This window comes from Abramis brama (assembly GCF_963993115.1).
Source record: "Abramis brama genome assembly, chromosome: 18".
In the NCBI taxonomy this organism is placed as follows: Eukaryota; Metazoa; Chordata; class Actinopteri; order Cypriniformes; family Leuciscidae; genus Abramis; species Abramis brama.
In genome coordinates, this window is record NC_139980.1 from 7,117,776 (window position 1) to 7,261,954 (window position 144,179).

Here is a 144,179-nt window from a genome sequence, read left to right on the forward strand (position 1 = left end):
TCAGGTGGTTATAGCCCTTTTCATGTTTTTTTCATGTTATAGCGCCATCTAGTGTTCAATCGTCGCGATTTTTTTACTGTGACCCCAGATTGAGCTCATACATATGTGTACCGAGTTTGGTGAAAATATCTCATTGCGTTCCCGAGTTATAGCCATTTTAGTAAAATTAGCTCCGCCTCCTGCGAACGTTTTGACACCTCATAGCAACCATGTATCGAAATTTCAACTTTTTTTCGATAATTATTGATATTCAGACTCCAGAGAACATTTCTGCACTGGTTTGGTTCCGATCGGGCGAAAAACCAGGGACTAGTTTGCAAAAGTAGGTTTTGAACAAAATCCAATATGGCGGGAAAATTTGCATACCGGAAATGAAATACCTCCTATATGTTTTGTTCGGCTTGAGCCAAGGATTCCAATGATGTATGACACTTGAAGCTGGGACAAATGGTTATTGAGATATGAGCAAAATAGTGGATTTTTTTTGTTTTTTGCGCTATAGCGCCACCTATAGGCCAATCGGGCTCATACTTTGATAACCTCTCCTCGATTTTTGTACTACCTTGTGGCCAAGTTTCAAGTCTCTAGCACTTACGGTTTGGGCTGCACGATGCGTTTTAGCGGAGAAGAATAATAATAATAATAATAAAAATCCTTACAAATACAATAGGGTTTCAGCACTTCGTGCTTGAACCCCTAATTAGGGTCAACCGCAATTCTCCTCCAAACCCCAGTCCAGTAGGTGGCGGAAATGCATCTTTTTATTAAGTTGCCACCGCCATAGCCATACTGTAAGAAGAAGATCAGTGCCTGTTGACAAATGACAAACAAAGCTAGTTAAACTCAAGTCCTCATTCACATAATATTCTGACAGCGAGATAACTATGGCTGAGGAAGAGTTCACAGACATAAATGGCAACTCGATTTCTTTAGACTGCCAAACTCACTCTGCTTTCTGCAGAGAGTTTACTGTCACCTCACCGAAACTGTCCTTGCGCAAGGTGATGGTGTGCACCTGCTTTATATGGTTAATTGCTTATGCTATATTTTTCTTCACCGAGGTAAGAACGTTTTATAATGCAAATAATATGAACTCGTAAGCATATTTAATTGTATAATACTAAAATGAGATTATTATACTGACTTGTATTAATGCCTAGAACACTGCAGTCCTGTCGAGTGCCATCATCCTCACGCTGGCTGGGATGATGATTCATATTCATTTTGTAAAAGTGGACCATGAGACTCTTCTTATAATCGGCTCCCTCGGCATCCAACTGTCTTCATCTTACGCATCTGGACGAGAAAGCACGACCTTCATTGAGATGAGCAAGCTGAAAGACATAGTCATCAACGAGGCCGTTTATATGGTAAACAAAGTATTTTGCTCTCGTGCATGATGGACTTTGTAATCTAGAAATCATAATCATGTAAAAAAAAATAAAATAATAATCACTCCTTGAATGTTTCCACCTCAGCACAGCATCATATACTATCTGTGCATTCTGATCAAGGACCCGGCAGAGCCTGAGACTGTGACAAGCGTCGTCCCTCTATTCCAGGTATGAAGAAGCTGTATATGAATCAATCTGTGATGCTGTGTAGCATGTCATATATAAATGCCCCATTCATTCAAATTAACACGTTGCTTTCTTCCGTCAGAGTTCAAAGCCTCGGCTGAATTGTTTGGTTCAAGTCTACAGAAGCTGTCAAGAGATTCTTGCAGAGACCAGATGACGCAGAGGTAATGGTTCATAGCATACTATACATGTTTTACATAACTGGCATAGTTCTGTCTGTGTCTATATATGTTTTATGGCTCTATTTCTTTTACTCAACAGTCTTTCTTTGAAACAGGATAAAGATTGGAAAACCACAGAATGGACCATAAGCGTATTGTTGGTAGTATTTGTATTGTTAACTACACTACATCTTTCTGTTACATATAGTAGTTTGTTAGATTCATGTCTCACCTCGTTTAAAAACATTATTTTATGATCAGACATTTTGTATTTCTCATTGATTTTTTTTTTTTTCTATATTAATGTTGCAGTATAATATCCATTTGTTTTTCCTCACTGTTTCTGACCTTAAATAGCCACTAGGGGGACATGTGTGCCAATTTTTGGAAACTGATGCAACATAAGTTTATTCAATATTATTATTATTTAAATATCCTATTTGGTACAATAAGGTTTCATTTGTTGACATTAGTAAACTGCATTAGTCATCATGAACTAACAATGAGCAATACTTCTACAGCATTTATTAACCTTAGTTAATGTTAATTTGAACATTTACTAATACATTTTTTTAAAATCAAAAGTTGTATTTGTTAGCATTAGTTAATGGACTGTGAACTAACATGAACAATGAACAGCTGTATTTTTTATAAACGAACATTAACAAAGGTTAATAAATACTGTAAAAATATGTTGCTCATTGTTACTTTGTTAGTCAATGCATTAACAAATATGACCTTATTGTAAAATGTTACCGTGATATGACATTTTAATTATTCATTTTTGTTTGATTTTAATAAATGTTTATATTAAAGAGTCAAAATAAAAACTGTTTTAATTCAATTTTAATTGCAAATACTAATTTGCTTGATGAATAGAAACAATACAGAGATTTTATTTTAAAGAAGTATAGAGAATCAATGCATTAATCAGCTGTTAAAGCAGATCTTATTTGACCACCATTATTGTGGGTCACTTGAGGGATTATGCTAATCCATCTCATTCGCTTTTTGACGGGTCAGCATTTGATTGTGTTCCAGTTTTTGTCAGGATATCTTGTTATCCAAAGCAGTTTATGTCTGAGAGCTAGCATACAGGTTCAACTCACTCTAACTGGATGGAGTGAGTTTATCTGAGCTCTTTTTGCAGAATTCAGAGCACTACCAAGCTTCTGAGTTATTCAATTACATAGTTGAATCAATTATTTTATTGGTGTCAAAATTTTTAAATTATGTTTATATACTGTAAATACCAAGTGGAAATATATACTGTGGTTTCCTGTAGTAAATGCTTTCTAGAGGTCAGACAACAGAAGGCAAGTGAACCTTTTTTGCAATATCAGTTTCATAGTATTTCTGGAGCACAGCTGTACTGTAGATCATACTGTCTTCTGTTGTTTCGTGGACCACAAAACTAGGGTTTTTTTGTTATTGTTGCTGTGTTTACCTTTTTTTATGATTCCACTAAACATTACATATTCTGAGGAAATGTTTTCCATGCCACCTCTGTATTTATATAGTCTACAGTTTCCTTATAGGAACTCGCTCGAGCCTGTTGCATATAGACAAGGGTTAAGAGCTGTCATTCGAGTTTACCCTTTTTGGAAAAAGAAAGAGAAACCACCCATATTTATTTGAGTTCATGGTGCTTTGTGTTTACACCCAGTGAAACATTCCCTTCACTTTTGAAAGCAACTATCAACAATGATTATAAGAAACACAGATTCCACTCTAACGTTTGCTTAAATGAATATTCTGGGTTCAGTACTTAAATGACAGCATGTCTGGTGATTGCCACAGAAAATAATTTCAACAAAAGAAAGCTAAAATCTAGAGTTAGTGAGGCAATCTGGTGAGGCCCTTACAATGGAATTAAGTGGGCTAATCTGAAAATGTAACTATAGTATAAGCCGCTTTCCGACCAAGTAGTTCTAGGAACTTAGTCCTAGGAACTGTCCACTTCTAAACAGTTCTAAGAACTACTCTCCCCCAAACTCGGTTTTGCTGTTTGCGTTCGCACTGGCCAAGTGGCCATAGGAACTGGTAGGAGGGGTAAGGGAGTGACGCAACCACGGTGACTTTTATTTTGACGGCGCGACGGACCTTTATTTTGGCGGCGCTGAGAACGCCAGAGCAAACAATGCTCGCATTCTCTGTGTTTATTAGTTAGCGATCTGTCTAACACAGTACTGTTTAATATGTTATTAGATAGAACTGTGTTAGAAAGTAGACAGTATATGAAAAAAGGTTATTAGCCTATGCCGTGTGGTTGATGTCCAGTGTTGCTAGCATGGGCAGATAAACATAATCATGTTTGGCTTGGTCCCCTCAAAGTTGCGTTGGATTTTCTCTTCAGCATTTAAGGTTTAGAGACCCATCTATCACTGTTTTCCATGTTTGTATAGTTAGTTTATGGAGTAAATATATAGGCTATAATCTGTTTGTTTACATTCTAGCTGTTTTAAAAATGGCGGGTGCTGGTGTTCCGCGTGCGTTCGGTCAATCAGCGTACACTAACGTCACGGGTAGTTCCTATAGTGCTGGTTTAGACCCTACTCTGAAGTAGGACCTAAATTAGTTCCTACAAATGGAGTTCCTAGAACTAAAATCGTTCCTAGTTCCTGCGGTGCGAACACGCCGACATCCGGGTACTATAGCCAATAGTTCTAGGAACTGTGAAAAGGTTCCTCCGGTCGGAAAGCGGCTATAGTATAGCCACAAGATGTGAACAATATTTGTGTTAATATGACTCTAGTGTAAAAAAAAAAAATCACTTACTAACCTTTTCTGTCTGAAGTTAGACTAAATGCTTTTGAAACAGTTATATTGTGAATTTTATTATAATTTTACATAACTGTTCTCTATTTTCATATATTGTAAAATATAATATTTTTGTGGAAACCGTGATTAATTTTTTTATATTAAATTATTTTGATCAATTATTTTAGTATATAATTGAAATAGATTTTTTTTTTTTTTTTGTTGCAACATTTCTTTACTGACACTTTAGATCAATGTAATTCATCCTTTCTGATTAAAAGTATTAACTCCTTTCAAAAAATATCTTGAAATATAACTGACCCCAAACTTTTGAACGGTAGTGAAACAGTTTACAACTTTGTTCCCACAGCAATGTAAAACGACCATAAAAATGACTAGAACAGCTTTACAGCTCAAATAAGTTTTAACCAGAATTAATGTAAGTGATTTTATAAAAATATAAACTTAGAATTTCCTGCATAACTTTGCTCCTTTTGCTGCTTCTTTTTTTTGCGCATCTTTTGTCTCATTGTAACCTTTAAAAAAATATATTATTATTATTTTTTTTTTTGAAAAACTAAGGAAGAGCGAATATTAACATTATGCTACAAATGCAGTTGATGGGGCTTAACTCGTATTGAAGTCCTGCTTGAGCCCGAATAGAACCTAAAGGTCAGAGTTCAGAGATCTTGTTGTTATTCAAATACTGTTTCCCATGTAGCATTGCTTCATTCCCCTCTGACCATTTGGAATGACCGTTCCCATAAAGGCTGTGAAAACAACTGAAGGGTTTAAAATGATCCTGTTAGGTTGCTGTGAAGATGCTCCTGACAGGATAATCATCCCTCCCGGAGGTGTGAACCTCCCAGGAACTCTGCTCGGGGGGGTGTCGGTGGGGGTTTGGCTGTCCTACACCCTCCAGCCACCCAGCGGAGCACACCATAAACAAGCTGTCCACCATCAGCACTTTTACAATTAATGAAACTCTATATAACAATAAAATATCAGGGTGTTTAGCTGCTCGGATTGATGTGTTTATACTGTGTCCTCCTTATGCGGTTAAATGACGTTAACCACGGTTTATATCTTTTTGTATACATAAACACTCCAGAGGCACGTGAGCTCGCTTGGTTTATAAACTAAAGTACTCAAGTGATAAAACTTGGCATTTTCAGCTCAAGTGGGAGGAAGCCTTCTAAAGGACTCTGTTTTTGCCTTTTACAAGCAAAGGATGTTGATCTTACCCTCTTTTGAGACTGTTTTAATGTACATTTAATGCACATGCCAGTTAAAGTATTTAAACAGAGACCCCTCGTCAGCTGAATTTAATGGCTACATCTGATTGCCCGAAGGATGGGCTGTTTTTTGGAGGGAAAAGTTGTGTGGGAAGGGTGCAGGAACCCCGCTGTGATGGGAGTTCCCCTCCCAGCACCATTTTGCCTCCCTGTGGACTTTTACTATGTGCTAAGGTGTAACATTCACAGGCCATGAGGCAACACAAAAACACCCTGGTGATAGAATATGGACCGCTGAAGTGACTCCCTTCTCCAGCTGTAATATTTTTGTCATTGGCCAGATTTTTTTTTGTGTGTGTGTGCAGTTGCTAACTCGTAAGTTGGATGTACTTATATACCAGGAAGCAACATAAACCCTCCCTAAACTATGTTTGTGTGCTATGTCTATTGTGTAATAGTATATGCAAATAGTGCTAAGTAACACAATCTGGAAAATCTAACTGAATCTGACTTCTGATATGCCAAAGCAGCCAATGTGAACTTCTTCAGAAGTAAATCAGGATGTAAAATAAATTCAAGAGGGCATTATAAAGCCTTTAAAAGGAGAAAGATTGATACTTCTACTCAGGAAGCTATACTGCTGTGCTTTTTCAACGCTCTCCATCCCCCATACCTCTCTGAATAACAAAACTGTTACTGGAACTTCAACCAGAAAGCCCACCCCTTCAGCCTCAATCTTGGTTCTAAACTCTCTAGCTTCTCTTGATAAACGTGTGCCGAAACGTTAGGACAGGTGTTGTGGCTGTGCGTTGTCACCTGAACCGACCCATGGGAATGCGGCTGCGTCTTTTGAGTTGTCAGTTTACCTATTTATTTGTTAGTTTCAAGCATGTCAGCTGTAGCTTGATATAAAATATTGTCTTTTTTTCAGCTTCAGTCACGTACTCAGCCTCTCTCTTTCCCTGAGGTTGTTTTGGAATGCGTGCTTTCCATCTGCCTCCCTGTAAACTTTCACCTAGAAATATCCACCAGATATCCTCTTAAATTAAGTTCTCAAGTTTGCTACTGCCAAGTGCCTGTAAACAGTGGAGAAGGAATAAGCAACCATTTTTGTGATATTAGGTCAGTGACAAAGAAGAAAGATGACTGATTACTCTTTCTAATAAAATGAGAATAACAGGTTGTCTTGACATCATTTTCTTTAATCTATATTAATTATTTTATATATATATATAGAGAGAGAGAGAGAAATTAGATTTCAAATGAATGTTTTTTTGAACTTTCTATCGTCCTTGGTGTATCGTCCTTCTATCGTCCTCTATCGTTATCGTCCTTGGTGTGAGCGGGCCTTTAAACGTTAAAATTCCATTTAATTTGAACACCAAATTAGCATGATTTCTGAAGAATCATGTGACACTGAAAACTGTGTTTTTACTGTGTTTTCGATCAAATAAATGCATCCTTGGTGAGCATAAGAAAGTTCTTTCAAAAACATTAAAAAATCTTACCAACCTCGAACACTAGTGTATTTTCCATACATTATCAGCTGTCATAAAAATCTACATTATGACATTTACAATCCCTTCTTTTTGAATGGCACTGACATAATTTAAAGACTTGGCGGAATAATAATTGTAGCAATACGCCATTTCCTCAAAGATTAAACAGAGATTATGTTAATCTTCAGCGCTCGATTTCATGAGAGCTATTATGGATATCATTGTCTAAGTCTGTGGAAGCGGATGTTGATGTGTTAACCTAGCGCTCTGCTCACATTACCTCACCAGCAGTTAGATGATCTGAAAGGCTGGGCCGATAGACTGTAGATGTTCTTCCAGTCAAACCGGCTCTTTCGGCTGTTAAGATAAGCGGGGTGAGAGAGCTTGTAAAGCTGGTCAGGCGAGCACTCGCTTTGTTAACAAAACTTAAGCATTGTGCAGGCTTCATTTCAAATCATCAGTCTACATCTATCAATGACCTTTGGTCTGGATAAACTCACATTAAGAGCCACAATAGTTAGCGTCTTCATCGCGTGGTTAAATTACATTTGTGAGGATGGATATTGCTGAACTCTCCATCTTAGATTTTTAAAAGTTATCTTCTAGAATGTATGAGGAAATCATTTTGGTTTTGTAAATGTCAACAAGTTTTGTCTTTCATGTTAAAGGAACAGTGTTATAGACTGGTTAGTTTGGGTATATTGGTGCTTACAAAAAAAAAAACATGTCAGTGGAATTTTCCCCCTTCATTTTTACAATGAAAAGTGTGCAAACCTTTTTTTTAAACTCCGATGGGTCCCATTCCATCAGATTGAGTAAGCAAGAACCAGTCACGTTCAAGCGTTTATGTCATTGGAAAACACAGCTGACCCACATGCCTGTCTTGAATGCATTGCATTCTTACAGTAATACTACCATTAGAGCCGACAAATGATAACACAGATGTCTGACAAAGAATTTTGTGACTCTTGAATGAGTTTCTTTCTTTTCTTCAGTGTCAAGAACTTAATCTTACTTAGAATTTATCCATTGTAAGAAATCTATTCCACTACATTGCATGGGATCTTTAGGCAAGAATAACAGCAGTAATCATAATTGATTGTGGCATAACAGATTGTGGCAGTTCATAAGGGTGTAAACGACATGGTGACAAAAATCAGGATAGATTTTCATCAAGATTTCTAGAGTGCTGTTGTATCCACCTTATTTTGCAACTCAATATTTACATATTTTCTGTGAACGTGCAAAACTTCCGATTCATTTGGCAAATTACTAAAATAAAGTGCAGTAAACGATAAAACTATTAATTCTCACTACAAACCAGTGTGATGACAGTTATGATAAAGACAATCAATTAAAATAATAGGATAACAAATACCAGTTTTCAATATAAAGCAGCATAACAGACTGGAAGTGGCTGAACCAGTCTCGCACATTCAAGTTAAAGATGGTCACACCAACTCTTGAAAAGAAGTTGGATGACAAGCACGTCATGTAGAATACAGTGAAGTAAGGTACTCCATTGTATTTGTAAAGGTTTCTTATTTTGAATGATTGAGGGACAGTGATGATGTTTTCATCAGCCAATGATCTTGTCACTCAACAAGCCTCAGCAAGCGTGTGAGAATTTATGCGACTTGATGCACCATTAGTAAACATGTTCTGATGTCAGCATGTCTTCCCTTTTCGGTACTGGCTTGGGTGGTTGGGAAGTGTGGGATACTGTTGGTTGTTGTTGTCATCTTGTCCTTACTTGCAGTTGCGCCTCTTAGTTGGCTCGTGTGGCTGCACCCCCACCCCTACATGGAAAGTGTGAGAAAGGCACCGCCTTCTGATTCTCACCCTTGATGGACCTATCATAATTAATTAACTAACCTTAAGAGAGGCATCTCATCAGTGCAATAAAGATATTGATATTTCTGGAACTTAATAGTTGTTTGTGTCCCAAGTTTTATTTTATAATCCATTGAAATATGACTGTAAGTGTCTATGACTCTGTTCCCAAATCTAATGACCTTCCAAGCATCTTACTTGAAATGAAACCTATTAAGTGATTAATGTTGAATGCTCTGAAACTGAACAGCAGGCTCAACAATATTAAAGGCAATGTTTTTCACAAACACTTTTTGTTATACTGGTTGAAACTCTCTTTACATCCTAGCAGCAATCAATAATATAAGTGGTCTATATATTTATAAAATATTCTGTGGGAGTCTCAGGACCAAAAAATGTCCTTCCAATCATTGCATTCCGTCCTCATTAGTGTCTGTTTCTATGGGCCACTATACTTAAGCCATCCACCATGTTGGAACGGTCAAAGACGGTCTGTGAACACTCGAGAGAAAGTTACCTGAGCATCTGCATCCGTAGTTAGATGCATGCATGAATATCTATATCTGCAATAGACTTCAGCAGTTGATTTTGCTAAACTAACACAATACAACAAGACGAAGGCATCAGCTAACACAGCATTAAAAAGTTACCATATAGTTTAAAAACCTGTAATATTGAGTTAATACATATAAAAACTCAAACCAACACATTCTCAAGAAAGATTAGCCCATTTCTTCAGGAATTTAAATCTCAGTGGTTTCACAACCAGAAACTGTGCAATTGTTGTGGCATCATTGATTCTTACCGTGAGTAACGACATGCTGACCGCTCCAAGATGGCCGACGTGTCTGGAGATGTGGAATGTGGATTCTATGTATACATATCTATGGCCTACCCTACGTTTAATAAAGCAATAGAAGTACATAGCACACAAATACTGAGTACAATATGCAGTTTTTAATAAGTACTGTTAGTAAAAAATGTAAGGATTTCGGGTATTATTTTATAATATACTTATTATGTAATTACATATATACAGGGTTGAACAATGAAACTGAAACACCTAAGACCACAATAATTTGTTAGTATGGTGTAGGGCCTCCTTTTGCGGTACAGCGTCAATTCGCCTTTGGAATGACACGAACAGTGGCCAGGTCCTCTATGTGATGCTGGTGGAAGAAAACGTTTTCTGACTTCCTCCCAAACCCCCTGAAGTGTCTTTAAAATATTTAGATCTGGTGTCTGTGCAGGCCATAGGAGATGTTCAGCTTCCCTTTCATGTCCAACAATCATTCTGTCACAAGTATTGCGGTGTGTATTCGTGTATTATCATGCTGATACGCACGACACCCCCTTCAAGATACAATGTTTGAACCATTAGGTGTAAATGATCCTCCAGAATGGTTCGGTAGTCTTTGGCAGTGATAGTGCAGCCCAAACCATCACTGATCCACCCCTGTGCGTCACTCTGGGGGTTAAGCCTCTTTGGGGCTTCTCCACACCAAAAATCCCACGGATGTGGGGAAGACAGTGAAGGTGGACTCAACAATACATGTTTCACATTGTCCACAGCCCAAGATTTGGCACCGATTAAACCAACATTTGGCATTGGCACAAGTGACCAAATGTTTGCCTATACTATAGCAGCCTGACCATGAATATCGACTCTGGAGCTCCAGACAAAAGTTTTGGTGGAAACAGGAGAGTCTTCACATTTAATTCTGCAGTGAGTTGGGCAGCTGTGGGTTTATGTTTTTTGGAGACATTCCAGGTTAGTACCTGGACATCCCTTTCAGACAGCTTCCTCTTACATCGACAGTTACTCCTGTTGGATGTGGTTCGTCCTACGTGGAGGTATGCCAATATTACCCTGGATACCATTAAAGCTCCCGATACAACACAAAAACTTGCTGTCCTATTCAAAGATGAGCCAGTGTGATGCGCACCAACAATTTGTCCTCTTTTGAACTCTAATATGTCTCCCATTATGTTGTGTGGATTGCAATATTTTATACAGCTGTTTTATTGCTCAGCTAATTCAACCTTCACACTCTGCTTTTACTGATGGAATGTAAAATCAGTGAAGATTGGCCACCATATATAGGCGTGAAACCTTAGTGTTTCAGTTTTATTGTCCAACCCTTGTATACTGAATGAATTATGAGTGTATTTAATGATTTATAATTATAGTATATAAATATAGTGTTCTCTCATTCGTGCATTCTGGGATTGTTCTGTCAATCTGTCAAATTATAATTTCCTGTTGGAACAGAAGTCGTCTCTGAATTGCACATTAAAAGGCGCCTATACGTAGATGGTTCACTTTTGGAACAGGATCTGTGCAGTCAGAGATATTTTGAAAGAATTAATGGAAATCAAAATACAGTAAAGTGAAATGTCAGCATGTAACACTGTGTCATGATTGCATCTTTGTGTTTATGTTGACCAAAATTGATCTTTTGTTGGTCAGACTCAGCAGATCGTTGCTCAATGGGTTTCAAAAGGTCAAACTATAACGTGGACAAGAGTGACATGTCAATGGTATAAGAACAGCGCAATTGATTTAGTTCAATGGTCAAAATGATACCATCACATTGACCAGTCCAATCAAGGCTTATTTCAAATCTTTGAAGTCATTATCAGCTCATCAGTATTGTGAAAGGGGACCAATGTGAGGATCAGAGTGGCACGATTTCTTTGAAGACAGACATTGGTGATGCACGGAAAGACATTTACTATAGTAGCTGATGAACTGTCATTCAATTATGAAATAATCCATCATCATGGACATTATCAAGCAATCTGTGTTCACAGGATCACATGACTGCTTACCAGTTATCTGTCAGTTCAACCAGGAACAGCTTTAACAGGGTTCTGTCTTACAGTACATGTGTGAGAACTGAAACCATAACAGCTTATAAGCCACACACCCGAAACTGGGGATGAATCAAATAAACATGAAAGTCAGTGTGGGAGTGTGTAACGTTATTACCTACAGGCAGTTCTGTAGACAACAGCTGCGAGCCAGAAAGCCTCGAGCTGTCTGTTATCACAACTTTTATTTTCCTGATTAGCACTTTCCTCCTGCTCGGGGGATCTTCTCCACAACAATATTTGCTGTAATTACAAAGATTCATTTAAGATGTTTGAGATAAAACATCACTTAAATTAATTTAATTTCATGAAGACAGTTTATTAGTGTCAATGTGTAAATCTAATTTTAAAACATAAAAAAGAAAAGAAAAAAAAGTATTTATTTACTAGCGGTGCTTGATAAGACAAACATCACTATTACTATTGTTCATACTTAGTTTTAGGGATTAGAACAAAAAGTATTCCATTTGGCTATTAACTTTTACCACAAAATTTGTGCTATGGACATTAATGATAACTCAAATCATTTTTATCATTGAGAGCAAGTTTTACTTTAAGTTATCGTACTAACATTTTTTTAATTGGCAGATGATAAATTGGTCAAATAAATCCCATGGAGCCGGGCCACAATATTAGAGACTTGGGGGTAGGCACCAATAAAGCTGAAACTAAACTAAACTCAATTCAATTCAATTCAATTCAATTCAATTCAATTCAATTTAATTCAATAAATAATAAAATAAAATACAGCATTTTGTCCACCAGACAATATATTTTAAAATGAACTGCATGCCATTTAGCAACACAAGTCATCCAGTTTTTATTAATAATGATATTCTAATATCGATCTAGCTTACTGCAATGTGCAACAAGTGCCATACAGCCACCACATAAAGTTATAAACTTTCAACACACTCATTCATGTTTTAACACAACATTTAACACAACGTGTTTTAGTATGATTGTTTTGACCAAGTAAAACAGCGCTGCGTTACCCCACAATTTTAATTCGTCAAATAAAATCACCTGTATGAGTTGTAATTCAGCACTTGCGGCTATTTCATTCGAATAAAATAAAATAATGTAAATTTATGTAATCAAATGTTACTGTGACAAAGTTCAAGTTAAGGGAAGAAGGAGGCGGACGTTAAAGGTAAATTTTATCGTAAAATAAACAACAAAACGAAAAGAGCACTAGTGGTCGACTGCGGCATACTGTATAAGCAACATAAAATGTGTCATACCAAAGAAACGTTAATAAAACTTTAATACATTAGCTCATCCATGAACATGATTCCCAACATGATTCCCGTTGGACCGCTTTCCATTGGATGAGGAGGTTAAGATGACAACTCCCATGATTCCACACTCATCAAGCTATACGCCATTTTTAATAAGCAACCTCTAACGAAACTTGCCTTTAATCTAAAATTAATATTAAAATTAAAACAGAAAATTGAAAATATAACAATAAAATCTAATTAGAAATATGAATATAAATAATTCTTAAATAATATTGGTAGGTATGTAGCCAGAACACCCTATAAAAAATCTTGAAATGCCCTAGCAATAGCATCATATGGTAAAAGTGATTGATCAAATGCAAAAATGTAGTGGGTGAATTGGTGCTAATGTTAATTGGTAAATACCATTTTGAAAGCACAAGATTCAAATGAAAATATAGTTAATATAAGGAATACAATCTGCAAATAAGTCCTATTCATCATCTTGTCAGCCAATCAGCCTCTGGCAATAACAGTAACATGTGATTTAGCTGACCAGGAACAGGTCGGTCTGTGACTATGCACCTGTCTCCTCTCAGGAGGCCTGTAGGTAAATGTGACAGCAGTGAAACTCACTGAAACTGGCTGCGTGCCAGAAAAGGCACTCGTCAGTTTAGTCTGAGTCCTGGGAAAGGGGGCGGGCAAGAAACCTAACAAAGGGGTGAGTAACCGTTCCTTTAACCACAAAGTGAGATGAACACCTTTCCATTCATGGGAACCTAAACCTGTCAGGCCTGGCCTCTGTTGCTCAACATGTGGAAAGCGGTATCATGCTAGGCTCAAACGCACAAATGCATCTTCAAGGAAATGTGGGTGTGTGTGAACATGGCTGAATTTACAAGTGGATTAGTTGAATTACTTCGTGTCAGGCTAATTATAGAAATTTGTTATTTCTTGCTTTCCTGTAGTTCCCTGCACTTTGGATTCAATATTCAGTATACCTTTAATTAAAACTTCTAAATGTTCTGTCCCTTATTTTAGTCGCCTACAAAACAGACTATAAATTGAATATCATTTCAGTTTTTAATTTATAATAAAATTAAATAATATAATTTATAATTGCTCATAGAATATAGATGTACACTCTCAGAAAAAAAGGTACAAAAGCTGTCACTGGGACAGTACCCTTCAAAAGTGATCTAATATGTACCATTTAGGTACTAATATGTACACGTTTGGTACCAATATGTACCTTTGAGGGACTTAAATGCACTCTTTAGGTACAAAGGTGTACCTTTTGAAAAGGTACCGCCACAGTGACAGCTTTTGTACTTTTTTTTCTGAGAGTGTACTGTATTGTTTGATTCCATTCATTCATTCATACTGACTGTGGTCTAGCAAGCATGAGGTCATGTGTAATTTGATCTTTCATATTGTTAGGAGCGATAACACCTAATCTTGCCCTCATGATCCATATTGGTTCAATTCAATGCAGCATTAGAAATTAGTCAGAAACTGTACAACTCATAGGATGCTCCTCAGGTCAAGTGAGTAAAGCTCTACAGTGGAAGTGATTCACTGTTTTTAGGCTTACCGCAATCTTTGTTGCAAAAAACATTTGCCCATGCATGACAATTTTGTTACATGGCTTTTGTCACTTAAACGGGTACTGATGTTAGCCATTATGGGCAATTCAACATGACCGTTTAGTGTTTTAAGAGATCTGAGTTTAAAAGTAAACAGTTATGATAAAAGTTCATAAAAAATGAAAGTTTGTCAAGGCTTTTTAAACGTTGATGACATCAACAAAAGTTTAAACATTTTTAAAAAGCTTTAAAGTTTGAATGCTATAAAAATAGAAAGAAAGAAAGAAAGAAAGAAAGAAAGAAAGAAAGAAAGAAAGGGATTTTAGGGAGGTTTTGTTAATATTTTTATTTCTTTTCTTAAATCTTAGGCCTTAGAAATGTAGGGATTTTGAAAAAAAAGTCAAGCCATCATAATCTGAATTTCATTTTGAGGAGTTTGAACAGTACAAACGACGGCAACAAGCCCTTTGTCTTCTATTTACACTTCAAGGGTACGTGAGTGACATCCTCTCCCACATTCAGCTGAGCTCGGCTCAAAGTCACAGCATGAGACCTCGGAGCAGAGAACTGTGAGTTCACAATGTATTCATATTCCCTCAGTACCTGACACTTCCCTGTGTGTCTCATTTACACCCTCTGAAGATATTTGCAGAACCATTTGGGGTGCGTATTCAGATCTTTAACATTTGTTTGCCATGTCTATAATTTAGTAGCACATTGCTTGTCCAAGCAAAGCAGTATTTCTTCTCAAAACCACAGGAAACTGTATTTAAACCTTTAAATATTTTAAATCAGAATCAATTCACAAGTTCATTGTAATTAGAATGAAACTGGTGAAAGTAATAGTTTTATTCAGCAAGCATATGTTAAATTGATCAAAAGTGACAGAACATACAGTACTGTGCAAAAGTCTTAGGCATGTTAATATCCCCCCAAAATTTATTTATGATTTAACTTCTATTAACTAATTCAAATCAATATGGTGTAACGAACCTTTGCGTTTAAAACGGCTTTTGTCCAGGTACACTTGTGCACAGTTTTTCAGGTAGCTTTGCAGGAAGGTCTCTTCAAGCATCTTGGAGACGTTCCCGCAGTTCTTCTGGATTTAGTCTGTCTCAGTTTTTTCTGTTTCTTCATGTAATCACAGAGACGGACTCGATGATGGTGAGATCAGATCATCCAGAATCTCACTGGATTATTACAATTAATGGCAAAAATAATGTTTGGAAATGTAAACTAATATTTCCTACTGACACACTACAGCAAAAGATATAAATAACTGACTTAAAACCATTTTTTTGGGGGGGTGGGGGGGTGGGGGGGGGGGGGGGGGGGGCTAACATGCCTAAGACTTTTGCACGGTACTGTATATTTATAAAGTTACAAAATAATTCTATTTCAAATAAACGCTGTTCTTTTGAACTTTCTGCTCATCAAAGAATACTGAAAAAATGTATCACGGTTTCCACAAAAATATTAAGCAGCACAACTGTTTTCAACATGAATAATAATACGAAATGTTTCTTGAGCAGCAAATCAGCATATCAGAAGTATTTTTGAAAGGTCATGTGACACTGAAGACAGTTTTAACGTCACAGGAATGAATTACATTTTAAAATATAATATAAAACTGTTATTTTATATTCATATTTTACTATATAATTATTTTTACTGTATTTATGACTAAATAAATGTAGCCCTGTTGAACATAAAAGACAAAAACATTAAAAACTTCACAGACAAGGCTTAAGCTAGTCCCTGACTACAATGCACTGACATATTTTAAAATGCCTCAAGACGCAAACCAGTAATGTTTTTTTCTAGTGCGTGTTTCTAAAAGCTACTTAATGTCTTAATTGAACTAATGCCTAATCCTGGCTTAATCAAAGCCCTGTCTGTGAAACCAGGTCACTGAATGATAGTGTAATTGCTTAACTAAGCTCAGAAAAATCACTAGGAAACAATATTCAATTTCAGCATGTTATTTTCATTTATTTGATATTTAAGAGAAACATTTTAAGATTATGTAAATAAACACCTTTCACATATAACACTTAAAGAAGGATAAAAACAGAGGACCATTGTAAAAAAACAGCATTGGAAATGTATTTTGCCCTTTAAATTTATTTCTAGATGATGCAAAAAAACACTGAAGGAGAAGCTGTTTAAAAGTGCTGCTTGAATTTGATCAAAAGGCAAAACAGTAGAGAAGACAAACAGAAAAAATGTTGAAAGCGGTACATCCTTCTTGCCTGAGGCATCAAAACAAGAACAGTTAAAACTGTTAAAGCAGAACTGTTAAAAACAAACAGCATTTAAAAAAGATATATCTTCCACAAGAAGCACATTTATAACAAAGACAGCACTGTTTACTCTGTGAGAAGTCCATGCTGTCAGTAAAAGATAAAAAAAAATAAACATAACCGAGCTACGGCTCCACAAAATGGGCTGGGCTGCTGTACTTTCGTCACTGTGTGCGTTCTCACGATACATTTGCACCTAAACCCGTCTTAGGAAACCAGGAACAACCCTGCCAAATTTTCCCCAGATGTAGGAAACCATTTTCACACAAGCCTAATAATCTTATCTTGCCAATTTGCAAGACAATCCCCACCTAAGATTTATCAGGAGGACAGGCTGAATCATTGTAAGCGTGATGTTGGATTTATTTGGTCACAAGCACCTAAAGAGGAGACAACTCACACATCGGCTTTAGTTTGGGGTGTCGCATATGAAAGAGTCCGTCTAAGTTGCGACTGAGACAAAAGAGATAAGACAGATACCAACTCTTGTCCCCGCGACCATCAGAGACACATCCACGTGAGCGCCATTCAAGCTTTGAATAGGCAGCTAATCAGCTCATGCAAATTCACTCATTTACATATGGTGGGTGCTCTTTGTGAACAACAAATGATTTAAAGAGAAGTTTTCTCTAATCTTTCTTCATAATAGGTCTATAAATCTTACAGCACGTGTTACTTAAACAGGTTGAACGATTAAAACGTTACTTAAACGTTGTGTTGAGCAACGCAACAGCTCTCGAATTTCACTGGAACGTTTGCTGGGAAGCTCCACAGATCAAACAACTCCGCCCGTAAAATAAAGCTAAATGACCCTGGGTAAACACATTGTTCAAAATAAATTAATATCTGGTATATAAACAGTTCACACACTTTGACCCACAGGGTCAGATGAAGCAGAAGAACTTCTTCCAGCTGCATTTGGAAAAAGCTTTAGCTCGTCTGTCCGACAGCCTCCGTTTTTTGACCTTCCTGGCCTTGTGTTTGATAGCCGCGAATATCGCCGCGTCGAAGGCCTCTTTCAGGTTCTTCTGGGTCAGGGCCGAACACTCCACATACTCGGCGGCCCTGATCTTCTCGGCGATGCTCCGTGCCCGTGAGCTGAACACGGGTTTGACCTTGTATCTGTCCAAGTCTATGAGAACGTTAACGTCCAACAGAAGGTCTGACTGCGTTCCAACTAAAATGATGGGGGAGGATGGGTTACACGCACGAATCTCAGGGATCCATTTCTTGGTAATGTTCTGGAATGATGTGGGGTTAACCACACTGAAGCAGAGGAGGAAGACATCCGTGTGTGCGTAAGACAGAGATCTGAATTCATCAAATTCTTCCTGCAAGTCAAAGACAAAGATAGATAAGAACACTTGACAAAGTGAACAGACTGTTGTTTAACGTTTTTTTTAATGACACTTTATTTAGTAAAACTTTGAAAGATTTACACTTTACAGACGTCTGAACAAAGTTTACATTTTAAAGACTTTTAAACTGAGTTTACACTTTACACTGTAAAAAAAGTTGCTGCCTAAATTAAGTACAATCAACTTGGATGTTTAAGTCACTTCAACTTAAAACTTTTTGCATTAAACAGACTTAAAATATGAGTTGAATCTTGTATAACTTGTAAAAAAAAGTTGAAAATTGCTTAACTTCTTTTGATGAGTTAAAGCAATGTAAAAACATATGTTGTCATAACTTTATTGATCATATATGTTTTACAGTGTACAGACTTTTAAACAAAGTTTACACTTTACAGACTTGTACAGAAATGTTAACCAATTTTGTTTTTACATTTACCAGAGACTAAACAGTTTAGATGAAAATGTTCAATTACCTGACCAGCCGTATCCATCAACTGAATCCGCACAGGGGTCCCATCTACCTGAACTTGTCCTGAATAACCAGAAGTAAAAAAAAAAAAGTCAAGTTTTCATCCTCACGATCATTAATTATTATAAATTAACCACCATCAGCTAGAAGGGGTCAAAGATCATACACTTACCCGAGAAGACGTCAAAAGCCGTCTGTTTGTAATCCGTGGGGTATCCATTGGTGGTGTAGCTGACAATCATACTAGTCTTCCCAACCGCGCCATCCCCAACCATCATACAGCTGATCGCAGGCTCCAGCGCGTCGTCCTGCTCCAAGCACACCGACGGAACTCTTGACTCGTGGTAAAAGTAATCCATTTGAGGTGGCATGTCCAACAATTAAAGCCAAGAAGAAACGTCTTCAGGAAAACTTTTTAAACTCCACAGTATTGATTGGCGTCTTTGTTGAGACTGATGAGTGACTCATTACTTTCTCAACTCAAAAGCTGAATTGACTCTCTCTGTGATCTGTGACGGGACCTCTCTCTGCCTTTTGAATCAGCTTGACTTTGCATAGCCACGCCCACCACAGTCACGGGCCTCAATGGAAAGGACAAAAATCTTTGGTTTGAACACAGATAAGCCATTAATGATTCGTTAACGATTTTAATCCCAAATGAATCTCAATGAAACAAACTGCAAGCCTTTTCTAAAGAGTTAAAAAAAAAAAAAAAAAAAGTCCCTTTAAATATGAAATACATCCATGGTCATTTAAATAGAATGTTAAAATAGAGACAGTCTGCATTTTCATTGTAAAAATATTATTTAAATATAAAAATGATATTTATAATTTTAGACCACTGTTTTGGGGTCTGGATGTTGGACAAAAATAAACAACACAAATTAAGCATAGTCCCAATCATTTCTAACACTGACAATCCTTAACAAAACAGCGCCACAACGTGGACAGATAAAGAACAGCAGGGAAGTTTCTGTCATTGTAATCACATGATATTCATCAGCTGACCAAGACAGCAATGCACACAACATAGATCGGCCTTTCAGTGCTGTCATTATTGATAGATAAAATATAATTTGAAGCTCATTTGGTTTTATTTTATATCTTTATTTGATCACTTTTATATTTTATTTTGCACACAACGGGGACATTGGCAGTAAAAACAGCCTTTGAACAGGACGTTTAGCTCACATGCTAGCGTGTTATGGATGGGAACAGTTGGTAGAGATACTTTACATCTTTACCTGCAATGTAAACACAGGTTCAGTATTTATTGTAAGTACTGTAGTTTTGTGAATATTTGATCATTTGCAATGGCATCTATTCTGGATCAATATGAAGATTCTCAGAATATCCGTCAACACAGCCGTGTGTCAGCAGCCAACATCGGGATTACTCATTCAGGTACAAACCTACATAATTCAGGATATGATTTGGGGACGTTGTGGTATTTACATGGACTTTTTCGTTCACAGGGTTTGTGAATGTAAGGTTAGAAGAAGAGAAACCCATTTTCAACAAGCAGCGCATCGACTTCTCACCACCCGAAAAAATCAACCACTTCTCAGTGTGCAACAACCAGTTATGCATGAGTCTGGGGAAGGACACCCTGCTGAGGTAAAGCTGCCATTTCTAGAGACTGTGTTATCAACAACTGTTTAATTGGGACATTTTGGGTTGATAAGTTTTGCATTGATTAGTGTATGTACATGCAATGAGTGATTAATGTGTAATGTAATGTCTGAATACTGGTGAAAGGACTAAGCAGTGAGGATGTGGACCATTAAAGGCAATACAAATCACTTAATCTGCCTTTTATTTGTGTTAGTGTAATTAATCAATTTTTAATTTACTGATTTGCATTACAAATGGCCTTAACATAAATAGGATTGATTGATTTAAAATGTTGTAATATGTTGACATGCACATTGCTTTTCAGAATTGATCTTGGAAAACCTGATCAGCCAAATCAGATTGAACTGGGAAGAAAGGATGATGGCAAAGTGCACAAACTTTTCCTGGATCCTACAGGTAATCACGTGTCGATGTTCACACCTTGTTGTATGAGGATTTAAATGCATTTTGGACATCTATTAGATGTCATTATTAGACCCATAAGTGATTGGATTTCCCTTGAAATTAGAATGACAAAAGAAGCATCAAGCATCCCAAAGTAGCTTAACAGATGTGAACTGAGGAATTCAGTTAGGACAACATATATAATTTTTTTTTTTTGTATAAATATTTGGAAACACATGCACAAGAATAAACTCGCATAGATATGATTATTTTTTTTTTTACATCATGTAAAGTTTTCCAATGCATGTCATTGAGAGAAACAAATGCTCCGTTTACAACTCCGTCTCAGGTGATCCGATCACAAATGGTCAGGTGAGACACACCGTTTACATCTTTTTACACCTGTAGAGTCCAATATTATATAATATATGCTTTTAATTCAAATTAAATGATAAATGTAAATTTATACATGTAAATATAAAATTATAATGTCATAAGTTATTTTGATTAGAGGGTTACTTTTGTTTATTGCCGTAACCAGCAAAGTTTAAAGCATCTGTTTGGCTAAGTGGTTGATTGACAGGTGAATAGGCTTGTCAACTTGGTCATTTTGGTCTAAATGCTTGATTTATTTTTCATTTATTTCATAAGTTATTTATTTATTTTAGTTAGTAATTTTTTTTGTGTGAATAAAAACATATTATAAAATAAATAATAAAAAAAATATTAGGAATAATATTACTGTTTACATTTATAAACCAGAGAAATGCTACATTTATAAACGTAAATATAGAATTATACACTAAAAAAAAATTTGTTTAAAAAAAGACAATTTGGCACAGGGGTGGTTTAGGCTCATCAGATGGATTAGTTTTAACAATCCAAATGTGATATGCATTTCTACCTCCTTAAGTGGTTTCAGCGATCGGATCACAGAACATTTGGAACCCCATTCACACTTGTTTTTAGCACTGACTGAATAATGGAATCACCCGAAATGAATCTTAATATCAGGTGGAAACCGGATCAGAAGCTCAGGCCTGGCTTTTTAAAACATGTAATTCATTGTTGATCTGCTTAAAATACTTTCTCTTTAATGCAGCCTGTAAAATGACATTTTCTCATTTATCTTACAGGGTCACATTTAGTCATCAGCCTCACCACAAACGAATGTGTATACCTAAACAGAAACACTCAGAAGGTCCGAAGTCTATCACGATGGAGAGGCCACCTGATTGAAAGCATAGGTTGGAACAAATTAATTGGCTCAGAGACCAACACTGGGCCGATTCTGGTCGGCACCAGCCAAGGAATCATCTTTGAAGCGGAGATTTCTGCCTCAGAGGGCAGTCTGTTCAACACCAACCCAGACCAGTTCTTCAGACAGGTTCATTCCCTGGAGGAGGACGGCAAGCCAGCTCCGGTTTGTTGCCTCGAAGTGGAACGTGGCTTGGAATCCAAGTACTTCATCGTTGCGACCACACGAAAACGGCTGTTCCAGTTTGTAGGAAAGCTGGCGGAGGGATCGGAGCAACAGGGGTTCAGCTCCATCTTTGCTCAGAACCAGGATCTCCTACCTAGCTTCCAGGAGTTTCCTGTCAATATGGGCTACAGTGAGATTACGTTCTACACGTCAAAGCTGCGCAGTTGCCCCAAGAGCTTCGCGTGGATGATGGGCAACGGGGTTTTGTACGGACAGCTGGACTACGTGCGGCCCGACTCTCTACTCAGTGATGTTCAAGTGTGGGAATACACACCAGACATTGATTTAAACTTTGTCAAGCCCATCTCTATAGTACTCACCCAGTTTCACTTCCTGCTGCTGCTTCCTGACCGTATCAGGGGTATCTGCACTCTGAACGGGCAGGTTGTACATGAAGATGTGTTTCCAGATAAGTTCGGCACCCTAAAAAAGATGATCAAAGATCCCGTCACGGGGCTTGTGTGGATCTACACCGAGAAAGCCGTGTTTCGCTACCACATCCAGAGAGAGGCGCGGGACGTTTGGCAGATGTACATGAACATGAATAAGTTTGATCTGGCGAAAGAGTACTGCAAAGACCGACCAGAATGCCTAGACATGGTGCTTGCCAAGGAGGCGGAGCACTGCTTCCAGAACAAGCGCTACCTGGAGAGCGCCAAATGCTATGCGCTCACTCAGAATTACTTTGAGGAGATTGCGCTGAAGTTCATTGAGGCCAAGCAGGAGGAGGCCTTGAAAGAGTTTTTGATTAAGAAGCTGATCAGCTTGAAGCCCAGTGAGAAGACTCAGATCACTCTGCTGGTGACCTGGCTGACTGAACTCTATCTGAACCGGCTCGGTCAGCTGGAGGCCGACGACGGCAAACAACACCTCTTCCTAGAGACCCGCGAAGAGTTCCGCACCTTTCTTAAAAGCCCCAAACATAAAGATTGCTTCTACAACAATCGCAGCACCATCTACGACCTGCTCGCTAGCCACGGCGACGTGGATAACATGGTGTATTTCTCGGTCATCATGCAAGATTATGAGCGTGTTGTGTCTCATTACTGCCAGCATGATGACTACAGCGCAGCTTTAGATGTTCTCTCCAAACACTGCGACGACAAGCTCTTCTACAAGTTCTCTCCGGTCCTCATGCAGCACATCCCCAAAAAGGTGGTCGACGCGTGGATTCAGATGGGAAACCGGTTGGATCCGAAGAATCTGATCCCAGCCCTGGTGAACTATAGCCAGATGGGCAGCATGCAGCAGATAACTGAGACCATCCGGTACATGGAGTTCTGTGTGTACGAGCTGGACGTCAAAGACGAGGCCATTCACAATTACTTACTGTCGCTTTATGCCAAACACAAGCCAGATGCCCTGTTATGGTATCTTGAACAAGCTGGAACCCACGTCACCGACATCCACTACGACTTAAAATATGCCTTGCGCCTTTGTGCCGAACATGGGTACCTGCAGGCCTGCGTCTTGGTCTACAAGATTATGGAGCTATATGAGGAAGCGGTGGATCTAGCTCTACAAGTATGTGTGCTTTGACATTCTTTTTTCATTTCTGTTTAAGAGGCAATCACTTAGAAGTGTGTCCACGGTAAAGAAAAGGAAAAATCTTTTTAAGGCCCTGTTTACACCTGATATTAAGATGCAATCTTTCGATCTAATGGACAAAATACGTAAATTGCATAGACCTAAATACCCGCATTACATTTTTTCTTTTACAATAACCTGTTACACTCGGATGTACGTTGTTTTCTTGCAAAACATTTTCATATATATATATATATATATATATATATATATATATATATATATATATATTACCCTGGATCACAAAACCAGACACATGTTGCATGGGTATATTTGTGGCATTAGCCAACAATACATTGTATGGGTCAAATTTATTGATTTTTCTTTTATGGCAAATATCATTAGGATATTAAGTAAAGATCATGTTCCATGAAGATATTTTGTAAATTTCCTACTGTAAATATATAAAACATTTATTTTTATGAGTGAATGCAGCACAATCGTTAATATAAATGGACCTTTAAAGGCCATTTTCTCAATGTTTCGATTTTTTTGCATCCTCAGATTTTCAAATAGTTGTATCTCAGTCAAATATTGTCCTATCCTAACAAACTACACATCAATGGAAAGCTTATTTATTCAGCTTTCAGATGATGTATAAATCTCAATTTAAAAAAAATTGACCCATGTGACTGGTTTTGTGGTCCAGGGTCACACACATATATATATATATATATATATATATATATATATATATATATATATATATATATATATATATATATATATATATATATATATTTTTTTTTTTTTTATCAATTAAAAAAAAACATTTTATTTAATTTTAAGGAAATTTATTAATTCATAAATATTGTGTTTTTGGGGAGTTGCACCGCATAGCATTTTACAACCTGATCTAGCCAAATTATCTGAAATTTTAAAAGTCATGAGGGTCTGCAGGAGCCCTCTCTATGATATTGTTCTCAAATATTAATAAGCAGTAAAGCAGTTGTGTTCATTTTTTTTCTTCTAGGAATTATAAAATATATCGAATTGTATTCTTTAAATGAAGATGTTTTTCCTTCTTTATGATATCATGTTGTTTCACCCACATTATTTTTTATACTCCCCCCAAAAATATAAAAATGAGTTTTAACTAAAAAATGAAACATTCTCATCATAGAAGAGGTGTCAAGTCATTGCATGTATGAATTGCATTTTAATGTGTTTTTGAATTAGTTAATAGATTTACCATTGACCATTAAAACCATCTATATTGGGATAATGTTTGGGATCAATTTTTTTTATTTTTATATATATATATAATAATGTCTGTTTATCCCTTTAGGTGGATGTAGATTTGGCCAAGTCTTGTGCTGACCTTCCAGAGGATGATGAGGAGTTGAGGAAGAAGCTGTGGCTGAAGATTGCTCGTCATGTGGTTCAGGAGGAGAAAGATGTCAAGAAAGCCATGAACTGTCTGTCCAGTTGCAACCTGCTTAAGATTGAGGACATCTTGCCTTTCTTTCCAGACTTTGTTACAATAGACCACTTCAAGGAGGCAATTTGCAACTCCCTGGAAGAGTACAACCAACACATAGAGGAGCTGAAACAAGAAATGGAGGAGGCCACCGAAAGTGCCAAACGTATCCGTGATGACATCCAGGAGATGAGGAACAAGTACGGAGTGGTGGAGTCTCAGGAAAAATGTGCCACTTGTGATTTCCCCTTGCTCAACCGACCTTTCTATCTCTTCCTGTGTGGACACATGTTCCATTATGATTGCCTCTTTCAGGAAGTCATTCCTCACCTCTCTGCCTATAAGCAGAATAAATTGGAGGAGCTTCAGAAGAAGCTGGCAGCGACTACACAGACCACCAAATCCAGGCACAAGCCCAAAGAGGAGGATACAGTCAGCTTAGGCAAGGGCCAGGGAAGCAGAGAGCAGATCAAGTCAGATATTGATGACATCATAGCGTGTGAGTGTGTCTACTGCGGTGAGCTGATGATCAAATCCATCGACAAGCCATTCATAGATCCACCGAAGTTTGATCAAGAGATGTCCAGCTGGCTCTGAAGGACACATTTCTGCATGAGTTCATCTGAAGGCTGCACAATAAAATCTATCTAAGGCTCTATGATTTGTACATATGCTGAAAAAAATTAACCATTTGTGTATTGTGAAAATTTTATTTTGTTTTGAATTTTACATGCTATATGCTAAATTAATGAATATTAACATGCTTATGTTAACAGAATGTACTGTACAAATGGCCTTCTTTGATTTATATGTATGTTTGCTTCCATAGAGCAGTGGGCACTACACAATTTAATATGCAATTGTTTTCATTTTGCATTTTGAGTTAAGTGAATTAATATCTTTTTAATGTACTGTAATGCAGCTAAATAAATAAATAAATAAATAAATGCTATTTGACTAGGCTTTGTGTTATGATATGATGGGATGTAATAGCACAAAAGTGTGCATTTTTCCTAATGCAAAAAAAAAAGTTTATAAATATAAATGTATATACATAAATGTTAAAATGTATATATACATAAATCAGAAATAGTATATAATATGTAGACCATAGTATATATATATGTATGTAGATAGTGTATATAATATGTAGACCACTTATATACAACTTTGCGTTACAATATCTCCCCTCAAAATATAAAAAAATAAAAACAAACATACAAAACTTCAAAATGTAGCATGCGGTTTAGATTTTTTTTTTTTTTTTTTTTTTTACAGGACATGGATAAAGATTTATTATAGGTCCTATAAAGTGAGAAAATAGGGGTTAATTTTTAATACCTTACATTTATGGATTCAATATTTGCCAAGCAAAATGACTAAATTGCATAGACATTACACATTTTCATATTGCATTAGTGTTATTTATGTATAACAACAAGACAGTGACAAATTCTACGTCAAGTCCCAATCACGCGATATTTTGAGACTACATTCGGAAAGTGTTACGTCATAAGACATTCGGCAACGTTCGGTTTTTCTAGGCACAATCAGTAGAACTCCGATAGCCATTATACTCTCCTCCAATAACCCGCTTAATTTATAACGAGTCAGTTTCTCACCTCTATCCTTACTTAATCGAAACTACTCCTTTCCTTTTGCAACTACTACTTTATTATGATACCCTCCCTAAATGCTTATAAGATTGCAGCCGTCTATCTATAGTCGATTGGTACGCCTGTTCCCCACTCTGTCCTCGCCATGGCGCCGTGTCCCTGCTCTCTCAGTTACTGAAAGTGGCCGCCTCTCTGCTGCTACCGACTCACGGTCTCTCTCCTCGCTCACAACCGCCATTTTGGAGACAGAGAGCTGCGAGTCGGCTGCAACAGAGACAGAGCAAAAACGGCGGACACGGGGACAAGGTGAGCTAGCGTTTATGAGGAACGTGGTGGGGGAGCAATGGGGGAAGATGGCCGGGAGGGAGAAAGAATTAGAATATGGGAATCGCAGATCTGCTGGCCTCCTCGACTCCCGCAGTGCATATAGACACGAGACGGGGCAGATGGTGCATGACCTCACGTGGAACAAGGCCACAGAATATTACGAATCATTTTAAACCATATCCCAACATTTCATTTGACAAAGAGGTGGTGGCCTTAAAGAGACAGAACCCATTTCAATTATTCAAAATAATCAAGAACTTGCCATGATACTAAATCGTGTTGCTAAAAAAGTCACCTCTACACGGTTATCATATCAATAGCGGGCAGCTAAACTCCATAGCCTTCCTTTAAAAAAAACTCATTAAAGCTCATTTTTAGTGGTCGTGACTCAAGTTTACCGTATAATTGCAGCGTTGCTAACTAGCAACATGTACAGTAACTGGATTTAGATTAACAAGCAACACTGGCTGCTGAAACGCTTAGCGTTAGCTAAACCTAGCCAGCTTAATATGCTAGCTAAGCTAAGTCAGATATGAATCATCAGCCTGTCGATTATATTGTGTACACTAACAGTAATTTTACCCGGTTTTTATAATGTGTGTTGAGACACCTTGCGCCGCTATACATTTCCTCTTTGTATAAAAGGTTACGCTTGTATCGTCATCAGTGTGCGTTAGGTTTATACATTTTTGTCGCAAATGAAGAAATCAAAATTGACGAGTAACGTTATTTGGCTGTATTTACACATTCGTGTATTGGTGGTGTAACAAATAGTTCCCCGGGCATTAAAGTCTTATGAGCTGCCAAACTATTGAGATGAGAATAGTTTCACAATTGTAACTTGTCATAACCATTGCTACAGTAACGTTATATGTGTTATATTGCATTCAGGAAATGGTTAAATGGGGGCACTAAAAACACTAGTGGTGTCAGTGCTATAGTTATGTTTACAGAACTCTCAAACTCTGCAAATACACCAGTATTATAAGAGGTTAAATATCGTCTATTGCATTCAATTTCCAGTTGGATTAATTACTACTAGATTTAAATGTGTAAAAATCCATTTCCAGTGATGCATTGCCAAAAAATCGATGCACATTTCTTTATAGAAATAATATTTTGGGTTTGGAGAAAGAGTTCAGTAGTCGTTAAAGTCAGCATGAAATTGAAATTCAATCTATTTTCTAAATACCTGTTATTGATTTTATTTATATGAACCATTAATCCATGCAAGTTTTATTTTTTTAGTCACAATGAAACGGAAGAAGCAGAAAATCTTTTCTTTTGTATTGTGACACATCTGCCTGTAACGATTTATTGAAAAGTAAAAAATGTTGGGCAGGGACTTGAATCTATGCATAGGTTGTTGATTGCACGTCCCTGCAAGCTCATGTTAAAGTGGACTAATTCATTTATTGGAAAAGTCCTGCATACATCATTAATGAGAATTCTGTAATTTTCCCCAGAAAATCCAGTTGACATTTTGATTGAACATTACGATGCCAAAAAAATAAACATACACTACCGTTCAAAAGTTTGGGGTCAGTAAGAATTTTAATTTTATTTTTTGGGGGAAAGAAATAAAATAAATCAGTACTTTTATTCATCAAGAATGAGTTAAACTGATCAAAAGTTACAGTAAAGACATTTATAATGTTAGAAAATATTCTATTTTAAATAAATGCTGTTCTTTTGAACTTTCTATTCATCAAAGAATTTTGAAAAAAATGTGTACGCAACTGTTTTCAACATTGATAATAATAATGTTTCTTGAGCATCAAATCATCATATTAGAATGATTTCAGAAGGATCATGTGACACTGAAGACTGGAGTAATGATGCTGAAAATTCAGCTTTGATCACAGGAATACATTACAGTTTAAAATAGAAAACAGTCATTTTAAATTGTCATAATATTTCACAATATTACTGTTTTTTAATTGTTTTTTATCAAATAAATGCAGCCTTGGTGAGCAGAAGATACTAATTTTAAAAACATTAAAAATCTTACTGACCCCAAACTTTTGAACGGTAGTGTATGCCCGAATGAATTGCTCACAATAAGATCTATAACATGCATTTTGAAAATAGGGTGAATCTTGAGTACATGCCGACTTGTTTTTTTTTTTTTGACCAAAATGTCAACTTTGTCCTGTGTAACAACAGTCTTCTTTCTGCTGATTTATGCCAGATTTCTCTAATCATTTAGTAAGCTTAAACCCCGCCCCCTTTCTTACAGTCATCTGCAAATTTGCATTCAGTCAACAACCGATCAATAGAACCCTGCACTACATTTATTGTATGATGATCCATTTCACAGAAAAAAGATCTGTCGCAACATCTGGTACATCTTGACTCACTTGACGAGTGAAGTTTTCTTTTCATATGCTGATATATTTTCTATTAAAACAGGAAAGCAGGATGGGACTTATTGAAGTGCTGGTCCCATTTTAAAATGCGCAAATATTATTTAGTTTACACCACAGCCACAAAACATGATGTGCTGTTTGTCGGTCATTACAGGTGTTTTTAGGGGACACTCGACATTCTCATTCTAGTGAGCATCTGATTGGAGAAAAAACAAGAGAGATCAGTCATCAATGTCCTTTGTCTGTTTTCCTGAAGGACAAGACTATTTTAAACATGTATCTGATAAAAGTTAATTTAGTCTACTTTTAGGAGTCTACAATCATATAGATGGCCTCAAAGCTGACATAAGCATTAAAGGCTACATAGGTAGATACACTACAATTCAAAAAAAATTTTTAATTTTTTTTTAAATGATTTCTGAAGAAGAATGATTTCTAAAGGACCATGTGACACTGAAGACTGTAATCACTGCTGTAAACACATGCACATCTGAAAAGCCCACAGTAAACAAAGCAGTTCACAAGCTTGTGGTCAGCTGATTCTGAACCTCAGAAGGCTCGCTGTTATCAGATTGGTTAGCCCTACAGAGGGCACGTCCTGCTGTGACAATGGAATAAATTTGATATTACATTTCAGTATGTTATCAATAAATGTTTCAACTGTGTTAATCTCAATCATCCACTTCATTCTCTTTCAGCCACTGTCAGTCTCACATTCTGCAAAATGCACAGTTGCTATGAATTGTTGTCATCCAGTTCTGATTATTAATATGCAGTCTTATTGTAAATGTGTCATAAATCTTACAGTGATCATGTCTATAGAAGAGCCCATGCAAATGCTGTGTTCATCAGTAAATGCTGAAGTAAACATCACATCCTTTTCTGTTTCAGATTTATCATTTGTGAGACACTGAATGTTAAAATTGTGAAATATGAAGTCTCGCTTTCCAAAGGTACTGTAATGCTCTTTGGTCACAGTTATGTCAGAGCTTTCAAAGCATTCAGGTGATCTTCATAATCTCATTTAGAGTTAACCAACAAACTTTCTGTGTCTTCTATGCAGTGATCGCCATTTCAGGCTCTTTTAACCTCTGCCTATGGCCTCAGAGCAGGATGGCGTGGGAGACGCCACTTGCTCAAAGTTGGCCAAACCACTTCACCTGCAGTACCTTGAACGATCCCTCCGCCTAGACACCTTTCTAAGGCAGACTGCTGCTGTTTTCAACCAGAACATTTCCAGGTAATTCAGTCCTCTTTGACCTTCTGTCTATTGAGTCACGACATTACCTCTGTGACTCTACAAAATCCTTAGAAACTATAATGTCACAATCCTGTTTGGGATTCTTGGCTAGTTTGTTGTTTGTTTTAGAATGTTTTTCTCCATTTTCCATAATTCCTAAAGCCAAAAGCTTAGCTAATGGTCGATTTTTATAGGAAACGCTGCAGCACTGTAGGTTTGTTTAAGATTGTGTTTTTGTGTGTGCTTCTCTGTTTAAGCGATGACAGCGATGATGGTTTGGGCGAGGGGTCTTCTCTGGCCTCGTCTAACCCACTGCTGGCAGTGAAAGAAGATCACATCAACCTTGAGGACGAGACCAAGGACTCCTGCAGAGATGGAGAGACGGAGTGTGGCACTCTCAACGGAGCTGTGCTGCAAGGTACAATACGTAAAATAAAAAAGTTATCTGTTGTATAACATAAGAATGCATAACATCTTCAAAGTATTTTTTTTGTATACATGGAAGTATTGCAGTCTGTCTTGGACTGCAAGTACATTTAATCTCATTATGTTGATGAAGTGAGTAGTATTTAGCTGGTCATGTGATCTCCATGAGGCATTCCAGTGTGTGTATGATTTCCAACATATTTTTTTAGAAGTACTCTTCATTTCTTTAGGGTGTTAAAAGTTTTTAATGAGTCACCTTTAACCCCAAACTGTCTTCCTCAGAGCACAAAAGTGACAAGGCCGGTCTGTATAACTTCTCGAAACTGAAGAAAAGCAGGAAATGGCTGAAGGTATGTATAGATAAAAAACTACAGGGATTCTGGGAAATGCTTTATCCAAATCCAACCCCTGCTCAATGGAAGCTTGTTTCTGCCTCAGAGTAAAAAATAAAACTGGTAATTGTGATAAAAAGTTTAAAATAGTAAAGAAAAGACACTTTGCAAAATAAAATAAAAAACAATTACAAACAATATAGTCACAATTGCAGGTTTAAATGTCGAAATTATGAGAAAGTGGCAGTACTAGTGAGAGTAATATCACAGTTAAAATGAATAAACTCGCAATATTGAGAAATGGCTGCTCTGTTCCTGCTCAAAATTCTGTGTAAAGATATAATAATCCTGCATAAAAGCCAGACCAAATTATGCCTGCTTTGACCCACCTCAGCCCCTGCTTGAAAAACTTGTGTTCTCTCACAAAAACTTTCCTCTAGAGAAAGAGATTTCGTGAGCAAACGAAAAACTGGTAATTGAAATAATGAGTTAGAATGAACTATATTTGAATGCTTCTGCGAGTGAACAGAACATTTCTCAGGGGAACGCTATACTTTTGTGAACGCAGCAGATACAAAGTTTCTCTGGGGAACGCACAAGTGAACTTTGAACATTTTTGTTCTCCAGTTTTTTTTTCCACCGCCATCTCCATTTAGGGACTCCATAGTTGTTGCAATTATGAAAAACAAAGGAATAAGATATTAAATTAAGTCACACATTCATAATTAATAGTGTCTCTACTTTATGTCCATGTCTAAGCAGTCTGATGTTTGTGAATTGCAGGGCATCTTGCTGAGCGATGACACCACAGATTCAGATACTGATTCGGATGATTCTGACTTTACAATGACACGAGAAGAGCTCCAGGACATGCTGCGCCTGCATAAGTTCACCAAACTCCACCAGAGCAAGTTCCACTCTGACAGAGAGGTACGCCGTGTTCGCTGAGTCTGGGACAGCTGCCCCCGCATAGATAGCTTCATGGAAACTGTTGGTAATGTGTGTTTGTGTTCACAGCTGCAGCACTATCAACACTACAGCACAGGTCTCCTGTCCACTCACGATCCTTTCTACGAGCAGCAGCGCCACCTACTGGGCCTCAAGAAAAAGAAAATCAAGGAAGAGAAGAAATGTAAGGGTAAGCCAAGCCTACAGGACAAAAGAGGATGACAGGAACTGTTTTCTGGTCATCTGAATACTCATCCTTTTTCTTTTGTAGCCAAGCTAAAAAAGATGAAAAAGAAGAAGAAACGGGGAGAGGAGTTCTCCATGGACGGACGGGCGCACATTACTAAAATTTTTGCTAAGTTTTCACATGATGCACCTCTTCCCATGATCAAAAAGAAGCACTTAACCATCGAGCAGCTCAATGCTCGTAGACGAAAAGTCTGGCTCACGATTGCCAAAAAAGAAATCCCAAAGGTACAAGCATTTTTCTTGGTCGATAATTTGCAATCCCCTCGATTTCTTCTGTTCATGCATTAGTCTGAATTTTTATTGTCTCATTTCAGGCATTTAAACAGAAAGTCTCGGCAAGGAACTTTGTTTTAACCAATGCCAGAAAGGTAAGAGGTTCTTGTATTTTACATACACTGCCGTTTGAGATCTGTTAGTCTCTTATGCTCACTAAAGCTGCATTTATTTGATCAAAATTATTTAAAATGTAATTTTTTTCTTGTGATGGCAAAGCTGAATTTTCTAATATGCTGATTTGGTGCTCAAGAATTTTTTTTTATTATTATCAATGTTGATTTTTTTTTTCAGGATTCTTTGATGAATAGAAAGTTCAAAAGAACTGTTTATTTGAAACTTTTATAACAATATAGATGTCTTTAAGTCACAATTTAATGCATACAAGTCAAATATAGGTGTTAATCTTACTGACCCCCAAACTTTTAAACATATGTATACATGTATAGTGTGGTCAAAACATCTGAGACCACATTACAAATCTGGAATTCAACATTGTATTTAAACCTTTTTTTGACATTTAAAACTTTTTTTTATTTTTAGTTTATTTTTAATTATTTTAGTTTAGTGTAACTGTTAGTTTATTTTTGCTAATGGTCTCAGAAGGTCTATTTTTGTGGATGTTTGTTAAGTCTTTGTGCATCTACACTTCTCCAGTTGGCCCACCAGTGTATGCGTGAGGTCCGGAGGGCCGCAATCCAGGCGCAGAAGAACTGCAAAGAGACTTTACCACGGGCCCGCCGGCTCACCAAAGAGATGCTGCTGTACTGGAAGAAGTACGAGAAGGTGGAGAAGGAGCACCGCAAGCGCGCTGAGAAAGAGGCTCTCGAGCAACGCAAACTGGACGAGGAGATGCGGGAGGTATTCATACATATACGCTAAAAATCACATTCCGCTGAGAACCGTTTCCTAAAGCATCATCCTGACAGTTCTTCCCGTGTGTCCCATCAGGCTAAGCGTCAGCAGAGGAAACTGAACTTCCTGATCACCCAGACAGAACTGTACGCTCACTTCATGGGGGGCAAGCAGAACTCTGGGGGAGACGGCACTCAGGAGGAGATCCTGTGCAAGCTTGAGGACAACACCTCCCAGCGGCAGATCGACATCGGTGGAGGGGTTATGGTCAATGTCGGCCAGGAAGACTATGGTAAGACCTTATTCCGTCTCTAAAGGATCATTCTACGTGGAACTTATGGAAATGTATATCAGAATCATGTGGTTTCCATATTTCCCTCTTGCAGATAGTGAATATTACAAGTCTCAGGCTCTTAAAAATGCAAAAGAGGCGTACCAGATCCACCAGGCTAGAGTAAGTGCTAGTCGGAATTATATGGTATATATTCGCATTACATCATACATGTTTCCCTCATGAATTTTGTCTGGAAATGAATTATTATAACGTCCCTCTTTTTGTTCTGTAGACCAGGTTGTTTGACGAGGAAGCAAAGGACAGTCGCTGCGCCTCTCTGCATGCGGCTAGCATGTCTGGCTCTGGCTTCGGCGAGAGCTACAGCTTATCAAACCCGTCTATTCAAGCAGGTGAAGACATTCCCCAGCCCACCATGTTCAATGGGAAGCTTAAGGGCTACCAGCTCAAAGGCATGAACTGGCTGGCCAATCTTTATGAACAGGTGATTTTTTTTTTAATGCTCTCTTTTGCTTATTTCTTAATATACTACTATTCAGAAGTTTTAATGAATTAAAATGAGTACTTTTATTTAGCAAGGATGCATTAAATTGGTCAAAAGTGACAGTAAAAACACATTTTAATGTTACAAAAGATTTATGTTTGAAATAAATGCCGTTCATCAAAGAAATGTCAAATTTTCCACAAAAATATGAAGCAACACAAATGTTTTCAACATTGATAATTATAAGAAATGTTTCTTGAGCACCAGATCAACATTTTATAATGATTTTTGAAGGGATCATGTGACACTGAAGACTGGAGTAATGGCTGCTGAAAATTCGGTTTCGTCATCACATTAAATTACATTATACACATTATAAATTACAGTTCAAAGGATATTAAAATTGAGAGCAGTTATTCCTTTTTTTATATTTCATAATACTACAGTGTTTGTGGTATGTTTGATCAAATAAATGTAGTCTTGAAAAACTTCTTTAAAAAAAAATGTACCGACCCCAAACTTTGGGATGATTTATGTCTCTTTCTGTTTGTCTCCCATAGGGCATTAATGGCATTCTGGCAGATGAGATGGGGCTTGGAAAGACGGTCCAGAGCATTGCTTTACTGGCTCATCTGGCAGAGGTAAGGATTCACTTTCCAAGTTTTCTGAAGCGATGCAATAGCTTTGTGTGATGAACAGACTGAAAATTTAGTAGTTACTCACTGTAAATCTTGACATTCGACTTGGCTTTCCTAGAAGACATTTTAAACATTATATATTGTATTATTAGTAAATATGAATTCATGTTATTTTAAATAATATATATTTTTAAATGCATTATATATATATATGTATATGTATGTGTGTGTGTGTTTGATTTGTTTGTGTGCGTTGTGCATTGTTGTATTTGTGATTATAAATGTATTATGGACTTGATAATGATGACTCTTCTCAAATGATAAAAAAGTAAAACATTTATAAATTTTAATAATTATACAAATAACTTTTCTGACCATTTTTGAACAAATACATAAATATCAAGATGTGATACATTTAATACAAAGCATTCTCCTTCTCTATTGTATCATCTTCTAGCCAACAGATTTCACTTGAAAGATACTGTATTTCCTAATCGCTAGGCTCTCAGATCGAAAATCTGGAACAAGTTTATTTTTTTGGGAATATGACACCAGCGTTATATAAAAAACACAACTCTCTGTTCTGCTTTCCTGTGCTATCATATGCATTTCTCCCAAACAAGCCCATGACACCACAAATCAGTTCTTTGGCATCGATGTGAACCCTCCAGCTGTCTCCGCTGCCCTCTGTGACCTCCAGGGTTTGCGAAAAGAGGAGGATACAGAGTTTTGGGATTTTATATGAAAGCGTAGCGCTGTGGGCCCATAGGAAGCCATGTTAGCATGTTACCTTGTTCTTCAGTTGTTTCCTGTTTTGACCCCCTCTCTCTTCTCTCATTCTTTCCCACCATCTCCGTCCCCATCCCCCTCTGCCGCCTGCACCTGTTGGGATTATTTTGTGTTGGTGTGCTCTATCGGACAGAGGGAAAACATCTGGGGACCCTTCTTGATTATCTCCCCTGCCTCAACACTCAACAACTGGCATCAGGAGTTCTCTCGCTTTGTCGCCAAATTCAAGGTGAGTGTGGCAGCTGTGCAGGGAAACACCTGCAGCCGTGGAATCCTTTTTACCGCTCTGTCTCTCTGTCGCTGTCTCAAACCTTTTATAAACCCATTGAACTATGTCTATTTTCAGAACAATGGAAAATGTGTTTTTTCTTAGCCTTTGCATATTTTGCTGTAAGGAAACGCATGACAGATTATTGCATTTCTGGTTTGATTTTTGTAATCCTTAGGGGGCAGTGTTGTATCATTTATAGTGTGTTCTACTAATACCAGCAACTTAAATATTCATTTCCTGCCAGTCAGACTGAATCTCACAAATCATCTGTATCCGAAATCCCAGCCAGAATAACTTGAGGAATATCAGAGGGCTGAATAATAATTATTTATTTTTGTTGGCCTGGTCAGGCCAGTAGTTCAGATTTATACTTGCCCTGCCAATATTTTCACTGGCCCTGCAGGCCACACTTTATTTTAAGCAATATATTTTTGTGTGCCAGAGGGAAATATGTTTTTCATTAAACATTAGTTTTCTTTATTAAAAAACGTTACAACAAATAATTTATAAAATTTTTAATTTGTGTAATAACTGGAAATAATAGAGCTATAATTTAACTTCATGAAAGCTGTTAATTCATGCATACACTTTTACTTGCTCATTCTTGCCCGGATCAGTCGGTCCATACTTATTGTTGAGCTCTGAATAATTTACATTATACACTTTGTAATGAGGTTAAGATTATGAAAAGTGTATGTATATACAGTACCGATCAAAAGTTTGGAAACATTATTATTTTTGTGTTTTTGTATTTGAAAGAAGTCTCTTATGCTCATCAAAAAGTTAAAAAGAACAGCATTCATTCAAAATAGACATCTTTTCTAACAATATAAATCTTTACAATAACTTTTTTTTTATCATTTTAACACATCCTTGCTGAATAAAAGTATACATTTCTTTCAAAAAAAAAAAGAAAAAAAAAGACTGACCCCAAACTTTTGAACGGTAGTGTATTTGTTACAAAAGATTTCAATTTTAAATAAAAGCTGTTCTTTTTTTAACTTTATTCATCAAAGAATCCTGAAAAAGTAACACAGGTTATAAAAGAAATATTAAGTAATTTCCAACTTTGATAATAAATCAGCATAATACAATGATTTCTGAAGGATCGTGTGGCACTAAAGACTGGAGTAATGATGCTGAAAATTCAGCTTTGCATCACAGAAATAAAATATAGTTTTATTTTATATTTTATAAGTATTTTAAAATAGAAAACCTTTATTTTAAATTGTAATAATATTTCACAATATTACAGTTTTTCTGTATTTTTGATCAAATAAATGCAGGCTTGATGAGCATAAGAGACTTCAATCAAAAACATTATGAATAGTAATGTTTCCAAACCTTTGACCGTGTATTTTAAATTTTAAAATTTCTTCTCTTGTCTCATTCTTTCTTGCAGGTGTTACCGTACTGGGGGAACCCTCATGATCGCAAAGTTATTAGAAAATTTTGGAGCCAGGTAAGCATTTCATAAGAATATTGCTCTAATATATCAGATTCATTTTAATCTGCTACTTCAACCCTATTTTTTCCATGTTTGGCTCCTGTAGAAAACTCTGTATACCCAGAATGCACCATTTCATGTGGTCATCACCAGTTATCAGCTGGTGGTACAGGATGTGAAGTATTTCCAGAGGGTGAAATGGCAGTATATGGTTCTGGATGAGGCCCAGGCACTGAAAAGCAGCACCAGGTAATTAGCACTCGATTAGCACTTACATACATACATACTTTTACACTGCCGTTCAAAAGTTTGGGATTGGTAATATTTGTAATGTTTTTAAAATTAGTCTCTTATGCTCACAAAGGCTGCATTTATTTGATTAAAAAAAAACAAAACTGTAATTAATACAATTTAAAATAACTTTTTTCTATTTGAATATATTTTAAAATGTAATTTATTCCTGTGATGCAAAGCTGAATTTTCAGCATCATTAACATGCCTAAGACTTTTGCACAGTACTGTATGCTAGTTTTCTTGCAAATATAGCTCCAAAATGTGCAAATCTGGTTGTCTTAACTGATACGCATCCTTGACTGAACCTTTCAACAAGGGAAAATGAGCTTATAAAAAGCTCCAGATGCTACAGAGAGTCTCCAGTACTGGTGCAGATTTTCCATATTCCCATCCTCATAGTCAGTGCAGTAACACTATGTCTGGACTGGAACCCTTCAGAGAATGAGGGCCTCTCGAGCTCTGAGTGTGAGTTTGTGGCTCTCTGGAGATGACAGCACATGTGCCAGCAGCTTCTGTTGTGGTGGAACATGATTTATTGCCCAATTGGATTCTCGACAGGGTGTCAGAACAGCTTTCTTGAGCTTTCAAGTCTCTAAAGTCCCCAAAATGAATGAAAGACTTAACCAAGTCTGAGAAGTGAGAATCCCTGTAGTATTCAGAGTTCAGCATTGAGCGTTGTTTTCATGCAGAGTTATATTCTCCATTAACCTCATCTTGCTGCTTGCTTGGGAGGTCTTAGTAGCTTTGTCTGGTTCTTCTTGACAGCGTCCGATGGAAGATTCTCCTTCAGTTCCAGTGCAGGAACCGCCTCCTGCTAACAGGGACACCAATCCAGAACACAATGGCAGAGGTGAGTGCATTCATGCGAGACCTTGTTTGAGAGTCCACGTGTGCGAGACTGCGAGTGCAGTACCACATAAAAACATGACGCTATTGTTCTTCCCCTCAGTTGTGGGCCCTGCTTCACTTCATCATGCCGACTCTGTTTGACTCTCACGAGGAGTTCAACGAGTGGTTTTCCAAGGACATCGAGAGTCATGCTGAGAACAAATCTGCTATTGATGAAAGTCAGTCAACTCAATTATCTCAATTTTGTTCACTGTCCATTTTATCTCCAGGGAGGTTAAAATATATGTTAGGGTTGAACAATTTAATCAAAAAAATGATGTAAAAAAACTAAATAAAAAAGAAAGCCGGTTCGATAAAGCCGGGAGAGTATGTCAAGGTTTGAAGTAGTTTAAAAAGCTTGAATTTTGAAGGTGTTCAGTTTGAGGTAGTTTTAAAAGTTCTAAGATTTTAAGGCCTTCCTCATCCAGTCTATCCAGTTTATCATCTGATCTATAGATCAGATCAGATGCTCTGGGAGTTTGCTTGGATTTTCTGGGTGGTTGCTAGCTTGTTTTAGCACATAGCTAGTAGGTTTAGCAATTTGCTAGTATGTTTTAGCATGTTGCTGGCATATTTGATCATTTTATTGGGTTTTGCTAGTATGTTTTATCATTTAGCTACGTTGTCCTAAGCAGCAAGGCAACATAATTATTTAATTATTCAAAATTATTTGGGATTTCAGCTGCAAAATAATAAGGATTTAACATTTAATACTGTATTAATATTAAAACAGCAGCACTCATGCTGAACAAGCATGTCTTCATGTGTTGCCCATGCTCCAATAGATGTAATTTATGGTGGTTTATCCTTTCAGACCAGCTGTCCAGATTGCACATGATCCTAAAACCATTTATGCTGCGCAGAATAAAGAAGGATGTGGAGAATGAGCTCTCTGACAAGGTGATACAGTCCTACAGTATCTCAGACAGAATTATGGTTTGTGGTTTCATGCCTAGTCTCTATATGTGATATTAATTTATTTCTTCTCAGATTGAAATCCTGACATACTGCCAGCTGACCAGCAGACAGCGGCTGCTCTACCAGGCTCTGAAGAACAAGATCTCCATCGAGGACCTGCTGCAGTCATCAATGGGCACGGCCCAGCAGGCCCACAACACCACCAGCAGCCTCATGAACCTGGTCATGCAGTTTAGGAAGGTGAGGCTGGGTTTATCAGCTTGATATAGTTCACCCAAAAATGGAACACAAAAGAAGATATTTGGAAAAATGTTGGTAATAGCTTTGGTTCCCATTGACTTCCATTTAGTCAATGGAAACCAAAACTGTTTGGTTACCAACATTTTTCAAAAAACATTTTTTATGTTCCACCAAAGAAAGGAAGTCATACAAGTTTAAAACAACATGGGTGGACTATTACTTTAAAACCGGTTTGTCCTTTCAGACTCACTGTACATATAGTAATGAGCTGCAATTTTTAAACACGGTGTTTTTCACAAATTTAAAAGGTTTGTAACCACCCAGACCTGTTTGAGCGTCAGGAAATACGCTCGCCTTTCCACATGTCCCTGAAGCCCTTCATCATGTCCAAGTTCCTGTTCCGACATGCCATCCTCCGCACTTCTGACCTAGGAAAGACTAAGTGAGTTGATCTCCATGTAGCTTCCAGGTTTACTGTTCCTCCCTCAAGGCTTGTTCACACCAAGGACAATAACTATAATGTAAATTGCCTTAATTCAATGAGATTAGAGAAGTCCATACCATAATTATAACAATAACGACACAGAGGAACATTATCATTGGAATCTCTTTCAGAAACAGAATTTCAAGCTCGAACAGTTAAAGTGGCAGACGACATAACTGCAGAATGTAATTATAATAAACAGAACGTTATTGTGGTGTGGGCTATTATAGTTACCGTTATATTTATTGTTCTTGGTGTGAACGGACCATTAGGATTGGTGCCGCCAACTGTTCGGCATTGTTGATTCCATCTCCGATCAAAAGTTGTTATACAACACGTGTAATGAGTTTTTATTAGACTGATTTATTCATTCTCTTCACTCCTCAGGCTGAAACAGACTCTAGTCTCTCCGTTCTCCACACAGCACATTCAACAGTCCTTGTTTCACAGAAAAAGTGAGTCTCTTTATTTGTTCCACAATTATATTTTCATTTTGTCATCACAAAACTTACATTCTTATTTCTGATCATCTGCATGATTGGTACAGCTGATGATGAAAGCAGCAGCTTTTCCTTCCTGCGTTTCATCGATGTGTCTCCTGCTGAGATGTCAAACATCATGCTTCAGGGGACTCTAGCGAGGTCAGTTACTTAACATTCATGTCAGAACTATTAAATATTAAAATACACACTTTCTCTGACTCAAAGGGATAGTTTACCTGAAAATGAAAGTTCTGTCATCATGTCATTCCAAACCTGTATGACCTTCCACAAAAAAAGAAAGTCATACAGATTTGGACAGTTAAAGTCTGTATTTAAGGCATGTATTCTGTACTTTTGTACTTTTGTATTCTGTATTTAAGCTATTTTAAGGCATAAAGAAATTATTTTCACGGCATTTTTTTTTTAAATATGTCATTTTGGCGATCAAAGATGAGTTTTAAGGCATAAAAAATATTGACTACTATATTTTTTATGCCTTAAAATATCATAAATATTCATATTTTTATCATAATATCATATTTTTTTTAAATGCTCATTGATCACCAAAATGACATAAAAAAAATATATTCCCATGAAAATAATTTCTTCATGCCTTAAAATAGCTTGAATGTAACTTTGCACCCTTGCTTCATTTAGTATACATGTAGCCATGAATATGCATATTAGTCCCCGCCTCCATTCACTCACACCAGCTCAGAATACCTGATCCACTCGTCAACTTTACTATAGTAAATGCTACATGACGGCAAGTGGAAATACTGGTTTAATTCAGCCATATATGTTTGAACCAGAAACTGATTCAGAAGAAGTGGAAGAGTGAATTATACAGGCTCATCTACAAGTCAATGTATCAGAATGGAAATGCGTTTCATTTTTCGCTCTGTACAACGTCGGACACAAAACGGTAATTAATACGATTAGCCTTTGGCTTGACTGTGGTTTACACAGCTAATAATGTGTTGCTAATGTTTCTCAAACCATGTTTCCGTCCCCCATCTCTGAGTCAGACAGCTGCCTTCTAAAAATCAGCATCCTTACAAACGCTTTGAACAACTCGAAAGATTTTTCATGTCAACAGAAAAATATACTGGGATACTCAGTAATTGTGTTGTCTGATGAATTTGCATATATTTGCATATAAAACACCACATAGACATATAAACAACATTAAAAACTTGATTTTCACCACAGGGGGTCTTTCATGTTTGCGTGAACTATCCCTTTAACCAGTGGATATCTTGAATAAATTGCATTATTCAAGCACGTTCTCATCCGGTAGGATCCATGACTCCAATAAGAACTGAATATATACATAATAATCTAATTCTTTTCACACTTGGATGCATCACCCAGTGCATTCAGGTAAGATTTAGGTGTGGGATTCAGTACATTCATCGTTTCCTACTGCATTGATTCCTTAATAGCTGTTTAGATAATAAAATCTCTTTTCCTCTTTTCTCAGGTGGTTAGCCCTATATCTGTCCTTTAAATCAGCATACCGGCTCCACCACAGTCGTTTGTGGGATGTAGAGGAAGAGCAGGAGAATGAGGCTAAAGGGAGAGCCAGGTTACACAAGCTGTGTCTTTCACGCAGAGATCTCATCCTGTGGCTCAACAAGCCAACGTCTTTCCCAAACGTCCACAGCAGTCCTGTTCTACAGGTGAGCTCTGTCGTTCTTTTTTTTATCGTTCTTGCTTTGTCATATGACAGCACATGTACCAGTGGCCTTCATCACTATTTGCCTAGTAGTTATCATCTTCTTTTGGCTACGTTTACACTGTCAATTTTTGGGATTGACAACCGCATTTACTTACAGGTGTGAGTCTTGAAATGTCCCATTCACATTTTCACTATTTACAGTAGCGTCTCGAATACTGTCTGTATGAATGTCCAAAAGGAGTCAAGCCCATAACGGTAACCAAAGCAACAGTGACCAAAGTAATATCAAAGGTGGCGACGTCCATAAAACTGAAAAGTCTTTTGACACGACAAGAGTCCAATTTTCATTAACCTACAGCAGCTTTTATATCTGAGTGGAGAGTTGAGCATTTGAGTTGCACGTAGAACACAAAACTGACGGGAGAAGCTCCGGTGGAGAACAGTGACTGATCTAAAACCTTCAGATGACACACAGCTCATATCTCCGTCACTGTAACCACACACAAAAAATATACAGGTGTGAGTTTAATTATAGAATGTGATTGTCACTTCTGTAAATAACTGAACTTTGTGTGAACGTAACCATATTAAGGACTCAAATACAGGACTGACAACCGTATTCTGCTACTGAAGGAGCAGTGGAATGGAAAAACACGAGACGCAGGGCAGTGGAATGGGAAAAAACGCTGTCTAAAGACACGTTTTTTTTCAAGTTGAATTACTTTGACTTGAACTTAAACGCGAGAGACCGTGAGACGCTACAAAGCACAAGACGTAAACGCATCTCTCAAAAATGTCCATCTAGCACGTTTACATAGAAAAACAATGGAAAAGCATAGCACTGAAATACAAAAGCACGTTGTGTGTGACTTTTTTGGCATATATTCTAGATGTATGTCCAAAAATAATAAGTTCTGGTTACTTCTCAGGCATGACTCAAAAGACAAAGTGGAACAGTTCTGCTTCTGGACGTTTAGTTAACATGCTCGTACAAATACTGAATATCTTCCAAAGATTTGATTGCACAAACTTTGGCATATTTCTTTGTTCATTGTATTTCTTGCGTTCACTTTTTTGGAGTTATGTGTATGTATGTGTATGAGTGTGCAGGTCTACGCCTGCCTTGGGTTACCCCACTGAACCAGATTAAATGACCCTCATCTTTCGTTAGCGCCAAGGGTTCGTATTTCGTTGTGGAAACCTATTTCCACTGACCCACGAGACACTCCAATGTTGCTGTATATCAAATGCTGATGGGAATATCAAAAGTCCAAACTGATTCTCGAGGAAAGGAAAGACGATAGAGGAAGTGATGCTGGATGTCCCAGTCCAGAAGCTACAGTGTCGTCCCCCGGAGGCCAAACAGCTGCAGGGGTTAACCTGTAGTTTGCCGCGCTGGCGTGCGTTCAGGCTACGGTCAGGGGAAGCTGTGCTCAGAAGGTGCTGACTGAGGTGTAATATTATCCACTTCCCACTACAGCTTTTATACCACACAAGCGTCTCCTAGCTCCACTGGGGCATGGATGGGGAACACGACACCACAACAATCAGCTCCCCATGTGGAAACGCGGACCGGCCCATATCGGACGCTCTGAAGCATTGCTGTAGACTCGTAAAGAATCTTAAACCATTTTCTCCCCCAGACTCAATCTGGCGCAGTTCAGTTTTCTCCAAATATTGCAACACACTGTGATTTTGAGTTGTAAACCGAGATGCAAACTGCAAATTCAGCAAAACTAGATTTCTAGTTTCTGAATGTACAACCCAAATTCTAGAACAGTTGCTGTGATTTTAACTATCTTTAACCTTTATTTACTGACAAAAGAAAATGTTTGTACAATGTTTTGTACTGACTAACTTAATTGTATTTTGTAAATATAAACAAATTTTGTTTTTGATGGCTGCAACACACTCCAAAAAAAGTTGGGACAGTGGCATGTAATATCACTGTCATATCACCTTTCCTTTTAATTACACTTTTTAAATGTTTTAGAATGAGGATATTGATTGTTGCAGTTTTGCATGTGGAATTTTTGCCCAATCTCACCTGATACAAGACAGTCCGTGGTCATCGTTATCTGATTCTCCTTTTCATGATGGGTAATATATTTTCAACAGCAGACAGAAATTGACTTTTTGCAGGCCAGTCAAGCACATCCACTCTATGGCGTAAGAAACCACTCTGTTGTAGAACGAGTAGAATGAGGCCTGGCATTGTCTTGCTTCCCAAGCAAGATGTCATCTTGATGGCGGTATAAGATGGCAGTACAATTCCTGTATTCTTCAATAGTACCTTCACACAAATGCAAGTCACCAATACCTTTTGCACTGATGCACCTCCATACCATGACCTGTTGCTGATGAAAGTCTGGATGGTCCCTTTCGTCTTTGGGACTGAGAATTCAATGCCTGTTTTTTCCAAAAACAAGCTGAAATGTGGATCTGACCACAGCACTTTCTTTTAGACCATCTGAGATGAGCTCAGGCCCACAGAATTCGGCGGCTTCTCTGCATTGAACAGATGCATAGCTTTCTTCTTGCGTAACAGAGGTTCAAGTTGCATTTCTTGATGCAGCGGCAGACTGTGTTACGTGACAATGGTTTTCCAAAGAACTCCCGAGTCCATGTGGCTATATTTAACACAGTAGGATTGTTGGTTTCTCATGCAATGGCTCAAAGATCACGCATATTCAACGGAGGTCTCCTGCCTTGCCCTACACATTTCTTTGGATTCCCTGAATCTTTCCACAAAATGATGTATAGCAGAAGGTGAAAGACCCTAAATACTTTGCAATCTTGCATTGATAAATGTGATTTTTTAAATCGTTTGATAATTCTCTCATGACATTTGGCACAACGTGATGAGCAATGGCCCATTTTTGCTGGCTAAGACTGAGCCTTTGGTGGATGCTCCTTTTAAACCCAAACACGATCCCCTTACCAATTACCAATTCACCTACTTATTGTGGACTGTTTCAAAACAGTTTAACTTGGATAATCTTTACACTACTATTTTGTCTCTGTCCCAACTTTTTTGGAGTATTGCAGCCATCAAAATTTCTTTATATTTACAAAATACAATTAATTTGGCCAGTGAAAACCTCAGACATTTTTTCTTTGTGCTTTAGTAAATTAAATAAAGTTTAAAGAGAATTAAGATTCTTGATTTTTATTATATTATTTCAAAATGTCCCAACTTTTTAAAGCTGGCAGTCTGTGGTTTGTAAGTAATCACGTATTGCTCAAGCTCAGTGTTTAATGTGAGCCCAGGGAACAGAAGTTGATGATCTGTGTGTGTTGTTGTATGGTAATTAGCGTTTGATATATTTGTATCAGTCAGTGAGCAGCCGCAGCCAGCAGTGCTGTGAGGATCTCAGTGCTCATCTGTGTTCATACGGTCGCTGTCACTGACAAGACACGACACGAGCACTCCTGCTGAGGCTGCCACACAGCACCACTCTTTCTTTCTTTCTTTCCTTTCTTTTCTCAGTTTCTCTCTTTTCTCGCTTTCTCTCTTTTCTTTCTCTCTCATCACGTGTCTTTCACACCTCATCCATCATTAGCTCACAGTCTCCTCTAAGTGAAGTTGACATGTCTGTTTATTCTTGTCACTTTGTGGATGCAGACAGGAAACGGGCAAATATATAGGCTGGTCTTTATGATTCATGTGGGTCGTTAGAGCCGTAGTTCTGACTGTGACCCCGTCTGGACGTCTGTTAGCACTGTGGTCTCATTTAGGGTATCACTTCTGCTCAGTGTGACCTCTTGACAAATGGAGCTGATTAGATGGGAGTTGGGTTTACATTAGATTAGGAGTAACTCGTTGTAGAGAGTAAAGTGATCACTAGGAGGTGCTGCAGGCCCATATACTCCTATTTGACAAATTCAAGCGCTGTGCGGGAAAAACGGCAATCCTCTCACACTCAGTCATACGTGTTGACATTTTGTCAGTATGTGATTTAGTAGGGTGTAATATGTTATACTGATTTTTTTCTTTCTTTTCCTTTAGGATTTAGTGTTCACGTCCACAGGGTCTTCGCCGATCTGTCACACCGATGTGGTGATCCACAGCAGACGCTCATCAACTAAAACGTTCAGACCGTGCCAGCCTACCCAACCACCCAAGTTTTTACTCGCCGTCACACCCAGGGTGAGAAACACACAACCTTTCCCTCAAAAACAGCCTAGTAGACCATATTAACTGCCAGAACTTTCACTCAGTCTAGCGGTTTGAAATAAATCCAGGATTCTAAATGCAGTATCTCTGTTTTCTGTATCCAACAACTGTTTGGCAAAAGTCAGAAACTCATCAGCGTGGATTTCTACTGAGGGTGGTCAGCTGCTGACAGTGATCTCCCGCTGTCTCAGAAACAAACCTATGATCAAAAATGAAAGCCCTGTTCTCTGTGTGGCCCTCACTACAGGCCTGGTTTATTTATCCTCTTTGACCCCATGACAGATCTTCTGCTCAGCTGATCATGACCCCGGTGGAGAGTAACCAAACAACACAAGGCCACCAGTGAGAAATCAGAGGTCTTGGTTAAGGGCTCCTTCTCTGGCTGTGAATACACAGCCCATCAAAAACCACACCGCCATATGGGATGGTCTCAAACTTTGGGATAGTCTGAAGATACTGTGAAGTGACATCTTTGGTACCGCAGGGAATGTGGTAGTCAAGACTTACAACATTGTTTGCTGGTTCCTATCAACATTCCTATCAAACAGTCCTAGCCAAACGTATAATTATTATCAGTTTAAATAACCTCACTTTAACCAATAAATAATTTGTATTAATAATAATAATAATAGTGATCAAATCAGTTTGATTAATCAGTCAATCTTAATGGTAATTTATTGTAATTGTTTGATTTTTATAATAATGTTATAATTCATAGGTGTAGTTATTTTTATAATTATTATTTTATATAATTAATAATGTAATTATTAATTATTTTATAATTGTTTTATTTATATAATTATGTTTATTTACTTATGTTTTGGTTACTTTAACTTATGTTTACTTATTTTTATTATCATTATTATAATTAATGATTTAATTTATATGATTAATAATGTTATAATTCTTCCATATTCTTATTCTTTTTTTCTGTGTTCTATTTATAAAAAATAAAAAAAATCTTCCTTGTTTTCCCAGTTTGAACCACTGCTCTTAACTTCTCCTATCCCTAATCCTAACCATAATCCACACTTTAAACCAGAGAAGGTGATTTTATGATGAGTTTTATCAAAAGCGTTTTCAGGCACTGAAGCCTAATCGTAACCCTAAGCCTAACCTAAAAATCTGGTAGATAGGAATGCTGTTCCCGAACCAGCAAACTATGCTGACCCAGGAAAACGTCCTACTTAAGCAAGTCAAGATATTAATCTTTTATAAGTGAGTGTGTTGTACTGAAACATATCCGTGACGTTAATGGTTTAGTCACGTATGAGGAACTGTTTTCTTTTTCCTCCAACATCTGCTGTTAACTTGGCTAATGCGAGGCTATCTCTGTGTTATCCCAGCCCAGAGAGTCGGGATTGCGTCTGGCCTCATGGCCGCACTGTGAGAATTGGCACTGCGTTGGCAAAGGCCTCTAGGCACCGGGGCATATGGGCACTGTGGGAAAGTGATAAGATAGATTAGTTGCCTTTTTTCTCTTTATTCATGAGGGACTCTTGACCCGTTGACTTTTTATGGCCACATCTGCGTGTTCGCGCTCCCATTGGTCAGCTGTTCGCTACAAAACTGGAAGCCTGGCCAAAGCTGAGCTGTTTTTCATCAGAGATAAGGAATGAAAGGAAGATAATATCATCCGCTTGTCAGCACGCCATAAAATTCTCCATAAAGCTGAAAGAGGGATAAAGCGAGAAGGAGAGGGAGAGAAAAGAAATGGCCAGTGGAAGGGATTGTGAGCGGTGTGAATCGCTACAGGAAATGGTCATCTGTTACTCAAAGGCCTGTTAGCGCTGTTAGCACCGCTGACCTCTGCCACGCTTTCCTGCCAGAGCGGCGGGGTTCGGACAAAATGTCAGAAAGACAGGGTTGTGCGTGCCTGTGTGTGTGTGTTCACGTTCGACAACTGGAAATGATTCTTCTCCCCCCTCAAGGTCCAATTTGTTTGGTGTTTCTTAGTGATAAAAAGACTGAGTTGGGAAATAGATGACAATTATCTGGAAGAAAGAAAATGCGTTAGTGTAAACAACCTTGGAGGTGTTGACTAATGAGTTTTCTTCATTCCCTAGGTGACTTCAGTTCCCATGGAACGCTACTGTGCGGATCGCAGTGCGGAGTATGAATGGAGGTTAATACGCGATGGAGGGAGTCTCATTGCTAAGCAGTGCTTCCTGTATGGATCCCCCGAGCTGGCTTGCGCCTGGGCTCAGCGCTCTCAGGCCTTCCTCCCGCAGAGCCCAGGGGGCGTCATGGCCCTGCAGCAAAGACATGGCTGGTCCTTCATAAGGATTCCAGGTAGGTGAGATCCTGGCTGGGAGTTAGCGTGCAAGTTTGTGTGTAACAGCGGTTGAAAGGTACTTTGCTGTGAGATTTTGCGGGCAAAAAGGTCAAGGAATAGTGTAGCAATTTATGAAGCACAGCAGTCAAACTAAAGCAGCTTTCTTCAAAGCTTAATGCAAAAACAAAAGTGCTGCAAGGGGTGTATAAAATCTCGGTGCTCTTTGGTTGTGGGATAATATATCTCTGAAGACAAGAATTCCAAGGCACTCGAATGTTAGTGAAAAAAGTTAAAAAGCCTTTATTTCATTCCTGGCTTATTTTAAAAATTGGTGAGAAGTACACCTACGCGTTGCGGCTACATGCCTTCATCAGGGTGTGTACAACAAACAACGTCTCAGTTCATTTAACAGCAGCTAATTACTCAAATTAGAAACACCTGGTCACTCTGTGTAAAGCAACTCGAAGAGAGAGAAAAAAAAGAGGAATTCAAAGAGCATATCTCACACAAAAGTCATAAAGCTTAAAAGTATCATCATAAATATAATGCATGAGAAAGAAAAAAAAAAGGAAGAGAATTCAAAAAACATCTCACACAAAAGTAATAGATCATGAAAATATCATCATACATATAAAGCATGAGAGAAAAACAAAAAATAAATAAAACAACATCAAAAACATTAACACAGCACACAATTCAAAAAACACAAATCAATATTATACCTACTCAAGCAGCTTTCTTTTGGTGAACGTAGAGAATTTGATTGACCAACTTGAACACGAGTGAAATCTATGTGGGGAATTTTTTTGCACTCGCACAAACCTCCTGATTGCATGGATTCCTTTCGAAATTACTGGATTTGGCCCACAAAATGTTGCAGAGGAACTGTAAATGTGGCCGCACCTTTAGACTGAACACAAACCAGAGAACTGCATCCCAGCTCCTAATGGCAAGACTTTAGGCCCTGGGGGACCCCATGGTACTGCTGTGCTCTGGGGTCAAAGTGCATTTCAATCAAAGAAAACTCACATTGTGGCTAAAAACGAGATGTAGGCCCATGGGAGAGGGCTGGGGGTCACGAAAGAGGCCACGTCTCAGGGTCGGTGCACCTCTTAGTCATTGTCACTGTTTTGGCACCAATGCGCAGCCATTTGTCACATGTTTAGCACGGCAGTGCGATGGGACTAGTGCCAAGGCGATGCTTAAGACTTATTTTGCAGATAAGACAATTTTTTGCATGAAGCCTGTATAGCGTGAATTGTGCGCAGGCCTGTGTTTGTGTGCGCGTTCCAGTGTAATTGCTGGGAGCAGACTGGGGAAGAGAAAGAGGTCTGGGAGCGCTTGTGAAGTTGGGAGGGGGGACAAAGCAAGGAAGTTGGACTATTGGACATTGTTTCTGCACAGCGTTAGGTAAGCGCTTTGAATGTGTGTGTGTGTGTGTATCACTCTGAATGTTCATTCACAGGCTTAAGGTGTTTCAGAGCGCACTTCTCCCATTTTCTCAGAGTCATACTGTACCCAGGGAAGGAAATGACAGAAGACTGGGTAAGAGTCATTGATGTATGCAGGCGCTCCCACCACTGGCTAATGGAACTAAAGGCCTACATCTCCATATAAAGGCTGGTGGAGTGTTTATTAGCAATTATGGGATACTATCTTGATCAATTTCTAATCATAGGACAACTATTTTTAATAGTCTTGAATAATCTAATCTTTAATATACAACTCAAAATATAACTGTTTTTGTAAATCTGTATGAACTATGTAGAAAAAAGTTAGGGGTTTTAAAACGGGGAACCACAAGGCAGCACCAGGGCAGTGGTTTCTCAACCAGGGGCCTCAGCAAACTGCCAAGAGGGCCTCAAGATGACTATATATTTACACATATTCAAGACAAAACAAGTGTTAAAATACGCTGAGAATCAAGATATTTCTTGTTCAAATTCAACCCCTCAACATAAACCCCTATAAAAAAAGAACAGGACTCTCAGTGTCTGTAAAAACCTGGAAAAGTCTAGAGCTTGTAGACCTGAAATATATTATCTAGGGCTTTGCTTAGGCCTGTAAATATTGCTGTGGACAATGGGGGGATTTGGAGTTAAAAAGGTTGAGAACAACTGTGCTGTAAATGTTTAGAGAATGTAAATGTAAAAAATTAAATTAGATTAAAATAAATAAATACAGTGCTATAACAGTTCAGCACTATATGAGTAGAAAAAAAACATAATAATGTAACTTGATAGACACTAAATGTGTTCCAAATTATATTTTACATTACATTAACTTTTAAGGTTGGGTCTTTTATAAGAAAACTGTACAGATGCCTTTTAAATATTGATCATATTTGGGGGTCTGTGGCATCTTAAAGATTGTAAACCCCTGATATATATTATATGAAGTTACAGATACAGTTTTGAGTTGTATATTAAATAGTCATACAAAAAATGATCACACAAACATGTCATACATTTAATAAAGAATCATAATAATAATAAAAGTTGAATGTTTTTATTTACGTTATAGAGTTACAGATCGAACGAATCTAGGCATGTTCACCTCTGCCTTGCTGTATTTTTTTTATAATCACTTAATCACACACACACATGTATTGGTGCAGCCACCCATCCAGTGTTTTATACTCTTGAGTGTGTTAGCGTGTTGCTGCTGTACCTTTGGTGTCACAGTAATTGTGGGCAGGCCACAGAAGGACAGGCTCTCTCACAATAGCTCTGCACATTGTTGTAACGCGACTGCTGCTTTGGGCTGTTGTTTTGAGGGAGAGAGAGTGAGAATGCTGCAGAGCTCAGCTCACAGACAGCCTGTGGGAAACTCTGCTTTCCCTTCCTGTTCTTTCAAAGAATCTCTGCACTCCAGCAAAATGGCCGGAAATATTCCTGGCCTTTTTGATTTGGGGCCCAAACAACAGTGACTGCATAATTGTTTGTGATCTGCTCCCTCGCCCCGCCTTTCTGGCTGTGAAAAACAGCCAGGCTTCACCAAGGTGTTTGGGAAGATTGTCCTTCAGCTTATCCTTTTTTATCATGTTTTCTAGTCAGTTATTTTATTTATTTATTTGTTTTTAACACCTTAGTTTGTATATTAAAAGGGATTTTTTTTTTTTTTTTACTTAACAAAAAATAAGAGTATAATCACACTAATATATCACACATCTAATAAACTTGTCTGATGCTACATTCATTTTCTTATAGTAGGAGAAGAAAATCAAGGGGAGAGAGGGAGGAATAGTATGGGAACATGGCCAGGGACAGACTCGAACCCTGATTTCCCATGAGCTCCACTGCTCAATATGTCCTCAAGGCCACCACACATTTTATTTTTGCAGGTCAAAGGCTGCAAATGTCATAATTTCGACCTTTCATGAAACAAGTTGCTTCCCTGATGCAGTTCTCCCTCTGCAGTTCTCCCTCTGGCCTACAGAGGGAGCATTTTGCTCGGTTTTAGCCTGCTTTGCCTCTCCATTTTGTGTGAAATTGAAAATGTGGTCACATATTTCATCCCCTGTGCTTTTGTGTTTGGGTTTGTGCATAGATCCCAGGTGGGATCTGGTGAGTACAATCGATATATGACAGCTTAATGACAGTCTCCCTCGTTTGCTCGTTTCACTTCCCACCTCAGAAAGATCTGTGGTCGCTTGACTGCTGCAAGACCCCATAAACAAGTGTGTGGCAGATGTGTCGCATTTTATACAATCTTTACCTGTAGACTACAAAAAGATAGCTTTAGATGGAATATCCCACCGATCTGAACATTTCTTTAGCTGCTGGTCTGTAGGTTTTATGTCTTAAATGTTGTATTCAGCATCAGCACTTTCTATAAAGTTTAAATGGATATTTCACCCAATGGTTTTTTGGACCCCATTGTCTTCCATTGTATGGACAAATACAGTTGAAACATTGTTCAAAATATCTTCTACAGCATAAAGAAAGTCAAACATGTTTAAAACAACATGAGGGTGAGTAAATGATGACAGAATGTTTACTCTAAGTGAATTATCCCTTAATTTGGAAGTTTATCACACTTCAGATCTGAGCTCATGCCCTTCTAAAGCATGAATACATCATTTATTTTTGCAACTCTGCCCTGTTTTTAAGGTGCATTAATCACTGTCACTTAAGCAAAGTTTCGTGAAGTGTCATAGAGTGGAAAAACAAATATGGTTTGTGTTAAGCATCAACTTTACCCCTTGGCCCGGTGCCCATGTTTAGGTGTTTGCCAGTGGTTGTACAGGGCGTCAGTAAACACTAAAGCTAATCTCATAGCATAGAGGTCATAAGAGCCTGGTGCTTGTGCTTTCACCTACTGTCCCTTTGCCAGAAGAAATGTCCCTAAAGCTCAGATTGCTTTAATGAAATTAGCATACAGCGGAAGGGCAATTAAGCAGGCAGCGGGGTTAATGAGCTCGTCCAGGGCTCTGTGGCAGATTTTTAAACTGGGTCACCCTCGGGTCAGACCTGAGTTCTGGACGGGAGGGATTGGATTAGAGCCGAGGCTCCTGGGGTTGCCACCAGCAGGTGGGTTGGATTGATAGTGGTAACCATGGTAACATCAGATGGTACAATGCTTGGTAACATTGAGCTCCCTTTGGTTTGCAGTTGAGTTGGAAATCATCCTGAAAGTACATGAAGCGAATGAACTTTCATGCCAACACAATCCATCCGTTATTTTGAAATCTAAACGATGTAGTCGCCCTTATTAGTTTCCTCTGAAAATGTTGTTTTTTTTGGACGAGATTAGCTTTGATAAGCATGTCTAAGGAGGACTCACCAAATGTTTTAGATGAAGTAGCATGTAAAGTCTAACTGAAAAAACGGAGTAATTGCAGAGTCGTCAGGCTTGTGAAATAGGACGTGTGGGGGGATTTGATAAGAAGGGAATGGAAACACCAGAGGAGACTCTGTGGTGCCGGTTTCGTTGAGTTGTGGGTACCAACGGGTCACATCATCCCCTTAGATCACCATCTTCATCCCACAGTCGTTCAGGGGCTTCATAAAAGGGGATCTGGCAGCTTGTTGCCTTATTCATCTGACGCCAGACCCATTAGATTAGAGCTTTATGGGGAAGAGCGTATGGGAGTCTCTCTTCTCTTCATGAAACTGTCCTTCTCTCAGTCAGGAACCTGAAACCTCTGCTTTTTGCTAAAGAAACCATTGCTGTTAGCACTGTGGGATATGGTTGTTAAACGTGTACATGTATTTCAGCAGGCAATGAAATATGATCACTCAAGCAGTCTTTAGTGGTCTAAAAGTAGTATATCATATAATCATTATGTTGTAGTGTATAATCATTATAGTGTGTAATAAGTTCTAGTAGATCTTTATTAGTTTAAATGTGCACGCTCAGCTGCAAGTCACTGTAAATCTAAATCTAAGTTGTGTAAATTTGGGGTCAGAATAAAAAGGGAAAAAAAGAAATGAGCCTTATACATTTTTTTTTAAAATGCTTTTTCTTTTAACTTTCTATTTAGCAAAGGATCATGTTTAAAAAAAACTTTTTATAGTGGCTTCCACAAAAATATTTAGCCCAACAACCGTTTTCAACTGTGATCTTGAGCAGCAAATCAGCATATTAGACTGATTTCTGAAGGATCATGTGACTGAAAACTAGAGTAATGATGCTGAAAGTTCAGCTTTACAATCACAGGAATAAATTCCATTTTAAAATTTTAAAATAGAAAACAATTGTTTTTAAATTGCATTCATATTTCACCAATTTTATTTAAATGAAATAAATCCATCCATGAGTTGAGTTACTTCTTTTAAAAACATCATAATCTTACCATCCCCAAACCTTTGAACGTTAGTTATATAGCCCAAATAAATTATTTAAATATTTAACTAATCTATTATAATAAATGATAATATTGTAGATATTTAGAATATAATTTGTTTACATTGAATAATAATAATTTAATGTTTATTGAATTATATTTAATATACCGAGTGAAATGCTTTTTAATTTTCAATTCAAATCTTCAGAAAATCTTTTAATCAAGAGATGAATAAACTGAAGATGACCCATTTTAACCCTTAATGTTTTTGAACATTTTCAAGAGAATTTTAGAAGTCTGCTTTGTCTGAAACTGATGGTTGTGAATTTCTTTCTTCATTACTTTTTCTTTATTATTACCATCCTCTCTGCAAACAAACTGGTTAGATGGTATCTAGTTTTCTGATCTATGTAGTTCAGTGTAGCTGTATGTAACGCAACTATTTTGATGAATATAAGCATGCAGGCTTGTTTGTTAGTTTTGAGTAGCACTTTGAGGGGTCAATTAAAAGTATCTCTCGGGCTGAATATGGCCCACGGGCCTGATGTTTGAGACCCCCTGCCTTAGTCCAAATGTTCATCTTGGTTGGAGTAAATTAGATCCATGTGGTCATTATCTTGTTAATCACGGTGAGTCTGAGATTCTTGAGTATATGAGCTAATTTGAGCCTTTCTCCTCCACTCATTGTAAAGGTTACACACGTGACCCTTTCAGGGTCATGGGGGTGTTGAGTCAGGGTTCAGCTATGGTTCACATTAGCATGGACATGATGTGGTAATAGCAACATGGTCATGCTGACCGTGTGTTTGACATGCTTTTTGTACTGTCTAAGGCTCGGCCAGCAGGCCTCAAACTCTCTCTGGGGATCTCTAGATTGCTCTGGCAGCCGGCTCACTTTGTGTGTATAATCACTTTCTGAGTGCCCATAACCAGCAGGGTCATTTAACTTACCCCCCATGAGCTGACCTTAGGGTCAAGGGTTGCACCAGTCAACAATGGGAAGCCTGAGCTTCCTCTTTTATAAGCACTGTTGGAGTGACAGCATTGACGGCCCATTGCCACTAGATTCTCTGGTCTGTGAACGTCAGTCACATGTGTTGAGGTATTACATAACTGATGTAGATTTGATTATTTAAAAACTGAAATGTGGATTCATAAGGATGATGTGAATTACACGTAATTATAAACATATAACCAATATTAAAATTCTAGTTGACATCAATAAGCCACTATTTATTTTCATGTTATGGCCAATATTAAAATTCTGTACTTTTTGCAACATTATAATGTACAGTATGAAAAATGGAAATTCATTTTGAGATTGGCTAAAGATTACATTTAACAGTGTTAGTAAATTAGTAGTGTTTTTTTTAAAGATTAACATATAGTGAACACAAAATATTATCTAATATTGGCCTGTAACCAATTTGGTAACAATATATCATGCATCATTAATGTTTACAGCAGAATAAGGCAGTATTTTATTTTTTAAATATGAGAAAGGTCATTCCGATAACTTAATCCTGAGCGTAGTATATTTTTTCTCTTAAGTATTTTTTCTTTATGTTTTGTTCTTGAATGTCCAAGATATTATTAATCAAACATATTTAAAGAACTTCACAGTGGATCGGTAACTGGGTACAAATTTTGCTACTGAGAGTGGGATTTCTGTCATCGGTAAGTGAGGAGCAGGAAATGGAAAACCCGGAGTGGAGTTGACACGGAGTGATTACAGAACGCTTTGAGCGGGGAGGGGAAATTGCTGTCACTCCACAAGCTTATTCATTATATTCCTTTAATTTATCTAATCAGCTCCATTCCGACAGTGTGGGATACAGTTTGGATCTTGTGAGTTGACACATTATTTACCGTTTCTCAGTGTTTTTGAAATGTTTTTCTCCGCTTTGTTCTTCAGACAAAGAGTCTCTGATCACAGACAGCGGGAAGCTTCACACTCTAGACCTGCTGCTGACTCGACTGAAGTCTCAGGGCCACCGAGTTCTCATTTACTCTCAGATGACCCGCATGATAGACCTTTTAGAGGTGAGTACTTCCAGGACCTTCTCACAGTCGGTGACTGACAACTCTGTGGCCTGTGAACATTACGTAACTTCAGAAATCTGTCTACTGATCCGATTATAGATTTCTGAGGTCATGCTGGACTTGTTTTTGTTTACATGTTCAATGTTTTTTGAGTGTTAATCTCACAAAAGAAGAGATGGCGAAATTTGATCAAGCATTGTGAAAGGAGTGTTTGCTGTTAAATAGCTCCGTATTGTTGTAGCTGGACAAAGGCGGTTAAGAGAAGATAACTGGAGGAAACAATCACTTTTTCCAAAGGCGCACAGTTGTTTGCCACATGTTCAGCAACAAGCCAAACATGGAGCTAAATGTAGAAGCCTCCAATAACATTGTCAACACAGGCCGCTTATAGTCCTACACAACAGCTCTTGTAGTCTAGAAACACCTCAAGTCAAAAGGAATATCCTTCCAATTCGTTTTGGCTTAAGCATTTTCCATGGCAGTCTCACTAAAGTCTGATTACGTAGACTAGACTTCCTTTATTTGTGAAGTAGATTGTCTATAGAAAAAGTTAAGCATGGAAAAACATGGGCTCTTAATTGTCTAATAGTTTTGGCATTGCATGCAAAGCTACAAGTCAAGTCACCTTTATTTATATAGCGCTTTTTACAATACAGATTGTATCAAAGCAGCTTCACAGTGATAACATGAAAATAATACAACAAAGTTTGTTTCTAGAAGAAAATTGCGTCATCGTCAATAGTATTGTAGAATATTAAAGGTCCCATTGCATGGATTATTTTATTATTTTAGAATGTTTCCTGGGGTGCCCTTATAATGTTAGTATGTTTTTTAGATCAAAATTTGTTATAATTTAGAAATAAAAGGCATTTTTCCTAGCCTGATTTTAGCCTCTGATTTGAACGCTCTGTTTGAAGGGGCGTGTCTGCTGTGAGACTTCAGTGTAAACGCCCACTGCTGTGATTGGCTGCTGTGAGACTTCAGTGTAAACGCCCACTGCTGTGATTGGCTGCTGTGAAACTTCAGTGTAAACGCCCACTGCTGTGATTGGCTGCTGTGAGACTTCAGTGTAAACGCCCACTGCTGTGATTGGCTGCTGTGAGACTTCAGTGTAAATGCCCACTGCTGTGATTGGCTGCTGTGAGACTTCAGTGTAAGCCTGTTGATCACGTGAATGAAGATCTTATCATTGCAATGCAGTTTATGCGCTCTCACTAATGATTTCACCAATGCAAACATGATGTACGTACAGTAAGAGCTTCGTTGTGCAGCGTAACAGCGTCATTGATTTCATAACGAGTTTTGGCAAGTGTCCAGATAAACTCGCGCTGTGTGATTGACAGCTTGGGCGACTGGAAAGGGATTGTTCTTTGATCGCTATCTGTATATTAATCACAGTTTAAGTAAGATTATTTTCATCCTACCAAGAGAAACGACGTGAAGTTGATCGTTTAGTCACTGGCTTGATTTACTGATGCATAAACAGTATTGAACGACTTTGAGAGAAAGATTATCTGTCTGAACTTGAACAATTACACATCAGACATTCACATAACCCACTGGTTCTTCAGAGGCTAAAAAAATACCTTTGTGTTCATTTGTACATCCAAACACTGAGCAACTGCCATGCTTCGCTCGTTTGCAAGCCATGATGTATCTCGAAGAAAAATGATTCGGACGATGATTCGGCTGCAGTTCCGCCTGGCCTTGAACAGGCTACATATTAATTTTCAGTGGTGTTTTTCAAAAACGAGATTTAAATGAGAAGGAGAAAACAATGGTGTTTGAGACTCACTGTATGTCATGTCCATGTACTGAACTCTTGTTATTGAACTATGCCAAGATAAATTCAATTTCAAATTCTAGGGCACCTTTAAATATCTCCAACTAAGCAAGCCAAAAGCCAAGGCAACAGTGGAAAGGAACCAAAACTCCATTAAGGTGACATAATGGAGAATAAAAAACCTTGGGAGAAACCAGGCTCAGTCGAGGGGCCAGTTCTCCTCTGGCCAACGAGCGAACAGTGTATGATTATGATTCAGGCAGCATTACAGGTCAGAAGTCAGATTGGATTAGAACATTCAGAATATTCTCCAGTTCCATCTGGTTGGAAGTCGGAGTCATCACGCCGGTATGGAGACGAGTTTGTTGAGGATCAGTGTCGATGAGGACTTCACGGGGCTGATGAGGCTGGCACTTCAGGGATGCGTCGTACACTTTATATTTTATCTTTAAGTCAACATAAAAATCTAAATTAACCCTATTTTTAGTATGTACCTTCCTGGTCTCACTGTGAACGTCTCATCGGTGCGCATAATTCAAAAGAAAAAAAATGTTTGCCATCATAATCTTCAATAAAAATGGAATAACTAATCCTGCCTCTGAAATAATCTTTTTCAACTGACGTGAAAAATTCTTATATTTTAACCATCACTTTGTGTAGATTTTGTAAAATATGGAGAATATTTTATTCTAACGTTATCATTAAATAATTGGTTAACACTTTACAATAAGGTTACATTACATGAAACATTTAATTTATATCTGAACTTAACATGTTTAACTTTGACAGCCCTAAATAAGCATTTTGAAAAAAAAGAAAAAGAAATTCTGTGGAGCACCCAGCACCCAGCTGAATCCTATATTCTAATTCTGTAGCAATGTGTGTCTTTCCAAGCAGACCCCTTGAGTGTTTTGGTCAAGTTTTCTAATTTGTTATGCGTCCAACAGCTCAGCTCCCACTTGAGGTCTGTTCAAGTGTATTCCGGGTATTGTTCCTAAGTCTCAGGCTAAATCATGTTAGGTTTGACACTCTGCTAACCTAGAGTTATGTTCTCAGCGGGATAATGGCGTTTAAGATGGTCCCATTTGTTACTTGCAGCTGCAGAGAAGCTTAGTGTTTGTGATCTAATGTTACTTCAGTTTGGAACAAAGTCCTAATCAAAGACGTTTAATGTCAAGGAGAGTGCTAATGCTGGCTTCATACAGTCCAGATGTGCTTTTGGGAGGCCGTCCAGTTGAGTCGTAGACCCAGTGGAATCGAGACTTCACTCTGGGTGGCGTAGGAGAGTGGGAGGTCATCTGAGAAAAGTCACTGAAAAGAGTCTGCCCAATGTTAATGAGGGTCTGTGGCAGCGTGTTAAAGGGAACGTTATTAAAAAACCAGAGATTTAAAGAGAGGCTTAAAGTGAAATAGGCACACCAGGTTTATATCATTGACTTGTTTCCCTGCACAATTTTCCATTTTCCTACTTGAAATGTTTCTCAACTGTCCTGCAGGAGTACATGGTGTACCGCAAGCATACTTACATGAGACTGGATGGTTCATCCAAGATTTCGGAGCGGCGGGACATGGTGGCTGACTTCCAGAGCCGGTGAGTTTTCAGTTGCCTGACATCCAGGATTGAAAAGGAGACGCACACGTCTGTAAGCGCCCGTCTCTTCTTAAACCTAATTGGGGCTTGTTTTTTCGAAATGTCACCAAGCGTAAATTCCTAATCCCTGGCGGTGCTGTCAGACGCAGAGGGTTTTGCGCTCTCTTCTCTCTCCCCGCCCTTCCTCACAGGGTCTGGTTTGCATTAGCTCAGCTCTCTGTGGGTGCAGTGGGCTCTGGTTTTCATTTTCTAGAGGAGTGTGCTGTATATTGAAACGTCTTTCTGTGTAAATCCTGGGTGGTTGGGGCGGCCCCTTAAAGAGCATGATCCGCCGCCGCTTTATTTGCTTTCTCTCACTGTTCTGGTCTCCCCTCCCTTTGCAGGACGGATATTTTTGTCTTCCTCCTCAGTACCAGAGCCGGAGGCCTGGGGATCAACCTGACAGCTGCAGACACGGTGAGGCCATAGCCCATCAGCACATCATGATTACCAGATCACCTTCCCCCACCAGAGGCCATGAGAACGGCCCCTAATATAGTATGAACCTGAAGACATTTAGCGCTGCACTCATTGACCTTAATATGAACATTTTGAAGCTTTGACTAAATGGTCAGCATGAAAAGCGACCAACCACAGTTTGTTTTGTTTAGCGGTGGAAAATTGTGGAAACCGCAATAATAGACAGTAATTAAATAAACAGATAAATAATAATGCAGCAGTTTCCATTTATATTGTCACTTTACTGAAATGAAAGAGTATTATTATAACATTAAATGGAAAATATTTACTTTTTTTTTTTTACTGTTAAAACCCATGCACAAATTATTAATGTTTTGAAATGTATTGCATGAAACATAATTAATTAATTTATTAAATTAACTTAAATTACTTTGACAGAATTAATGATAAAAATGCTTTTTTAAACTTTTTATTCTAGTGAATGAACACAATTAAACTAAAGCTCTTCGATAGTACAAGGTAGTACATTCATGTTTTAAATGTTTACAATATTTAAATTAATAGATACAATTTTTGAATATTTGGTTTAATTTGACACTCTTGTGTCAACAAAATTTTTATTTTTGTCAGCTAAAATCAAATGCCGTTTTAGTCAAGAGTAAAATGAATAGGGCGTGACAATTTTGGAGACAAAAGCTAATGCTAAAACATAAAATGGTAAATAAAAAAAAATAAAAAAACTTATTTTGATGTCACTATCCTGTCAAACTTTGTCAAATCCAGTGATTATTTCAACAATGCTCATTGTATCAGCCTCTTACTTTGTAAACATGATTTTGTTTTCAAGCAGACTGATGAAAAAACCCTGTGTGCTCTTACTCCCTGAAGTTGCATTGGCCATCAGATAAGAGCTTGCCAGATCCAGAAAGTGCTTTTCAGTTTTGTGTACAATATGCAGCGAGAAAGACAGCGAATTAACTGTGAAGTTGTGCAATCTGAGGCTTTTAAACCGATGTGAATTTTGTGTGCAAGAACAAAAAAATGCCATCTGTGGATTAGACGTGACAGGAATGAGTTCATACAGTATGTGGAGATCATTTAATGTGATGAATTTCCTCTCTTTCCAGGTGATCTTCTACGACAGTGACTGGAACCCAACAGTTGACCAGCAGGCCATGGATCGAGCCCACAGACTAGGACAAACCAAGCAAGTCACAGTCTATCGGCTTATTTGCCAAGGGACAATTGAGGAACGCATCCTACAGAGAGCCAAAGAAAAGAGTGAGGTTAGTACGCAGTGTCTACTGCCTTCCTTGGGCCAGAAGGTTACACAAAATATAGTGCATCACATTTTCCTTTTAATTCAGCTAATTCCACAATGGATAGACAAATTACCCCCTTTTTCCCCTGACAGCTTACATTTGTCAGTTCAAGTTACAAGAACGATATTTAACTAAATGTCAAACCTCAGAAGAGTCTTTGCAGTGACAAGGGGGTTAAAGTAATATTAAGCCCATGGTTTCAACTGCAATTACCACTAATTATACTGTAATTACATATGTGCTCTAAACAGTCACATGTAGTCCAGGACGTCTGTATCAACACATCATTATAGTCAGTATATGTTTCCAAGAGTCGTGTCTTCTCCTCTTTCTGCACTTACTTCTTTGATTTATTTATTCTCTGTCTCAATAATCACTCTCTGCTGTGGGATCTGCACTTCAGATTCAGAGGATGGTAATATCAGGAGGAAATTTTAAACCTGACACTCTGAAGCCCAAAGAGGTGGTCAGCTTGCTGCTGGATGATGAGGAGCTTGAGAAAAAGTGTGAGTTACCACTCATAAAAGAATATGTGTAATCTAAATAATGTAATAATAAATGAATCGATTGGCTGTTTGCTCTCCTCTGATTGGATGGTACGGTTGTGTTTCTGGGCAGTGCGCTTTCGGCAGGAAGAGAAGCGGCAGCTGGAGGAGTGCAGTAAGGTGAAAGAGCGGAAGAGGAAGAGGGATAAGTATGCAGAAAGGGTAAGTTTCCTCATAGAGGCACAAGGAATTGATTTTAGGATATATTTCTCCTTTGCAGTGGTGTTCAACAATAATAATAAATACTGTATCACAATAAAAACTTTTATTATATTTCAGTAAATTTTCTTGTGGTAAAGAATATAGCTGTGCACTATATGTGACCCTGGACCACAAAACCAGTCACATGGGTCATTTTTTTGAAATTGAGATTTATACATCATCTGAAAGCTGAATAAATAAGCTTGTTAGGATAGGACAATATTTGGCCAAGATACAACTATTGTGAAAATCTGGAATCTGAGGGTGCAAAAAAAACGGAACATTGAGAAAATCGCCTTTAAAGTTGTCCATTTATGTTCACAATTGTGCTGCATTCACTCACAAAAATAAATGTTTTATATATTTTTGGTAGGAAATTTACAAAATATCTTCATGGAACATGATCTTTACTTAGTATCCTAATGATTTTTGGCATAAAAGAAAAATCGATCATTTTGACCCATACAATGTATTGTTGGCTATTGCCACAAATATACCCGTGCGACATGTGACTGGTTTTGTGATCCAGGGTCACATATCATTGTTATTATTGTTAATTAAAAAAATGTAACTATTATAAAACTAAAATGATTAAAATCATGTTCAGTATTTGAAATAAATGTAAACATTAGATGGAAAACTTGCCTTAGCAACTAACTGAAATAAGTTGAAGTTGAAGTACTAAAGATAAATGAAACTTTAATAGAAATACAAAGAAAACTATACTATACTATAATAGTATATAAATAATGCAAAATTTCGATAAAAATCTATCTTTTTTTTCTGTAGGGTTGCTGAAGTAGAAATTCACAAATTATTTTGTAAGCAAACATTCAGAAAATGCCCTAACCACTCTTGTCCAATTGTCCTGTCTCCCTGCATCCCTCTTATTTTAAGAAGAGAAAGGAGGATGACCCCGACACTAAAAGGAAGAAGGAGGGTGTGAATGTGGTCATCCCTTATGTCCCTTCAGCAGACAACTCCAATCTGTCTGCGGATGGAGAAGACTCGTTCATCAGCGTGGACATGGACTCTGCCATGCCCAGCCCCTTCAGTGAGGTAAGAACCAATGAGACTCGACCCATGTGCACTTCCTGGACTCCATTTAAAATAACCGTGTGATCTTGATAATGTGTGTTGAATTGCAGAGGTCATGATGTCAGGAAGAATTAGTGTACAATGCTGTAATGACATTCTTTAGGTGACGAGTCCACAAAATAATCATGTGAGAACTTTCCCAAAGAATGGATGATTTCTATAGAGCTATTATGCTATTGTCCACACACATCCTGTGGTTTACTTGCTGCATTGATCTCATGGCGCTCTTCCTCCTCCTCGTCCATCTTCTGGTCCTGCTGTCTCCTCCGTGGTGCTGTCCCTCTGTCCCCGTCTCACCCCCAGAACTATGTGTCTCTGCAGATCTCCTTGAGCAGCGAGCTCCAGCCCAGCTCCATTCCTGCAGACGAGAGTAGCAGCGACATGCTGGTGATTGTGGACGAACCCATGTCTTCCGCTCCTCAGTCCCGTGCCACCAACTCTCCCGTCTCCATCGCCGGCTCTGTGTCCGACACCATGAATGGTGGGTACCCTCGGCTTGCTCAATTTTTAATTGGTCTCATGTGTATCACAGCAAGCCTTGTCATATTACACATACAGTATTCATAAAATTTCATACAGTATTATGCATTGTCAGAAGTTGGGAAAGGACAGGGAATCCACACTGATGTCTAACAGTAACAGGTTAAAAAAAAAAAAAAAAAGCAGTTAGAGGTCAGCGAGGGATGGGTTTTTCAGTCCCGTTTCCGTTCCCGTTCAATCTGCATCCCATTGTCCTACTTTCACCTACAAAATCCTGCAGTCCCGTTCCTGTTAGATTCTCTCTCCGGTGTTACAGGCTATTTTTTTCAATTCCCACACACACACAACAGTTCAGACCTCACCCTTTTTGTATTTGTCGCAGTAGACAAAAGGAAGGTGCTTTCTCTCTTTGGTTCACAGCATTTTTAAAGAGAAAATATTCAAAAAAATGAATTTGCACATGGTTTGTCTGAAAGCATATTAAAAACACCACATAAACATATAAACAACATTCAAAACTTGATTTTCACCACAGGGGGTCTTTATAAGGCCGCCAAGTGTGTGTGATTTTTGCGAATGAGTGGTTTTAGTTGTTCCTACATTTTTCATAAACTTAGAGTACATTTTAGAACAAAAGTTATTGAAGAATCATTATTTGTTTGTGAAAACGTTTGTATGCAGACTTCACGCACAAAGTTAGGAAACGAGAATGAGAAACCGGAAAACAGAATGTATTCTGCTTTTTAACTACATTTGTTACAACTTTTCACTTTACTGGTCACATACATGTTTGTTGGGGCCTGGATCCCCCACATTTAGGACACATTTGGCTGCCTTCCTGTCGAATGATGAGCAGTGCTAATAGGCAGTGTTGCAGTCTAGGCTGAGAGCGCAGAGGTTTGTGGGATTGAAATGCGAGCAGAACTGTGGCTGTAAAGGAGACAGGGTTTGCGTGAGTCTAGGCCGCAGTGGCTCAGACATCTTCTGCATTCAACCTTATAATAAACTGAGGATTATGGGATTTATGATTATAGGAGATGAAAAACTCTGATTCAGAAGAAACATGTTGATGTTGTTTGGCTGGCACATAATCCGTTAAATAGTCGTGGATCCATGAAATCAAATTTTGAGCATACTCTACTTTTCAAAAGTTTGGGGTCGATATGATTTTTGAATGTTTTTGAAAAAAGTCACTTATGCTCACCAAGGCTGCATTTATTTGATCAAAAATACAGCAAAAACAGTAATATTATGAAATATTATTACAATTTGAAACCGCTGGTTTCCATTTTTATATATTTTAATAATTTATTCCTTTGATGGCAAAGCTGAGTTTTCAGCATCATTTCTCCAGTGTTCAGTCGGAGTCACATGATCCTTGCTGCTCAATAAACATTTTTTATTATTTCTTATTATTGATAATATTGCTTAATATTTTTGTAGATACTGATATGTTTATTTCTGGATTTTTTGATGATTAGAAAGTTCAAAACAGCAATGCTTTATTTGAAATAGATTTTTTGTTGTTGTAACATTATAAATGTCTTTACTGACACTTTTAATGCATCCTTGCTGAATCAAATTATTGATTTAAAAAAAAAGAAAAGATCTTACTGACCTCATACTTTTAAACAGTAGTTCAACAAGAAGCTAATGTCATCATACATGACTCTCTCTCAGGTGTCTCCTCGCAAGATATCTCCAGTCCAGGCAGGGGGAGGTCCGGTCGGAGTCGAGGACGACCCAAAGGCTCTGGAGGATCAGGCAAGTGTTCTGTGAGGAAGGGAAGAGGCCGGAAGTCCGGCGCAGGCAGTGCTGCAGCCATGGCAGGAGCGATGGCAGGGGCGGCAGCGGCCTCGGCGGCGGCCTATGCTGCATACGGATACAGTGTACAGTCCAAAGGTAACGCATTTGACTTTGACTTACAGAACTGCTGGTGAAAACTAAGGCCTATAATAGTTCATCCATTGTTATCCAACTCTCTTCCAGGTATTCCAGCAACTGGCTCCGTACAACCGGCTCTCATTCGGTCTTCAACCACACCTGCCTTTGTTCCAGCTGGCACCTCCTCCCCCCAGGCTAAAGGAAGCGCTGTGACCACCAACTCACAGACTTCAGCACATGGCAGTTCACAGAGCCAACACAACCCCACTAAAAGAAGCAAAGTACCAAGCAACCACAGTGGGCGGTAGCAGCTTGTGAACCATTGCTTTTTGATTGTAGCATGGCCAGTACATTTTCAGTCCCAGGTTGACGATTCTCACGCTTATGATGTCGAGCCGCCATCACACCACAAGCCCTACTGTCACTGTGAAACCCAACTCCATGCCCACACCCAACTTAGCATCTATTTCAGTGGCTGGTGAGCAATATGGGAGGTCGTGCACTAGAAGCAAAAACGAGTCATTGACAATTATATCTTCAGTATATGAAGTTTAGCTCATTGATCCTTCATACAGATAATAGCTGTTGTAAGGATGACCAAGGGTTTGTTATTCTAGTAATGGCTCTTTTTTGTTTTCTAATGACCACGTAAGCAAAGGGCAGCATGGCCGAATAAAGGAGTTTTCTTCATCTTCTGGCACATCATGATGTTCGGCATCATTATCAGCAGAGATGAGTTGAAATGGGAACAGGGTGGGATGTTGGTTATTAAACACCCTCTTGAACAAAGTCTTTACCTGAACACATATGAACATATAAGACTGCTTTTGTAAGATTGCTCTTATTTTTGTAGGACAGACTCGTTGACATTTGTTCAGTTTAAATACCGAATGGCCTTCTCTTTCTATGTTTATTTGCTGCAAATTCAAAGATTTTGGCTTAAATACTAATATATATATTTTCTCTTGGGAAGAATAAAAGAAATCAATGTTTTTTGTAGTAAATGCAATGAAAAAACATCTGAAGTGAGTGCTGCTCGAAAAACATGTCACTGCTCAGATCGTGACTTAAAAATACTTGGATGTGAAATGTAACATAGCTTAAGTTAAAACTTGGTAATTTATGATGATCTGTGCTAGTTGTAAATTGTATCGAAGCCGTTTTATTTTTAAACAACATGATGAAAAGTCCATCATTTTGTTGCATCTGTGACAAATGGCTGTGGTTTTTGAGAAAGGCCATTTCTGGGTTTATTTTGTCTTTAAATTGTGATGATAAATATTCTATGTATGTAAATATTTCAAGGGTATCATCTCTTTCAAAGTTCTCCATTTCCCCCCAGTTGCTTGTCTATTTTTATAGGTCAGTGTAAATACCTAAAGAAAAAAACCCAAATGGCCCTTTTACTAACTTGGAGAAAAAACTAAATAAACATTGATTCAATGATTTGAATTTTTCACTGTGGGATAATGTGATTCTTGATAAATCTTTTCCCCCATACAGGTTACCAATTTACTGCTGAATCTTACAAAACTATTCGTTTTTAAAATTCAAGTCTACTTGAGCTATAGGTAGAGCAAAAACACTTGTGCCATTTTGAGCTCTCAGCTTCAAACCTTTCTTACACATTTAACAAACATACCGACTCCATTTCACACCAAACCCACTTGACAAGGATACAGGTTCTTTGAATGTTTAATGTGCAAAAAGACAACAAATATAATGGCTTAACGGTATTCTGCTTCAGTGCAAATTAAAATGGAAGTGTTTTGAGACACGCATTTGAAACAAAACGCAAACAGCTTTAGAACTTGACAAACTTTGGCAATACATTGTCACAAGCATGCATTTGTATTACAGCACCACACACTTGGGTCAAGAGCACATGACGAAAACTGACAGTATACATGATGTCGCACCGTAGAATCAAAATAACAACAGCCTAAAATACCATGTTCCCTTAATGCAGTACCTTTACCGTAGTACAGTAAATAGAGAGAATAAAATGTCTGAACACAGCCATTAAATCACAATCACACCCCAAGGACGGCAATGTTAACTTTATGTTAGGAGGACCTTAATAGTGTTTGGATTAGATGCTGACAGCCTCAGTGACATTAGTGTTTTACAGAAGATACAGGTTTCTGAGATGCTAACAATATGGGTCTAAGGATGGTGAGAACAGCTGCCTCGATAGAGAACAGGTGAGGGTCGTCGACATCGGGGCAGCTGACTCTCATGAACTCCGCCAGGCGAAGCAGGTACTCGATGTTGTGGCCCGACTTCCCCTTGCACACAGCGATCTGAGCAGCGATTTCCTCCGTGCTCGCAGGCCCCAGGTAAATAGGGTTGTCAGCTGTGGCGATATAAACCAGAGCCTGGACAGGTGACTGATTCGTGCCCTGCGGAAAGAACTCTAAGGCCTGGGTCAGGTAGCCTCCTCTCACCGCCTCCCTCACGTTCAGGTACTTGAGAGACTCTTCGACCTGAGAGCCAGTCACCTCGAAGGCAACACCCCAGGTGCACGCCTGTGTACAAAAACTTAAGGTTAGTCACATATGGTTAGGGAAACAAACTTTTTTTTTTTTTTTTTTTATCTGTTCATAAAATGTCATTGTTCCAAACCGAATTACTTCCTTTCATAAAATTAAAAGATTGTGGGTATAATGACAACCTCAGGCACTTTTTAATTTATTTATCTTTTTTCTACACAATTAAAGTGAAAGGAGACTGAAACTGTCATTCAATTCAGTATATTTAGTATTTTGCGGAAATCAGTCATGGGTACACGGGTATATTTCTCGGTTGTCTATTCATAGCGTTGTTCCTATTAAAAAAGGAAGCTGCACTTACGTCATCCTCCTCGATGAGCGTCACCACTCTTCCGGGCTGTCATGGAAACACGAAAGTCAATGAGTTGCAATGGGAGAACTGTTCAGGTGTTTACTTGTGCGTTCTTAGAAAAAAATAAAATTATAAATGGAAAACTCACCATTTCATCATCTCCACGATGAAAGTTATCCCCGTGCCAGAAGCGTCTCTTGTACCCCTTAATATAACCGATCTTGCTCCTCTTGTACTTGAAGTCTGGTTTCCAAACCAACGAGCCGTAACCGAAGATCCACAAGCTGGATTTTACAGCGACGACGTCTTGAGGTTTCATCTTAGGATGGTATGAGAATAGGAAGGGTAATAGTGTAACGTTACGCTTTGATGTAACAGCTAAGTGAATGGGCCCACAGGCTAACTAGCTAACGTTAGCTTCCTCCTGTCAAGTAGGAGAGGTATCGGTTGGCTCACGGCTATACCGCGGACGGTATTAGAGCCCAACTGCTTGGCAGTTGTGATGGTGCAGTCCCGCAAATCGCTTTTCTGTGCCTGGTGCATGCCGATGCCGTGCAGTTACCGCATCATTGCCTTAAAACTCCATCTCGGCCTCTTCGGCTTTCAACTCGAATAAAAACACAAAAGCGGTTGCTAACTCGCCAGCCTGTTGTTTATCAACAAACCGCTAACCAGCCAATCACACGACTCTTTAAAGTCAGAAGAAATAACCTTTTAACCGTTGCTTTCGGGCACCCTAGCTTGCCGTGCTGCTTTTCCTCCTCAGCGCCAGCGGATGATGAAATATGGATCGCTTTGAAGCAGACTATATGCGGGATGTCTATGGGCGTATCTGACCTTGCTCAAAATCCGGACCAATCATTAGCGTGGCTAGGGCGGGGCGTCCTGCCTTCTATCCAATCAATTCATCTCACTGTGACTCTATAAGCGCATAACTGTCTGATTGGCTCACGAACCCGGAACAAACGTGCGCAGTTGATTAATTTCATAGGCGTGCCCAGCCGTCAGTCACAGAAAACTCTCACGCTCATTCGCCAGCAGATCTGTCGCTTAAAGTCTGCTCGGCTGATGCAACTTGAAACAAGCGTTTCAAGCCGCGATAGATACAGGCACAGTACGTACTGAGACTGAGAGTATTGCATCAGGCCAAGAATGTTTTTTGAGACCGAGTCAGGTCTCATACATTACAAGGTATCGGATTTGACTAAGTAAGAAGTCTTCATTGGAAAATAATATAATAATTTATATTATTTAGTATAAAAATGTAACAAAATAATATAATGTCCATCCATTTATCCATTTTTCAAACCGCATTTACTGTGTAGGGTCTCAGGGATGCTGGAGTGTAACTCATCGTGTCGGGCAAAATAATAATATAATATAATATAATATAATATAAAGAGAAATTAAGAAGCTTTTGCAAAGCATATAACGTTACACCAATTCCTTTTTTTTTTTTTTTGCTTTAAATGCAATTGTCTAGTCAAATTGTAATCAAAAACTGCAACATCCTTCAAACATCTCGATTCAGTTTTATCCTATCATGACTGCTGAGGAAGATTAGTTTCTTCCTGAAGATCTTTTAAGCTATGGCATCGGCTTGTATTTTAGATCTCCTTTGTCTGTAATCTCTATCCATGACATATTTCAGCTCTTTCCATTTTTTTTTTAGAATGAAATAACCTGTTATTCATAGTATTTTTATACATTAATCTTTCTACAAACCTGTGACATCCAATGCTATACCTGATGGTTTCCACTGTGACAACCACATTTGTTAATCTCTAGTTGTTTACATCTCATGTTCACTTTATTTACACATTATGATAAAGTTAAGGTCATCTGTACCTTAAATTCAGAAGGTACTCTGAGTACATATTGTTTGTCCTTTGAGTTTGCGTCATGTTCTTTGCAAAACAAATATTTATGTACTGTTTTTTTTTTTTTTTTTTTGTCTGGATGATTCAGTGTTATTACATTAATATCCTATATGTGCATAATACTGAGTCATTCAGAGGTATTTAACCAGGCTGAGAATAACAACATGTCAGCATCATAAAACTATTAAGACAGAAAAACAGGCTGCTCAGACTTGTGATCTCAGTAACGTCACAGTTCCTTTGTCAGCCCGGCTTGATGGGAATTGCGTTTTTAGTATCAGCCCAGTTCCGAAGCCATTAGACTACCAGACTGACTCAACTAATATTCACTCCTTGACAATGAGGATAGTGGTATTAGAGTTTATTTTATTAATAACCTATTATATTGCAAACTAACCTTTTTGTAATCATTTCCATGTAAATGAAACATTGAATGTCACAAAAATCGGATGAATGAGAATATTATATTTGTTATTTTTGCCGCTATTTTCTTGTAAAAAGTTCAGTTTCGGTTGATAAACAAAACACCCTTGGCCCCCTGCCACTCCTGGACATTTCCTATTGTAGCTTAGGCTTTTATTTGGTTGAAATAGGATTATCTATAAATAGAGGTATTAGCTGGCATCATAAGATACAAGCACATGTAAGCTCCTTAAAAGTCTGCATGATGCACAAGCCTTTCTCTGCCTATAGCTCAGGCAGACGGGGGAGCTCCAGTGACCAGACCTTTCACGAAACAGCCTGTTTACTTTCTCTAGCGCTGTGACCTTAGACTCGGACACACTGGCTCCCGCTGACCTTATATGAGTGACAAATGCAGAATGGAAAGAGGGTCATGTGAATTGCACACTTGCCGTTTGTTTGTTTGTTTCTAGCCATTACTAACACATTTCTTAAAGCTTACTGTTGCTCAAATTCCTGAAACAGTTTAACAGCATAATTGATCGAATGTGTATCTTAATTACCATAATTGTGCTGTAACTTATGTGATTTGAAAAAGCAAATTATTTTAAAAGTGGATGACAATTGGATGTTCAACCCTATGTTACAAAAACGTTCTCCAAATATTCAGTGTTGGTTCTGGGAACGTAAAAAACGTCCAGTTTTCTTGACGTTTGAGGAACGTGTTTTTGAAGGTATGATGTTCCTCAAACGTTCTTTCAACTTAATTTTGATTAACAATTAAATATTCTAGGAAAGTTGATTTGTAACATTCCAAGAACATAAAAAATGTTTCCTGAATGTTATTTAAAGGTTAGTATGATGTTCCTGAAACATTCTTTCAATCATTCAAACACCTGCTGTGAACAAGCACTGAAAGAGAAATGATTTATAATAATAATTTGAAAGAGATGTTTGTTGATTTACTTTTTTCAGCCATTGTAGATGTTTTCTGCATTGATAAAGCAGATCAACATGGCTTCTTCAATGGTCATACATCTGCTTTTTCTGTGATTGTTGACTTTAAGAATTGAAGCGTTATTGAAAAAGTCAAGCTGCTGTGATAAATATCGTTTGTATCACCATTGTTGGATTTCAATGATGAGTATTGATGACTGTGAGTGTATATAAATAACGCTGTCTTTGTTAACTTTGTTTAAAACTTTGTCTGAAAATGTTTTGTCATTCATACACTCACAGACATCAACAATCAGCGTATGAAACACAACAATGATGACATGCTTCATGCCTACAAAACACATTCACGGCTCCCAGCATGCATTGTAGCATGAAAAAATAATGCGGCTGAATAATTTTTTGATCGTCACCATTTGTATGATGAATGTTGATGTCTAAGTGTGTGTCTACATTTTTACTTTCACATAGTTTTAGACAATCTTACACAAATCACTTGTGCAAATCAAATCGGTTGACTTTATTACTTAATGCTCAAAAAGTGTTTCAATTCTAACAAATAAGCAAAATTATAGAAAAAGCAATTTTTTAAAAACACTTTAATGCAGTCATTTGAGCAGTGAAACAGCCATGTTGATCTGCTTTATCAATGCAGAAATGTTTTTGGCTGAAAAAAAGGAACTTAACAAAAGTCCAGGGTCAAGAGTCCCAAGTAAACGCTGATCGCGATGATAGTAACGTCAAACGAAACAATCATTCATGTTGAAAGAACGTTTGAGGAACATCAGTACCTTCTAAAACACATTCCTCTAACATCAAGAAACCTGGACATTTTTTTACATTCCCAGAACCAACACTGAATATTTGAAGAACGTTCTTATAACAAAAATCTGTTAGCTGGGATGCTGCTTGCCTTGGTTGTCGTGTAAGTTTGAAATTATGTTGATGACCAGATTAACTAGTTTCAGTCTGAAACATACCAATGTCAAATAGTCCTGCAGGGAATTGGCCTGCCATAGGGCGGAGACCAAGAAATCTGCACCAAAAAAAAGAAAAAGAAAAAACTGAGCCAGAAAATCTCAGAAAAAACACATTCCCATGCCCCATGCACACATATAGTGCACTTAAACATTCTTCCTGCCATACATGATAAAATGCAGTGAACGTTTCAGACACGTTGATGTATTTAATAGATTTTTTTGTTGCTGATAGATGATAGATGAGAATGTTTGGTAATTATATATTTATTGTGATCACCACTTCTTTGTTATTTAACCTTTCTTAAAGCTAAGACTCTTAAAGCCTCTTTTTTTTTTTTCTTAAAGAGATAATTTAGCCAAAAATGGAAATTCTGTCATCATGTAGGTCTACTCACGCATATGTCGTTTTTTTATTTATTCTGTGGAACGCATAAGATTTCTTTTTTTTTTAAATATATAATTGTATTTGAAGAAATTTTGAAGAATGTTCCAACTAACTATTATTGTCCATGCAAGTTGAGAATATATGCCAAATTGAGTTCAATGAACATAAATTTTAGTACAGATAACTTGAAAATGTAAGTTATCGTATTTCAACTAAACTTTACAAGTCCAGGTTACTTGAAATACGTTGTTGGGTCAACTATTTTAACTATGTCAACTAAACTTTTTAAGTTGAAAATACTTAGTAGATTAAGTAAATAAAACTTAACTGAGTCAAAGCAAAAAGCTAACTAAAAAATTTAAGTTGAGTGAACAATTTTTTTTTTTTTTTTTTTTTTACAGTGTAGGGAAGGTGAATGATTTTTGACAACTTTCATTGTTTGGGCAAAACAGATCTTCAGAATATATTCTTTTATGTTCCATAAAATAAATAAAGTCAGTTTTAGAATGACATGAAAAAAAAAAAAGCATTTTTGGGTGAACTATCCCATCAATAGGCTACATGCAAATCACTTGATAATGGTTTGACCTTGTAAATACTCAATTGTTATATTTGTTGCATGGTTAAAGAATTTAAAATGTCACAAAATGCATCCTATAAAAGAAAACTTCAAGGACAGACAGACACCAAATGTATTTTTTTAGACCTTTATCATGTGTTAACATACAAACCGCACGGGCATTTTAGCGACATCTAGTGTTAGTGAAGAACATTGCAGATGGAGGGCCTTTGGGTTTACTGGGTGTCTGGCTCATGATGGCTGTTTTTTTGGACATCATGTGTTTTAAATTGTACATTTTGGTATTGCATTTTAGCACCCTTTTAAGAATGGATTGATGTGTGACACATTTTCCTCTCCTGACTGCATATGGTTGACCGTGTCAAAATCTCACGAATGTTTCGCATGCTCCTATCAAGGATGTTTTCGAATTCCACAGCGCAATTTCAAAATACTCTTGAAATGAAATCAATAGTCTTGATTTGATGCCCCCCCCCCCCCTCCCCTCCCCTTCCCTTTCATTTGTTATGAGCTTGTTTCCTGAAACTTTGGGGATCTGTACAAAAATACAGAATGGAGAAAGAAAGAGATGCGTGAGAAAAGCGTTTGGCCAGTGCCGGCATGTTCTGCATTTTTTAATCAGACAGGAAAAAGGAAATGATGTCACTGGGTCACAAACAGGATGCAGTGATTATAACACAATGAGAATGCCTGGCCATGCGATTTAGACCCAGAGGCCAGAGAGCAACACACACACACACACACACACACACTTGCAGTTGTGGCAGGAGGGGTTTGAGTAACAGGTTGCATTGCGAAAGTTTTAGTTCAAGACTAATTGCTGCGATAACAAGTGTTTAATGCTCCTGCTGCTGACGGAAATTCTCTCAGAAACCTTTCCGAAATGTGTTTATTCTTCCTAAGCGTCCTTTTGACCCAAGCACAGACGCAAAGACAAGGATGCTTAGATGACATGGACGGACAGGATGTGTGTGTGGAGTGTGTTTGCGTGGCGTAGATTTGTTGTTGTTTGTTGATTATGTTGCTGTTAGGAATGGAAAGAAACCCGAGCTTGACCTCCTGGACGACCATTTCTGTTTTAGTACTTTGTTAAACTCAAAAACGCATCTCCTGCATGGCCCTCTGGTGCCTTGCATGGGGTCTAGTAATATTGACTTTGGCCAGAGTGGTGAATTATTTAGGAAGAACTGATGGGAAGGATGAATCTCAGAGCTGAACATCGAACGCTAGTACAAATTGCCTTGTTTTTATGATGTGTGTCACCTACTTAAATTCCCAATCAAGCCTTACAGATGACCTTTGCACCCTTTAGGTGATTCTGCTCTGGGAGGCCGATACAGTTTTTGATTATTTTTGAATTAGACCCTTGCTTTTTTCCCCGATTCTTTCTGTGTTTGGTGCGCATAATGCCACTGAAACCCATCTGTGGGCGCCGAGGCCACGTGCACGGCTCCGGCTGATTCTTTTGTTGGGGATGGAGATGTCTCCTTCAGCGCCGAAGGCGAGGCTGAGGCCCTCGGAGCTGGAACTCGTTTGTGTCTGTAGATAAGTGTGTGTGTGTTTTGTTTATGGGTGCTCTGCTGAGCAGCGCCACGATGAACCTGGTGAGAGGGGCGGCATATGCCGCTGTTTTTATGGCAGGGCAAGGTTGCACCCTGGGGCATCTGTTTCGGTTTTCTGAGGAGGGGCCGCTCCTCTGTCGTTTGCGCTCTTCGCCTGTCTTTGTTTCAGAATTTCCAGCTCAAGGGGCCTGTATCCGAGGCAACGGATTTAAATTTCAAGCCAATTTACAACTGGGGAAGTGGAAGGAGGGGGTTGAATGTTTTTTTTTTTTTTTTTTCAGGATTGAGAAAAAATACTTCACGGAGATGTAAAAGACGTAACCTTTATAAGAGAGAGCAAAAGTAAACCATAACATTTTCATTCCCTTTCCACTCACCATTATAAGAAACATGTAAGTGTGAAGAAAAAAAATAGCTTGAAGGAATTAACTTTTTATTCTTCAGATGTTTGGTTTCTTATAAATATGCATTATATACAAAATAATAGTATAAAACATATAAAGAGCAGTGTGTCATTATTAAATTAACTCTGGAAATAATCACTTTTTAAAAAAATTACATTATTGGTTCTGTATTCTCAAAACTAATTATAGGCAGTCAGTGGTGAGCAGTTGCTTTGTTTTTGTCCATTTCTTGTCTTGTACTCATGGGCCGTGTTGCATAAAAGAAGTCAAGTGAACTTCTTGGATCTTGCTGGCACAGTTTTGCGTATTACAGTTCTGTTGGTTATTTTTCTTCTCTTCTTTTTTTTTTCCCCATGTTGATCAAAATCTCAAAAACAATCCAAGAAGACCCTGGGCACAAACATAGCACTCGATTTAATTCTTTTAAGGCTTTTTCGTGAATTTTCAGCTGCTTATTGTAGAGAGGAGAGCAAAAAGTCTTTTTTATATGATTGATGTTAGCAGTTTTTCTTTTTTCTTCTCGGACATTCATAATGCTCATCATTGATTTGTATGGGTAAGCTCTGATTGGTGCTCCCCTCCTCATTCTTGCATAGCTGGCAATGCTGGTTGAAGGTTTGGAAGTCCCTGGCACCTTCCATTGATTACTTGGCGGACAATGTGTCCATGATTACCGCAAAAGGATCTTATAAACTTTTTTTTTTTTTTTTTTTTGAAGAAGTCCCTTTTCCTTTCAGCCCACGGGGGAAAAAAAAAAAACATACCGTAGCAGAAGAGTTCAGAAATCATCCAGGACTGTACACGTTTGTACATAAACACTTCTTCAACATAAAAACTAAACTATTGCATTCGATGAGCAGGACTCTGCTCTCTCCAGTTTCTCAAGTTTCTCAGTGCAGCAGTGGATGTCGATATAAATCTCCAGTCTCTAAGTATTTTTGTAAACAATCCAGAAAAGATTTTAGTTTGATTGTGTTTTTGTCTCCTCTCTTCATAGACATCAGCCTGTAATTTATACCTGTAGAAAGAACAAAAAGAAAACAGGCTTAGATTATGCTTTGGAAATGAAGTACCAAAATAATATCACAGTTTCATAATAACTTAAATGGCATACAGTAGAATTCAATTTAAACTTTTAGTGGCCTAAATGACACATTCATCGCTTTTCTTTCACCATTAAGTGAGCCTCTGTTTAGTAGACTTCATTAGTAGACACTGACAGAATGATAAAATGGTGAACATGGCCAGCAGATCCCTGCTTGAAACATGCAGACATATTAAGAAATGAACTGATCCTCCTTACCTCAGTTGCTATGACACATTCACTCCTCTCCTCTGCTATTACAAACACAGACTGGTACATGGAGTCCCTTGGGGAACATATCGTTGATATCCTACACTCTGGCTTTTCCCTGCACACACAAATCACGCTTCATGTTAACACAAAGTAAAAGCACATGGGGCAGCTATTTATTGTGTGGAGATGGGGGTGAAAGCGCTCGGCTCATTTTTTCGCTTTATAGTGTTTTGTTCCTTTCCTCTGTTTACAGAGGCTGATGTAAGAAAATCCTTGTAAGAGGAAAAAGCGCTTTTGTTGTGCGGTCCAAATCAATAAAAATCTTTTAACGGGGTAAAAAGGCTTCTTGCTGTCAATGCCTTTGGGTCCAAGTGTAAAATTTAGTTTGAGTGTGTAAATGTGTGTTGTGGATATCAGGGTTTAACTTCTCTTAGCCAGTATTGACGTTCATATTACGCTCATCAAGCGAGCGCTAAGTGCAAAGGTTAATATGCTGGGCGGCACGCTAATGGAGCATGACCTCAGCATAATAAAGCAAATTCAATCCATCCAAACACCTCTATTTATCAAAGTGACGTGAAATCCATTTCTTACCTGTACATTCTACTCAATGGTATTTTCTCTTCTAAACACTTTTCGTATTTATGACTTTTGTCCTCTTGGGATACGATGTCCTTGAACTCTTTCGATGAATTGTAGTCCAAGTGGCAGTTCTTGTGTATGTAATTCGATTTGTCAGGTGCGCAGTCCACCTCTAGGCTGACCTGCTTATTAGTGTTCTTCAGCTGTGAGGTGGGGATCAAGTTGTCTCTTTGTGATTCCGACATGTTGTTCATTGCCTCGCCTCGAGTCCTTTCTCCAGATGCCTGCCTGTGAATGTGGCGCAGGGCAATGACCACCATGCAGAGCAGAACCACGAGAGCCACCAAACCCACGGCCAGAGAGACCGCGGCCCACTGGAAGGAGTCTTGAGTTTCTCCTTTGGTCACGGGAGCGGTGACCGAGTAGTATTCGCAGTGGGGTCCGGTGAAGCCGTTGGGGCAGAAGCAGGCGGGCGGGTTCCCTGGGATGCCCACGCAGGAGCCGCCATTGATGCAGGGTCTGGACGAGCAAGCGTTGGAGGGCCGGTCGCAGTTGCGGCCTTCGTATCCCGGGGCACAGGAGCAGACGTAGTCGTTGATGCGGTCGTAGCACGTGCCACCGTTGGCACAGGGGTTGTTCGCGCAGTCGTTGATGTTGATCTCACAGCGCTGGCCAGTGAAGCCCGCTCGACAGCTGCACATGCGAACGCCCCCCAGGACCACACACAAGCCATCTGTGGATCGTAGGCACAGGTGTAAGTGACTAATTATACATATGCATGCATGCACACACACATCTGGATCTCTAGATCCAAAACACACTGCAGGAATTTAACATAAGTTACTTTTGCGTACCATTGGCACACGGCAGAGTGGTGCATTTGTCCACTCTTCTTTCGCAGTTAAGACCAGTGTAGCCTCTGGGACAGTCGCACGCATAGCTGCGCCCGTTATCCTTCTCGTGGCATCTGCCGCCATGAAAGCACGGAGAGTCTGCGCAGGTGAGCAGACTGTGTTCACAGTGAGCTCCCTCAAAGCCAGGCAGACAGGTGCAGATGTAACCTTTATCAAGATCCTATAGGGCGAGAAAGGAAGCAGATGTTTCAGAGATACATTTATGGACCGGTTTGCATTGTTTCATGTTTGTACAGTAATTCTAGATGTTAAGAAAGAGGCCTTTCAAAGGATGCAGGAATAAGGTCATAACAAGCCCATTGATTAAGCCTGAGGTTTTTACAGACACATTAATAATAGTTCTGAAAAATATCAAAGGTTAACTGTCATATTTTAGTGATTTCAATATCATCAAAGTATGTTGTGAAGAGTATCCCAATCCAGATTGGTGCACACACACAAAAAAAATTAAACCCATGCATGTGAATAATGCATGTGGTTTTAATGAAATTCATATTTTCAGATGGAGTCAGCATCCCTCAGTGGTAGTAAAAACATGAAGGTTTGGGGCTTTTCAACAGAATAATGACTCACTGAGCAAAGACCTCCGTTCTTGCATGGGCTGCTGTCACACTCTCGGACCTCAAGCTCGCAGTTGACCCCGGTGAAACCAGGCCGACAGGTGCAGGTGTAACTGCCCTGACCTGTGTTCATACATGTGGCTCCGTTCACACATGGCTTGTGATGTGTGCAAAAATTCAAATCTGTTTTGAAAGAAATAATAGAAAATGTCAGTTAATGGGTCATATTTTTTTTACCATCACATGTTTGTCACAGATCTAGATGTTCTATCTTAAACTAGCAATGAACTGAAGTGCTTTAAGTTCTATTATTACTTTGAGTGCTATGAAACTGAGGTCAGTAATGAGTGAGACATTCAGTCAGCTACTGTAACTGTTTAGGGTTTAGTCTTACCTTGGTCACAGAACAGTCCACCCCAGCCCTCTTTACAGTTGCACTGCCATGGCTGTTGACAGGTGCCGTGTTTACAGGCTGGATATTTTCTACACTCTGTACAAAGTTTACCCTGCCATCCTTCTCTGCACCTGCAATACACAAATATAAGCATACTATGTGAGAAACACTTTAAATATGGTTCAGAACAAATATTGTTTTTAAGCCTTTTAAGTTGCTAAAACTCATTTAATGACACAAGTTTTGCTTTTTAAGACTTATCCTGTATGTGGGTCAGAAAATTACAACAGGGCAAATACTATATAAATGTATGTATGCAGAGACACAGATCAAGAGGAATATTAGATTAGATCACACTTCATACACAACCCATGTACTTACACACACTCTCCAGGTTTGGAGCAATTGCCATTCGCCTCACTGCACCCCTCCAGACAGATCGCTGCATTAAAAGAAAAAGCTCTTGTTAGTAAAGAGCCATGGGTTTACAGTAGTTTTGCAAAGTTTAATCAAAGTTATGTTGGCTTATTAAAGGTGAAATGTCTTCTCTTTTTTTTTCATGTTAAATAATTCCTCCCGCATAGATAATAAGTAAGCCTTTGAGAGGTTGATTCTTCAAAAAGTGTACCAAAATATTGCTGTTTCTTTGAACATCTCTGAAATAACAATGTTGGCTTAGCCAGGTTTGGGCAGCACTACTTGTTTGCCCAACCAATGAAAGACAGAGGAAGTGCTCAGGAAACTTTTTTTTGTGTGTGCAATTCTGTCTGGTGGCAATAGTGGCACAAAAATAACACACTTCAACTAAAGAGTAACTATCACATTTAAAGTTGAAGATGTAATATAGCGCTGAGCTTTAAATGAGTATGTGTGCCTGATTCATTCTGTGCATTAAGCTATGTTGTAGCTGAATGAAAAACAGAAATGTTAGAAACTGGTATCTATTCCCAAGCTTTACAGTAGGAGTATCCCATTATTGCATTATGAAAATTAACTTATCAGCTGCTCTTTGTACTTCTTTGTTATCAGCATAAAGCATGGGCCTTGTCCAAATAAATATCTTTCACTGCAAGCAATTGTACAGAACCTGTCTAACGAGGTCACTGCTATGGATGCGGGTAATTTACTGTTGCCTGTGTTGAGCTGTCTATGACATTGATTTTGAGCGGGTACCCGACCAGCACTGACCGCAGCAGATGCTCTATCCCAATAACGGACAGCTGCCCCTATTGTTGTTTGTAGTCTCTGTGAGCCATATTTGCAGCTGCTACGCTGGAGCGCAACAATGGGGACTACAATTTCGTGGCGCGTGGCGGATAATAATGGCGCGATTAACCCGGCGCGTGCTTGCCATGACGCTCGTGCAGGATTAAATTACCAAGCACCCGCGTTTAGAGTATATACAAACTGTGTCAGCGCCCTGATCAACAGCGGGAATGGTCAGAGAAACTACAGCAGTTCACACCGAGAAAGCAGTACACGCAAGAATCAAATGAATACCGACAAACATTTGCTTTTCATTAAACCCATATAACCATCTCTGCGCGCTGTTTGTATTAGCTAAGTGCTGCGTACCTTTTGACAACCAAAAGAAGTCAAACCCCAAAAGGTTTTGTGTGTGTGTGTGTGTGTGTGTGTGTATATATATATATATATATATAAATATAAAATCAAAATCATGTTTTTTTTTCTTCTTTTTTTCTTTTATTATTAGGCTACAAGTTACTCAAAGCGCCTATTTTCACCTTGCGGACCCTGTCAAACAGTATTGCTGAAGTGGTAACCATAGCAACAGTGCCCTACTTGAGGATCATCATCATGGGATGGAACATTGACATGTTTAATATTTAACATTGCTTGTTGCATTTTTTACTAATTTAAATATTCATTTACACTAAATTTCTTAATCAGTTAATTATTGATTTGCATATCGCAAATTGCCAGATTTGTTTTGATTAAAAGTGAGAATGCTTGTGCTGTGAGCAGCAAAAGACAATTATGGTTGTGCGGGATGTATTCCTAAAATTTCCTTTAAAAATTCCTTCTAAAAAGTAGATCCAAGGCCTTATCTTAAGGGTCACCGGCAGCATGGTTAACATCACTCAGACATGCTCGAACAGAGCAAGACAGAAGGCTCACACCTAAGCGAAGACTCAGTCTTCAAGACTAGAGTCCAGTGGATTGTGATCTCTGATTGCTTACGTTCTTCGCAGTATTCCCCCTTCCAGCCAGGGAGACAGGATAACTGTCCATCTGGGTTGCAGGTGTAGTGGCCAAAACGGTCGTCCCTGGGCGTGCATTTTTTGGAACAACTGTCGCCGTAGTAATTTTCATTGCAGATGAACCGGTAAGAATACCTTAGCTCCGTCTGCTTCCCGCTTTGAACATCCTGAGACCATTCAGCCCCTACTTCCAACTTTCTCTGGATGGCAAAAAAGCTTATCTGCAAGTCGGGGTTGTATGTGTCTGTAAAAAAGAGGAGAAGATTCTGATTAGGCCATTGCTTCACTATTATTTGATTTCTTCTTTTAAAATGTTTTTTTTTTCTCAGTAAAAACCAAAAAAAGTTTCAATTAAGTATAGGTTAGAGTATGCCATTATTTGCTTATGTGTTTTTTGAAAGTCTCTTCAAAAGAAGAAAAAAAAAAAGAGACCAATTTTAACTTCTGGGAAGCTGACACATTTGGAGTACAACTTCTGTTTAAATTTCCTCTTCCTTTGAGTTAAGCAAAATATTCCCATGGTATTATCCCATTCTAAAGGGCGGGACAGACAAAGGTGTAAAATACAGGAAAATGCAGTCGGATGGTTTTGGCAAGCGCTGTGTATTCTCACCAAAGCCCACTGCGCTTTCCCACGCCAAAAATAAACCAAAGGAAGTTCAATTGTGTTCGAGCATGAGAATGCAAAGGTGTTTGAAGCAATAGAAAAAAAGGCATTACAAATTTGCAATTTTTTGATTAACATGTTTTTCTTAAGAGTTGGCCACAGCGTGCCATGGTTTGATTAAAGTTTTGTAAACAAAAATGTATGACGTTCTAATGAAAGGAGAAGATTGAAATTCTGTATACATGCACAATATCGTAGTGTCGCCCTCTAGTGGGAAAAAAAATCGTATCTTACCTACAGGTAGATCCGCGTAAGGTGAGTGCCAGGCCTCAATAATCAATGAAAATGATCCCTAAGAGGAAAGAGAGATTTAGATTGAAACCTTTAATAACTGCAACACAAGATAAGTAAAACACAGTCGGGTGTGTATAGCCTACATAAATATAGTTGCATGCATTATAAAAACGTTAGAAGCAGAAATAAACGAATAATTAAAATGATCAAACTGCTGATTAATGTGGAGAGGATCGAAATAGTTAGTCTACACATGTTGAACCTGGCTGCATTACAAATTGTTGCTATACTAATACTGGAATAAAAACACAATCTATTCTGTTATAGATTATACAATCAAAATAAGTTGCATTTGAGCTTACCGGCCACCCAAAGTTGAACGGCAGTCGAATTGGTGTGCTGAAAGAGTCACCTCCCATGATACTGAACGAGTTTGTCCCCAGCACTGGCGTTATGGCACTTCCAAAGATACAGTCACCTGGAGACACGACCACCTGGTAGTTTTTTAGGCAAACTCTGAAGAAAGTCCTGCAGTCCGGCTTGCATAAATTGCCATTTGCGAGCAAGCCTTTGAAATTTTGGAATTCGTGAAGGTCGAGTTCGAAAACACCAGATCCAAATATCTGAAGGGAAAAATGACATGCATTACAACATTGCACTGCAAACACTGGCTTACCTACAAAAGTGCTCTCTGTAGGCAACTTGAGAGACAATTGAGAGGAACGGGTCCTACTGACTTTCCACAGGACCGACTACGTTTGTTTACCTGCGTCAAAACGGTCGTGAAAAATGCGATGAGAAAGGTGAGCCAAGCTGCCATGCTTTTCGATTCTCCTGGGCAGCCGCGTCACCCACGATTATATTCCCCGAAAGAGCCTATTCCAGTGTAAAAGGATGCAATGAAAACAAATGCCGAAGAGTAAAAAGGTATATCCCGCTGCGCGTCCACATGCACGTCACTTCAGTGTGCAGGAGCACGTCAAATTTCCAGTTATCCAAAAGGTGAAGGTGAAACTGGCAAATCAGCATCCAGTCTTATTCCTCTTCGGCTCAAGATATCCACGGAGCATGTTTAGTATTCCACAGTGAGCACACCGATGTGTTTAGTGTCAATGGTAATGTCTTGTTTTGGTTCTAAACTTTGTGCGTCAGCATTGCGCTGTTGGGTATCCTCGCGCTTCTCGTGTAATTCGTGAATGAAGACTTGTTTCTTGCGTCCCGGAGTATTTATACTGGCTTTGTGTCCGCGCTGCTCATTATATAAACTGTCTATCACTAAACGCCGCCCACTTTATACTCAGCCCCCCTCTCTCGACAACAATGATATCCACATTTAATACCCACCACTACGCGGATGATGACCAATTGAGCGCGAGTGATTATTAACAAGCCCAGCATCTGTTGGCATATTTAAAGCAGGCACGATTAAATACTGACCATTTCACACCATGCAATTTTCCCCTTATCGAAAACGGAGGAAACTTCGCACTACATAGGCTACAGCCGGTTACTTCTCGTGTGTCCCCGTTCCAGTCAATTGCGCGGGTAATTATATTACATCATTGAAAGCGTGCACGGTCAGTGTAGGGTCATATTTCCTACCTTATACCTGATGTTCCGGCGGAGAGCCTCTTCGTGTTTCGAGCTAGGATAATATGAAAGCGCTGCGTTAAAGTGACCCCGAAAGCACTACAATAATATTCGAATATGAAATAACTAGCTAATAAAAAAATAAAAATAAAAAGCAAGCCTTCTGATTTTTTAAAACAGTTTTATGCACAATATTTTATTTTAAAATAACCAAAAGCTCACTCCAAACAATGCCTAAATAAGCTTTAATTAACAAAATGATAATGAATAATATTTCCACATTTAATTTGATACATGTGCTGCACGCGCTGCTGCGCTCTTTCAGCCTATAGCGTGCCGTTATTGTTGAGTCGCGTGCCCCTCGTTAGAAGCGCGTTTCGTGTTGCTTTCATAAACGGGCCTCTGGCTGAGATGGGGTGAGATAACAATTCAGCTGTATGATAATGAGGGTTTTAACCATAACCGCCATAAAACTCTTCGTTTTCTTCAGCACTTAACAAGAAAGATAAAATGACTCCAGTTTCAGTTTTTAATTTTACCTTTTACCCTGAAGAGCCACGGTTCTTTATGAATCACTCATTTTGGATGATGATAACTGCGTCATGTAGATGTAGTATGCCTGTAGGCTATTATTTAATTATTTTTTTTAAGTTATTAATTAGTTTATAATCAAAGTCACAATGTAGGCTATGGTCTCAATAAAAGAAGACTAAATATGGGCTATTAAAGCAGTCATAATGTACAATTTCTTTGCATGTAAAATACTTAACAAGCTAATTACTTTAAATTGATCACTTAAAATAGCCTAGCCTTTAATAGCAAAATTAGAGTGGTTTGCCGGCATGATTTTCATAAAGCGTTTCCAAGCGGATAGCCTCTTAATGAAAAGAAAGAGCAAAATTCAAATTACAGAGTTCAAATTGAAAGCACTTTCATTTTGCTTTCGATATTTTCCAACGTCCACAGGCGTTTTGATTTTTGATTAGTTGTGCTTTTGGACTGTCATGTCGCTTGAGGATTTTCTATTTACCATCTGGTGCTAGATTGAGCTCGTGCACTATATTTCTCGTCTGATCACGCTCTGAAGAATGATTGAACCTGTTCATCTTGGATTCTAGCAGCCATCGTTAGTGAATAGAGAGGGATTCGGCACATCCAAAGAGCGCTTTAATTGCATTGCATTGCTATAATGTGAAAATTTCAATAATTATCCTCAAGCCTTGTTTTAATTTTCCAGTGCGCTTTGAACGAGCCAACATGACTATTTGAAGGAAACGCCTGATACATGCACAGGTGGCGAAAGTGCATGAAAGAGGGTTTAATTGCTTTGTGGTTAGCGGTGACATTTGAGCTCTTACAACAAAACATTATATTCTCTGGCTTTCTTGCCTAAAGTAGTAAACCGAACTGACAGCTTGAATAACCCATTATCAATCACTTATTATGGTTAAAGCTCGGGATTCTAGGTGTCATAAACTGGTATGCAAATATCTGTTTAAAACCGAACAAGCCTATACTTCAATCATGCACAAGCCATACAGCCAGAGCCAGAGGTAGATCATTGATCCCATCGAGGTCTGAAGCTTAGGGAATATAAAAAACATAAATCACATAAATAAGCTCTGCAGCTATAGAAGTTTTCCCATCTCTTCCATCCCATGTTGCTTTTGTGTGTGTGAGACATATTTGTAAATTGCAGATAGGCCTACATCACATGTGGAAACTTTGGTTTTAAACCCTTATGTTGATAAATTATTGTAGGCTACACACATGGGATTCTGTTTATTAGCCTGTTTTTACTTTTGGTCAAGAGGGCAGTTAATAATTATGGGAAGGGCAACCGTAAAAATAATATGAATAACAGTATAAATATGCCTCATAAATATGCCTCCCTTCCCTTGTTTCATCGTTTAGAGTTTTTATGAAACCTTTATCAACGGTCTTTTTAAATGGAAATTCTAATGGATGTTGACACAGACCTTGATCTGTGAAAGTGTTTGTTGATTTGTCATTATCTGTTTCAAATCTCCTTTTCTCCATTCCCGTCTCCTTCTGAATATACGCTGAAACAGAGCATATTTATCCAAACATTTTTTTTTTTAAGATGATGTATTGAATAGGTTTTGTGAGTCATATTTACACACCTGCCATGCTGATAATGGCCAGAACAAATGAAACAACAAAATGAAAGAAAATGCAGTCTGTGTAGAGAGAGCGAGAGCGGCAGAAAGTGATGGAAATACATAGACATACTCTTTGCATCCATACTTGTTTTGTTTATTGACTGAATTAATTGTCAAAGCACCATAAATTAACCATAGCGAATACATGTTTGTTTTGGCTTATCATGAGCAATCTCTGAGTTTCAGTGGATAAAGCAGTGCATTAGTCCACAACGCCACACTCTCATTTGTTTTGCACTGGAATAGCATGCTCCAAATTATCCTGTTTTTGTCAAATCATTAAACAGTGTTCGCAATCAGATGGTATTGTATTATTTGCACCCAGGAGGTTGTGTAGAAAGCTGGTTTCTGGTTTGATAGCTGCCTCGCTGGAAAATATTGCCCATCTTATCTCATCTGGTGCCATATGTCTCAAGTTAAACAGATATAAATGTCATGGTGCAAGCAACAACTGGGCATTTATAGATGCGTTTCATGCATTCACACTGTTGATGATAGTGCACTGTAAATGTGGAAAATTACCTTCCTTTGTCTCTTTTCACGGTTGAAGGGAGATAAAAGACCACACGAGCTTTGAATAACAAGTTGCTTTATTAGTCACTGTGGAACAAGCTAATAAAAATGTGCGTTGTTTGCACAGTTGTGTTTTTGAATGAATAGATATTTTCAAGGGGAGTTGGTAAAAAGCACCAATGATCCAGGTAAGCAAAAAAATGAATGCTGCTGTATAAAAGCAATGAAACTTCCAACCATAATTCCATTAGCTGGCCATTTGATAACACCACAAAATGGAACTTATCAACTCGTTCCTTCAGTTATCGATCCAGAAACTGTTTCTGGATTTAAATGGACTAAAGTCCCAAGAGGACTTTCTGCAGTCCTCAGCTCACCCCTGCGGCGAGCAGAACGGCGGATCAGAGAACATTTTTCCTCCTGTGTCTACACCACTTCCCTCCACTCCACAGTTGTCTGGTCTATATGCAATATATGTCTTCTTGTTTTGACTGCATCTGATGATGAGATCAGATCCCAAACAAGGGAACCGAATTTTAGATCGATGCTTACTCCACAGTTGTCCAAATGATGTTGATATGAAATCAGATTTGTTCTATCCTTGCAGATCATTTGTAATATGTCAGATCACATATCAGGTCAAACTTCAAACAATAAACATGCAGAAAAATAGATATTTTTTTCTGTCATAAATAGGAACACAAAGTGCTCTATTTAACAGTAGATTATGTATGACCGCTACATAATGCCACATGTTTGCTCAGCATTGTTACCGTGAATCCCAAACCTATAAAATAAACCTGCTTCTTCTGCCGGAGTGACTTATCAACACTTTTTTTTTATTGCCAGCACTGGAAGTAGAGGCAGATGGCCCTGGTCCACTTGGATTACACCCCTATTAAAACATGGCAGTTTCACACTCCGCTATGCTACATTTGATCTCTGAGCCACAATCTGTCTCGGCCAATCAATATCCAGTGCTGCACTGAGAGGCTGTATATCAGCAATATTAGCCACCTGTTTCACTCATTATAGTTCAGAGCTCTATTTGTTTTAGCTAAGCACAAGCAAATGACTAAAGTATGGCGCTCATTGTAAAATATTGCAAGGCTTCCATTGAGGAAGGTTAATTAATCTGCCGGCCTTATTTCTAAATGTGAATGTAATCTGTATCTTAATAAAAATGGACAATAAACATGAGAACCAAAGGCTTTGTTATCATTATAAACCTCACTCAAGCGTATAGCGATCTGATATCTATCAGACTGACTGTGTTCATCTTGATACTGGCGAGCCATTAAGGTTTCTCATTAAAATCACGAGCACCCACCCATCACCCATGAGAGCAGCTTCACTTTGAACCTGTTGTGGAACTTTTCTACCATTCTCTCCTACATTATGTTGACACAACAGTATTGTTCCATCACTCCTCACGTCCCTTACAAGAATCCTGTTACTGGCAGTTGTTGAAACCATGATCCAAGATTTCATGATTCATCATACCATGACCTTCCCGAAGACAACCCTGCTGAAAAGTACATTAAAATCAGTCATATATAATTAAACTGTACACGAAAATGCAGTTTTTAGCTAATTTCATGGATGCAATCAACATAATTGGCCATTTTATTTAGGAAAATGTGGATGTTTTAAAACAACTTGAGCACTCTAAAAAAGAATACTTCTATCAAATTTTATTAAACTGATGTCTTCATAATTCATGTGTACACTACTGTTCAAAAGTTTGAGGTTGTTTTTTGTGTGTGAAAGATTTCTCTTATGCTCACCAAGGCTGCATTTATTTGATAAAAAATACAGCAAAATTAGTAATATTGTGAAATATTATTAAAAATTAAAATAACTTTTTTTCTATTTGAATATATTTTAAAATGTAATTTATTCCTGTGATGGCATAGTAAATGGCAGCATGCCTGTTTCTCTCATAATGGTCTTAAAAACAGTGCAGTAGGTCGCAAAAAGAAGTTTGCTCAGTGATTATGATTTTAAACATACACTGGGATCCAAAAGTCTGACCGCACTAAAAAAATCTGGGATTCAAAATGTAATTTAAACCTGGAATAAACAAAGTTTGAAGTAATGAAGTAAATATTTAAGATTTGGCACAATTTCTTGGAATTAATCAAAAAAGTCATGTCAGATGTTCTTGCTTCCATTTGAAACTGAAGATGCTCTTTGGATCATTCTCAAATCACACTGGAGAACATGATTGAGTTTTAAACAGCCTGCTCTTATTAAAGCAAAGTGGGGACAATCCAAATATTGAGACATTCAATTACACTTTTCACTCAAATTATTATGATGATAATATTTGTACTGAAATTAAACCTGTACTTAAGTAAATACGAATATATATATATATATATATATATATATATATATATATATATATATATATATATATATATATATATATATATATTTTTTTTTAAAATGTATTGGTGTTCTCATACTTTTGGACCCCACTGTACATATTTATGCATTATTTATATTTTTTTCTCTTACACTCCCATTAAAAAGTTAGGGGTCAGTAATATTTATTAATGTTTTTCGTATGCTCACCAAGGCTGCATTTATTTGATCAAAACACAGTAAAAACAGTAATATTGTGATCCATTTATTACATCCACATTTATATGGAAACAATGGGGTTACATGAATATCATATTTGTGTTGTCTCACCTCCAGAGCAGCAGCTGAACATGATGCATCCAGCTATATGGTGCTAACGACAGAAAAAGACTAGTTCCACTTCCTGACTCGATTATGAGAGAAGACATGTGGTTGAGATACAGAATGTAGATTAGAGAGACCACCTGCAGCCATGTAAGGGGTTTAGAGCACGATGCGAGACTGAATTAAAGCATGTGCTAATCTTCCCAGAAAACATACTCTATTAATCAATAGCACACTATGTCTTATCATCCACATCTTTGCCTGTGAAACGAAAGTGAAAACCGTATGTTTGCTCTGCTCTGTGGACCTCTTCACTATGGGAGCCTGAATAAAATTTAGGGATGTGTCTAAATTCACCTTCAAAACTTCGTCACTGGTGCTAGTGGTGACAAAGTTAAACAAATCCCAGTGGTTGGGTACATGGCACATTGGAAGCATGGCCACAAGCAACACATGGGGGCACAGTTTCTGCAAAGCCTTTGCCACAATGGGATTAACGTCTGTAGCCCAAGATAATCCCAGTTGTCTCCACACTAACCCACCCTGCAAAACTGGAAGATGAGAGAGAGGGTAAACAGACAACTGAGAGGGCTAAGATGGTGTCAGAAAGCTACACTGAACTCATGAGTGATACTCCTACTGCTTTTTGTCCATTTTTTTCATGTCACAAGGTAGGAGTGGAAGGTTCTGGCCTGAAGCTCTGAAGACAATTTGGGTAATCTGTTGCATGGGGTGCAAGGCCACTAACCATCTGTGGGCGTGACGTGGTCAGTAATCAGTCAACAAGTGAGATCTACGCTGCAGTTAAGCTCCATCCAAGTAAATACATTACTTGAAGGCTTGAAGTCCGAGGCTAAAATGCATTTTTAAGCTGTCTTCACTGAAAACAACTTGCCACTAGTGCCATTGTTTTTTCTCAAGATGCACATCAGTAATTTTTTTTCTAAGGAACATTTAAAAAATACTACTTAAATGTCCTAATTTAACTAAGGTCTAATCCTGATTTAATCAAAGCCCTGTCTGTGAAACCGGGCCTAAATGCTTGTGAGTTAAACTGATCTTGAACTCGATATTCCTTCTCACTATATTTACTTCAGTTCTCTCTCTCTTTTTTTTTTTAATGCTCCCTCAGCACACCTGGTACAAGAAATGATTAAATATTAAGTATTTTAAGAAATTATTAAAAGTATTGTCTTGTAAAACATACTTTAGTTGTTTTCGTTTTATTTAGAACTTAATTTAATTGTTTTTTATTTAATTTTTTTTTTAATTTTTTTTTTACAGTGTATGATATTAAGAAAACATAAAAAATGTTAGAGGTCCGAGAGAGCATGTGAAACAAGGTAATCCGTTAAATGACAGCTGGATAAAAACAAAAAACTGTCATCATTTACACATTCTAAACTTGCATTACATTCTTTTTTCTGTGGATCACAAAATAAGATATTTTGATGTTTTTATCCATACAATAAAAGTCAGTAGGGTTCAAAACACATTGGACTGCATTGACTTTCATTGTATGGACGAAAAAATTGAAATCTTTGTTTGTGGTTACAGCTTGGCTCGGCATGTGCAGTATACATGTTAGTCGGAAAAACGGCCTAACGCCGTAACTAAAAGATGCTTTTAAACTCCCAGAGGGTTCTCTCCAGAGATCTTGTTAGCCACTCACCTAATTAACCACTTGGGTCTACATCTGTAACGCTTCAGGTCATGGGGTCATCCATTATTCAAGGATTGTGTTAATGGACAAAGCAATCTTCTTCGGTTTTTGCATTTGAAGAAGAAGCTTGATGTGGACTAGCAGACACAGCGCAGGTTATTTGAGTAGTGTAGATGTTTGTTCGTGTTTGACATTAATAAATAGTTGATAGAATAGATGCTGTCCACCCAGCCATGTCATCATCCAGTGTGAGATTATATAATGTTACTTATCATTTGTTATTTGGTACACATAGGCCTATTGTAAATCAAATTTGAACCCAGAATAGATTTATCACTATTATAGGTCCATTCGAATGATATTGTCTCTCCGAGAATGCTCAGAACCAGACTATTGAGGAGAAAATTGAATCACTTAGGAAGCTGGGGTCAGAGGAAGTGACCTTAAAGTGCTGACACACAATTACTCATAGCAAGGGTTATGTCACAGCCTGTCACGGTTGTAAAGTGTTGGGTAAAGTGTGCAGTTCATCTGAGAAGCCGCTGATGCATCTGCTCTGGTTTCACGGAAGACAGTAGACATCCAACAATTACTAACTTATGACTTCATCAATACCAAGCAACAATGCAATTCATTTGAGAAGAGTGTATGAGTTTAATCACGTCAGACAAGAATCTTATAGGGATAATTCACCTAAAATGCATCATACAAAACTGTCAAATATTATCCATATATTTTAATAATTCTGTTCACATTGTTTAACACATTGCATTGTGTCTGCTTAACTGAATACATGATGTTTACTAACCAACCACATAACTTATAGCTGTATATTACCGCCATATGGACATTGCTTTGGCACACTCTGGCTGATGACAGAATACTTCCTTCACATGCATTTTCTGTGAAGCTGCTTTTAAACAATGTGTATTGTGAAAAGCGCTAGGGTGAATTCAGGGTGATTGGGGCACTTTTAGGGGAAAAGTGTCCCATTCAACCTGAATTCACCCCTATACAAATAAACCTGAACTGCACTGAATTTAATTCTGTCATCATTTACTCACCCTCATGTCGTTCCAAACCTGCATGGCTTTCTTCTGCAGAACAAAATATGAATAATAAAATAAATAAATACATATTATATAGAAATAAACACACACACACAAAAACATATTATATATAAAGTATAATTATACAATGAAAATCATTGGGTTCCAATATTGTTGTTTTTGGTCCCCATTGACTTTTTCTAAATAGCCTATATTTTGTGTGCTTTATGAGAGTGAATAAATGATGACAGATTTTTCATTTTCAGGTGAACTATCCCTGCTCGCAATGGAAATGGGATTAATGGGATGGTTTTAACAGGAAAGCATGCTTGTCTGTCAGCTGTTGTGACCGTCATGAAAGAGGAGGCTGATGATGAGGCTCCTAATGAGCAGTTACACTGAGCTTCCTGACCAGCGAGGAAGGGGCAACAGAAAATGATGATGGCTGGAGCAACAAAGGAATAATATTTCTGTTTATCTGCTTTGGGATGGGTCAGGGGTATTTTTGGAAGGCTGTTGTTTTTTCCTCTGCAAAATTCCAGGTTCCGCTTTTTTTCCGTCTCCCCCCTTCACCCCTTGTTCCCAGACTGTGAATGCACGGACGCTTCCTCTCCCTTCTTCCTATTCTAAGCCTCTGATTGCTAGGAAGCGAATGTGTGTGCGCGCGCGCGTGCACGTGTGTGAAGCAGAGACACACACACACACACAGATATTTAATAGTGAGGGGGAGTGTGTAGGGTGTGGGGGGATACGGCCATTAAAGAAACGAGGGGAGAGTGTCAGCGCTTCCACGAGTGCCGCTTTCTCAGAAACAGCTGCTGATAGTTAGTGTGTTAAACAGCGAGACCTGTTCAGACAGCCCAGAAAAGCACACGCAGATGGATTTAAACTCCTACAGTTTTAATCAGACTGTGTCATGCTAAAATTACTCTGTGTTGTCAGACTAAGCAGACTAAATAAGCAGGCTAAAATGGGTTGTCTGTTGGAGGAGATGATGGTGCTTCCAGGTGATATGACTCGTTCCATATTAGTTTTCCTGATTGCATGCGTTTATCAATATTGAATATCCTGAGGATGTCTCTGCTAATAGGTGAGCATCTGAAATTCAGGCATCAAGCTGATTTATAAAAACAGTAGTAAATGGCAGCATGCCTGTTTCTCTCATAATGCTCTTGTGAATAGTGCAGTAGGTCCCAAAAAGAAGTTTGCTCAGTGATTATGATTTTAAACATGCACATCATCATGATCCAAAAGTCTGACCGCACTAACAAAACCTGGGATTCAAAATGTAATATAAACCTGGAATAAACAAAGTTTGAAGTAATGATGTAATTTAAAAAAAAATCTTTTTTATTGGTGTTCTCTGACTTTTGGACCCCACTGTACATATTTATGCAATATTAGTTTTTTTTCTTTTTTTCTTACACTCCCATTAAAAAGTTAGGGGTCAGTAAGATTTAATGTTTTTTGTATGCTCACCAAGGCTGCATTTATTTGATAAAAACACAGTAAAAACAGTAATATTGTGACACATTATTACAGTTTTAAAATAACTTTCTATTTTTTTTTTAATATACTTTCTATTGTTTTCTTTTTGAATATATTTAAAATGTAATGTATTCCTGTGATGGCAAAGCTGAATTTTCTGCAGTCTTTACTCAGAGACACACTGGTTTCCAGTCTTCAGTGTCACATGATCCTTCAGAAATCATTCTAATATGCTGATTTGGGTAATTAACAAACATTTCTTATTATCAATGTTGAAAACAGTTGTGCTGCTTAATATTTTTGTAAAAACCGTGATACAAAATTCAAAGAACAGCATTTATTTAAAACGGAAATCTTTTGTAACATTATAAAAGTCTTTACTGACACCTTTGATCAATTTAATGCATCCTTGCTGAATAAAAGCAAAAAAAATCTTTAAAAAAAAATCAAATAGCATTGCCCTCAAACATTTGAACTTGCAAAATCAGATATTCAATGTTTAAAAGACAATGCAAGAGATGTCAAGAAAAGGGTGAGAAACAAAACTGTTACCTTTGCTTCCAGTGTGGAAGTGTGGATGCAGACACCAGTAGGTCACTGACAACCACTAGTGGTGACCTTGGGAAGGGGTCATGACCTCTGCATGTATAATGTCCCACAATGACGTAGATCAGCATAGACATTCGGTCCACCATGTGATCAATGAACAGTGATATTCTCTGCTGCATTTCACTTTAAGAATATCATTTCTTTTAACTGACAATAAACATGTGTACATAACACTTATTTAAACTTTATATTTACGGATAAGGGTCTGAGCTGACAACTCATTCCAGGAAAGTATGAAGAGTCTGACATCATCTTCCCTAAGGCAAGGCACTTAATCCATGGCGGATCAAAGAAGACTGACTGTTCTTGCACTTAGAGTAGTTTAAATTGCTTTCCTGAGTGACACATGTCCTATCTAACTATAACTCATTAAAAGTATCATTTACTTTGGAAAAGTGCTCAAAGTGCATAGCCTGAGGCAAATAGCGCATAAAGTAGAGTTATTTTGCTTCAAAATTTTGCTTCCGTTTCTCACTAAAAGAGTGACTAAATCCATAGCCTTTTAGGCCCAAATAGTCACTGCTTCGCAGTACAGAATTAACTTTTTGAGTGCCAAATATCTAGAAGTACTTCAAAACAAGAAACTTTTGCCAAACCAGTGCAGTGTCCTGAATCAAGTTTACATGAGGTGTAACACCAAAGTTTACACTGACCCAAGTAGTTTTATTCTTTTAGGCACCATTTCCTGCTCCTGAAACCTTTTAACAAACCAAATTCACTTGAAAGTGTTTGACGGAGATTTAAACGTGGAGTTCAAAACTTTCAAGTCCTTAAGGGATGCCACGACTCTCGGCAAATACTTTTCCAAGGTCAGTGTTATTTCAGTTCAGGGTCATTGGGTAACAATAACAGTTGTAGAAGAGGAGAGATATGTATATGACTTAACTGAGATCATTACACCATATGCCAGCGGTGTCGTTGTTTAGAGACAGCATCATCACCAAAAGCTTGCTGTTGATATAAAAACAAAGCAGTGCTGCTTCACCAACAGCCCAAGCCGCAAGCCAGCCCTCTGTGTTTACAGAGAAACAACAACCTCCGTCAGTTTTCTCCATCCAGAGTGTGAAGCCTTCCCTCAGGTTCAGCTGGAACACTACATGAAAAATAATTCAGCCAAACCACACTTGAAAACTCACGCATGTTAAGTAAGGATATCGGATTTTTCTAGCTGTAAAAGACCATTAATCTTACTTTACTTACATTATTTTTGGATTCCCTGGATGAGATTTTTATGTCATGACCCACATTTGAATGAAAAAGAAAGCAGGCCCAGAGGACATTTTTGAACAATCCATGCCCCCCTCCCACCAAGCAATTCCAGAGGCTTCAAATCTCCTGGGGAAACGTTAACACGTAAAACAAGCAGATAAACACAAACCCAGACTATCATTTACTATAAATCTCCCAAGTGCCGTGCATCTGCACTTGACGGCAGAAACGGCACACTCCATTCTTATCTGAAAGGCCACCGAGATACAGTCTGTTACATTGTCAGAACAGGGAAAATTTTTCATTTCATTTCCAGACATGATTCTGTTTCTGCAACGATAACCAATCTTCGCTTTAGTCAGCTGTTTGTCTGGAAGCACAACCAGAGATAGGGGCACCTTAATTAATGTTTAGGTTGTAAATATTTATATGGGTTGCATTTCATGGAGAGGTACAAACAACCAGCACATGGGTCTTTTAAGTTTAAAGCCTGGCTGGGTGTTGAAGCGGAATAATATTTTATTAACCGGACCATAAATTCACATCTTCTCCTGGACAATAAATCAGCAGTACAGCAGGTTTTCTTAGTGTTATCTTCTATGCCTTTCAAAATGATTTAAAAATTCATGAAAAATAAAAATCTCTGGCCATTTAAACATTTTGCTCTTGTTATAAAAATCACTGTAAATTTGTCCTGATTTTTTTTAAGATAGCTGTCATACATATTTCACAGGTTTAATCAGAACAGTCTTCTAAATTCCTCGCACATGTTTTTTGTTTTAGGTTTGGTCCGTGCATGTAATTGGTAGTATGAACAAATCACATGAACATGCATTACATTTAAAATTCTATAATTAAATTGTGGTTTTCTATAAGCTAATAAACTCATGTTATTTCATTATGCCATATGTTGTAATTTTTATTATTATTGACTAATAGATTGCACAGGCTCATTCAAAATCAACACTTTTTTTAATACTCCACAGGACCTTGCTTCTACAGACTGGTGGAGTATTTTCGATTCTGGTTTGCTGTGCGTAAGGTGTAATGGCATTAAAGGAACAGGAAACATCCTGTTCTAACCGGAACTTCTCCATTTGGAGACAAAAGCAGTTAATGATGACTTCATAAAGTTATGAGTCATATTAGGTCTATTGTAAAGAGATTTTTTAGGTACCAGCTCAACGTGTAGTATTTATATAATTCATATGCATCAGAGGGGGAGAGAGAGAGGGAGGGAGGGAGGGAGGGAGGGAGGGAGGGAGGGAGGGAGGGAGGGAGGAGGGGGGAGGGGGGAGGGGGGAGGGGGGAGGGAGGGAGATGGGGGGGATGGGGGGGAGGGAGGAAATATTAGAGGATGAGAGGAAGTAGTGAGGGAAATGGTGGCCCAGGACTGGGGGGTTGAATGTACCCACAGGAAATCACAATTGTGTATGTTCCTCGAGTCACACACACTGCATGTATGTACAGGTTATACATTTAACTCAGTATCTAGCTGATTATCTATGTTTTTGAGTCGCTTCTGAATGTTTTCATATCTGTGTCTCTGAGTTCTTGTCAGCCACTATGGGTCTGTCTGACTAAAATTCATTCAGGGTGCAGTGTAGCTAAATGTGATAACTCCACTGGGTTAAACGCATTGTTCTTGTGAACACAGAGTCATACTTTAAGATGTTCTCACTATTCACAAGTGTGGCACTTCTGAGCACGTTATTTTAGTGCAACAACCTGCATCTTATTCACTAGATACTCACAATACAGTATAACAATTTAGGCATTAATGTTAAAATGAAATCAATCTTTTCAGTACAGATATGCTTCCTAGATAAATTAGACTCATTATGTATTTCATCTTACATGCACTACCATTCAAACTTTTGGGATCGGTACAATTTTTTTGTGTGTTTCAAAGAAGTCTCTCGTGCTCACCAAGGCTGCATTTATTTGATTAAAAAATGCAGTAAGAATGGTCATATAGTTAAAGGGTTAGTTCACCCAAAAATGAAAAGTCATTAATTGCTCAACCTCATGTCGTTCCAAACCCATAAGACTTTCGTTCATCTTCGGAACACAAATGAAGATCTTTTTAATGAAATCTAAGAGCTTTCTGTCCCTCCATTGACAGCCTAAGCAACTACCACTTTCAAGCCCCAGAAAGGTGTAGACATCATTAAAAAGTAATCCACGTGACTCCAGTGGTTTAACCTCAATTTTATGAAGTGACGTGAGTGCTTTGTTTACAGTTTACTTTATTTGGATTCACATGGATTACTTTTATTATGTCTTTACTACCTTTCTGGGGCTTGAAAGTGGTAGTGTCGTAGGCTGTCAATGGAGGGACAGACAGCTGCAGATTTCATTAAAAAGATCTTCGTTTGTGTTCAGAATATCAACGAAAATCTCCAAACCCAACAAGGTTGGATTGTAAGCAGTCCTTATAGTCTTCAGTGTCACATGGTCCTTCAGAAATCATTCTAATATGCTGATTTACTGCTCAAGAAACATTTCTTATACTGTCAATGTTGAAAACTGCTGCTTGATATTTTTGTGGAAACCATGATATTGCAGATATTTATTTGAAATAGACATTTTTTGTAACATTATAAATGTCTTCACTGTCACTTTGATAAATTGGGTCCTTGCTAAATAAAAGTACTTATTTTTAAAAACTCTTACTGACCCCAAACTTTGTGTATATACTGATCCCAGTAGCTCAAACAGTAACGTCTGGCACTAGCAAGAGTCATAGGTTTGCTTAAGGCATGAACTGATAACATTTTGAATGTAGTTGACTTGCAAGATCAGGTACGCCGTAATCTGCTTTGCATAATCAAGTGCTAAAACAACGCAAATAAACACATGCTTAAATGGGCGCCATCCACGGTGTGATTCCTTCTTAGTGAATTCCCTAAACCACCTGACCTGCTCTTTGGGCTCTACCTTTTTTGTCACTCGTCCCACATCCTGTGTGTACATATTAGGGTTGCAATGTCCCAGAGAACTGCAAAGGGAACACAATGCTGAGAAGGCCTTGCCTCTTTCCCTATTGTGGCCTCGTTAGGGAAATGAAAGGGGTGTTCCGTCTATACTGACCCTCCGATGTTTTTGCCAGTCCCTGCGTTCAAGGATTGCCTGGGAATTATTTCGTTTATCAGCACTATTGTTGCCGGCCATGGTATATCTCAATAATCTATCTATTGCACAAATTACAGTCGGATTGCAGGGCCTGCAGCAGGATATACAACTCACTGAAGTGGAAACAATAGGAAAGAGTCATTCTATCTTAGTCATTAGCGCTTTTATGAAGGTGCTATTTAATTGGCCACAATAGTTTCGTGTGAGAGTCATCCCTTAACAGAAGTTCACAATGCTGCGAGGACCTGTCTGGCCTTTTCACAGCTGATGGTTCTCATCCTTCAGGCCCTCCCTCTTCAACCCCTTCCCCCTACCGTTCCCTTCACATTCCCATCTCCTCACAGCTTGCCTCTCTTATCTGCAGCCTCCAGACAGCTGTGTGTGTCATTGTGTTTGTCTGCACTGACTGTGCGGCGGTGTGATGAACGTGGGTACGTATGTATGCACTGACTTGGAAGCAGTGAGTGTAAGCGATTTGGTCACAGGCCGTTTTAAATGCGACGTGTCTTGATGTGGTTTGCATTACATATAAGGCTATGGAACATGCGTGGACTAACAAAATGTTGAATATCTTGAGAAACCACCAAGATCTTACTCATTGTGTTTGGACACAGCTGATTTGACTGTTTACAGTGAGTCTGGGAGGTTTCGCAATGAATGATTGAGCAAACAATTATACTGTATGCACATGATCTAAACCGGACTCAAATTTTATCAAAACAATGGATCCGCTGATGACAATTACTCTCAGCATCGTCTGTGTACAACGTGCTATTTAAATATTTAAATTCAAAAGCTTCGCTTTTGGAATGTTTACGCGCTTGTGATTTGGTTCGAATATGGGATGCAGCTTTGCTGGTGAGAAACATCCTGTTTACTGTGGCCTTCCTGGCTCAGGGATCATCTTTGACATCACCTTATTGTCTGTAGCTGTATTCAAGGTAACCACTCATAGGGGTCACTGTCTGATGCTTTTCCTGATTTTAACACATATCGAAGGTCTGAAACCGTATGTTCCAGAAGAGTGGTTCTCAATTGGTTTTTCTTCACAGCACAGACTGTACATTAGATATTGAGTGTAGGGTGAATTCAGGTTGATTGGGACACTTTTGCCACTGAAATGACTGGAAGCAACCCAGCACAGTACTCAATTTTACTGCAAGCAAAAATGTATTTAAATTTTAAATTAATTATAGATATTATTAAAATAAAAGAATTTAAAATAAAAATAACAAAATTGATCATTTCATACTTTAAAGGTTTTGTGCTCTCGGTAGCCAACAAAGCGACACGACCATGTTGCATGTGAACCTGTATTTAATATTAAAGTAGCCTGGATTATTATATATATATATACACACACATATATATATATATATATATATAATTTTTTTTCTTTTTTTTTTTTCTTTCTTGTGTAGTTTTAGTCATGGTTTGAAAACGTGGGCATGTCAAGCAAACTTTCCATATTGGCATCTATCTAATGAAAGAGTTTGTGCCAAAATACAGAGAACTCTTGGCAATGCTTTAGATGGCAATGCTTTTGCGTTCTCTCGCAAATGTTTTGCGTTCCCCCCGAGAAACTTTGTGTTCGCTTGCATAATGTTTGCATTCCCCCGAGAAACTTTGCGTTCACTCGAAAGAACACAAAAGTTTCACGAGCGGATGCAAAAGTTTTTAGCGATGGAACGCAAACATTTTGCAATTGAGTGCACAGTTTCTCGGGGAAACGCAAAACATTGGCTTATTATTTTTCCTCCCGTCTCACCGGTTGAAAATAACAGTACTAGAGCGTAGGCCATGACCCTTTGTGCACAGGTTTATTTTTTTGTGGTTTGATGAATTGGCAAAATATGCTATATATAATTTAATTGTTGTGTTTTATTTTTGTTGGCTCACAATTGATCAAATTTAATAGTTATGAAAAAAATTGTTTAATCATAACCAGTTATGATCCAAATCAATCACCACATCAGTTGAGCCCCCTGGAGCCATAAAATACAACAGGCCATGGCGTTTAATCATACTTTTTTAAGGGCTCTTGTCACTTTTGCTTTTGGAATGCGTGTCAGAATCCCTGAAAATATTGCACAAGGCACGAATAATTTCATGGGAAGGCACACACACACTCACACGCACACACACACAATATATATCTGCCAGCTGTGTGTCCTCATTTTGCAACTTAACTTGATCTTTACCTTGTCCAATGTATGTTTATGGTCTTCACAAAAGTTGTGAAATCATTGATTCAGTTTTCTGTTATCTGAACGTTTTCATTATCTAGTTTTACAAATTAAGTTTCAGCGAAACTTGGCAACTTCAATCAACACCTGTGCCTGGTATCACTATGACATTTGTAGTCTGTGTACATTTGGGCCAGCTCTTATCTGATGACAGATAATATGAATAATAATAATAAAGTTGTGTTTTTTTAATCAAAAGAGCATGAAGCCTCTCGTACCTTGTTTCCATGCAACGTTGAGTCAGCTTCCTTTACTGCCTTATTCCACCTTCTTTCCCCCTCCTCCATCTCCTAGTGCCGCTTCCTGCGTGTTCTGTTTTTGAGAAGCTTCACATCCTTACACTTTGACCATTAGGTCCTGTTACTAACACAGGAGGTTGCGTACAGGAACATCTGCGTGATGATTATTTTGAGCCCTCACATGAGGTCTCTCCTTTATTGTGCAGAGCGCTGGCTGTGATCTTCCGTGTTTCTCACCCTCATCGCCTGCTGCCTACCACATTACTACTGTCTGTTCTTTAGCCTCAAAGTGTGGTGCTACAGGGAATCTTGCCTTCAAGTAACAGTGAGAGGAATGGTAACAATCGCAGGCCCACAGAGGACAGATTCTCCCTGCACCACCATCACCAAATTTTAGCAATGCAGTATGATAACACCTCCATAACCCCCACACGTGAGAGCACTCGTGAACACAGAAAACACATGGTGCTTTTGGCTGCCCGTGTGAACATACAAAGGGGTGTGTTTGGGGGTGCATTAACGACAGGCAAGCTGGCACGGGTCCTATTCTGTGTTTCACACATTTCAGCGCTGATGTATTTACTCTCATAAGCTCCTGTCTTTCCCAGCATCTGTTGCTGTGTGATTCTAGAAAAGGGACTATTGTGCCATCCATCCATCCATCCTATTTTTTTAATGTTTTAATGTTATCTTATGCTCATCAAGCCTGCATTTATTTTTTTATCAAAAAAACAGAAAAAAAAAACAGTAATTCAATTTAAAATAATGGATTTCTATTTTAATTTACTTAGAAATATAATTTATTTCTATGATGCAAAGCTGAATTTTCATCAGCCATTACTCCAGTGTTTAGTGGCACATGATCCTTCAATGTTGGAAACAGTTCCATTCAGTTCCATTTCCATTTGATCAACCTTATCAGGACAGATAAACTGTCTTCTAAATTTGATCAGTTTTCACAAATCCAAAATTTGGATTGGATGCTTATCAATCTGCAGCAGTATTAGGATGGATCCTGGGCAGATGGCGGTATGATTTTATTATTTTCCAGTTCCTTGCCATACTGGTGCAAATACAGAGAGGCTTGGCTGTGGTGTGCAGTTCTGGCGGAGATGTCAGCTCAAGGTCGAACTCAGCCTCATTTGCTTCTCATTAAGCGGTTCCAGGCATGCTCAGCCATGCCCAGCCCTACTTTATTTCCCCCCTATTAGAAATGATATTTGCATGGCAATGGCACATGGGAGGGGGGGACATTAATTTTGTTGTTTTTTTCGATGAGGGAAGAAGGGACTATGTATTTAGCAAGGCGTAGGAGCCACTGGAGGTCCTCAAAGATGATGAGGTGTGTTTAATCGCTGCTCTGTGTACCACCTTCCTGGAAGTCAAGCACCTTTCCCACAGGCTCAGACTGAGAGGAGCGTTACCATGGATATGCAGACTCACAGCGACATGTGGCCGCTGGTCAATACAGGTCTCTCACTTTTTCTCCGTTCCTATCCCTCTCTCACTCTCTATTTCCTCTGCTCTCTATTCCCTCCCTCCATTCCCAGCCTTACCTCTGAGCCTGGGAGCGGAATTCTGGGAACATTTTTCCATGTGAAACGCCGAGCACCAGTTGAGGGGTGTGACGCCACTGCATTGTTTCAGCCGGCGAAAAGAGGAACCGCGCGCGATGAGGCCAAATCCTGTCCACTCCAAAAAAACAGCCACTTTCTCACACTGGCTTCCTTCCTCGCTGGACAGCTCAAAACAATCCCATAGTCGAAGGGCCCGAGGAGTGTGAACGAGGAATCAGCCGCACAGAGAGCAAAAGGGAAGCGGGCCTTTTTCTATCGGTTTATGCAGACTGTTTATGAGCCATTGAAAACAAACAAAGGGGCAACACTACTCATGCCCCCCCTCAACAGCCGCCAACTGACACCCACACAACAAAGAGTGAACGGGCATTATATCACCGTGAAACAACTAAACCGGTGGGCTGCTGGATATTTTTTTTCACTCAAGCTGTCTTGTTGCAAAAACAATGAAAAATCCTTATCATGAAAAATGGCTGGCTGTTCCCGAGGGCAGCCTTTTCAATGTTCAGCTAAAATAATATATATTGTCACCTGGGAAGTTTCCAGAGATGTAACTTTCACTGTGCATGTGATTTCTCTTTACCTATTTTATGGTCCAATTCTCACTATTAACTAGTGGCTTATTAGCATGCATAATACTAAGATACTGACTGTTTATTAGTGCTTATAAAGCACATATTAATGCCTTATTCTGTTCTACATCCCTTAATCCTACCCAGTACCTAAACTTAACAACTACCTTATTAACTATTAATAAGCACTCAATAGGAGTTTATTGAGGCAACAGTTGTAGTTAATTAATAGAGAGAATTGGACCCTAATCTAAAGTGTGACCATATATATATATATATATTTATAAATCTATATTTGTTTTTTTACATAATTTCTTCCCTAATGAAACATACATTAGTTTATTTTTTTGGTAACTTTTATAGACATCTCTTTTTAGTCAAGGATTAGGTGTCAAGGTAATAACCTTCACTCTCTTTTAATAGTATTTTACCTTTTTGCTGGTAAAACACATCTGTAAGAATGCTTGTGGTATTCTAGTAATGATTAAGAGTGGGGGCTGGAGGGGGCTGTGGATCCAATCAACGGCATGAGGTATTTCTGTTCACTTGCATCTGAGCTCAGGAAAACGTCTGATCTGTGAGGGTAGATTCAGCTGTGGTGGTCTGTCTTCAGTTGTGAGCTGTTCTCAGGTCAGGAGTTTAACGAGTTCCAAATGTGTGCATAAGGCCATGGAGAGGCTGCATACGTGCCTCCCCTTGCGATGACTCAGATAGCCCCCCTCAAATCCTCCCTCTCATCATCCTATTGTTTTATTCCGTGATGTATTCAGCACGTATGGACACCACACTGAGCTTTTCCTGCCCTCGTATATCTATCTAATATACAGTATATGTGTGGTATGTAGTTTGGGGTAAATTGATCTATTTCAAATAAATGCTGTTCTTTTGAACTTTCTATTCATCAAAGAATCCTACATTTTTTTTACTACAGTTTCCACACAAAAAACTTTTTTCAACAATGATAATAAGAAATGCTACTTGAGCACCAAATCAGCATATTATGAAGAGTAATGATGCTGAAAATTCATAGATATAAATATATATATGTGTGTGTATACTGTAGGCATGGTCCTAACCCAGGGTGCCTTGCAGAAATGGGCTTCATTGAGCAAATTAAAAACTATGGTTCATGGCTGCAGGGCTCCTGAAAAGTGTCTATATTAAGAGCAGATGAGCTTTGGGCCTTGAAGAGGACTTCTGACCAAGTTTTTCTTTTTCTGAAAGTAAATGTGTGTTTACACGATGTATATAGAAACAGAATGGGTGAACAAAAACAAAAACAGCCGGGGTTGTGCGGCGTTTCCTGGCCTGTGTGCGTGCACTGTCCTTCGTCTCGCCCTGCCCGAGGATGCTGTTCCTTTAACAGCTACGCTCAAACACACACACACACGCAGGCTGGGAAAAGCCTAGTCTGACATGGCCGAAGAAGGGAGCGAGCTCGGAGGAAGCACCTGTTCTTCCGCGGCCACTGCTGCTGCGTTTATCTGACCCCAGTCACATCAGGTGGCTTCCTGGTTTGCGTCAGTTGCTGCTCCCTGAGGCCTGGCTGTCATTGGGCAGCTCTGGCCCCTCCTCTTCCTGTTGCCGCCATGCTCATTGATCTTGAGAGCTTTGTTGCTTCCTGGTTTCTCAGTGGACAGCAAATTGGTGGGTCTTTGGACCTGACTGATGGAGTTTCTCATCAGTGGAACGCCAAACTCTGACATTTGCAAATACACAAGCACATGCACACAAACAAACCCACTCAGATTGTGAGATTGTCTGGTTTCCCTGTTTACATGTGTATATATAAATAAATATATGTATGTATGGAAGAGCTAATTTCAGAGGGTGAGAGAAATTCATTAAACACACATCCAGTATACTTGCTCAACCGCCTTGATGTTTACCAGCAGAGCTGTTTCTTAGTTAATGTGACACAGAACATTTGGGAAATTAAATGATGGTTGGAGAGCAACAGCAAACACACCACTTCCTACACGCATATACAGCTCATAATAACATATGCTGGCTAGTTTTTATGAGCCGCTCTTCAAGGCCATTGGGTTGTTGGGTGAAACAAACACTCAGATCTGTAAACACAGAGGAGGAAAAGTGGATTGAGAGAATTTGTGAACCCTTTGTAAATACCTGGATTTCTGCATGGATTAATCATGAAATGTGGTCTTATAATTTAACTCACTATTAAAGGCTAGATGAATATAATCTACATATAACTGTACTTTTCACATTTACTGAATACATTAATTATTCACAGTGCATGGTGGAGAAAGTAAGTGAACCCTTGAATTTAGTTATTTTAAATCCAGTTATTTTCAAAGGGTTCACAAACTTGTTCTTGTAGAAGACAATAATCTGTATGACGTCATAGTATGGTAACTGTAATCAGACTGACAGAAAAATGCTGCAAAGAACTGTAAGAACAGCACAGCATACCATTGGGACCCAATTACAAAACCTGGACTCAATGTAAACCTCACTTTGCTTGCGGCGAGCTCAAAACATCATAAATGACCCATCTCATCCAAGCCATCACCTGTTTAACCTTCTGCCATCTGGGATGAGATACAGGAATATCACTGCTCGGACTTCGAGGAAGAAAAAGCCACGACTCCTTCAAAACACATGAACACACACAGCAGATTCTGCAGCGTTAAACAACCTTATGTCTCAAAGCACATAGCATTACAATAATAATGAACGTAAACAACTTACAGAGCTCTTACTTGTACCATATGACTGCTGCAGATTCATTTCAGCGTTGATAGTGGTGACATAGAAATGCATACATCAGAGTCTGAAGACTGAATGCAATGATTGGATGAACATTTTTTGGTCCTGAGACTTCGATATATGCACGTTTTAATATTTTGATCACTTCTATTGCTATCAGAATGTGAAGAGAGATTCAACCAAGTGTTTCTAAAACAAATTGCCTACCTTACTTAAAAAAAAAAATTAAGAAAAAAATAGAAATGTTACAAGTTAAAGTAAATAAAAATAGGTTGATGAACCTAAATAAAATGACAAAAGCACAAAAGAACTAAAATTAAAATGAAAACTGAAAATATAAAATATAAGCCAATTCAAAATACTAATAAACACTACATTAGTATATAAATATTACTAAAATAACACCGTTACATGCTGAATGAAGCATTATCTAGGTCTGTTAGCATAACTTCACAAAAAAGAGCTACATGACATTTTAAAAAGACAAATTATTTCCTGAAATCATAGTGCATATAAATACATGTAAATCCATGTAAATTACACAAACTCCACTGAGGTTGATTGACAGCTCACTTAACTGTACTATGAGTAATCAAATATGGTGCCTCCCTTTGTGGAACTGAAGTGATTCCTTTCTCTAATAAAAACCCAAATGGAAAGCTTTCCTTTAATCACTTAAGGTATGGATCTTTTTATGGATGGCATTTTATGGTCACTAACAGAAGTATTTTTTTCAGAGTGCCAGATTGTGTGACTATATTGATTACTATGGAGGCCAGCTGAGATGAATGGGATGACATTTACATTGTGTCTCTCTTTTTCTGTGAGTTTCCTTTTTTCTGCTTACTATGCATGTTCTACTGACCTGTAATGTGAAAATCATTGTTTTCTGACTTAGACATTCCTGTCCTACTATCAGCCCTACTTACAGAGAAATGGAAGATTCAAAAGATCCATATCATTCATCTTTTACTAGAATGTTTGTTATCGCACTTCCCAACAACTGAAGAAATGTCAGACTGAAACCTTGACATCTTATCTCCTTTGTCTGGAAGAGCGTATTTGACGTCATGGCTCTTGGTTTTGTAAGATGAATCAAACATGGAAGTTATTCCACAGCGTCATCACTCATCCTGTAAATACTGCTTCCTTGTGTCTTGTTTTCCAGCAGGTGTTTCTCCAGAATGACTCCACCCCTTCCCTTCAAAGCCTCATAACATGCCGTCTTTGTTATGTCTGTTTAGGTCGGTTGTTTGTGGGTCCGGCTCTTGTTCTGTCCTCTCTCAGATGAAGAAAATACCAAACATAATGACTGGGTAATTGCAAGGTAATTTCCTGTTTAATGACTCTGCGTTTGATGACTTTTGTTGTAGTAAATGGCATAGGCTCTAATGGTCCTCTTCTACAGATGAAGGTCCCAACCAGATCATTCACGTTACTGGAGGGCATTTGGTCTGGTTGGGCCAAATGCAGCACTAATTTCTAAGAGACGATTGCCTTTTGACTCGGCCTCAGAGGTTCTTCAGTCCTCGTCTCTCGAGAAAATAGACTCTTCATGGACTTCTCCATCCCGCCCATCAGCTGTGTTTCTTCATTGACAAAGCCACGCTGATGGGCGTTGAACCAGCCATGCTCTTTGTGAATGAGTTTCTAAGGATGCTGTGGCCTTAAAGCTGGTTCAATAGCTGCTTTCCTGTCATTACCCCTTCCCCCATCCCAACCTGGCCTTTCCCTCTGTCTCATTTCCTTTCTGTGAGTGCCACATTTTGTGGGGGTCCGATAACAGGGGCACAGTTCCCATGGATATCCCCTTATGGGGGGAGGGAGTGATGTTGGCCAGGGCACAGAAAGAAACAGTCACTACATATATTATATTGAACAAACAGATTGGCTGTGAAAGCAACTTAGCTCTCAGGCTCTAGCGCCAGTTACACCAAATATAACTAATATGTGCAACACAAAAATACATTCTCTGCTTCACGTAAAATGGATTATATATTCCAGATGTGCTTTTAATGCTGTAATGCAGTTGGGTTGATTAAGTCACACTCATGACCCCTATCCTAAAATGTGATATATTTCCACATATAAAAACCTACTCTATACTGAAAAAATTAATAAATGTGTAAAATATTATTTGGAAAACATTTAGTTATTTGCATTAAAAACATGTCTGTCTATCTGTTGCTCTGTTCCAAATAGTGCTTTTAATGGCATAATAGCATAAAATAGTACAATTAATAAGCGTACAAATGACAAATTACGAATTTTTATTAAACTGAACTGTTTAGTATGAAATAAAAGTTTCTTCCATCTTTGATTTATTTTTTCATTGCATGTTGCAGTGCATTCTGGGATTGCCTTCACCACAAATGATCCATGTTATAATTTGGCAAAAAAATAAATAAATTGGCTTTTGTGTCGATACTATGATACCTTAGGTAACTCACTAGGTTTTGAAAAGCATGGCTGTCTGTCTATCTCTCTGCACAATGGAATGACATGATTGAATGTCGTCATTGTGCCGAATATGTATACATACGCAAAAGCAAACGCCACTTAGTTTGTTTTCTTAGGAACCATGTGGGTCCGCATGAAACTGCCAAGGGACAGGGAGTGGATATGCCCTCCGATATAGACCAGGGCCCTTGCCTGTCAACAAACCAAAACCAAGCTTTGTTTCTGGCTCTAGTTATAGTCTCTCCTTATTTCTTTGACATCAGCAAGCAGTTTCCTTTTTTTATTTTTATTCTACACATCATAACCCCAGGGGCACAATGGGCTGATTTACCCCTGCTTTTTGCTTTATCTCATAATACATCTCACACCACTGTTTCTGTAATTGGATCATAGCTGTATAACACCTTGCAGTACTGCTTAAAGGCTAAATTCCAGATACTCAACAGAGGGGCATTAGGGGACTCCTTGGGTAGCATCAGAAACCCCCTGAGGACAATTATGAATCACAGGGTATGAGACCTCCTCTGTTTTTCTGAATTCTTGCATGTGCAGTCTTGTCTAGATTAGAGTACACTGGACTTCTTTTAAGGCAACACTAAAACAGGATTGATTTCTATGGCATCTTGTATAGGAATGCCACAGACGTGCTGTAGATGCATGGACTCCCAGGAAGGCCTCTATTTTATTACCCATTGACCAGCTGAGTTTAGTTCAACTAATAGTCCTGGTTTCACAGATAGAGCTTAGAATAAGCCAGGATTAGGCCTTAGTTAAATTAGCACATTTAAGTAGCTTTTAAATGTGCCTTAGAAAAAAAAAAATGGTGTGCATCTTGAAACAAAACAACGGTACTAACATATTTTAAGATATGTCGGGTACAAGTTGCTTTCAGCCTCAAATATACATTTAGTCTGGGACTAGGCTTAAGCCTGGTCTGTAAAACCGTGCATTAATTTAAAATTAAAATAATACATTTAAACTAATAAATTAACTTTTATTCAGCAAGCATACATTACGTCAAAAGTGAGAGTAAAGACTTTTATATATTACAAAAGATTTCTATTTAAAAAAAATGCTGTTCTTTTGATATTTCTCTTAATCAAAGAATCCTGATAAAAAAGTATCATGGCATCCACAAAATATATCAAGCTATATAACATATTTCTGTCAGGACCACTATCATCAAATACGATTGGCAACTGCATACAGTTTGGATTGGCGGTATGGTTCTGTTCTGGACGAGAACTCCCTGCGCATCCATGCAGCCTAGCATGGATAAGAGCAGCAATAACCCCCCTTAGGGTAAACAGAACAGAACCAACATATTGCAGATATCATCAATTCAGGATTTTAAAGTTCAACATAATTCAAGAATTTATTCAGATTCAAAGGGCACTCAGAATGGAAAATCCTGACTGATGAGAGGAGGAGCTGGGGATGGAGGAGGGTAATCAGCTCCTGAGAATGCGACAGCTGCTGAGGCGTCGTATTCCTATAGGTATATGTGGATCAGCTGAGTGTGAGCTGATGCGAGCTTGACTAACGTGACCTGCCAGAACTGACGGCACGCTTAATATTTTATTTTTATTTTATTTTTATTTTTTTAATTAAATGGACATTGAAAGTTTCATCATATTAGAATGATTTCTGAAGGATCGTGTGACACTGGAGACTGGAGTAATGATGCTGAAAATTCAGCTTTTCCAACATAGGAATAAATTCCATTTTAAATATATTAAAATAAAATAAAAACTGTTATTTTAAATTGCAGTAATACTTCACAACATTATTTTTACTTAAAGAAAGAAGAAGAAAAAAGCAGCCTGAGAGAGCATAAGAGACTTCTTTCAAAAACACAAAACAATCTTAAAGACCCCAAACGTGTGAATGGTAGTATATGGTTATGATGGCAAAAATAAAATAAACAAGAAAAAATTAAATCGTATGGCACATTAATGATCAGATACCATGGTAGTAAATGATTTAAATATACAAACATTTACAAGGTACTTAAAAAAATATCACAAAATTGCTTTTTGTCCAAAAACATGGCATTATCATAGCCTGGCTAACGTCAGACCTCTTCTCACTGAGACGTGGTCTGGGAACCACATGTTCATTTTCTCGTATTTGAGGCGTGGTTTACGAATGCCCAGAGCCGTTTATTGGGCGCTACGAATGTCTATCAAATGCGCCTGTACGTAGCTCATAGCCAATCGTTTCAATTATACCAGAGACGTATGTAGAGCGACAGAAATTCGACGAGGAAGAAGACGAAATAAACTTGCGTTCTAAACTTCTTAGAACACTATCTAAGGCTGCATCGAAAGGTAACTTCGCGTCTGATGCCATGTTGGATCCATAGATATAAACAAACTGCTTCAGTGTGTCGCATCGATGTCGTCATTGTCTTGCTGCTCCCTCCCCGTTCTGTGATTGGTTCCCTTTTTGAGGGGAAAATCTGGTCCATGGTATCCAGGCTGCCTAGCAGCGTGAATAAAATCGCGCTGCGCTCAAGGCAGCATGGGGAAACCCAGGCTAGCATTAGCATAGAGGCATGTCCAAAAACCATGTTAAGTATACCATGTAACTTTTTGGTATATTTTCGTTAGCGATGATGGCTAAGTAGACAGCGATCACACGGAACACAGAAGACATCGTCTTATATAGCAAGAAAAGAGGACAAACCTGTGATGCTGACAAAATCAGACTGTAAAGGGTGTCAGATATGGAAGTCAAGTCATATATGCAACATTTTTGTGTCGAAACCGAGAAGGGTAATTCATCCTCCTGTCTAATATTAGCAAAACCAGTGAGCCTCTCTCTGCATTCCTCTGTATGGCGCAATGTCAAGAACAATAAAACCATCCATTCAAAACGCTTTTTCAGCTTGGATCTATTATTACTGGCAAAAGATCTCATGGCATTCTCAGAAAAACATGAATGTGGGTTCACATGAGGTCATGTGAGCAGAGGGTGTTTTTTGCTTTGTTGAAGCCCAAAGAGTGATCAGCAATCAGGTGGACAACTGATTTTATATAAAAAGTCTTTTTTTTTATTAAAAATGTAAAAACAGCACAGAAGACTGTTGGTTATGACTGTAACAATTTCACATTGAACATACGTATCATGTTAAACAGAACATCCTGTAAATGATTTCCTCCCTTTTTGGAATTCTCATGTTCCTGACCACATCTGGATGGCTTTCATGATGAAAAAGATTCAATATGGCACGATTTGTTTTCTCTGAACTGCTTTAACCTAAACATGTATTTGGTAATAGAGAAAAGGACTTACAGAAGGCTTTGTATCAGCGTACTGCCTCGTGGCTGATAGGAACGTGACGTCGGTCATCCCTGTTCAGTGTTACAGCGAGGCGGTTCCTTACCCTTCAGAAATATGGGATTACAGATCAGTAATTGCCAAACAGCAATTTTTTGCGACTGGGATAAAGATGGATAAAGACTAACTATTGCTTGATCTTAGTTAGCCAACTAGACGCAAGTTCCATTGTTACCAACATAGTTCAACGATTCAGTGTTATCTGAAAAGTTCCAACGAACATTCGCAAACGGCATCGCAAAGTTGTGTGTTTGGAACTACAGCTCAGTATGAAAAATTGGACTTATATCATACTCTTCAGCAAAATAAAGGCCTGTTCACACCAAGGACGATAACAATAAAGTTCTAAAAATCGTTCTCAATATTAAATAATAGCTGGGTTCACACCACAGCTATAACGATAACAGCACGGAGAAATGGTATCGTTGGCATTACTTTCAGAACAATTTTATCCAGCTGATGAATGATAAAACATAGACAGCCAATCAGAATCCATCCTGCTGTAACGAGTTTGAGCATTTAAAGACAAGCACGCGCTAGAGTAAACGGAATGATTTTGTCCGCTGGTGTGGACGCTAATATAGTTATCTTTATAGTTTTTTGTGTGAACGGGCTTTTAGCAAGCACCCTTAGGCGTCAATATGAGACGCAGATAAATATGAGTCTAGGAGGCGCCTCCTAGCGGTCTAACCCTGAACTTACCCCAGACCTAAACCTACCCATAACCGGCGTCTCATATTGACGCTAAAGGGTGCCCTTTGCGTCGGATATTGAAGAAATTTCAAAAGCGTCAGTATATGACGCCCTAGGATGAGAATGCGTTGTAAAATAGCAAAGTAGTCTTCAGATATGCCATGTTCGTTATTTACAGCGATAATCTGACATTAATTTGTTCAACAACGGATGAATTAGTAGATTAACTTCATTAACTACACTGTTGAACTATGGGATGGATGTGCGTCAAAGATACTATGTTTTAGGAAAACAGTCTAGTTTCTCCGATGTATCGCACTATGGTGGTCAAGCAGCGAGTTATGTTGTTGAATGGGAAACGTACCCCTAAATAGTCGCTAGGAAAATAAACGTGTGTGCAATGGGTTGGAGAGGCTATTCATATATGTGTTTGTTGGTTTAAATTTCACTGTAATGTCGAGTGTTGTATCTATGTTTTACCATTGTTGGACGGTTTGTAGTTTGATGTTAATGAAGCCATCCTAAAACAATTTTTGTTGGAATTTAAAATGCTTAATTTTTTTTATAAACTATATAAATGAATTGGAAAAGCTGAGATTGATTAAAGGAAGTAAAATGTATGAAGTTATCAAATGAATATGCATGAAATGGTTTTGTAAAGCAACCTAAAATCACAATTTCCTAATTGCTCTGACTATGCAAGGCCATTAGACAGTAGATATACTAGTTTATAGACTGATAAATGTTGATTTCTGAGACTCATTTGAGTTGTTGTTTTTATTCATCTTCAGTGATGGTTATATAGTTGAAACCTATTGATATAGATAAAAAACGTGTGTTGTGGTGTTACATTCGTAATTGTGCAAAATGTTACACTAAAATACACAATGCGATTGGCTTCTAAGCTTTTCTAATAAGGCCAAAAAGATTAATGATGACATGCAAAAAAAAATAAAAAAAATAAAATAAAAATAATAATCAATAATAGTCAATAATAATTGGATAAGGTTCACATTCCCCACAATAATGCTTAGGTGTAGTAAGTCGATTTTTTATTTGATTGGATAAATGCTAATATTGAATATTTCTTCATTTCAGTGTGATGTTTCCATTCCATATTGACACTATTTTTGACAAGGTCTGATGATTAATCTCTGTTTGTTCTTTTTTTGTTGTTGTTGTTGAATGTTTCAATCAAATCCATTCATTATTAGTATGTCTGTGACACTTTCTCTTTCCAAATGGATTAATCTCCCTGCTTCCACACAGTGCCCAGATGAGAGATGTTTATGAAATGGTTTTATGCAGAGAAGGCCACCCAGTGCCTCTGTTTGTTTCCATCTGTACTATGCAGGTGCATTGTAGAAAGACAGGCCAAATGGAATGGAAGGACAATGGAAAGCTGGCATTAGCAAGCCTGTGGAGGGGGACCAGGTGCAGTCCAGAGCTGTGTTCAGACAGGGCGGGTACATCCATAACCCGTAAGTGTGTGCAGAGTGGCATTATTGCTCCCAAAACGCATTCTGTTCAAATATGCAAAAATGAGTTAATTGATTTGAACTCAAATGGTTAAACTTTTAGAACATTTTTGAAAATGTGCAAATGTTATGTTTATCTGTTATATTAGACCACATATGGCACAAAACAGACTTGATAGAGATCAAAATTATTTGTTTTCATCATAGAAATTACATAAGTAGTCGAGCTCATTTATTCAAATGGACCACACTGCCCAATTACAGCACAGTTTCTTACTCTCACTGCCGCCATGTAGCACCAGTTTCAATGAAACATTAATGGAAGAAAAATAATCCAGGATATCACTGTGTCTAAACTGCCGGTCCATTAGTTTGTCATGTTTAATGCATAAATCAAGCAGGATTCCTTCGGAAAGCCTTTTCTGTCTGTATAAAAATCAAGACCGAACGCATATAACTCATTTCTAAACTGAGCAGCATGTGGAAAAACAAAGCCACCAGAAGTAATTGTGTGACACCTGCAAAGTCGTTCCCTCTGTTTGTCCTTGTGTCTGTCTGCGCTGCAGTGCCAGCCTTGTGGCCTTTGACTGTTGATGGTGATGACAGCTTTGAGGTGGGACGTTTGTTTTTCCACTACTTTATCGTAAATACAGCTAGCGGCTGCCAAAGACGCAAAACGGTTCACGGACCCATAAGCAAGATAATCGAGTGTGAGCAAATGCTGCTTCAACTGTAAAACATGCTGGGGTGAGCTGCCTTTTGTGTATATGAAGTTGCAAAAACCATTGAAGTAGATGCTGATAAAGCTGAGTGAGACAGTAAAGAGCACTTAAAAACATGCTCAAGCATGTTTGGAAAACTATAAACATAACAGACTGTTTGATTCCCTTACCTGTGTTCATGCTCAAATTATGAAAGTAAAAGTAAAAACAAACAACTGAGAATTACAAGAAAACTGTCTAGTCAGCTGCATGCCTCCAACTGTATTTACTATCACTTTTCCCCCCACTTTTTTTTTTACTATAACTGACCTATGACACATTGACCTGTTTTTATATCTTCACCCGCATCCAGCAAGGCATAGTTCATCTGAAAATATCTATTGTGTCATTATTTATTCTAAATAGCTTTCTAAACATGCTGTATAGTCTTCCATGAATCATGTGTTTTTACAGCAGTATGTCAAAGCTGCTCTTTCCACTCAATGAAAGTAAATGGTGACCACAGCTGTCAAGCAAGATTTTCATGTGATCATATGGTTTCATAAGACTTGAAATGTGTCACAAAAGTCATAACATATGAGTTATGATGCTTGACAGTTCCTGGTCCATATTCACATTCATTATACAGAAGAGGGCATTCTCATTCACTGCTCAAAAAGAAAATCATACATGTTTGGAATGACACGAGTTATTAAGAAAATGACAGAATTTAAATTTTTGGAGTGAACCATCTTTTCAATATACAATATTAGTGTCATACAAGCTGGGGAAAACAATTATAGTCAATTTCCTGCTATCCAGTCATTCAGAGACAAACGTTATTTTATGATTACCATTCTGAAAACATACATTATGTCACTCAGGACATAATCTTGATTTACACACCGCCTCTAGAATGTGGCTTATTGGTTCGTTTTTTTAGTTTTTTTCTCGTCAATTGAAAGTTGTTCTAAAAGGTGGATGGAAACCAGGTGCTCATTTCACAATAGAAAAGACTTTTACAGTTTTGGACGTAACTCAGACTGACAGAGTGCATGTGCATGCTGAGCCTGGTATGCAGCTGTATCCGTTTGTGGGGAAATTTTAAGGTTAGTCAATTATATTACATCTGTTTCCACCTGAGTCCAATAAGACACAGCCCTTGATGAAGACATCACACCATCCATAGATCAGCTCCAAGGGTTCAGTTTTCCTTTGGTTCTTCAAACAAGCTGTAATGCTGTAGAGTAATTTCCCAATTTCTATGTAACTATTAAAACTCTCTGAACTGCCATACCTCATAAAGTATGAATAAAACAAGAAAGACAAAAATGATTGTGTATTACACGTTTACATATACAAGTCCATCCCTTTGGCAAAACAACAGTTTTAAGACACCTCTGGCCATTTGAAATTAAACAAAGGATTAAACAAAGAAATTATTCACAAGAACATAAATGTGTGCTGTATCATTTTGCTAGCTACGAAAACTTGCACAGGAAGAGATATGAATGTGTTTGTGTGCATGTCTGAGGGTCATTTCCCCCAAATAATAAAACATGTTGTAAAAAAAACAACAACTAATGTTGGAGTTTGACTACATAATGTTCAAAAACACAGATGGCTTTTAACCACAGTACTGGCAGTGCTCCAGTAGCTGTAATCCAGTTTAGCTCCTTTCTAAAGCCAATGAACTAAATTAATTCGATACCCCTATCAAACCTGCCCTTCGCCAAGGGCCAAGCAACGCCACCATTAAAACTCCTCAGGCCACGCAAATGTTAGTCTGTAATCTAATTGCACTTAATGGCCACACATTTCTATGGATAGGTTGTGCTTAATCCCACCACTGTAATCCTGGACTACAGGACAAGATGAGAGGACTCTATTGTAGCCAAATGACATGCTCCACCAAGCTGCTAGAGGCACAAAGCACCTTTTAATCTGATTACCTTGGTGAGAGTCTGGAACTAAACCAACTTGGAAGCTTTAGAACATAAGAAAATAAAAACATCAAGTAAAACCAAAATCAATAAACCTAATAAAAAAAATTTGGAAAATGAAAAAATGCAAAACTGATAAACAAAAATGCGAAAAAGCGAAAAAAAGTGAAAACTCCAAAAATTATTATAGACTTGAACAAATGTAATACATTTGAAATAAAATTAAATAAAAAAGAGACTACATTTTAAAATGTATAATAAATAAAAACATAAAAAATATAGTAACCCTATAAATATGCTTAAAAATGTAAAATTTACTGTATAACAATTTTTTTTCCTACTAACAAATAATCAATTGAAATAAATATGAACATCACATGTAAATTATATTTAAAAAATACATTTTATGTTGAAATTTGATACCCTAACTTGGAAGGATATATTTTATATATATATATATTAGTGAATGATATCTTATTGTAATGCAACCTGCGTTGCGCTGTTGGCCGCGCGCAGGTGGATACGGAGAAAGGAGAAACAGAATCCAGTACAGGGATCAGAGGGCTCAAACTGTGAGACGCAGCTCCGGTCTACCGCTGACTCATTGTGTGTGCCAAGTTTCCCTTGCTGAGCTGTACAACTTCATTGACTATAGTCTGTGCTCCTCTGAGGGTTGCTACTGTAGTTTGAGTGTGTGAACATGAAATGTGTACAGCTCCAGTTCGTGCCGTTGTGCGGTGACAGATTCTCTGATTTGTTGATTGCACAAATACCAACGCCGGGGTCACAACCTTTGAATGAGTGAATTTCAATTTCAAGTGTCTGCTGTCACCAAACTTTTTCAACACTCAAACAATGTAAACAGCGAGCCGAGAACGCCGATAGATAGATGTAATAAGCAAGCAACAGCAGTAAGTCTTTGTTTACACAAGCATGTTGGCCACATGTCCCAAGCTCCACGATGGCAAGCTGAGTTGTTTATGCGTCCTGCGAAGTTCACACGAGGTTCAGGACTAGTGTGGACTGCTTTTTCACTCGCGTTTTTCTTGTTTCTTTCCCCAGCCTTTCTTCCTTGTGGCAATATAACAGCATTGTATTTGAGAGAGGCATTCATGGCCATAACAATGTCGGGGAGTGATTGAGACCTGTGGCGTGTTCTCTGATGGTTAGTTGTCGTGCTGTTCAGCCATTGCATTTAAACACACAGGGGACACATTTAATGCGGCACAGCTCCGTTTCACCATTGTTCTTCCAGGCCATAATGACAGATTAGGCTCTAAAAAGCACTAAACTACTGTGGGCCAATACTCCACATACTGAGTGAGTGAATTCCCATCCATGGGAACCCGAGCAGCTTAATTAACTACTCTTTCAATGTTCAATTTAATGGTATTGTGTCTATCTGATAAACATTGCATTAACCAAAGCTTGGCAAGCACATTTAACCCTTTAATGGTTCCTGTATCCTGGGGAATATAGACATTTGAGAGGCATTGGAGGGGGACAATAAAGAAGTGGGGCCCCGTAGATAATGAAAAAAACAATTTGAGAAAAATACTGGAAAAAGTGAATTGGTATAAAAACTCTGGCATGAACGTTATCTTAAAGTAACAGAACAGCATGCCTAAAAATAAGTAAATATTCATGTTTTTTATTTAAATAAATAAATGAATAAACTTGAGTTTTAATGTGTAGAAAAGAATCCACTTTTGGAGATATTTTGGCTATGGTTAATAGTTTGTAACCATCTCTCACTCTATTTGCTTTGTATGTTACCATTGGCTTACAGTATATTATGCAAAAATGATAGATCTGCCTGCGGATTTAGTATCTAAATCTCCAAGCCTTCAGTGAAACTGTAGCAATAGGCGCTTTTTTTTTTTTTAAATAATAGATTTATAAAGCTAATGAATATGGATTTATAGCGCTTAGTAATGGTGCAAACAAACAATGACAAATCAGCTGTGATAAAACCCATTCCCCTCATAAAGTGAAAGCCAGAACAATAAAATAAAACTGAGTGGGTCATAAGGGGGACGGTTTTCCTCAAAACATGTTCAGAAACACATTCATTGGAATACAGATGAAAACCTGTTGGGACTATGAAAATGTAATCCATTCAGTTCTGTTACATTTGCGATAATGACCTCATCCTGTTTTAAATTAATGTAAATATAACATTATTGCTCGGAATTATGTCATAATATTGCGCTTGTGGTTTTTGGCCTTTGCGTGCACCGTAGAGTCCAAGGACTTATTACACAATTATATCCTCAGTCAGAGAAACCCATTTGTAGTGAAAAAGGTCAGTAGACTAGGGTGAAAAATTACTCTCAGGTGTACGTTTGGCCAAAGCTCTCCTTCCATCTCCATTAGAAACAAGGGGATGAATTTGACGGGCTGATGGGTCTCAAGTTACCTAACTAAGCCCATGCACCAGATGCTGAATGGCACTTGCACACAAGTGCCAAGTCAGGGTTGGTAGTTTTCAACAGCCACGAGGGCGTTTCCTGGCAAACGGCTGTTTCATTTCAGACAAGAGTTTTAGCGTGAACAGAGACTCAGACGTCAGATAAAGGCCCTCAGCAGCCTGACCAAACAAACAAGCATCTGATTATTTCACTGCACACGCCAGGGCTAATTTGTAGTGAATTAACAGGGCCGCTCCTAGCACCGATAAGCCACGGCCCTCTCCCTTGTGTTTTCTTAACTAATGCTAGCGCTCCAGGAGCCCGTTTTTAGATATGTGCAGAAATCCGCCGCGACGCAGGAATAAAACGTCAAAGCAATTTCACTGCCAGCCAATTCACACGTCCTCTTTATGTTAGGAAACCTGCGAGTAATCAGCGACTGAATGACTGTGTATATTTTGCTTTGCTGGTGATTATGGACGATAGTCAGTGATTGTACATGTAATTTTACACGAGCATCATGTATCTGCCACGGAGAGGTTAAAGCAGAAGAAAAATGTCATTTTGAGCAGATTATTTACATTTATCTCTTGATATATCACAGGCTAGGAAAAAGAAAGAGAGATTCATGTAGATTGAGTATGAATTATGGAGTTCATTACAGGGATCATCATAAGGACGGGCTACTGGCCCAGGTCCAGTGTGAGAGAGTTTCAAGCCATGAACTGTTACTTGTCACTTTCCCTATTTTATTATTATGCATTTTTAGGCCTTGCAAATGTTAAAAACATTTGGTTCGCTTGTATTATAAAACAGCAACAATTCACATTACATGAAGTCTTTCACTGGGAACCTTCATTCTAATATATCAGAGGTGAACATGGTCACACTGGGTTCACATTTATCTCACGTCGAGAAATAATCCAGCTTGCCGTCTAAAGTGTGTATTATTGTACGATTAGAGCTGGGTTTGAAAACAAGCAGGGTCTTTAATGACCCTGCGATCAGTCATCAGAGCTGTTCAGTCTCACTGTTCATCATCACTTTACAAAGGCTCTTAAAAGCCCTAATTCTGTTCTCCATTAGTCTGGCCTCTCTATCTCCCCGGTTCCTTTAGCAAAGACCCATGTTCCGTTCCGCATTACCCGGGCCCTCGTATCGCCTTTGCCCTGACTGTTATTTGTGTCTCTTCTCTCTGGCGTTTGTATTGATTGAGCCGTGTTACTTTTTGCCCCTTTGATGACTAAAGTAGGCAGCTGAGATGAACCCTGTACAGCCTGTGTTCCCCTAACCCCTCCCATCCCGTGGTCCCGGAGCCCTGAGAAATCTTCACGTGGAGCAACAGGAAACACTCGAACATCAGGAAACCAGCTTGCGTTAGAGGGAGGCTGTGTTCCTGTTGTTGTCATTGTTGTCACTGTGGCTGTTTCGAAATGAATATTTTCCGAGTTCATTTCGATTTCAGAATAAGTCTTATGCAGGCGCGTTTACTGGACTTGATGCGAATGAGAAACTGACATGATGCTGCATGATTGTTTCCATATTTATATTATCTAATGCATTTTCTGTTTCCTGAAAATCCACTTCTGCAGAAGAACATGTTGGGTGGCCTGTGATTTTGTGACAAAAATCTGTGCCCTTCTCTCATGTTTTGGTTTTGTTATCTCTACTGTAAGTAGCTTATCTCTGTCACTTTGTGAAAATAACATATGAGGATAAGTCGTATCTCATCGTTCTGTTCCTGCCCAAATGTCTCATTTTCACTCATGCAGTGCAGCCTATATTGTTTGCGGGGCTTTTTACCAAGGCAGGTTTCCCCTGACCAGATTGCATCATTGATGTCAATGGTGAGCTTGAAGCAGAAAAACAAAACATGAATAAATAAACTGAAACAGTGAGCCAAACTGTCCTCCTTTTTAAAAGAGACACATGGTCTTCATTATCTTGCTACGGTGGAGATAATTTCATTTATCCAACTGAAATTTCTACCCTCTGTTGCCATTTGGCACAACAATGATAATGCCTTATTACCTTGAAGCTTACTTGATCTAATGTCTCCTGAAACCTGAAAATTAGATTTGAAAACCTGCCTCATTAATCATCACATCTTATAATCTTTTGATGTGATTTACAAAAAAAGAAGAAAAAAAAAGAGATAGTCTGTTAGATGTTGAGATAAAAGGCTTCAGAGATGGTGTTGGAAGATGAGGCCCATGATCGGATCTATTATTACTTTTAAGAAACATCTTCAAAGATCAAGGCTTGTGCTAACGTAGTACTATCAGAAACATTCCTTTATGGATGTATCTTGTCCTGATAACGAGTGTTATTTTACTATTATTTATTCATATTTTGAATTATTTTTAGGTTATTCATGTTCATTTTAATTTTAGTTTACATTCTTGTCATTTTGTTAATATTTTTTTTATTTTTTTATTTCAGTTTAAGTTTTAGTCATTTTAGCACCTAGACTTAAAATATATCTATATTTAAATGTATATTTTAGCTTTATTTAAATTACCGGTTTTAGTTAACAATAAGAACACTGTCATGAATTGTTCAAAGAAACTAAATTATGAATAAAAGTGTATAAAAATAACAACAATGCTAGATGGAAGTTCTAATCTCTGGTCATGTTATGCTAGTTCCCACCGCCCCTCTTAATGCTTTTAAAGGAACAGATACATTTGGAGGAAACCTGAATGAGAAGCTGAAGGTCATTTAAGTGGCAGGAAGCTCTGGTTTACCGTTTGTTAACAGCTTGAAGTCTTTCTAGACATCTTGCTAGCAGACATTGCTGAGAGTGTCATGAGTCACATCACTTTAATTTTATTAATCGGGCAGACACCATCTAGGTTTAGTCAACTTTACATTGCAGTTTTCATGTTATTTTGAATTTAATTAATGAGTAATATAACAAAAACTGTATGTCAAAGGCATAGTTCACCCAAAAATAAATATTCGTCATCATTCATGTCGTTTCAAACCTGTATGACTTTCTTAGAAGATTAGAAAAATACATCAGGTTTAAAAAAAATATCAAACAGAAATCATTGACCCTCATTTAATATATAAAACAAACATCAACAAAATTTCTTTTTGGTGTTCCGTAGAGGAAGGAAATGCATACAGGTTTGGAATGACACGAGTAAATGATGACAGTTGATGCTTGTAATTTGAAATTGTGATTTCTATCATGCATGTATTATGTGGACACTGTAATGTAAAGTGTTACCGCTGTCTGTTCTGCACTGAAGAAATAAAGTGTGTGCGTGTGTGGATAGCTGTTCAGATTCCCGCTGATGTGTGTCAGAACACTGTTCAAATAGATGTAACAGAGCAAGAACAAGCTGTCCCATTAAACATGTACCAACAACCATGAGTAGCATCAGGTCATGCCAAGTGCTATCAGGTGGCCAAAACAAAAACTCAGATGCGCCATGAGCCAGCTGCCTGATGTCATTCAATTCAATGTCAATAAGTGACCAGACGACATACACTCCTAATGTGGAAAAAATTAAATGTGTGTTTCAACAGCAACACAATCTGTAAAAATATGCTATAATGCAAATGTGATTTGCAAGCTAAAGTTGCTGGATGAATCATCACTGGATGAAGGGAACATAACAACAACATTTTTTAAAGACTCCCTTTTTTATTACTGTGTTTTTAAATGAGTTTGGCTTTTATAAATATAATAAAAATAAATGACTAATGCTTTGTAGAAAAGCCAGAGAGAGTCAGCAAACAGGTGAAAAATATTCATTGAAGAATTTGGATTAACATCATGCATGGGCATTTTTGTTGTTTGTGCATGAGGATCACCAGTAGTCTCTATCACAAGCCCAAATGTTGCCGTGTAAAGAGAATTCTTTTGGAAAAACTAAAATCATCCCTCATGGATATGGAGGTGTTAAATTTCACACCAGTTGTGGGCATCTTCCCAGCTAAGATGTAACACACTGCAGTGTGCCAGCGGAGAGAAGCGAGCTGTTGTGATGGTGCAGATAGAGCGAGTTGATGTTGATAGCATAACAGTGAACGTGTGCATGCGTGTGCACGTATCGTGGTAATCCGAATCAGCCGTGAAACCCAAGGAGGCTCATCAACCAGAACGGTTAATTATTCAAGGTGCTTTGGCTGAAAACCTGATCGCCTTAGGAATCCATTAGGCACCGTGAGCACCAGTGCTTGCCGTGAAACTACAATGGAGAGAGAATGGCCACTGCTGATATACTGTACATGGTGTAATTGAAAACCAGGCTTTTTGGGTGGCATGTATGCTTAAACAGGGAGAATTAAACCTCGTGCCAAGCCAATGCCATACAGGAAAGTATCTAGTTGAGCCTTGAAACCACAACACATGCAATGAAATCAGCCTTGTTACAACTTTGTTGTAATTAGAATTTATGGTTTCACCTCTCCGGAATGGAGATTGAGAAATAGCGGGGAAAAAAGAGGAGGTGAAAGGGAGAATGGATGAACAGGATAGAGACTACGTCGACACAGCAACGGAATAAAAGTGTCAGACATGTTTGTTAAATACGGTTACATTCACACACACTCAGTTGATCTCGTTAGGTTTCCTATGCAAGGTTTACACATACATTGTTGTACATTTGAACCATGAAACTTGTATGCTGGTATAAGGACTTATTGACTGACAGCATATATAACGCACATTTAAAAGTATTTACGGATGCGCGGCATACAAATCTTTATGCATTTTTTATACTGAATACTGGAGTAATGGCTGCTTTGCCATTGCAGAAAGAAATTACATTTTAAAATATATCACAATAAATAGATTTTTAAATTGTAATAATATTTCACAATATTACTGTTTTTACTGTATTCAAATGCAGCCTAGGTGAGTATAAGATACTTTTTTCAAAAACATAAAAAATCTTACCATCCCGAAGTTAACACATTGACAAAAATGCTAAATGTTAAATCTTAAGATGTAATATATTGATTAAATACAAAAAAAGAAGAAAAAAGATTTGATCCCTGGCTTAAATACAACTAAATCAATCTATTAATTCCTTGAATTCAATATTCTATCAACTTTCCTGATTCTATGAACAGAAGAAGAACTTTGACATCTCTAAAGTTGATCATATGTAAAAAGCTTACATCTTTGTCAATCTGTTTACATACAAATACCTATAATTACTAATCATTTGGTTATGGAAGAAAATTGGCCTCGAACTCGGTTAGTCATCAATACAGACTGTATTTGAGCCACTGTTGTATAAACAGATTTTAAGAGTCACACCTGTTAGTAAATGAGGTTGCCATCCCAAACACTGACTGTTTGAACATATAGCCAGAGATTGCAAGCATTTAACAGAACATGTGAAATTTTTCATTGTGTGCAGTCAACGATGCTTGCTTCCCCTTTAGTTAAATTGAGGAAAATAGGAGCAGATCACAGGCGTTTCGTTTGACCATCTGCTCCCATTTCTCCCAACAGAAGTCCTTTTTGCCCCATCCGAGGCCTCAATTTCATCAACAGTGTGCAAAAGACACCCTAGAATTAATCTCCCTCTGCCTGCAGTCGGAGAGGGAGGAAGGACTGTGGGCGACCACAGAGCAGTGCTTTGGTTGTGAAAGCAGTTATTTGTTCATTCACTGCTGTGGAAAGCAACACCCGGAGAGCACACTCTCGCTTGCTCTCCCGCTGACAGAAAATTACTTGGTTCAGCAGAGCAATTGCTGGTGCAGTGTAACATCCCTCAGATCTGAAGAAGAGCTTAAGCCAGGGGCATCTGCTCTCTGACAGTTACACATGGGGTCTTGTTCTGTCCCGTTATCAACAGTTTAGTGTCGTTTATTCAGAACTACAGTCGGTCATATTTATCTTTTGACTTTGAGTAAATGGCCACAAATGTGACATAATAAAAATGTGTGACAATAATTTAAAGTCTAAGAACCACTAATGACAGTTGAGAAAACTTTGTCCATATATATATATATATAATTTGTTCACAAGTCCATAGAGATGTTAACAAACTCTTCATTTGTAAGTGAACGGTTCACTCAGTTAGCACATTTTTCACAGCCTTCTCACAGTTCAGACTTCATCACTGAACGGTGTCATTTTTCGGAAATGTACAATTGGAAATGAGCGATTGAGTGATTCTGTAATTTGTCAACAAAAATGTAATTTGGTTCCTAAATATTTCATTTTAAAGCTCCTTCATTGTCTGGATTCCTTTATTTAAAACTGTTGGACCATTAGCATCTCTTTTAGAAAAAAAAAAAAGAAAAAGAAAAAGAAAAACATTTCAAATAATGTTTTTTTTTTTTTTTTTGTAAGCCTGTAATCTACATCTGTGCTTCAGATCAGACCTTAAAACATTTGGCTAAACCAAAAGAAGATAGCTGCAAGCCGCAATGATGGGCCACGATTTCAAGTATTCATGGTCAGTAAACAGAACATAACTGTTTCCTGATGGAAAAACCAGTAAATCAAACTGCTTGTCATTGCAAAGGGGAAATTAACTACTAAAACAGATTGAGCGATTTGGTCACATGCGACCAGTCAAATGAACGCCTTGGAGGGCCATGAGCAGGTTTCAGAAGTCTGGAGATAAGAATTATAATCTTCAGGGCTTAATGAATATTCAGACACATCTGGTTGTGCAGGAGAGATAACAGTGGGTGGAAGGACTGTGGATTGTCCATTATTGCTGCTGGAATTGATGCTCTGCATCTGGCTAGGCTGGGAGCTTAGCCACAGCAAGCTAGCCAGTCACCAAATCAGAGTGCCAAAGACCCAACAAACCATAAAAAATGTCTAACTTACTGGGTATTTGAGGACTCCAGATAAACAACTGTTTACTCAGCGGCATTCTGGGCAAGAATTGATCAAGTTAGCAAAGTTCAAGTCAACGCACTGGCTAAAATTAAAAACTATCACATTAAGGCTGCAGCAAACATCAATAAAAGAGAACCATAAAAGTATGAACACAATTGCAATTTAAAAATACACCAGTGAAGCAGAGATAATGACACATCTGCTTTATTTTCCATCATAAAAGCCATTTGCTCAAAATGGTGTCAGTACATCAGGGCTGTTTGCATCCATTACTTTGTGAGAAACGGGCATGCATGTTTGCCTCCTGCCATAAATTTTAGGAGCTCCATATATTTCCTTATATCGCGTTATATTTATGAGCCCTAAATAACGATGATAAGCACCACAAAAGAACAAACAGAAGATGTCCTGCTGCTGTGGAGCTTCTAGTACCTTTATTTGAGCGATTTCATAGTTGAGATAAGGATAGAGTAATATCTTGTGCATCTTCTGGCTCATCTCATCTTGATTAAGGGCCGGTGCGTCTGCTATCACAAAGTCTAATTCTTGGTTGTGGTAGCCTAGCAGTTAAAGATCAGAGATGCTAATTAAAAGGGCTGGAGTTCAATTCAACCAGGCACTGGAAACTTTCTAAGATCTTGGAAGCGATGCCAGGACGTGCGTAGCCTGCTTAGAGGAACTTGAGGAAATTGAAGCTCATTGACTGAAACAAGGATGTTGCAAAACCTTTATAAGTATAGCACAAACAGAAATCATGTCAAATGGAAATCATGTTTATGGTCTTTATATTATTCATTCACTGTTGAAACAATGGATTTTTTTTTCTTCAGAATTACAATAGTGCAATGCATGTGTGCATTATTGCTGTTTATGTTAAACAAATTGAATAAAATCATTCCAACTATACAAGTTGTACATTTTAAATGTATAAAATGGAAACACCAGGGGCCTCATTAATAAAAAGTTGCTCTCACGATAATTTCTCAAATGTGCACACGTGTGATTCAGAGGAGGAACGTACGCACACAAAAAAAACGTGCGTACGGCTCTCTTCCAGACGTGAAATGTATAAATCGCAAATGATCTTGAAATTGTGCGCAGCTGAATGGTTTCAGATCTCGGCTTTGTAAATGCGGCCTAAATGTCATTATTAAAGAGCACCAGTCAGCATCCAAATCCTTTACTTGAGAATGGCGAGCGTTAACAATTGCTTAGATTTTCACCTGCAGTACTCCGACTCTCTGCCACAAGGAAAAGTCGTCTGCTTAGAACCTAAAGGGGAACTAAGCACTTTTCCACATCAAAGGCCATTTTTATAAATATAAATGTTGGCGCAAAGATCAAATCTGTGCGTACGCACATTTTACAAATAAGGCCCCTGATTCGGTACAGAGTTTCAGATTATGCAAACTCAGAAAGCCATAGGTTAAGTCCCTCCCATGGTTATTTTCATCTTTCACTTTATGTTTTTCCTGTTTACTTCTATTTTTCAGCTTTCAAAACTGTTATCACACTAACAACTTAAAAGATTGATATTAAGCACTTTTAATACTGTATACAAAAAGCACTATACTACACAACTGAACAATGCACAAACGTAACATCAGACATGCAAATCCCATAGTGTCGTTCCAATTCCAAATAGATTATATGAAATAACATTTCCCTTTCATGACACAAACATAGTTGTTATTTTTATAATATGTATAATACGTTTTATAATATTATCTATTCTAAATATAACAAATACTTTCCCTTAAAAATCCCATTAAATTGCTTGCACAAAGTGGTGTTCGGCTCAGTCCAAACTTTTACTTCGTCATAAAACATTAATATTTTGAAACTGCATTTATTTTGAAACTACATTCTAATATCTATTTTTTCATTTCTTTTTCAAATCTTATTCTAACCCAATTTCAACAAACATTATTTGCCCCCATAACACTGCATTTTATTGACTCAACAGACTATTGACTCTGTAGAGATGCAGATCACCCCAGCATTGATGCTTGAAAGAAATGGGCAGGGCATCAGCATTTTCCTGACTCCTTTTGTGTCACTAATTATCACCTCTAATTGAGCAGAGGGGAGAGATTCGTGCTCCCTATCTCTCCGGGGGTTATCGTTCATCATTAAACAGTCAGTATTCCATTAACTTGGCCTGGCACTTCTGCTGGCAAGGGCAAGTGTGTGAGACGGCCTCAGGTGGGATCGTTAGACCTGGGCTGTGGCCGCGCAACCAATCTTGGCTCATTTGGGAAGCTCCATTCGTTAGTAACGTCACCGTTGCTGATGACAGTCAATGGACATTGCTTCATCAGTGCTGTGTGCCGTCTCTTTGGAGTTCTGTCGGTAATGCAGTTTGCCCGAGGGCGGTATCAGCAGGTCAACTAATTAGGCTGTGAGAGGACGTGTGGCCCAGGGCACTGCATTTCATCATCGACGACAGATCCTCAAGTCAAGTCCCATTTATTTATATAGCGCTTTTTACAATACAGATTGTTTCAAAGCAGCTTTACAGAGATAACAGGAAAATAATGCAAAAAATTTAGTTTCCAGAAGAAAATAGCGTCACAGTCCAGCTTTAGTAAGTTCAGTGATGTTTAATTTTTGTTTAATTTTTTTCTTTTTAAATTTAGTTAATTTATATATATATATATATGTATATATAGCTGCTCTGGAGTAAACCATGATGTCATCGTCCAGCTCACTTCAGTTCTTGTATAATAGTGTCAATGCAGGCATATCAATATTATTGTTGAATATTAAATTAAATGTTAAATTTAATGTCCCCAACTAAGCAAGCCAAGCCAATGGCAACAAAGGTGGAAAAAGACGACAGTGGCAAGGAACCAAAACTCCATCAGGTGGCAGAATGGAAAAAAAAAACCTTGGGAGAACCCAGGCTCAGTCGGGGGGCCAGTCCTCCTCTGGCCAATGAACGAACAGTGTATGATTATGATTCAGGCAGCATTATAGGTCAGAAGTCAGATTGGTTTGGAACAATCAGAATATTATCCAGTTCCATCTGGTTGAAGATCGGAGTCACGCCGGTATGGAGACGGGTTTGACTCAAGACATTTATAATCAAGCAAAGAGCTTCAGCATCATGCTGTTTTGTACTTGTCATGAAGATCCAAAATGAATGCTCGCCAAGTGCCAAATGAGAGTACAAAATTGGCTTTGGCAAGTAAATAAAATGTTATTCACCAGTTGTCCAGCAACGTTATTAGGGAGCAATATTATGCATAAAGTCAAATTGAAAGAATAATATTCTGCACCTCACTGCATAGGCAATTGTAATCAAAGTTAAAAAGCAAAATTAGACATACTAAATGCATACTAAAGAAAATCATCAGGCCAGGCAACGTTTTTCCAATCTTCTATTACCCAATTTTGGTGAGCCGTGCAAATTGTAGCCTCAGTTTCCTGTTCTTCCCTTTTATGAAGTATACTTTATAAGTATACCAAAATCACTGTTTAGATGTAAGTATAATTCAATAGTGATTGGGACTAAATTGGCCAACTTTGTAGTGTATACTTGTGTAACAGTAGCTCACCCTATTAATTTTTATACTTGAATTAAACCTTTAACTGTAAATGTGTTTCAGAGCAGTTCATTACAGATATAATGACAAATTACTAGTTAAACACTTGATTATGACCTCCTTTGATTATGAAAGTACACTTTCACTTTACACTAAGTTTTGTTTGAGTTAACTTAACATCATACTTATAGTTGGCTATTTATTTTTGCACTTTAAGTATTCTACTATGTTCCTATTTAGGTATTCATTTTTATACTTGAATTATACCTTTAACTGTACTTTAATTCTTTCCCTGTCAGTTGCAGCCAGCATCAGCATTTTTGAGAATTTTCACAAAATTCTAGCTTCATGCATTCTTTTTTATCAACACTTGAAGTTTAATAAATGAAGCAACCTTTGGAACAAAAAGTTGAGAAAATCAAGTTTTTGTCAAAGACTACGTCCGGATTGGAGTCAGAACAATGGTCAAAACAATAGATGGAGTAGCTCACTTCCATGAACACCCCCAAAGCCTGCACAGTCATTACCTCTTCCTGGGTTAATATTTCATTCGGTTACATAAGGCAGTTTTGATTTATATGCTGTTGAATGACTGATGATTGCATTATTTTACATATTTTCACCCTCTAGGATCTGTAGGATACAGATTTTATTGATTGTTTCTGCTTCTTCTTCTTCTTCACCTGTGTTTTAATTCAGATTGATCCAGGCTGATTAGATATTTGCATTAACGAGCAGCTGAACAGGTGTACCTCATAAAGCATACTGTCATGTACTTACAGTCCAGTCTTCTCTAATGTATTTTTATCCTGTAAAACCTTCTTGCATTTGGGTTTGCTTTAATCTTCGATAAAGGAAGAATTGAATGTGCATTTGACTTAATGTTCTCAAGATGAATCACGCCTGTCATGTTGTCCTTCTCCCTAGAAAAGGACTGAGCAATGTGGGTTACCAAACTCTTTTACTTTTAGATTTGTGTGTGTGAATGTTTACCACACAATTATAGGAGCATCCTGGTGGATATCCTCTTGTCTCCTCCTGTTTTGTACTACTACTCTGTGTATGTGTGTGTGTGTAACCAAATACGGATGTGTTGTTTATTGTTACACAACCATCTCTGACCAATTTGTGGTCAGTTCGAAGGGACTGTCCATTTCAACGAATGCTTTTCCATACTGGATATCTGACACTGTTCAGGTAGCCAGCAGAAGCATGCATACACTTGTACATAACGCAACAAGGGCTTGAAATCTTATACTGTTTTACCTGCGACCTCTCTCACCATCATTTGTCTTCTTTATCACACAGCCACCATTTTCTCACTGTTTCACTTCCCCATAATAATCTAAGTACAACCTACAGCATAAATAGCAGGTGGTTATGAGTAACAAAGGACATTGGCCAAATTAAGAGCCATATCGAGTTCCCCCCCCCCCCTACCAAACCAGCGATCCACCGAGAAAAACATACTCTGGTCATAGGTGTGCCTTGTTTTCCAGGAAAGTGATCAAAGACTTCCTTTTCTCACAGATCAAAACGGCACTGTGAGATATTTATTGCTTTGTTTGGCACTCACGCCGACACGTCCTCAGAGAAGAGGAAAACGTACGTGCCTGTGCATGACACTGTAAACTGACATGTAACGGGGAAAGCGACAGATGCGGCTGCAACAGGGATTATGAACAGAAAAAAAAATCTACAGGGACGGACACAATGGATATATAACCCAGTTCACACTGCAGTCAGAGGAATGGTGTCAAGGTTCATTTGTGAAATTTGCACACCATCTTTATTGGCTTCAGAGCTGCTTTTCTCACCTATAATCAAATAACAATGACAAGTACAGGCATTACTTGTCACAGATTTCTTCATTTGACTTTTGTGTGTTCCATACTGCTATTTTCAAAGCCTAAAAACACTTAAGAGGGTGAACATGTCCAGTTGTTTCCCTCATTAAAGAGTTTTTTATATAAATAAATGGATCTTACTTTTGTCATGTTTAAAATGATGTACTCACAGAAGATGAAGACTCCAGTCATATCAATGGCCTGGAAAAAGCTGTTTTATTCTACATGGAGCAGGATTATTCTACAAGGGGGGCGCCATTTGGAGATCACATGGTTACTGTGATTTTCAGTTTGGCCAAAGACCAAAATAAGATAACCAAAGTAACCAAAGTAAAATATACACAGTAAAAATCTGTAAACAGGTTAAGGTTAATTATTATGGGGGTTGTCAGTACATTTTATGGTAAAAAGCTGATTTTGGTAGTTCAATTATTGCTATATTAACACCATATAACTTAACGAAATTGGTTAAGTATAACACATACATGCACCAATAATTCATTCTGTAATACATTGTCACTGTATTTTTACAGCGAATTTTCTGGCAAGCATAGTTGCCGTTTTTTATTGTATTTTTTTTTTTTGTCTAGAAAAATTAATAATATAAAAAATAAATATATTTATACAGTAGTTTTACAAATTATATGTTTTATTTAAAACAAGCCTGCAAATTAACTAGACCAGCATTAAAAAAATGCTAATTAAATTTGTTACCATTGTCATCAGATTAGTGTTGATTTGAAATAGTTTATAGAACATAAACTTGACAAAGTTATATTCAAATCAATGAAGCTGTATGTTTTAAATACCTACATAGAAAATAGCTGTATCTACCCAAAACTGACAATAATAATATAAAATATAATTTTTATCCTAAATAAAACCAATTAATTTAGATGTTATCAGTACATTTTGTAGTAAAAATAAAAATGATATTAACCAACAAAAACGTTTTTACAGTGTAAATGCCCAATTGTACTTAGCAAAATGGCTCATTTTTTTGTGGTTATTACCGATGACATCATTAAAAAAAATTTCTTTTGCATTGCAGCTGCTCTATTGTTGCAAGTTACTTCAATAAATTAATAAATAATGAATTGCCATTCCCTATTCATTGAGTGTATTGTTTTGAGGGCCAAATAGAAAAAGCCAGAGTTTTGGCAGCTGGAATAAGCACACACAAACACGTTTGGTTTCGCCAACAATCCCAAAAACAAGGTCAGCGCTTGGTGAAGGGATGTGCCCTGAATAGATTTTCAGTCATTTTTCAATAGGATCAGTGACTAAGCTAATTGTAGATTGTTCTTGTGGCATTATATCAACAGCGCTGTTATGACAAAGCCTAGCGGCTAAGCAAAGCAATACATCTGTTACTCTGCTGTAGGCCCTCTCTCTCGCTCACACACGCATACACACACTCGATTCTCTCTCTCTTTATGTTTCTTTGCTTCTGCATCCCTGGCACCACAAAAGGGACATTTATCACCATGGTGACAAGCAAAGAGAACAATGCTCACTTTTGGGAAGCGGAAGGTCTTCTGTAGCTGATATTATGCTTAGAATATGTTGGATTTCCTCCTAGAGGGTGAAATGGCTCTTAGATGAGAGATGGGTTGGCCCAGTGAAATCAAAGGTTTTGATAAGGGACCCCATAAATTAAATGCATGCCAAACTTGCCCTGCACCAGTCATTTTACAGCGTTTCCCTTGAGATCTTCCATATATCTCATTATCAGAGCTGTCAGCAGGTGTAGACCTGTCAGACTGATCTCAGGAAGGAAAACCATGAATGAAGAGCAAAATTTTACCTACAGCAAGTGAGGGCACAAGACAATGAAGGCACCAGAAAAGCCATCATTTGGATTAGCATCTAGTCTAAGAGCAAAACCCTCTGCGTGTGTGTGCTGTTTTTATCTGAATGACAGCGGGGCCACTTCCCATGGCATGTCCTGAGGGTCATGAGTTTAACCTGCCAAACCCCTCCTTCCCCAGGGTTTCTGGGCTTTATGATCCCTGTGTGTCCCTCTTGGATACACCCTGTCCTGTACAGCCTCCTAGCTCTCTCTCTCCCCTGCCAGCCACTCTCACCCAGCTCTCTGTGTTTATTCAGCCTCATCCTCCACTACACCAGCCTAATAAAGCCATGCTCGTGCGCTCCCTCGCTCATACCGGCCAGACACTCCCGCGATTCACAACACTGAAGAGAACGAGCCAAAAGAACATGCAGTGTACATTCACATCTGATCGCATGCTGCTTCCTCTCTATAAAGCTGGAATTGTTTGGTCAATATTATCAGATTTGAGAAATTATGCCATGAATATGGAAAACCATTAATGTATAAATCACAAATGTGTCGTCTATGTCAGATTAGACCAGTACATCACAATAATAATAATAAAAAATAAAACTGGAAATAAAGTTTTAGGACTTTCAAAACTTTTAAATAAAGAAATGTTATGATTTCAACTGAATAGGAAACATTTGAGAATCTGCACTATTTCTAGGCCACTAATCAAATAAGCAAAAAGTCCTTAAAATGCTTCATTTTGCATTAATTTTATATAAAAAAAAAGAAAGAAAAGTAGGGATCATTTACATGACAACAATGTACAGAGCCCCGCACATGACATGCAGGAAAAAAATAGTAGGCTAAATCGTGCGCATGATTTACTAATTCGTTCCCTTGATTTGCTATATTGTGCGCATGATTTATAAATCGAGGGAACGAATTAGTAAATCGCCCACACGATTTATAATTGAGGGAATTAACAATCAAATCGTCCACACGATGTAGCAAATCGAGGAACGATTTTTTTCTTACATATCATGTGCGGGGCTCCATAACAATGCACTAAAAAAATGGAAACGTTTAAAAACGACTAAAAACGCTGTAGTATGCAACCCAGGCCAGTAGTTGGCGATGTTACTTTGTAAAGAAACACTATGCACTATAGACAGTGCACATAACACGCATGCCCATGACGCCACTGTTTTCATAAATTCGTGTTTTTGTTGTTTGCACGCAGACAATAACGGTATCGTTTTCAAACACTTGCACTTTGAAACCCATTTTCAAAAGTTTGCATTTTCAGGTCCCCAAAACACCGTTGTCATGTAAATGAACGGCCAGAACACATAAAAAGTTTTCCATTTTTAGTTGGATTTTTAGGTGTCATGTAAACGGCCCCTAAATTAATTTTGTTGATGTAACCTAATGTAGTCAGTTTCGATTCAGGTAAATTAAATATTTTTCATTCAAATAAAACCAGTTCATTTTGATGTTACCACATGAAGCACATTTTCAGATTACCTGATGAAACATCAACATGCTAGACCCCAAAAAAGCCTCGTTTGACAATTCCTCAGTTTGTCATTGAATATTTTTTCCCCAGTTCCACAGCAGGTTCAATGAGAACAAGTGCTCTGATTATCTTTGTCTCCTCCGCTGACAGGCCGTTCTCAGCTAATCCGCTCTACGGCTGCTTTGGAGGAGATTCCGTCTCCATCCCTCCTCAAATGGCCATCATTATCTCGGCCCAATCAGTGTCTCAGTTGTGAATGACAAGCTTTTTTACTGATGGGACTCATTCTGGGTAGACCTGACTACATGGAAACATGACCTCCTCACTCTCCCACGTACCCCCACGGGACCACCATTTCAGTTGCTGAAATATTCATGCTGTTAAAGAAAAGGTTGTATTAGCTTAGGTCTTTAAAGGCATTAGAAAAGAGAAAGTGAGTGGAGAGAGACAGACAGAAAGTTACTCGCATGTGGAAAGGCTGCATGCAGATTTGTTTCACAAAGATCTATATGCACAGGAGAGCAAAGACAGCTGTAACTTAAGTCAATGGAAAATTCTGGAGATCTTTGGGAATAAGAGGGAGATGGATACAGGAGGAGAAAGGGAGAGGAGACAGTCACGCTGGCCTGGGGCCCTCTGATAGCAGCGCTCTAATTAATAGGTTATGAAAGCAGATGGAGGATGCGGGATGTCAGGGTCATTAAACTGCCTTTCTGTTTAACCCCCCTCTGTTCCCCCAAACACACAACATTGCCTCCATCTCCTCAATTGTTGAAAAACAGGCCTGGCTATCTTTCCATAAAAAAGGAAAATAGCAATAAAAAAAATAAAAAAATAAAAATAAAAACTGTCCGTACAGACCATGCACGAAAAGGATGGATGTTCTAGTCTCTGGTGGCATGGCTGCAGAAGATAGTTAACCTGAATTACAGAGGAGAATGTCCAGATAGCTATAAAGCCTGATAATTAAACACCATGAGATTCACTCACCAACCATCTCAACTGTGCTATAATACGTGGCTAATGAGGATGACCAGTATGGGTTCTGTTTTACCTGGATCCCAAATTACTTTTAGGCTCCATTATTCTATCTTTACAGTGCTGTGGAGAATGGGAAATACTACTGGAAATAGTTTGATAAATGAAATAAAGCTAAAATATAAACATTAGATGGAACATGTAAACTTGAACAAAAATTAGAAATGCTGCCCTGGCAACTAAGTGAAATAAAATAAGTTGAAGTTGAAGTACAACATTAATAAAACAAATAAAAATAAATGTATTTATTATCTCACTCTCTCTCTCTCACACACACACACACACACACACACACACACACACACACACACACACACACTAAACTAAAATTACAATGAAACCTGAAAAAACAAACAAAACAATAAAAGCTAATTAAAAATATTAATAAATACTATAATAGTGTATAAATACTAGGGGTGTAATGGTTCAAATTACTCACGGTTTCAGTACAGTTCGCTATGTGCTATGTTCAGTGAAAAAATGACTTCTGTCAAATAAAAATAAAGAAAAGTAATCAAACTACAAGCAACAGCCCAGATAAATACAATAGATCAAAGAAATAACAATTCAATAATAAGACAGCAGGAATATTAGGATGCTGCCACAGGTTTGAGGCTCAGGGAATGAGGAGGCGGGAACCGGTGAAAGTTTAATATTAAAATAATCAAACAACAAAATGCAAGTAAAGCGGCAGCCACACACGTACGACTGCCGCATATAAACATAATAAAAACACCAACATAAATGTCCCAGGCCTGGTCCTCTCTCAAACTTCACTGTCATCATCACACCTTTTATCCTTCCGGACCTCCTCCTCGCTCCATTCCCACGGCTCTTGGCTCTCGGCCCCGCCGAGTATCAGGCCCCACATGACCTGATACTTACCAAGATGGGCGTGTTGACATCATTTTTGTGTGAATGTGATGAATGCACACACAGATCTTCTTACAGTGCGCCCAAGTTCTCTTTCACGTCTTCTTGCGCTTGAGTGTTTAAATTGGCAAGGTTTAGTTTAAACACAGATAGCAACGTGTGCTGTTCAGGTCTCACCTGCGCTCGCGCACTATCAACACCCAAGAGTTGATGGCGTACATGACATGTCATATTAGAGCATACGGCACTCGAACAAAGTTTATAAAGAGTGACTGTTTTGTCTAACAGAATGCGTATCCATCAACAGAAACATGAGCCGAACTCTGTCTGTTTTACGCGTTGTTATTTGCAACAAAACATATTATATATACATCATCAGATTTAAGATGAACCGCGGTGTAAGTGCGTACCGAACCGTGGGTGGAGAACGGTGCGGTTACATTTTTTACAGAGAACCGTAACACCCCTAATAAATACGAAAATAACACTGTTCCTATCTTGGAAACACAATATTTTAAAATATAAAACTCATATTTTACTCATCCTCATGTCATTAAAAACCTGTATGAATTTATTTCTCTTGCAGAACACAACATTCTCAATACTGTACTTGTCACATTGTGTATGGTCCAATCCAAAATGCTTTACGCAGGCACTATAATATAAAGTCTTTAAACCCAAAATCCAGACATTAAAGATGGAACTTTACTTAATTTCCCATGAGCCATATGAGTGCACCCTCCCCAAACAGCAGGAGTCATAATGTTGAATGGGCATCCAATCTGCTGACTTGTGTTTTTACCGTCACTCACGTCCAGCTTGAATCGGGAAGACAAGAGAGGGCTGAAGGATTGGGCATAGAGCCACGATATCATGCAAAAATGGACACAGAAGACAAAAATACTTCCTCTCTCTGATCTTCTCTTCCTTTTCCATTTTTACTCTCCGGCTTCCTTTCATTCCCCATTTCCCATCATGCTTCATCTGAGCTCTATTGTTCTCCTCCTCACCATCTTGAAATATTTTAAAGATCCCCCCGCAGGTCACTGGTGCAGTTTTCAGGGCAAACCTGCTGGATTTTCACTCTATAAAGCAGAGCTCTGCCAAACATCTTCCTCGTTCAGGAGGTTGACACTCTTTCCCAACACCAGCTGGAGGAAAACCGCACAACAAGTGCTGACCTCTGTTGGCCACTGTAAGAGCTGCACTCCACCGACAGAGCATGTGCGCGTCTCATCTGTGTTTGTACTACAGGCCTCAGATGGCATTCATGTGTGAACCGTGATCCACCATCAAAAGGGGCACAGCTTTACCAGATGATTCCCGTAAATTACAAGCTGCATCTTGTTACAGCTTCCAAATCAGCACAATTCCATGCCATTTTCTCAAGTGGTGGATGTTGGGGAGCACGTCCACAGCAGCAACTGGGGGTGTGAAGCACTCTTCAGGTAGAGTGGGCAGTGTGTGGGAGGCCGGCAGGACGGTGTGCGCAATACCAACGCTATCAGCTAGCCACTCGAGTGGCTTCATTCCCTAACGCCTCGGCTCAATCAGCATAATGAACCCATCGCACGCTTCAAGCGCATGCACACACTCTCAGAAGTGAGATGATAGTGCTAGGAATAAATTCATAGCCTTTGATTCACACAAACAGAGGTGGCTAATGGTTGTGAATATGACTTACAAACAGAATGGGGGGGATTTACTCCACATGGTAAATTAGCCCTTCTCCACAATTAATTATTCATGTCGCCTGATTAATTATGAAACAATCTGAAACCCAAAGCCAGTCCGGTAGGTTTGGAGGTTGCCTAGGAACGGGTGACCCATATTAAATGCCACCATTGTTTGGTCGTAACTGGAGAGCCAGGCTTCCCATAGGGCACCGGCCCCCAAGGATATTGTGGTGGAAAGTAAATAAACGGCAGCTATATCATAACATTTGTTTTGAGGTTGATCACACAGGGTAAACAAGTATGCGTGGTGAATTATTCATCAGTGACGAGCAAGAAATATCTCGGCCTCGTGGAATCCTCAGCAAAGGCTTGCCAAATTGGCCGTTAGAGGTGTCATGATACAGCACTTACTATTAACTTAGATTTCAAGTTGGTTCTGTCCAGTTATTACAACCAAAACTCATTGCGATGTAATAGACCAGGGATCATCTTCCTAAAATACGATGTCAACTATGTAATTTCATGTGTAAAGACATTAAAGAAAAAGAAAGCATCATTTTACAGAATTAAATAATTGTACTAAGGCCAAAGCAACTTATTACAAATTATCAGGAGAGAATATGTATCATCTATGATTTCCAAACTCTATAGACAGCTAAATGAAAATATGATCAAATGATGCAAAGTATTACGTTAAACATATTTATTTAAATTAATAGTATTACATACCTTATTTAAATGTTTGGGTTCAGTAAGATTTTTTTATTTTGAAAGAATGTCTTGTGCATGGCTTTCACAAAAATAAGCAGCACAACTGTTTTCAACTGTAATAATGAATGTTTCTTGAGCACCAAATCAGCATATTAGAATGATTTCTGAAGGATCACGTGACACTGAAGACTGAAAATTCAGCTATGCATTCACAGGCAAATTATATTATTTCACAATATTATTGATTTACTACCAACCCCAAACTTTTATACGGTATACAGTGTCTATAATAAAAATATATAATGCATTCCTGTTGACCCCCAATAACCTAAAAAAAAGAATGTAATAGACTGTGTACTAAAGTACATACAAGCACAAATAAGAGTTCCTGCTCAACAATTCTCTCTGTACAAAAACATCAGTACAGCTTTTGCACATGAACTCTTCACATATCACCTATGTACCAGTGCTTCTCAACACAACATCCGACAAGGGGGCAACATGGGACAAACACTGCACATAAATTTAGAATCTCTGTTTTGTTTCCATCCGATAAAAAACAAGCTCAAAGAGGGCATCTCTGGGAGCACATCCTGCCCCTGGTGTGAGGAGGTGGAGCAAGAGGCTCTTCCCAGCATCTTCTCAGCGCTGGCCAGAGTGTGGCGAGCGAGGCCGACAGAGGGAGATGAAGGAAGATATGAGCTCCGTGTGACCAGACGACGGGTTCCTTCCTTGCCAGCCTGAGAAACAGGAAGCCCATCTCGTTGTTCCTCCATTATTGTGACTAACAGGAAATGCAGAGGTCTTCAAGGAGGGGATGGGATGGGACAGAAGGAGGTGGTGGGGAAATTAAGGCTGCAAGGTAGTGTGCAGTAACTCGGCATCATCAGCAAGGACTCTTTTCCACAAACAAGGTGGTCGCTGACAAACTTTGTAGACTTCACACCTTTGGAAGCTTTATTCATCAAAGGAATTTCACTTACATACCACATGTATATGCACACACACACTATTTTCCAACACTAAGGGTCATGCTTCAAATCATTATAGGGTATGGGGTTGCTCTATGGGCATTTGTGCCTATTTTTGATGATACTGTAAGAATTATTATTATGAAAATATAAAAAACTAAAAGCAACAAATCCACAAAGTAAAAGCTAAAAGCGATACCACTAAATGTGGCCCTTTCTGCGCCAGATAAATCAAAATCAGTGTACTATACAATATTCTCTTTACTTAAATTAACTTATACAAGACTTGGCCTCAATTCAAACATCATTTTATGTACATTCATGGTCATATCTTTTTCATTAAACTGTACGTGTCCAATTTTATTGGGTATTAAAAAAGCTGTAAAAAGTTGCTTTGAAATATAGAATCATTCAAGATATAAAGTGGAAACACCTATGATGCATGAATGTTTCATAATGCAATGCATTAAAATAAAACCTGAATTGGTTCCTTAATTGTTTTACATAACTTACAAACATTATAGAACATTGCAAATTATTATTCAAAACAGATGCTCCTCATAAAATATTTTACTGCCTTTCAAAATGAGGGAGATTAACATCTTTAAAATGAGTGAGGATTTTCAGTGCTCTACTGCCATCCAATGGCTACCAGTGTAACTGTCTACATCACAATCCACAGTGGACGTCTATGTAAAGAATCCCTGATATCTTCCTAATTATTTTATCTTCAAGAGCTCTGTCTGCGATTATCAAGCGGTTTCTTGATCTTAGGTCTATCAGCATTAGGAGGCCCCCCAGGTTCTCAAGCAACTAGCAGGTGTGAAGTCAGCAGCTGAATGAATATGGGTTTCCTTTTCTGCTCCCCGTCTAGTTTTTTTTTTTTTTAAACATGAGGCTAGGAGGGGAAATTCAGTGAGTGTGTTCTTTTGTTCAAATGCTCTAATGCCACATGTTACACTTCCTCAACCCAGATGAACTCTTGACTCATGGAATATTATTGAAAACAGCAGTACATTAATCTCCAACTCCTGGTCGACTTAATGATATACCGCTCAAACTCAGCAAATGGGGGAACATTAGTATCTCAAATTGAAGGATGGAAGTTGCAGGTTGGCCTGTTTCGATTCAAGGTGCCGCACCGTAATGTCACATGGAGTTATTATGGGTCATGGGAACCAGGCGAAGGGAGAGTGTGGTGTTTATGTGACAGGGCTTCCTATTTGAGCGTGCCCTGCTCTCTGGAACCTTAATGGCTTCCCTTTTCCCAGGCTGAGCTGATAAGGCTGTGGGTTAGGGCTCACAGTGCACTTCATAAGAAGAAATATGCCAGTCTTTACACATACAAATCACACACATTAAGTAGATTTAAGATCGAAGGGTAAAGGTTATGTTTAAAGTATGTTTACATGGCTCAGAGGAATTCCACATCAATTAAAGAGATTGGTGAAAATGAAAAATTCTGTCATTATTCAAACATGACGCATGTGTCATGCTGGGGTTGAGGAAGATGAACAGATGAAGCACAGAATAAATAAACAAAGTAACTTTAACATAAACAACGCAAAAGACAAGTAGCTAAGCAACAGTGTGTAAAACACAAACACTACCAGACCAGGAACTGAAGGAAATGAGGAACTTAAATATACAATGATGATTAACTCGATGATTAACAGGTGTGATCGTTAAATTAGTGTCCATGGCAACTAATGACTGGCGGGAACAAAGGAACACAGGAAACAGGTAACTGAGTGTCCAAATATATCAATATTTACAAACATACATTATGCACATAATTATTTACTTGGTATATTAATAATTTATAGAAACTCCACATTTTGTGCTTCATGCATATGCATAAAAAATACATGTTAATATATGGAACACATTTACATTTATGTTGCTAGCCGACACATTCTTGCTGAAGTCTGCACAACTGATTAAAAAAAAATGAAGCGGATAAAGATGGAATTAGCTGGTGTGAGTGAGTGGAGGCGGGGCTAATTTGCATATCCATAGAACTGCGTATACTAAATAAGGCAAGGGTGTAGACTTACATTCAAGCTATTTTAATAATTTTTTTCAAGGAAAAAACGTGTAAATATGTAATTTTGGTGATCTCTGATAAAACATCAGCACTAAATTCAGATCAGGTCTTCACCTTAAACTAGATACTAGGTGAATGTGTCGATCTCTGCAATAAAACCAAAATCATATCAAAAACTGCTAAAGGACAAGAATCCTAACAGATAAAGACTTGAACATGAACAGCTTAAAAGGATAGTTTTCATCATGTTTGATGAAATTGAGAAATATAAATGTTTTTCTCCACCAGGTGGTGCTCAGTCTTCATCTTCCTGCGTTGTGTGCATTTCAATTTACATCATGTGACCCACCAGGGGGAAAAAACTGTTTCCATTCACATAAAAATGTAATTTCAGAAATATATAAAATAAATCTGAATTGCAAGCACGATACAAATCACATTATACCTGCTTGACTTATGTTCACGTTAACATTGGCTATTTAAATAATCGTTTTTCAATGCCTTATTGTATGTGTTCTGCACCAAGATACAATGAACTATTATAGAGAAGTACATACAATCCAGGAAGGAAATCTCACTATATGCTTTTAGTCTAATTGAATACTCTCCCAGGAATTAAGTCCATTTAGGTGAGAAATCCTAAATTCAATAGCCGAGGAAAGAAAGAAGACTTCTTGGTAATTTTCCCAGTGAATGGGCAACTGAAGGTCAAGCCCTTTGATTCTTTTTTATTAAAAGTACTTTGTCTCTCTGCTGTTTGCAAAAGTTTCACAAACAAACCAACAACAACATCTGTTTACCAAGATAATGATTCCAATTTCAAATGTCCTGTCATACTCTCCAGAAGCCACTAGTGTGAAACCGCTTTGGAAAATCACTTGCTGTTATATTCTGCCACTGTTTCCTCAAAAAATAAATTCTTAAAAATGTAAGAGCTGTTCTGCTACTCTCTGAGGGCAACACAAACTCAATCACATCTGAGCTCAGATGTATTTCACATCAGTTCAGACAGAAGAGAAAATTGTAAACTATGTCTAGTTGTACTAGCTTTCTAAACTTCTTACTTGAGCAGACCAATCCATAAAGCCAAATTGGCACTTTGAAAAGATCCAAAAATGCATATCTGACTGTTCTTATCGTGATTTTATTTCCCAGCGCTGCTTGTCGGCAGTACCCGCAGGGTTTCATCCAAAGCCAAAGCATTAGCATAAATGACATGCTGCTACGCAGGCATCTGTTAATGAAATGGTGATGTGTACAACTATCCACACCAATTAGATGCTAATTGTGAAGGTGATGGACAGACACAGACTCATGCCTGCGTGATGTAAACTAATTTTTTTAAACTATATTTATATCGCTTGCCCTTCTGTCC

The 144,179-nt window shown here is 38.2% G+C and overlaps 6 protein-coding genes across 11 annotated transcripts; 3 read left to right on the forward strand and 3 right to left on the reverse strand.

The window, feature by feature from the left end:
* The first annotated feature begins 766 nt into the window (after window positions 1-766).
* Window positions 767-2,585, forward strand: pigh (phosphatidylinositol glycan anchor biosynthesis, class H). The gene is made up of 5 exons (XM_084090923.1): window positions 767-1,061; window positions 1,161-1,370; window positions 1,479-1,562; window positions 1,663-1,744; window positions 1,842-2,585. Exons 1-4 carry the CDS (start codon window positions 885-887, stop codon window positions 1,735-1,737), a joined length of 546 nt encoding a protein of 181 aa, XP_083947049.1. The 5' UTR covers window positions 767-884; the 3' UTR covers window positions 1,738-1,744; window positions 1,842-2,585.
* A 14,132-nt stretch (window positions 2,586-16,717) lies between these two features.
* On the reverse strand, window positions 16,718-19,391 carry rhov (ras homolog family member V). Its single transcript, XM_084090150.1, has 3 exons — window positions 19,054-19,391; window positions 18,886-18,944; window positions 16,718-18,385 (listed from the first exon to the last, which is right to left on the reverse strand). Exons 1-3 carry the CDS (start codon window positions 19,250-19,252, stop codon window positions 17,939-17,941), a joined length of 705 nt encoding a protein of 234 aa, XP_083946276.1. The 5' UTR covers window positions 19,253-19,391; the 3' UTR covers window positions 16,718-17,938.
* Window positions 19,392-19,875: 484 nt separating this feature from the next.
* Window positions 19,876-26,352, forward strand: vps18 (VPS18 core subunit of CORVET and HOPS complexes). The gene is made up of 5 exons (XM_084090149.1): window positions 19,876-20,285; window positions 20,357-20,498; window positions 20,821-20,912; window positions 22,037-23,907; window positions 25,259-26,352. The coding sequence occupies exons 1-5, from the start codon at window positions 20,195-20,197 to the stop codon at window positions 25,985-25,987; spliced, it is 2,925 nt and encodes a 974-aa protein (XP_083946275.1). The 5' UTR covers window positions 19,876-20,194; the 3' UTR covers window positions 25,988-26,352.
* Window positions 26,353-27,175: 823 nt separating this feature from the next.
* Window positions 27,176-68,038, forward strand: ino80 (INO80 complex ATPase subunit). Of its 6 annotated transcripts, none has more exons than XM_084090389.1 (37): window positions 27,176-27,312; window positions 30,594-30,655; window positions 30,766-30,942; window positions 31,200-31,360; window positions 31,651-31,718; window positions 32,484-32,630; window positions 32,718-32,838; window positions 32,920-33,122; window positions 33,212-33,265; window positions 33,828-34,031; window positions 34,122-34,317; window positions 34,412-34,503; window positions 34,592-34,801; window positions 35,362-35,442; window positions 36,362-36,457; window positions 37,902-37,961; window positions 38,053-38,195; window positions 39,006-39,090; window positions 39,190-39,307; window positions 39,943-40,028; window positions 40,119-40,286; window positions 40,595-40,728; window positions 41,158-41,225; window positions 41,318-41,411; window positions 42,736-42,934; window positions 46,943-47,083; window positions 49,177-49,402; window positions 57,089-57,216; window positions 60,496-60,590; window positions 60,974-61,046; window positions 62,177-62,335; window positions 62,775-62,877; window positions 62,990-63,078; window positions 64,015-64,176; window positions 64,537-64,696; window positions 66,376-66,597; window positions 66,685-68,038. In XM_084090389.1, exons 3-37 carry the CDS (start codon window positions 30,800-30,802, stop codon window positions 66,885-66,887), a joined length of 4,692 nt encoding a protein of 1,563 aa, XP_083946515.1. In that variant the 5' UTR covers window positions 27,176-27,312; window positions 30,594-30,655; window positions 30,766-30,799; the 3' UTR covers window positions 66,888-68,038. The 6 variants fall into 6 exon arrangements, with proteins under 6 accessions (XP_083946515.1, XP_083946516.1, XP_083946518.1 ...); XM_084090390.1 differs by having other exon boundaries at window positions 64,018-64,176; XM_084090392.1 differs by having other exon boundaries at window positions 34,412-34,479.
* Window positions 68,039-68,256: 218 nt separating this feature from the next.
* On the reverse strand, window positions 68,257-70,236 carry chac1 (ChaC, cation transport regulator homolog 1 (E. coli)). Its single transcript, XM_084090395.1, has 3 exons — window positions 69,572-70,236; window positions 69,433-69,468; window positions 68,257-69,107 (listed from the first exon to the last, which is right to left on the reverse strand). Exons 1-3 carry the CDS (start codon window positions 69,740-69,742, stop codon window positions 68,697-68,699), a joined length of 618 nt encoding a protein of 205 aa, XP_083946521.1. The 5' UTR covers window positions 69,743-70,236; the 3' UTR covers window positions 68,257-68,696.
* Window positions 70,237-76,582: 6,346 nt separating this feature from the next.
* On the reverse strand, window positions 76,583-84,674 carry dll4 (delta-like 4). The gene is made up of 11 exons (XM_084090661.1): window positions 84,207-84,674; window positions 83,803-84,063; window positions 83,441-83,498; window positions 82,520-82,783; window positions 80,699-80,759; window positions 80,318-80,448; window positions 79,937-80,106; window positions 79,304-79,523; window positions 78,462-79,182; window positions 77,874-77,982; window positions 76,583-77,588 (listed from the first exon to the last, which is right to left on the reverse strand). Exons 1-11 carry the CDS (start codon window positions 84,258-84,260, stop codon window positions 77,583-77,585), a joined length of 2,055 nt encoding a protein of 684 aa, XP_083946787.1. The 5' UTR covers window positions 84,261-84,674; the 3' UTR covers window positions 76,583-77,582.
* Between the last annotated feature and the right edge of the window lie 59,505 nt (window positions 84,675-144,179).

Bases quoted from the DNA above. Each gene is read 5' to 3' on its own strand.
- pigh (XM_084090923.1), top strand. From the start codon at position 885: ATGGCTGAGGAAGAGTTCACAGACATAAATGGCAACTCGATTTCTTTA. The intron at 1,371-1,478 runs GTAAACAAAGTA...TTTCCACCTCAG, and splicing joins TCAACGAGGCCGTTTATATG to CACAGCATCATATACTATCT. The intron at 1,563-1,662 runs GTATGAAGAAGC...TTCTTCCGTCAG, and splicing joins GCGTCGTCCCTCTATTCCAG to AGTTCAAAGCCTCGGCTGAA.
- rhov (XM_084090150.1), bottom strand. From the start codon at position 19,252: ATGCCACCTCAAATGGATTACTTTTACCACGAGTCAAGAGTTCCGTCG. The intron at 18,945-19,053 runs GTAAGTGTATGA...CTGGTTATTCAG, and splicing joins GGCTTTTGACGTCTTCTCGG to GACAAGTTCAGGTAGATGGG. The intron at 18,386-18,885 runs GTAATTGAACAT...TTTGACTTGCAG, and splicing joins TGATGGATACGGCTGGTCAG to GAAGAATTTGATGAATTCAG.
- vps18 (XM_084090149.1), top strand. From the start codon at position 20,195: ATGGCATCTATTCTGGATCAATATGAAGATTCTCAGAATATCCGTCAA. The intron at 20,286-20,356 runs GTACAAACCTAC...TTTCGTTCACAG, and splicing joins CATCGGGATTACTCATTCAG to GGTTTGTGAATGTAAGGTTA. The intron at 20,499-20,820 runs GTAAAGCTGCCA...ATTGCTTTTCAG, and splicing joins GGGAAGGACACCCTGCTGAG to AATTGATCTTGGAAAACCTG.
- ino80 (XM_084090389.1), top strand. From the start codon at position 30,800: ATGGCCTCAGAGCAGGATGGCGTGGGAGACGCCACTTGCTCAAAGTTG. The intron at 31,361-31,650 runs GTACAATACGTA...TGTCTTCCTCAG, and splicing joins CAACGGAGCTGTGCTGCAAG to AGCACAAAAGTGACAAGGCC. The intron at 62,336-62,774 runs GTTAGTACGCAG...TCTGCACTTCAG, and splicing joins GAGCCAAAGAAAAGAGTGAG to ATTCAGAGGATGGTAATATC.
- chac1 (XM_084090395.1), bottom strand. From the start codon at position 69,742: ATGAAACCTCAAGACGTCGTCGCTGTAAAATCCAGCTTGTGGATCTTC. The intron at 69,469-69,571 runs GTGAGTTTTCCA...TTTCCATGACAG, and splicing joins ATCGTGGAGATGATGAAATG to CCCGGAAGAGTGGTGACGCT. The intron at 69,108-69,432 runs GTAAGTGCAGCT...TTTTGTACACAG, and splicing joins CGCTCATCGAGGAGGATGAC to GCGTGCACCTGGGGTGTTGC.
- dll4 (XM_084090661.1), bottom strand. From the start codon at position 84,260: ATGGCAGCTTGGCTCACCTTTCTCATCGCATTTTTCACGACCGTTTTG. The intron at 80,760-82,519 runs GTAAGCAATCAG...CTTTTAATGCAG, and splicing joins GGGGGAATACTGCGAAGAAC to CGATCTGTCTGGAGGGGTGC. The intron at 80,107-80,317 runs GTAAGACTAAAC...CTTTCAAAACAG, and splicing joins TGGACTGTTCTGTGACCAAG to ATTTGAATTTTTGCACACAT.